General features: G+C 35.8%; 1 protein-coding gene across 1 annotated transcript; it reads right to left on the reverse strand.

Annotated features, from left to right (window-relative positions):
* Positions 1-24,803: 24,803 nt before the first annotated feature.
* LOC149551747 (protein disulfide isomerase-like 1-6) lies at positions 24,804-121,539 on the reverse strand. The gene is made up of 12 exons (XM_089787250.1): positions 120,775-121,539; positions 108,267-108,396; positions 76,000-76,165; positions 72,681-72,799; positions 44,863-44,943; positions 44,556-44,642; positions 27,107-27,178; positions 26,893-26,961; positions 26,703-26,783; positions 25,663-25,797; positions 25,529-25,582; positions 24,804-25,443 (listed from the first exon to the last, which is right to left on the reverse strand). Exons 1-12 carry the CDS (start codon positions 121,257-121,259, stop codon positions 25,294-25,296), a joined length of 1,629 nt encoding a protein of 542 aa, XP_089643376.1. The 5' UTR covers positions 121,260-121,539; the 3' UTR covers positions 24,804-25,293.
* Between the last annotated feature and the right edge of the window lie 12,484 nt (positions 121,540-134,023).

Below are 134,023 nucleotides of genomic sequence, written 5' to 3' on the forward strand. Positions count from 1 at the left end.
TTACCATGGTTGGGCTTATAAAGATCGAGACCAAATAAGATCAACATGTCATCATATCTCATAACCCCCGAGCCTCTGGTAACATCCTAGGACTGGTCAACACTAGTCAACCCAAAACCCAAAACAAGAAGCATATAGAATGCATGATGCAAACACATGTTTTGGTTTACTAAATTCACATAGTTGAATAATGTGTACGGGTTTTCAGTTTTCTGTTTGCAAGTATACTTCAAGTGTTTTAAGTTTCATCATTTGACTTACAAGTCAACCCATTTATTCCCCGATAGCATTATCCTTCCATTATTAAGAATTACATTCTAAGAATAACTTAAGGATAACTATTTGCTCATTAAACTGATCATCATTATTTTTTCTTAATTTATCTATGATCCATATTCTAATTGATTAACCTTTCAACTTTTCTAAGATCATTATTCGTTATATTATAAGAGGACCAATTATCATTCTTCGAATAAGAGATTATAACTTTATTTATCTCAATCCATTAACATAGGTACACCATCCATGACCTATTAACATCTTATTAGTTTTCAATTAGAAACTTAATTAAGTATTACTAAAGTTTGAGTCTTTGAATTTAATCGTCACCATCGTTGACAACCATACAATATCTAAAGTCATAAGAATAAGACCTATCAACTTCAATATAGATAATCTACAATCTCGTTAAAAGAATTATATCAAATAAATTTCTATTACATAACTTAATTATTAATTAAATCTAATTAACTCTCATTAATCGATTTAATTAATAATTGTATAACCATAGCAACGTTCTAATTAATATTAGTTGACTAATAACTAACTAGAATTATGTAAGTTAAAAGTCAACTATAATTCAATACTCAAATGTTCATATTAATAATTCAATAATAATAACTTGTCAATATTTATTAGCAAGCTATATTGAAAATAAATCTATAATGACCTCATTCGTCTTCTTTCACAGAATACCAACATTCTCTTGACAAATTCGTATTATCATTAATCTTTTCAAATAAGACTCTATCACACAACTTAATTATTAATATCATAGTTATAATATCAACTCAATGAATATCAATTGATTAAAAATCAATTATAATCCAACTCCAAAAATTATTATCTTTTACCAAACTTCAATCAATAAATAATCTCCACTAGATTAACTCTAATCAAATTTGTTGATATCTATTTGAACCATTATTTATTAATAGTTTGCTAGTCCTTACAAACATTAATAAATAATAAACTCCTTAAACTATACATACTCGATCTTTAGAATCCCTCCATAAACGCATTAGTTAATATTTAGCTAACTCTTAACTCTATTAAAATATTCAAACGTATTAACCAATAACATAATAATTCAGTCTTAATCCAATATCATTCAGAGTTTCTAAATTTAAATTATCATCTTACAATTATTTAATCAATATTAAAATCAACCATTAGACTCCATTTTCTAATTGTTTTAATAATATTTTGTTTATATAAACGTTGTTTGAAAGAGATCCCTATCACAAACCAATAAGACTCATTGTAGATTTTAACATGAATAATCTCCAAATTCTTAACATTATCATCTTCATTAAACAGCTCTAAAATTGTTTAATAATATTCAATATACATTATAAAAAGTTCACTATATAAACTATATTAAAATCTCTTTTCTTTTAATTTTCTCTCATCCATTTACTTAGATTGACTAATAATTAATTACACTTCTTCTACTATTAACTAATCTTAATTAAATTTGATTTAATTAGATTAGATAATAAATCATATAAAAATAATGCATTTTAATAAGATTCTAATAAAGAAAGATTTCAATAATACTTTAATTCATTCCATGCTTTGATATATTATTTTGTGAAGTTTAAGCATAAAAAATTTTTGGTTATGGAAAATAGAGAAATATCTGTCCTCGAATAAAATAGTCTCAATGCGACGGCCATATCTCCCTAATGAACCGTTGGATCGGACTGAAATTTAAATATGCTGGAGAGGGCCAAGTTGCGCCAATTCTGACTTGAGCGATTGAATAAATTCGATCACGATAAAAAGTTATGAATGACTGAGTTTGGGTCTATCCAAGCGCCAGCGACAGGACAATTTGTGATGAATTAAGAATTTCTTCTTAAAATAATTTTTCTCTAAATTTAACCATAAAAGGGTTTGTTCATACGCATCTAAAAATATAATTGATAGAAAGATTACATCTAATCATTCAAATTTTTACCATAAAATTTCTATTTTAATTCCAAATCTTGTCTTTCTAATTTAATATAAATTCGAACCCAAACTCGATTAAACTCTAATTTCTTTCTCATTTGGAACTAGAGTTTTTCTATTGTTTTCTTCTCAACCAAATAAAATATTTAGATTCCAATTTCAAATAGTAGATTCAATCACATAGAGTATTCAGACACATAAAACAGATATGATGAAGACGGAAAGAGAAGGAGTGCAAAGGAAATATGAGAATATCATGAGTGCACCTAGACATTGATGCTAATTTGCCATGCCTCAGAAGTCCATAGAAAATCTCTTCCTTCTCCATCATTCGCAATTCTTCCAAGAATCCAAGCCGATCGAATCTTCCAAGTAATTAGAAGTGCTAGAAGGAGCATAGAAGCAAGTAGAAAATATATGAGCATATGAATCTTCTCCCATGCATGTAAGCTTTGAAGCTTCTATTTTAGCTTGTAGCTCGTAGCTTCCATTAAGCTTGTAGCTTCCATTAAGCTTTTCATTTAAGCTTCTATGAATGCCTGAATATCAAAAGCTCTCAAAAAACCTTTGGATTGCTTCTTGAAATCGATGAAAAGTGTCACCAACTAAGCATGGGTCTTTTCCAATTCTTTTTGATAAGTCATAGAATTGTAGACACTTTGTGCTTAATTGATGCACTAACCCCCGTGTTGTTGAGACATGTTAATTCTCATGCACGCTTAAAACTCCAATTTACTTTACTCTTTCCAAATTTTATTTATTTATTTATTAAGTCTCATGCACTAACTTTAATATCTCCACTTTTCAATTTTAATATATTTATATTTTAATCATATGAGATTTAGAATCTTTTAATAATTTAAAATATATTTTCCACTTTTAAATTTCATTTTTCAAAACTTTATTTCTAAAATATTTATTAGCTTTAATAATAATATTATTTAGTCATTTTTTTAAAAATGGGCTCCAAATATATTATAAATATTGTCACATTCCAAATTTAATATTATAACTTTTATCTTCCAATTTAATTATTTTATTTTCAAATTTAATTATTTTATTTAATTAATTTTTTAATTAATTAAATAAAATAAATATTAAAATACCATAGTAATTTTTCATTAAATTAAACCATTAATTGAATTTTTTAATTACGCTTAATTAATAGAAAATATTCGAAAGACTCACAAAGGTAAAAATACAAAAAATCCATCATAGCCAAAATATATACAAAATCAAATCAAGGGTTTAAATCATGAATTACATCATCCAACGTATTCAGAGGGTACTCAACTCATATACTTCTCCTAATTTTTCAATTAGAACAAATGACTTAAAGGGTTGGGATTTGGACTTGAGAATTTATCTCCCCTCTCTTATCATTGAGATAATGTGATAGGGTATGCTCATCTTGGCAATTCAGGGAAGTTGATACCCAGTACCTGCAACCTGCATAAAAATCATGCATGTACAAGCACAATATATATACTAAACTAACCAAGCAATGGCAGGAAGTGGTGCATCGTGTAGATCCCGACTAGCAGGTGACTACGACTCCCTTCTTTAACCACATCAAACACACCATACAAAAGAAAACACGCAAAGCAAACACGCACACCATACACATGCAAGTATGGGGTAAGTATCCATATGAAAACACATATGATAATAAATCATCATTAATAATTTTGAATCACTAAAAATAATCATCATACATACATGAAATGTAGAGTCTAAGTAATCTCATCACATTATAAACTGAATCCATAACTATATCTAATAATCTCAAAACAATGCTGCTAACCAACAACGTAAAATTAGCTCTAAAAGAGTTCAGTAACAATAACAAAATGCGAACTAGGGGCAGGCACTACATCCACCCCTCCGAGATTAGGCTTACTGCTGGAAGCCTACAAGAATGAAAAGCTAACATACTCACTATGCGGGTCCCATTGAACCCTTTTCCTCCCTACAGGGGAAACATGATTCCACTGAGGATATTACAACACCTTTAGAGCAATATGACTTTGGTTTAATGGTAAACCAAAAACCATATCGATCCAACATCATTCCTTTAACATCTACTAAAATAGATTCTCTAATGCATTCTAAACAAGAACAACTTAATGCTTGCAAAGATAAACAAAGGTATACTACCTTGAAACTTAGATAAAAGATACATGTTTTGCAACTAGAATAAGTTTTTCAATTTTCATTTTTGCCTTTGTTTAAGTTTTCAGTAGAATTTTCAATTTTGAAAGCTAAGTGTTGAAATATAAAGAAAATATGCAAGTAACAGTTTTAAGTTCTGTTTCAGTTCACCTAGTTTCAAGTTTTCAGTTTGAAAGAGATACACATGATAGTTTCAAGTTTTCGTTTTGTTCAACTAGTTAACAACTAGTGGCATTCCAAAATACCTAGAGCTCTCAATGTTGAAACTCATGCTCTGATACCAAATGTAATGCCCCACCAAGGGATCCAAAGAATTTTACTAAGTTTGTCAAACAATTTTTTTTTTAAACATGAAAGATAAAACCATTCATAACATTTGTGGAAGCACTAGCAACAATTCAAATGAAAATTAACATAACATATATACATAACAATCTACATTCTTTAAAGATCCCTTAATGTTGTATCACATCTAAATTAACTATTCATCTAACATCTCATCCTTATGAAATAAAAATGATACATCCAATGTACTTAAACAATATACAAGTGTCATTTGGCAATTATATTTTAGTTTAGCTCAATCATCCACTGTACATATCACAGGGTATGAAAAGCTTAAAAGAATAAACATCCAAGTAAATAAAGTACATCATCATCATCTAATATTAATCCATGATGCAATAACATAAATGAAACCACATATCATACATGATACATCATCACAAAAGATATAAACATCCATCACAAAAGATAACCATATATCACAAACATAAATAATTAAGTGCACGGTTCCTCCCAACCGTAAATAGCATCATTAGACCATTGTGGATCCTAGCCATACCTTCATGTGTAACATTCCAAAGCACCGAAGAGATCATTGGTATTAACATAGTAGGAATGTCACTCTTAAAAAATCCTACTAACATGCAAAGTAAAGCATAGGATACCATCATCTAACATATGCAAATCATCAATATAGGAAACATACCAACAAATACATCCATCATAAGGTATATCATCTATCATAATGCTCCAAGAACATAATGAAGATAAATACCAACCAAGAATGTTTCAGCCACGGTGTCTCCGATGGATCTCAAATGATAAGAGTGAAAAATACACTACCACTCGACCGCATGGAACCTAAGTGGTCCACTCCCACCGTGCTGAGGAGATAATCTCAAGTCCCAAACAAGCTATCCATAACACATAGCGCAAATCTTTAGAAGTTCAGGAATCTTAAAAGTATACTAACTCAAAGGTTCCAATCACACACAAAATCGACATCTAATTCTCAGAGGCACACAAAGACATGTAGGAAACCTACTCTACAAGCGGGAAAGTGTCATCGCAATTATCACGTACAAGTTACCCTGGCAGTTAGCTAAACTCCACGGGTCCATACTGATCTCATGCGGCCACTAGTATCCTCTCATACTGACAAGGCATACTACGGAATGCATGGTCGCAACCATGCGTTCTCACTACTCCCATTCTAGCCTATACAAGCGCTCAAGGCATGGGCGAGAACCAAAATAATTATCTTTTTAGGTTCATTTAATCTCCATTTAGTGTGTAAATTTTATCACTTATTAACCAAACTTACAATGAGTTACCCTAGCAGCCACTTGGTTAATAAAGGAAAGTTGGATGGAACCAGTGCTAACCAAGATGACTCAATTACCAAAGGAAGTTTGTGAAGATGAAGCGTTAATCAACTTCACTTGGTTAATACAGAAAAAAAAATTCAATATTAGTGTCTACCAAGTAGGGTTGGCTAATGAAGGATTTTTTTATTTTGACATATTGAGTTTAATTGATTTGTTTGTTGGTTCTACCTAACTGAGGAGATGAATTATTAATTATTTTAAGACCTGTTCAGGTCGACTTGACAATGTTTATCATATAAGTATAATGTCAAGTTAAGGATTGAATGAGTGTGAGTATATGGAAGAATAGAGATTGATGCAGGAGCATCCTGGGTGCAAGGGCAATCTTATAGCATGCAAAAATATTATATTTTTAGTCTTTTCTATTTTAATAAGGACTAGTAGATAGGGTGGTTACTATTTATGAAAACTTACTATTTTTAGTAAGTTTTTCATATGAGCCCAGAATGTTCATTTTAGAGTTGTAAGCCTACCATAAAAATCTCATTGCTCAAGCATTAGTTTTAGAGAAGTTATTATAGATTTTCAATGGAAATATTTGCAGAAAAATCTTTAGACTCATCATTGGATGCCTTAGAGTGCCCGGATGAGGTCCAAAAACTCAATGGAAGGGTGCTAGTGCAGTTCCAAGCTTGTAGATCAGGAGCTAGTGTTTTCAAAAAGTGGTTATAATAGCCAATCAGAGCAACGATTCATAAGTTATGGCCTTTGGAAGTTGGGCTACTCAAATTTCTAAAATAATTTGTAAAAGATAATTTTGGCTAACTCTATGTGTATTGTTAGGGTCTTTTGACCCTAGGTATTAAGTTTGAGCATCTAAAACCTTCCCGGGCAGCATAAAACTGCCTATTTAGTAAAGGCCCGAACATTGTCTAGGACAGCTTTGGGTGATAGTTCACAGCTTGTCTTGCTAACTATTGTACTAAAGGCACCCATCTCGGTTAGCATATTGTACTTATCAATTCTGTAATTCTACATTTGTGGTGTAAATAAGAAGTCCATATTTTGTTCTTGCATTTTTTGTTTTTTCTATTATGAGTTTATGGTATTAAGGGGAGCTTTCTACATCAAGTGGTATCAGAGCTAGAGTTCTCGAGTGTGTAGAGAGATTGCCAACTATGAGGTAGTTCATACTAGGACCGTGGTTTGGGCTAATTGTGTAGATAGATCACCGATTGTGAGGTAGTTTGCACTAGGGTTTTAGCAGAAGCACAAAAATGCCTCCATGAAGAGAGCATGGAAAAAGAGTTGTAGGTGTTACACCTAAGGGTTTTTGAGCCCTCCAAAGACAAATGCAAGTATTCGAAGAAAAAATGCATAGAGAAATGAATCTTCCCATAAGGGATGAAAGCGAGGATGAGGATAAAGTAGAAGAAAATGTCAAAGTAGAGGCAGTTCTAAATCCAGAGGAAGAGAGGCTTTTCCGAGCCATCTCCAAGAATGAAAAAAGACCTAAGTTTGAGGTTCCCACATTTTTTTAGAAATCTTAACCCAAAGGAGCTGATCAATTGGATCAATGAACTAGAGGAGTACTTTGAGTATGAAGATATTGATGATCCTGATAGGGTCAAGTTTGCGAAAGCAAAACCAAAGGGACATGCGAAGCTTTGATGGTAGGAGGTTCAGTTGGAGCGAAATAGAAAGGGAAAGGACAAAATCACCAGATGGGATCGAATGAAAGATAAACTGAAGTGACAATTTATTCCTATGGATTATGAGCTTGATCTATTGAAGAAGATGCAAGGGTTGAAGCAAGAAAGAAAATCTATTCAAGAGTATATTGAAGAGTTCTACTGAGTTCGCATTAGAACTGGCCATGCAGAAGCTGATAAGGAGAAAGTCACCTGTTATCTTAATGGGTTAAGGCCCAAAATTCAAGATGAGCTAAGTTTGGTTCAAATGAGCAGTATTGACGAGGCATACCAGTTTTCTCTAAGAGTTGAGGAGAAACTAAGCAACAAGTTTTGGTGAATGATCTTATGGTAGTTGTAATGATGATCAAAAGAACAAGGATGAGGCTAGAAGTAGCAATCAGAACCAGAGGGGAAACAATTTCAATCATTTCCATGATCAGAACAATAGAGATCAAAGAGGAAGAGGCAGAGGACAAGGATTTGGGCAAGCAAATACCTACACTCTAACTAAGGATTGAGTGAAACATAAGTTGAAGCCATTGAAGGATAAAGGAGAAAAGGTATGTAGTGCTGCCAGAATATATTTTGTTGATAGAAAAGAGTTTTTTAAAGGTACGAAACATGAGCATATGTGTTTTTCTATAATTCCTAAAGATAGTAAAGAAGAAGTAGAGGACGTACCTACAGAAGTTGCAAATATGTTGGAAGAGTTTTTTGATATTGTATCAGATAATGCACCTAATGGATTGCCCCCAATGAGGAAGATCAATCACCAGATGAATTTGGTTCCAAGAGCCATTTTTCTAAACAAGGTACTACATAGAATGACACTAGCAGAAAGTGTAGAGTTGAACAGCCAAATTCACGAATTTTTGCAAAAGGGGTTGATTCGAGAGAGTCTAAGTTCATGTGTTGTACCAGTAGTATTAGCACCAAAGAAGAATGGAGAATGGATGATTTGCATAGATTCCCGTGCTATCAACAAGATCGCAATAAAGTATAGATTTCCATTGCCAAGGATGGATGATGTTATGGACTATTTGTGTGGAGCTAATTATTTCACAAAGATGGATCTAAAGAGTGGGTACCATCAAATTCATATCAGAGAAGGTGATGAGTAGAAGACTACTTTCAAGACAAGGGAAGGACTATATGAGTGGTTAGTCATGCCTTTTGGGCTAACCAATGCACCAAGAACTTTCATGAGCTCATGAATGAGGTACTAAAGGAGTTTCTGGGTAAGTTTTTCATTGTTTAACTAAATGATATATTGATCTTTAGTAAGACATTAAAGGAGCATTTGATTCATATTCGCAAGGTGTTTGATAAGTTGAGGGAAGAAAAGTTGTTGATAAACTTGAAGAAATGCATTTTTGTAAAGAAAGATTTGGTGTACCTGTGATTTATAGTCTCAAGAGAAGGTATGAAAATGGACCCAGAGAAAGTGAAGGCTATCCTTGAATGGCCTACTCTAAGGAGTGTGATAGAGGTAAGATCTTTTCATGGACTGGCTACATTTTATAGAAAGTGAATAAGAATTTTTAGTAGTATTTGTGGACCTTGAATGAAACAATGAGAGGGGATAGGATAGAGTTTAAGTGGACTATAGGAGCATATAAGAGCTTCAATATGTTGAAAAAGAAAGTTACTGAGCTACCTATTTTAGCACGTCTTGATTTTAACAAGGTGTTTTAAGTAGACTGTGATGCTAGTGATACTACAATAGGATCAATTTTGAGCCAGGAAGGTAGACCTATTACTTATTTCAGTGAGAAGTTGAATGATGCAAAAAGAAAATATTATTTTATGATCAGAAATTTTATGCTATAGTTAAAGCATTGAATAAGTGGAGACACTATCTTCTTCCTAAGGAGTTTGTTTTGTATACTTATCATCAAGCTTTACAATATTTAAATAGTGAAGGAAAACTGAACGAAAGGCATTTAAAGTGGGTTGATTTTTTGCAGAGTTATACATTTGTTTTGAAACACAGGAGTGGGAAGTCTAACAAAGTTGCAGATACTCTTAGTAGAAGAAAACTTTTGTTGATAGAAATGCAGATAGAGGTGATTGGGTTCAAGGAACTCAGTACATTGTATCCAAATGATCCTGATTTTGGTGAAGTACGGAAGCTTGTACAGAACCTATTACATGTGATAGGACAAAGTGATTGGATTTCATAATCTAGGATAATATGTTGTTCAAAGGAAGCCAATTGTGCATTCGTAGAAGTTCAATGAGAGAGAATCTCATCAAGGAGAAGCATAGTGGAGGATTGGCTGGACATTTTGGTAGAGATAAAACCATAGCTTTGGTTGCTAAAAATTAATACTAGCCATAGTTGCAACAAGATGTAATGAATTTTGTGCAAAATTGCAGAGTATGTCAGATGGTGAAAGGAGTGAAGCAGAATACAAGATTGTATTAGCCATTACCTATACTAGAGAAGCTGTGGGAGGATATTAGCCTGGATTTTGTTCTTGGATTACCAAGGACACAGAACGGACATGATTCTATTTTTGTGGTGGTTGATAGGTTTTCAAAGATGGCATATTTTATTCCTTGCAAGAAGACTAGTGATGTTGTTCATTTAGCAGAGTTGTTTTTCAGAGAAGTGGTGAGATCACATGGTTTGCCAAAGAGTATAGTTTTATATCAAGATACCAAATTTGTTGGGTATTTCTGGCGTACATTATGGAAGAAGTTGAAGACAGATTTGAAGTTTAGTTCATCACATCATCCACAAACTGATGAATAGACAGAATTTGTGAATCACAGTTTGGGAAATTTGCTAGGATGCTTGGTTGGAGATAAACCAAAAGGATGGGATATGATTTTACTGCAAGTAGAATTTGCGTATAATAATTTTGTCAATAGGAGTACTTGTAAATTACCATTCCAGATTGTATATGGCAGTAGTCCTAGAAATGCTTTTGAATTGAGGCATTTGGATAAAGGAGAGATAAGTAGTGTTGAAGCAGAAGATTTTGCTAAACATTAGAAGTACATCCATAAGGAGGTGAGGAAGCACATGATAAAGATGAATACATAGTATAAAACTAAGGTATATGTGAAAAGGAGATATAACGAATTTCATATTAGAGATGAAGTCATGGTTCATTTGAGAAAGGAGTGTTTTCTAGTGGATACATATAATAAGTTAAAGATGAAGAAGTTTGGACCATACAAGATAGTGAAGAGGCATGATTCTGGCAATGTGTATGAAGTGGAGTTGCCTACTGAATTGAATATTTTACCAATATTTAATATTTTAGATTTGACAGAGTATTATGAAGGAGGTAATGGAGATGAAATTGCAGAAGTGTAGTGGAGCACTCTAGTAGCTAGCTTGGCTACAAAGGAGATTAAGGAGATACTAGACAGTCATGTTGGAAAAAGTACCAAAAACAGAACTTATGAGGAATATATGGCAAAATGGAAAGGGAGACTAGTTGAGGATTCAACATGGCTAGCAAAGGAGGAGGTTAACCATCTAGGTTTTCCATCGAACACTTAAGACGTGATAGGATCACTTCTCAAATTACCCCAAGTGTCTGATGCAAGGGCAATCTTATAGCACCCAAAAATATTTGAAGAGGCATGATTCTGGCAATGCATATGAAGTGGAGTTGCCTGCTGAATTGAATATTTCACCAATATTTAATATTTTAGATTTGACAGAGTATTATGAAGGAGGTGATGGAGATGAAATTGCAGAAGTGTAGTGGAGCATTCTAGCACCTAGCTTGGCTACAAAGAAGATTGAGGAGATACTAGATAGTCATGTTGGAAAAAGTACCAGAAACAGAACTTATGAGGAATATATGGAAAAATGGAAAGGGAGACCAGTTGAGGATTCAACATGGCTAGCAAAGGAGGAGGTTAACCATCTAAGTTTTCCATCGAACACTTAAGACGTGACAAGATCACTTCTCAAATTACCCCAAGTGTCTGATGCAAGGGCAATCCTATAGCACCCAAAAATATTTTATTTTTAGACTTTTCTATTTTAATAAAGACTAGTAGATAGGGTGGTTACTATTTATGGGAACTTACTATTTTTAGTAAGTTTTTTATACAAGCCCAAAATGTTCTCATTTTCTACAAGAATGTTCATTTTAGAGTTGTAAGCCTACCATAAAATTCTCATTACTCAAGCATTAGTATCAGAGTAGTTATTGAGGATTTTCGGTGGAAAAAATTGTAGGAAAATCTTCAAGCTCACCATTGGAGGCCTTAGAGTTCCTAGATGAGGTCCAAAAACTTGACAGAAGGGCACTAGCATAGTTTTGATCTTGTGGATCAGAAGCTAGCATTTTCAAAAAGTCATTATAATAGCCAATCGGAGCAACAGTATGTGAGTTATGGCCTTCAGAAGTTGGGCTACCGATATTTCTAAAAAAAATTGTCAAAAATTTATTTGGTTGACTCTATGTGTATTGTTAGGGGCTATTGGCCCTAGGTATTAAGTTTGAGCATCTAGAACCTTCCTAGGCGGCATAAAACTGTCTATTTAAGAAAGGCTCAAACATTGTCTAGGATAGCTCTGGGTAATAGTTCACAGCTTGTGCATAAAACTATGTATTTAATAAAGGCTTAACCATTGTCCAAGACAACTCTGGGTGATAGTTCACAGCTTGTCTTGCAAATTATTGTACTAAAGGTGCCCATGTGGGTTAGCATATTTATTTTATGAATTTAGTAATTCTGCATTTGCGATGCAAATAAGAAGTCCATATTTTATTCTCGCATTTTCTGTTATTTTTATGTTTATGTTATGAGTATATGGTATTAAGGGGAGCTTCATACATCAAAGATGCTTAGAGGAAGAAAATTAGAAGGATAATTAGAATATCTTTGAGGAGCTTCAAAGATGTATTTGATCAGGAAGAATCAAGTATTCAAGCCAGAATTGAGTTCTGAAATAAGCAATACAATTGCATTAGAAATCAGGTCATGTCACTATTACTCTCTAACCATTGTAGCAGTAAACTAAATCTCTGAATAGAGTTGGCTTAACAACTATTTGTAAATCCTTTAACAAGGTGGAATTTCTAGATTGAAGTGTCTAAAGGCCTCTAACAAGGCCACTTCTAATAGGGTGATTAAATCCTCTAACAGGGTCAAACCTAACAATGTGCTTTGTAACCTTTAACAAGGTTGGCTCTTAATAAGGCTCACTTTATAAGAGTGAAAATCAGTAACTAGTTACAATTGGCGATTTTTCTGAAATTGGGTTTTCAACTTAAATCTCGGTGTCACTTGTGTTCATGCTATTTATTTTATGTGTATGTAAATAAGTTTATTAAGGTTAATAACATATAATATCTTAAGTTCTGTATTTTCCAAGTAATAGTTATTATTTCAATGGTTACCGAGTTACAACATTTTATTATTGTTAACCAAGTGCATGTGTGTTAATCGAGTAACAAAAATTTTAGAAGAGTTTATGTTTTGTATTTACATCTTAGGGATCTGGGATTTATTTTTGTGGTAATTAATTCACCCCTCCCCTCTTAGTTACTCCTCTTATATTTTCAAAAATTGGTATCAGAGATTTTGTTGCTTGTAGAGAAGGTTTCAAGGACCTAAACTAAAGATCAAGATGTCTCACAGAAGAGAGATCCCCAAGTTGAATAGAGATAACTTCAATGCATGGCAAGAACTTATGAAGTTGCATTTGGAAACCATCAGTGATTCAAGTTTGAAATATCTTAATGCTAAATATGTGGCACCTATTTGAACTATGACTATTGAAGAAATTAAAGAGAAGAAAAATCATAACATTATGATGATTGATATTGCTTCAACTCTCAACTATGTTGAATTTAATGGAGTCAAAGACTATGGTATTTCTTATGAAATGTAGATCTAGTTGAAAGCCATCTATGAAGGAGATGATAATGTAAGAAGAGCCAAAGCTGAAAGTCTCAAAGAAAAATTTGATCAAATAAAGATGAGAGAAGATGAGAACATTGCAAAGTACAATGACAAAATCAAAGTCAGTGTTTGTGCAATCAAAGCCTCAACTGGAAAGATTGAAGATGAGACAATGGTAAGTATGTTTCTCAAAACACTTCTTCCTATATATGTAATTAGAGTATTATGAATTCAAGAGATGAGATGCAATCCAAAGAATGATATAACATTGGATGCAATAGTTGGAAGATTAACTACATTTGAGCTAGATAACTGTGATAATTATGTTCTTAGTTCTAGCAATCTTGAGTCTACATTTGAAGCCAAGTTGTCACTCAAGAAGATAGCCAAAAATTCTAAAGGAAAACAATCTGAAATTGAGGAGGAAGATAGTTCTGATAGTGATCTTGAATGCAGTGAAGCATTACTTGTAAGAAAGTATCCCAAAGGAAAAAGAAAGTACAAAGGTACAATTCCTTTAATCTTATTTTCTTGTGAAGAAGTTGTTCACATTGTCGCAAGGTGTCCAAAAAGAGAAGACAAAGATGACAAGAAGAACAACTCATAAAAAGGGAAGAAGGATTTCAAAAGCTATAAAGACTACAAGGATAAAGGTAAGAAGTCGTGTTTTATGGCTAAAGATTTAGATATTAGTGAAGATGATGAAATGATCTATATTACTATAAAAGATGAATCTAATGATGAAGAAGACAAATGGCACTTATTTCTCATGTTATAAAAAATGATACATGGATTACTAATAGTGGTTGTTCACATCATATGATAGGTGACAAAACAAAGTTTGAACATATGAAACACTATGATGGTGGAAGTGTAAGATTTGGAAACAATGGACCATGTTGCATAAAGGAAAAAAGTTGTATCCCACTAATCAATGAACTTAGATGTGATAATGCTTTTTGGGTTGAAGGACTAAAGCATAATCTACTAAGTATGGTACAATTGAATAACATTAGGTTCAAGGTAGAATTCATGAATGGGAAGGCCAAGCTGCTAGATGGAAAAGGAAATCTAGTTGGGTCTGGTAACCAAACAAAAGGTACCCTTTTCTACCTAGACCTTAATAAAAGTTCACATTTTATTACTCAAGTAGAAGAAAGTCGGTTATGGCATAAGTGGTTGTGTCATGTGAACATTGATAACCTGATCAAGATAAGAAAAGACAAAAGAGTGAGAGGTATTCCTAGTTTGAGGAAACCTGATATGGACCTATGCAAAAAAATTCAAATTAGTAAAATGGGCAAGACAAGTTTCAAGAGAAAGAACTATCATTCTGAAGAAATATTGGAGTTGGTTCATACAAACCTTTCTGGACCTAGTGGAATTGAGAGCTACAGTGGAGATAAGTACTTTATTTATTTGTTGATGATTATTTTAGAATAATGACTGTAATGTATTTCAAAGATAAGTCTAAAGCCTTTCAAAAGTTTAGGTGGTATCTAGAAAGAGTAGAAAAGGAAACTAGAAAGAAGCTAATGTGTTTGAGACTAGATAGAGGAGATGAATTTATTTCTAATGAATTCAATGAATTCTACACTAAAAGAGGAATCAAAAGACAAGTATCATCCCTTGGTACACCACAACAGAATGGTATAGCTGAAAGAAGGAATAGATTAATCATAGATTGTGCAAGAACTTTGATGATAGAAGAAATTGTTTCCATCAAATATTGGAAGCAAGCAATCAGTACAGCAGTCTATACCTTGAACAGAGTAAAGTTGAAGAAAGACTCAAATCAAACTCCTTATGAATTATGGTATGGCTACAAACCTAATGTAAGTTACTTGAAAGTATTTGGCAACAAATGATATATTCTGAAAGAGACTAGAAAAGGTAAATTTGATGTCAAAGGTGATGAAGGCATATTCCTAGGATACTCTAGCAGAAGTAAAACATACAAGTGTTTCGATATGACTACTTATAAGATCATAGAAAGTGCACATGTGAGAAATGATGAATTTGTAGAAAAAAGTGAAGAAGAGAGAAACAAAGGATGTAAAGATTATAGAAAGATTGTTTACTTTGAACCTGATACAATGCCAAATCCAATTGGAAGTCAATAGACTTTACTTCTCGAGTCCCCAAAATCTCCAAAAGAACTTGTGTTGCATCTAGTGAAACCTGAGTCATGGTCTAAAGGACCCAAGTTGTAGTCAGAGGCTACTGAGTTGCAGCTAGTACAACTCAAGTTTGAATCTGAAGGACATAAGTCATAGATAGTGGGACCCAAGTGTTGGTTTTTTTAAACTACCAAGCAAAAAGGGCCTAATACCAAGATACAAAGGACTTATCTTAGTCTAAGGACTAGCTACTTCCCATGTTTAACTAAGAGAAACCTCAGATTTGGCTCAAACTTCAACAAAATCACCAAGATTCTTTACTCTTCAAACTCTGCAAAGCTTAGGTGGGTGCACCTTAGGGATATATGGTTATTGTGAGGCCTCACCCCGACCCGTCATAGCATAGATATTTCATTTACATTTTGATATTCAAGACTTTGACATTTTGACAACTATTCGAGACTTCGATGGACAGTGGATTGTTTTATCTATTGATTTTGATAATTTAGTAGTGTTTTACATTATGATATGCACTAAGAACCTAATATTGTGTATGAAATGATCGAGCACATATGGATGCAATTTTATGACATGATACTATTAGATTTTGATGTGATGCAAAATGCTAATTTGATTATGATGATTTATGATATGCAAATAAATGTTAATTTGACTATGATAATTTATGATATGCTGATGAATGATTATGATATGCAGATAAATGTTAATTTGATTATGATGACTTATGATATGTAGATTTTGATATTTTAACATTTTGAACAAACTACTTGAAATGACTAGGAAAGAAAATTGAATTTGAATTATGAAACTATATGCATATATGTATTTTATATGATCTCCTTGGACTACTGATGCTCAAATTTAATGTGCAAGAAGTGGAACCATGGAAATTCTTGGGGGAAACAAGTTCCAAACCCTTGTGAACATAGTTTAACCAAGGTGAATCTTTGGAAGATTCAAAAGCCTTGTTGTGAAAGTATTTTCCTTCATAGATGTGAGTTTTCTTGCATGTGAAAATGTTTAATCATAAAGATGCATTAGGGGCATATCATGATGATGTGGAATGTGTTTTTATGTGTCACTTGACACTTGCGGACTTTTTATGTAATTGACATGTCATTTAGGGTTTTGATCATTGTGGCAATTTATCCTAAAACTAATTACCTTGTTAATGAGTAAGTAAACCCACTTTACAAGGGGTAGGATGAGTCACAATCAAAGGAAATTTGAATTTAAACTTGCCTAGGGTTTTGAGGGGTCATTAAGTGGTCCCAAAGTGTCTTTTAGGTGAAAATAAGTTACCCATATGATAGTATATCAAGTTAGGAACCTAATTTTGACCATGTGAGTGCCTAAACAGCCTAGGGGGGCCCTTTACCCATGCATTCTTCCATCAATTCGAATTTGGAGTTGTCACATGTGTTTTCTCCCATGTTCCCACTAAGTCAAATATAGAAAATTTAGAGGAGACAAGTTTGTAAGAGGAAGTGGCTAGGTGTTTTTGCTAAAATAGTTAGTGGGAAGGCCTTATTAGAGAGTCTAGGTCAAATTAGTGAGTTGTTCAACCACTCTCTAAGTTTAGAGACGGTTAGGTTTTTGGAGGGAGATTAAGGGAGCTCTACTACAACTATCATTGCCTTTAGCTTGGACCAAGGTTGGTGTCTCAAAACATGTTTCTTTTCTTTCTTTCTTTTAGTATGGCAAAATAAATCTACAAGTATGGAGGATTTGTCAATGGAGCATGCATTGTATTGTAAATCTTGCATTGTGGACTTTGGTATTGTGTTATGGTAATGTGAATGTGTATTGTGTTCTTGAAGATTTCTTGGTTTTTCCTTCTGGATTTCCTTGTTGGATTTGATTGTTGAATGTGATTATGGGTGTGAAGGCTTCACTCACCCTTGAGAGGGAAGAGAAGCCTTGGGTGAAGGGATTAGTTAGGCTCAACATTGTAGTTGAGAAGATTTACCTCATGACGAGGAGTTGTTTTTCTTTCATGGAGTATGGGCTCCATTGAAGCCATATACCTTGTTGTTTTGGGAGATACAAGGAGTTTTGTATGTAAGAAGGAAGATATCTTTATGATGGCCTTGAAAGGCAAATGCAATTGCAATATGATGTTTATGTTTGGTTATGGCATCTCCTCTTTAAAGAGTCCACCTTCACCCAATGTGAGATGATTCCAATGGTGAATCATTGTGCAAGCCATGGGAGGGAGTTGTTTGTGTTATGTGTTGTATTTCATGCAATGGCAAGTGATGTGTGTGTGTATCCTGTTTGGACCTTGTTTCCCCTACTCAATGGGTGGCTAGGATGGGAGGTGAGCATGCATTGTATTGTAAATCTTGCATTGTGGACTTTGGTATTGTGTTATGGTAATGTGAATGTGTATTGTGTTCTTGAAGATTTCTTGGTTTTTCCTTCTTGATTTCCTTGTTGGATTTTAATGTTGAATGTGATTATGGGTGTGAAGGGTTCACTCACCCTTGGGAGGGAAGAGAAGCCTTGGGTGAAGGGATTAGTTAGGCTCAACATTGTAGTTGAGAAGATTTACCTCATGATGAGGAGTTGTTTTTCTTTCATGGAGTATGGGCTCCATTGAAGCCATATACCTTGTTGTTTTTGGAGATACAAGGAGTTTTGTATGTAAGAAGGAAGAGATCTTTATGATGGCCTTGAAAGGCAAATGCAATTGCAATATGATGTTTATGTTTGGTTATGGCATCTCCTCTTTGAAGAGTCCACCTTCACCCAATGTGAGATGATTCCAATGGTGAATCATTGTGCAAGCCATGGGGGGGAGTTGTTTGTGTTATGTGTTGTGTTCATGCAATGGCAAGTGATGTGTGTGTATCATGTTTGGACCTTATTTCCCCTGCTCGATAGGTGGCTTCATAGAAGCCTAGGATGGGAGGTGAGCCTCCATGGTTCCTAATTTGTGTGGTATGTGCAGTTTTTGTGAAGATGGATCCCTTGAAGGTATTAGGGTTTCACTCTTGGCAAAGTTAAACAATCAAGTGAGTAAAGAGAGACCAATGTTCCATGTCACCTCAAAAGTGTTGTGATATCAATTCTCCATTGTTATTTCATTGTGTTGTAAATGAGATTTGTATCATTGTTTATCATCCGAAATTGTAGAAGGAAAATTTTGAGAAGTTGTATATATTATTCTTGTAAGGAAATATCCATTGTAAGATTTGATGTATTATAAAAAAAAAATTATGTATGAGATTCTTCTGCTCATGTTAATTGTAAATTATTTGGTAGACATATTTCATAAAATTTTATATGGAAGTATATTATGGATAGAGTTGGTCAACTTAAAGCATAGATGTTGCATTGCAAATTTATGTGTTATGCATTCAATAACATGGAAGAAAATCATCATGTTTGATAGCTCATTGTATATGTATTCTAATCAAATTATTTGGATTCCAAGTTCAAACAAACTTTCTAGGAAGATAACACCATTCTATCATCAAATATATTCACTTAAATTCTATGGTAGGATAAACAACAAAAAGATTTTGGTTTGAGAAAAGAAAACACCTAGACCAAATCTATGATAAGACTTGTTGTAGGTTCACATTTCCTCTTTGGAAAATGTATGCAGAGAGGAAATAAATCTCTCTCCACAATACAGGGCAATAAAATAATCAACAGAATATTCCCTAGGATCTAGTACCCAAATATTGATAGAATAACCTTTTAATTCTTAAGCGGAAAATTTAAACATAACAAATACTTATCCCATGAGTTGCAAATGGGACTCATGTGGGCCACATGACCTTGAGGTCACTATCATGCCAAATCAAAGGCAAAATTTAAAAAAGAAAAAGAAAATATAAAGAGATGTTATAAGTAATCCTAAACTTGAACTAAGCTAGGAAAAAAAGAGAGAAAAAGTAAAACATACATATTTATCAACTTAGTCTTGGATGTATACCTAGTACCTAGGCGTCACCTACTTCAAAATCAAACAAAACAAAAATTTCATACAAAAAGTAGGATGTGGACCCCACTAGGCAAGCTATCCTTGTCTCCCCTTAAGCCTTTGGAATGAGTTGGTGATAGAGACCCTTAAACATGATTTAACTCATGCTTTTCCTTCTTAGATGCCTAGTACATTTGGGAGTGTGCAAAAAGGCAACATTGACTCTCCCACCACTCCACGCCTAGGAAAAAGAGAGAGTTAGGCATTGGAAACAAAATGGGGGAAGAAATAAAGTGTAAGGAGTATGATCATGTCAATTTGAGTACACCTTGGGATCTATATGGTTAGTCCTTGCAGGTAGGTGCTTTGTAGGGAAGGTTAAACACATCATTTCTTGGAGGGAGAAATAAGGGCACGTGAGTCTAGGAAATTGAATGTTAGAATTTTCCTAGCAAAGTGAAAATGCAATTTAAGATAATTATAGGTGTTAGGGGTGGATGGGTAGTAAAGTATTAAAATAAGTTACTTTATTTTAGGAGGTTGAGTATCTTATGACTAGGGGATTGCTAACTAATAATGAATGTCATTTTAAAAAGGAATAAATGGGAATGTATACTATAATTTGGGATTATTATGATGTATTAAATCAATTATAAAGTAGCTATGTAATAGGTAATAATTAATAGGAAAATCAAAATAAATAAAATTAATTAATTTTAAGATAACAATTCCTTCTTAGAAGCTTTAAATATTGATGTTATTAGGAGAATGTAATTGCATCTATCGTAAGATGAGTTGTAACAAACATTTTAAATCATTGGTATAGGATAACATAACTTTGTTTTATATAGTAGAGGTTGGATTGGGAATTTTTTTTAGAGAAGCTATACTTCTCATATTTTGTGATGTAGATAGATAATTTTCTAAGGGAACATCTAGAAATAAAAACTCAGGTAAATAAGTATGCATATATGTTCAAGTTAATAATGATAGGCTTTAGGTCTTATGTCATTTGTGTCGTGTTACATTTATTCCGATTAGATTAACTATATATATGATGCTAAATAGAATGATTAGGACGATTGGGAATGTATTGCATTGTCTCTTTTAGTATAATAGTCTCCATGTCATTTTTCGGCCTTTATAGTCTTGGTTTTCTACTCCTAGTTTTTATTGACTCAGCCTTCTTCTCTTAGGTTTGGTTGTGGCCTTTTGGACTCTCTTTTGTTACATCTAGGTCTGAGTCTGTTGGTTTGTCTTTCTTAGCCTGCTTTTTTGCCCTCCTTATAAAGTCGTTTTATGCATCTCCATGTTTGTCTATTTTGTTTGGGTCTAGCCTTTTCATAGAAAGTATGATCTATTATATAGCATTTCTCGGATAGTCTTAGGCTAAAGGTTGGATCAATTCAAGTCAATTCCTCATATTACAGTATCAAGAAATAAGATTGTAAATATATGAATATTAATGAAAAAGGCAACTTCAAGTAAATTCATGGCATCTTGGTTGAATCTCATTATCCTCTTTGAATTCTAGTCATTATGCAGCTCTTGACATTTTATTCCTTATTGAATCCGCCCTAATTTTAAGAACAAAGAATGTTAGAGAACAATTAACATTTAGCATATACATGTATTAGATTATAGTCCTCTTAAAAATTTATAGATTATCACTCATTCCCAAGAGGGAAGCTTCAAACAAATTATCATTGGAAAAAAGTAATGACCAAACTTAAATATAAGAGCACAACTTGACATATAAAACAATGACATTGCTCATTTAACCAAGACAGTGTTACTTGAATCAGGGGTATAAAACCAGATATACAGATGTGACATTAAATATAACATAATCGGTGAAACTTTGAGTTACGATAGAATAATCAAGATTCCCCATCTTCAATTTGGTAATTTAATAAAACTCACATAAAAGCCATAGAATACAAGAAAGAACATAATGTTAGCATGGATGCTGATGATATTCCTATGGGGGAGTATCATAGCATTGTTGGAGAATTGGAGAGACAGCATGATTTTGTGTTGCATTCATGACTATGTTTGTCATTGATGTCAGCATATTGTGAATATTGACAGAGTAGCAAACAGAGATCGAGATCGTACGGATTGAGTATTCAATATGAGGTCAAGCATAGTTGAGGACATGTTTTATAGTGTGTCCTAATTCAATGGTCAAGTGTGCATGCAAAAAGTCGAAGATTGGTAGCAGTTATTCAAGATTTATAGAAGACAATTTGTAGATAGAGTTCCTAAGAAGTGGTTTCTGGTGTTCAGATTATATCTCCTAACAAGGATAGAATCTAGATGAGCACAATTAGACAAAGGAAGAAGACAGCTTGATGATGAAGTAAGCAAGTGCACAAAGTCCAAAGTCACACGTGTGAGAAGTTGTAACTACTATGAGCCGACAATATTATGTAATTATGAAAAGATGTAATGTAGTGTATCATCTTAATGATGTCCTATTGTAATTAATTGGGAAAGCCTTAAGGCCGACTCAATGAATTATTTTGAGGACTTGCTATAAAGAAAAATTATTTTCCTTGTAATGAAGTGGGAATGTATGCAAGTGAAGTGTGTATGTGATAAGTGAAGAAGATTGGTAAATGTGAGTAAGCAATCAAAGGGATTATTGTAATGTGAGTTAGTGGATTTGGTATTGAGATCTAAGAAGTGTTTGGTATAGAAGATGCATGGTAGGAGGACAAAGCAAGTATTGAGTTATTGATATCAATTGTGTTTCTATTATTCTGAGAGGAATAATATAAAGCCTAGTTGGATAATGAGTTCGGTGGTCTTGCCCCTAAAGTTGTTTGGACAATGGGTCTCCTAATAGAATTGGAATCTTCTCACAAGGATTCAAAGTCTCCTAACAGAGATTGATATGTACCAAATGTATTTCATTGGCTCTTAACATAGTCCATCCTCTTACAAGGAACTTATATATTAGTGTATGCACCCTAAAATGGTCGCCTAGACTATGGGCCCCCTTTCTTCAATTTATCAATTTTACGAATCAATACATTGCAATATTTTATTAAATCAATTCAAATTATTTTCCTGGATCAAATTGCAAATAATTTAATTATTTCAATATTTCCTAAAGTTTTATCATCTTATTATAAGTCTTATTTAATTAAAAGAAAATTTCTCTTTTAATTAAATAAAATGGCTCCTATTTAATTAAAAGAACTTGCTCCATTTTAATTAAATGAAATCCCCACTTAAACATCTCTTTATGATGAAAAAAGTAAATAAATTAAATATAAATAAATAAATAACTTCTCTACACTTAAATGCACATATTTCTAAGTGAAATTCGTTAATTTCCTTCTTCCACTTTCTTGTCAAACACATATTTTCTCATTAGTGAAATTTTGTCTCACATGGATCAAACCTTATTATCTCATATTGGTTGTGAGAAGCCTCCCACCTTCACAATTGACTATAGAAGAAGTCCTCTCCTCATTTTGATAGATGTTAGTTGTTATAGTATTGTTATGCTGCAAGTTTGGAAAACGATTTTGGAGGCGTTTGAGCCTTAGGGTTTGGACATTGGAGCTTCATTGCAACTCCTCTCTTCTTGTCTTCTTTCTTGCATATATGGCTTCCATCATCATGCTTAATCCTTGCATTTTCGTATTAGCTTAGAGTAATATTTTCTTCATAGAGTAATCTTGCATTGTTATTTCTTTTCATAGATTAGATTTCCTTTCTTGCATTGTTATCATTTAGATTAGCTTGCATTTTCATTTGCATGCATATTTGATGATTATGGAGACTAGCACTCTTATTTTTCTTCTTTTAATATATCATTTTATGATGTACTTGTATGGGCACAAACTAGGTCAAACTGAGTCTCCATTACAAACCCTTGCACTCCATGAATAGAGCGTTATGAGTCACCATTTGAGACCTCATTCTTGAACAATCTTGGATATAATAACTCATAGAAATGTGTCAACATTTTAGCACACTAATTAGTACATCATTTTGTGGGTGCTAGGCCCATCGGGGTTTTCCCTCCAATCAAGGATTTCCCTAGTTAACATATCTGGTGTTATTGTGTATGTGTATCTACTTATTGTTGTTGATTATATTGATCACATATTTGAAGATTAATAAGGTTGATAAAAGTTGTACTGATTTGATAACTGATTCACCCCCCTTGGTGGACTTTACATTCTAACATATAAGTATATAATCGAGATAACGAATTTACATTAACAAATTAAATAAATATCATGAAAATATTAAACTTTCGTCATAAAGGTATTCTAAGGGGTAGGAGTAATTTTATGTATTCACTAAACAAATCAATGAAGCTAACTTTGATGTTGAGATCAGAAAATATATACAACGGCTGGATCTCAATAAAATTGGATACATATGCAGAATACATGTCTCTACAAATCAGCTAGCTACAAAAATGATAAGTTTAATAAATGATCATATGTAAAGGATTCTGTGATACTAGGCTTTCCCAAAGAAGTATTTTCTAACAATAGCTAAAATCAACAAATCATCATAAATTTTTAAATAAGGTCGGAACTAATATAATAAGTAGCCGATTTCTATGTTTTCTTTGAATAATTGAATAATGTGAAGAATAGCCAATACAACGATTTATATGATCAATCTTGGCTAAGAAACTAAGTTGTGTAGAATAGTCTGAGCTCCACATATAAAGAAGAGGTTGGGCAAGGATTGGAGACACTATGTATGAATTCTGTAAAATAATGAGGGAAATGCCTTCATCAAACATTTATGTAAATAGGGGAATGCCCCCATATTTAAATTTTGTTATCTTTTAAAGGTCGAAAATCCCTGGGCTAGATTGGAGGTTTTTTGCTCCTTTCTTTATGACCAGTGCCCATTTTGAACAAACGATTGTTGTATTTTTTTATTATTTAATAAATTATCAAGGCTCAGGCCTTTCACCAATCAAAAAAAAATTATATATGTCGGTAATACATAAAATAATCCGAATAAAATAGAATACCTTTTAACAAGATAAAATAGAATTTATCAAAATTGATATTTTGAAATTATTTCTAGATGAACATATTTAACATATCTATACAGATAATTATTATTTTAAAAAAAGTAACAATGAAAATTAGCTCCAAAAATACCCTGGTATAGATCAAATTAACATTCTAGGATTCACAAGTTGTGTTCTTTTGGATCCCCTTGCCTAATATTATCGGGAAATCACAGGCTTCAATGGAATTGAAAGCCTCACATCTGGTTGGTATTCTGTTTGAAATTAAAATCTGCTTTGCACCAAACCAAACTGACAAGACTAGTTGCACCAAATTTCATAAGAGATTATATAAAATGAACTTTTTCTTGGATATACCATTAGCTCAGTTCCTGTAAAGTTACCAGTGTCCCATTCTGCTAAGGAGATCATTGTTAGTAAATACAGCCCAGCCCTCACCATACCTGCCTTAATAACCCTTTATATCTCCAGCTTACATAACTGGCTACAAACTTACACTAAACTGCACAGCTCTCCTTTAAGCTTTTACTTGAAAGGGAAAGTTGTTATGCCAACCTCCCTTAGTGATGGGGACCATGAAAACTCAATTATAAAATAGCTACCTTCATAATTCATCTTTATTATAAGCATCCACTAATTCCCTCACATTTTCTTTACCTTCCTCAAGCTTTTTGGCTCCTGAAAGTGGCAATCCAGCATTTTCTTTGACAAACTGTATCAAAGCTTTCAAGCTTGACTTCGTTGAAACATTGATCTGAAAAGATTCCATAAGTGAGGTAAATAAATTGATAAACGAGTCCAACAGATCAATACTTAAAAATGTTAAGCAGGTTACTTACAGGTGCTTCTTTGTTTCCAGCACGATAAAATAGGAGACTAGGATAGTTGTTGACCTGCAGGGAAAGGTCTGAATGGATAAAACATAACAAGAATGCTATAGCCCTTAATCATATCTGAGAAAATACACACAAACCTGGAAGTTTGGATGCTCATTTGAAGAGCCATCAATTCTGGCAATAACAAGTGATGTTTCTCCTTTGAAGTGCTTAGCTACTTTTTCCATTAGCTTGGTCACACTTTTACAGTTTACGCACCATGGAGCGTGAACCTTTTTCATTCCATAATTGACCAGGGAAAGAGAAAAATACACAAATCAGAATAACAAAATGAGAATGTGAACTGAACAAGCTTAAGCTCAAATGTTCATCAATATGAAGTTCTGAATCGATTGTTAAAGTAACATCACTTGGTAAATTAATGATAATGTTCACTATAATGTAATGGAAAGTCTGCAGCATCACAAGGAGGCATCCCTGGGTGTCCAGGTGAAGTCATGGGACTTGGAGAAGGCAGCCCTTTTCTCCAGAACTGGGGAATGAAAAATAAAAGAAAAAACTAAAAAGCCCTAAATAGCTATAGGAGATAGGATTGTCATTATAAATTATTAGAATTTAGCACATTGTATTTACTTTAATAAATGTAAGCTATTTTTCTTCTGTTAAGAGTTTTTTAAAGCCTGTCCCCCTACTGTCCCCAAAACTCAAGAAAAATTGTTATGTCCCTGAAACCACCTCTCCAGGCCCATGTTCTCCTATCTCAGAAACTTAGATAAACACTAAAACTAGGTTTTCTCAAGATTTAATTAGCCACTCAAGATCGGTAAGATTGTTCTTTGTAATCTCAACTACTAATCTGTGATTTCTTTATTTTCCTTTCCATTACAAATATAAGTTTAAAATATTGGCTTCTGTTCTATTTGTTTTATATAAACCATTATGTGTTTCTGTTTCTTTTTCGGGATAAAATAACATAGAATGTAGACCTTATTGGTGTGATGTCCTTATGAGCTAATCTTTAATTTTTACCCTTCACTCAGTGTATAAAGAAATTTGCATATAGGTTTATCTTCAAGTGGCCAAGTGGTTCCAAAGAAAGAAAAGGTGCATCATTTGAAACAGGTAAGAGGGAGAGTAAGTATAAAAAATACAAGATAACAACAAAGTAGAGAAAGACCTCTAAGAGAACGTCTTCAGAGCTTTTTAGAACAATATCGTCAAATGTCTTTCCGACCACATCTTGAACATCTCCTTTGTTCTGTGGAATTGCAAGAACAAACAACTCACTATATGGACATTATAGACTTGTAATTAGAGAGTTGACAGAACTTACAAACTTTCCATATAATTTTATGGTGTGCACTCACTTCAGTTGGTATAGGCTCAGATTTGTAATATGGTGACAAATTTCCAGCATATAATTTTGAGCAAAAATCCTGCATAGTTTTGGGAAAGTTAGCTAGAGGGCTTGCAAAGTTAGAAAAGAACAGGTACTAAAATTTAAAAGCCTAATTAGTAAAAAAAATTGTTCATTTTCCCACGCATTGTGCAAGGGAGTCGAGTTATGACAAAAAAGGGTACCTCTAGTGTCTGTGGAGTTATGTTCGACTCTAAGAGGTATTTTGTACCAATGCTGTTGTCAAATGCTGTAACCTGCCATAAATGTGTAAATCTTCAATTAATGATGCTAAGGACAAGCAAACTAATAATTCTTGAATCATTTTTCCTAAAGATATGTTTAGTTTCACAAAAAAATCCTATAACATTTGTGCTGGTTGGACAAAATGGAATTTTGTGAATAGATAGAAGTACAATAGCCACATGAACATCAATGGAACGCAACAAAAAACCTCAAGTAGTGGACATACTGTACCACACACAAGCAATTTTTTAAAATTAGGTACATAAAAACGGAGCCATAATTTTGTCAGTCTGTATAAATAACTAAGAGAAGAAAGGATAAATTCTTCCACTCCAGTTCATCTCACAATATGTCACGATAACATTAGAACAAAACATTAATTGAAAATGTCTTTCAAAGATACTACCCTCACTGTCTCATGAGTGCAATTGATTTTTCTCACTCTACCACAGGGAGCAAAAGAGATGCTCAGCATTTCAATGCATACAAGATCCTTATTCAGATGAAATTGAAACAAATTAATGGGTAAATATACTAGAGGAGGTTTTGTATGATAGAAAAAGAAGTAAACAAACCAGGTTTATCATGCAAATAGTTGGTGAAGCACGCAGTATATTTAAGAATTCTCCACACCTTTCTTGTTTGATCAATTAATTCCTTGCAAATAGCTTACTCTTCCCTACTTCCCCGTTATCAAACTTGTATGGCATTGAAGAACCAAGACATGTTGAGTTTTTGGGCTTGGATAGGAACTTTCACATAGGTAGCATAAACATGCTCGGAATAGTTCAAGTTTGTCTACTTGTATTCCACTTTGATTAAAGTGAAAATATTTTATTTATTAGTTAAGTCCAACAAGTATTAATAAGCACTAATGATTTATCTTCCAAGTCATCTCTGGAACAAGATAAGATCACACTTTTAGCTGAATTAGTGTAAAATAGGAACAATATAAAATATTGTAAACATTTCACTCATATTGAATTTTGAAGGACTAAAAGACTAAGTTTTCCAAAGGACTGGAAATTCAATTAAAGATACAAGATTCTTTTTGTGCAAATGTGAGTTTTATAAGTTGTGGAGGTTTCCTTGTATGTTTTTGAGAAACATGGGTTATGATAAATATTTGTGTGTGCTTACGTTTTCATTTTGGCAATTTTGAATTTCAGTGATTAATTCAAGGTTAATGTATTGTATTACTAAAATTCTGTGTAGGTACAACAATCAACCAAATAAGGATACTTATATTGTAACTTTGCATGGTATGTTTGCTTGGTATTTATAAATTATTTCCTCTTGTAGCTCAATGGATGCACAAGAGTAGCCTTGTTATAAAGTTACCATAAAGCACCCTCGGAATAGTGGGAATATGCAATATTTTAGTTCATATGGTGCATTTATTCCCCCACGTTTAGAAAATGTGTTTAAACATCACAAGCTTAGCAAGAAAACTATACACAAAAAAGCTAACATAGACATCATCACATTATGCCATACTATATCCATTCCAGTTTTTATTTCACATCAAAGAAGTATCTGGGACATCCCACAAAATTCTCGTCTTTATATGAATTGTGGAGGTTTCCTTGATAGGTTATGAGAAGTAAATATTTGTGTATGATTCTGTTTTCACTTTGGCAGTTTTGAATTTCAGTGATTTGTGTGGTCAATTCAGAGTTAATGTATTGCATTAGTAAACTCTATGTGGGCACAACAGTCAACCAAATAAATGCTACTTATATTGTAACTTTGCATGGTATTTATAAATTAGTTCCTCTTGTAGCTCAATGGATGCACAAGAGTAGCCTTGTTATAAAGTTGCCATAAAGCACCCTCAGAATAGTGGGAATATGCAATATTTAAATTCATATGGTGCATTTATTCCCTCACGTTTAGAAAATGTGTTTAAACATCACAAGCTTAGGAAGAAAACTATACACAAAAAACTAAACATGGACATCATCACATTATGCTATGCTATATCTACTCCAGTTTTTATTTCACATCAAAGAAGTATCTAGAACATCCCACAAAATTTTCTAGTTTGTAACTCTACTCTTCTTGGCATTGTATTTCAAGGTGCTCACCTCTAATTTTCCTAAAACTTCTGATTATCTCATCTAATGTTATCAGAAGAATCCTAATGGATTATTTGATGTTGGCACCAACTTTCAAGAACTTTTATCATGGCCACCCCAAGGCAAAAACCCATTTCCCTCCATGTTGGGTCCCAACTTCCTTTTTAGATATATTTAACGAGGATTTCATGTCAACATGCCAACGTAAAATCTCCACTTTAGTGAATATGGAGATAAAATGGGTGTGTAGCCATGTCCGACAAACAAATTCAGTTCGGACCCTAGAGCTTGGGTCTGGGTTTGGATTCATCCGGGTCCAGATTCAAGCTAGGGTCTACTTCAGATCCGAGCAAGATCCCTGTTGGGGACTAAGTCCACCTGAGTCTGCGCCAAGCAAATCTGGATGGACCGGAGGGAATCCGCATGGACCCACGACCTATGGGGCCAAAAAAGTGACTTTAAAAACATTAAAAAAATAATTTTTTATTATTTTTTTGCTCGTAACCGTAAAAGAAGCCCAATAAGAAACATTTCATTCATATAATCTCTCATTTTCTTTCTCAATTTGCTCTCTCATTTTGGTGTGGCCATTTTGTAGGTTTAAAAAGAAGGTTGTAGAGATTGTTTGTGGAGTCTCAAATCCTTCCAATAATCAGTGTTGAGTGTTCCAGATATGCATTTGATACTTCCCTTTGCTTCTTTGATAATTTGTTTCTAGTTTTTTTGTTGTTCTAGAATTCTATCAAGTTCTTGTATAAGTTTTGAATATTTTTTTTTTAAATTGTTATAGATTGCAAAAATGAGTAGTCAAAGTTCAATGGTTGGGGAAGGATCCCAAAGATTCAAAATTGATAAAAGCTCTCCTTTGTGGAAGCATACAGCAAGAATCGAGCAATGTGTTGGAGGGGGAGGGTATGTATGGAAATACAATTTTTGCCAAACCCAATATAAAAGCTCATATTACTAAGTTAAGCATCATTTCATAGGCCCTGCAAGTCAAGGGATTAGCATGTGTGAGGGGCCCCTAGGTGGAGATAGGAAGGAGTTGTCGACTTCTCAAATAGCAACCATGTTAGAAGAACAACAAAAGGCTGATAGGTTAGTTTCAAAGGGGAAAAAAGATAGAACAAAGCAAAAACCACCAACAACACCCTCTCAAACAACCACTAGACAACATTCCTTCCTACCTACCCTTTCTATGGATGAAGAAGAAATAGAAACACACCCATCCTGCAAGAGAGGCCCATTAGATAAGGCAATTCAAAATGAATTAAGAGAAATTGCTGACATAAAGGTTGGGTGTTGCCTCTTTAGAAATGGTGTTCTATTCAATCTAGTGAGATCACCATATTGGAGGGAGATGGTGCAAGCAATAAATGAAGCGCCTAATGGTTACCGAGGCCCTAGTTATTGAAAGTTGAGAACCACCATATTGCATAATGAGAGAAAGAATGTAGACACCCTCCTCAAACCAATAAGAGATTCTTGGATCCAAATGGGGTTGAGTATTGTCTCTGTTGAATGGAAAGATTGTAAAAACCGTCTATTAACAAATGTGATTGATGTCTCCTCCAAGGGGGCAATGTTTCTGAGGGCGGTTGATTGTGAAGGGTAGGTAATTGTCGGGCTTCTCATTGAATCCATAGAGTCCGTGGAAGTTGACAATGTTGTCCAAGTAATAACGGACAATACTAAAGTTTGTAGGGCTGCAATTGCTTTGGTAGAAACACCTTAAGATCATATATTTTGGACACCATGCATCGTCCACTCCTTGAACTTAGTGATGAAAACAATTGGCACCCAAATTGAATGGGTGAAAAGAGTGTATGAGGAGGGTGAGGAGATCCAAATGTTTGTGACAAACCACCATATGTCGTCAAAACTTTCTCCCGCTTGGAATTATTGAAGGTAAATTTTAAACTTTGTTTAGTTTCATTTATCTTTGTGTCATACTTTACATACTTGAATAAAATGTTTTTTGTGTTGTTTACAATGTACATATTTGAAATGTGTTATTAACTTACAATTGGAATTAACATGGTAATAGGTTGTTGAAACAAGGTTTGCTTCACACACAATCGTCATTAGATGACTTGTGAGGGTGAAACAAGCATTGTCTCAAATGGTTATTAGCAACCAATGGGGTGGATGGAAGCAAACTGATATAGAAAGGGCTAAAAACGTAAAGGATTTGATCTTGAGTGATAATATTTGGAATAGGATGGAATATGTATTAGAATTCACCGAGCCCATCATGTCTATGCTTTGGTTTGCCAACATTGATGAGCCTTGTTTGGGGGACATATATGATGCCATCGACTCCATGCTAGAGAGAGTGAAAATGGTGAGTTTAAATTTTTGTACAACACTTTATCCTTGTTTATTGAGAGACTTTGATTTTTTATTTTATTTAACACTACATCAAGTTAACTTACATAAACATCATTTGACATCCCAAGTCATTTAGAGGAGAGATCAAGATCCTAAGGAAATCTTCTACAAAAAGGTAGAGAAAATTGTTCTACATCGTTGGAACAAGATGACTACACCTTTACACCTCTTGGCATATGCACTTTCTCCTAAGTATTATAGCGGTGAGATACTTTCTATTCCTGGTAGAGTGGCACCATACAAAGATCCTGAGGCTGCTAGTGGGTATAAGAAGGCATCTAGTAGGCCCTTTAGCGATCCTAAGGTGGCATCGAATGTTAGAAGAGAGTTTGCAGACTTTGTCTCAAAAAAAAAAAAAATGCAAACCGTAATGCAATCAATGACCAAAGTAAAATGGATGTCATTGGATGGTGGTACTTACATGGGCAAGGTTACATGTACCTCCAACCTCTTGCCATTAAGATCCTATCACAAGTAAGTATTTCAATTTCTTTTTTTTATGGCTACTTAGCTTGTAGAGTTAGCACTCTTAAATTCCTATTCTATTATAACTTACAATCTCTAATTTTTAAAATTTTGTTGGTTGTCTCTCTAGGTTGCGAGCTCTTCTGCTGCTAAGCAGAATTGGAGTACATACTCCTTTATCCACTCAATGAAGCGTAACCAGTTGGGTTCCAAGAAAGCAGAGGACTTGGTATATATTCACAACAACTGGTGCCTCTTGTCACACAAGATCCAAAATACAAGAAGGTGCCAGAGAAGTTGTGGGATGTATTACCAAAGACTACTGACTTGGATATGAGAGTCCAAGATCTAGCTAGAATTGCTTTACTAGATGTTGACGAGGACAAGGACGAGGATGTGACAACATCTGGGGCTAGTGGAGCCGATTTGGGTTGCAAGTATGAGGATGTAGATATAGTTGGGGATGAAGCCATTGATCCCTCATATTTTGATGACCCATTTGACCCTTGAAGGGCATTTGCATCTTTGGTACTATAATTCTATGATCATTGATAAACTATGAAACATTTGTCATATATCACTCTGTTTCAAACTTTATCTATCAATCTGATGAGCTAGTTTATGTTTTGCAATTTACTAACATGTATGATTTTCTTTACAATCATGAACGTAGATTAATGAACGAATATTTAATATTTATCTTTGACATGTGGCATTTATCAATGATCAAGTAACATTGATATATTCATACTATATGACTTAGTAAAGTTAGTTTTACAATTATGCATGTTTCTCTTTTTTTTGGCATATATATATACTCATGAACCCAAATGGGAAAAAACATTGTCTGAACACACGAACCCAAACCCTAAACCCAAATCCGTCCCCAAAACCAAATCAGAAACTTAGAACAAATTGACATCACAAGACATAATAAAACATCCATCAGTTAGCCAATTTGCCATACCTTATGTCTATCCAGTTGTTTTTCATTTAATCTCCTCTAGCAACAAAAATGGTGTGGAAAAACCATTTATAAGGCCCCCTACTTGGTAACTTAAACAATTTTTTATGCTTGGTGGGATTTTCCATGTTGGCCCCCCACCAACTTGGAGAAATTCTTTAATAGTGTGGTCATAACAAAAGTCCACCTCACCTAAACTTATAAATTTCTTACCTAGCAAAAGCAAGTTTTGAAGGGACCCCAAACCCTTTGCAAAGCAATTACGTAAGATTTACCAATGAAGTTCCCAAAAACGAAACAAACAGACCAACAACAGGATTAACAGGAAGAAAACACAAGACAGAGCCAACCCAGCCCAGCATAAAGCTGACAAAAGACACCTTACAACAAGACAACAAACAGAATTAATCCAGAATTTTTAAGGTCTCAACAACCTCCTCTTCTAGCTGGTTCATCCCCTAGGCAACAACCTTCAACTTGATGATATCCTAAGGTACAATGGTGGTCTTATTTTTCATGCTAGCTCTAGTTCTTTTACCAAGCTCCATAGTCTCACCAATAGCAAACTTTTTCTCCTGCTCAAGATCAACAATGGATCTATCCTGGTGTAAGTTTTCCAGCTTAGCAACAAATGCTTGCATGTTCTTGACGGAGGAATTTGACAATCTTGTGGCTATAATCTTGTGGCTATGTTCCATCATCTTCCTAAGATTAGGATCAGCCTTGGTGATCCTCTGGTTTGTATCCTCAATCTCCTTATCATGTCTCCCTAGTTTTATCCACAACCTCCACGTTCTTTTTGAGACAATCCATTATCACCTTTTTCTCATCCTTTGTCCAGGCAGCGCAAGCAAAAGAGTCAATATTTGTATTACTCAACAGGTGAGACAGCCTTAAAAGCAGTTTGCACATCATCTTTATCACCCTCCTTCAGCTGCATATCCTCAAACTTTGAAGACAGAGAATGACACTTAAGATGGAGACTCTTGATTTCATGTAACACCCATATGAATAATCTGAAAAAATAAACAAAAATGCCAAAAGAAATCTCCCTCTTAGAATCAAAATCTTTGAGACTCTGATCCACAGAGGAAGACTAGACTTCTCCCTCCTGCTCATGAATGGACTTAGACTGATCTGACCTAGAAGGATAAATAGGAGAATCACGATCAATGGAACTGTCATAATCAACTAAGAATGGGACCTTTTTTTTCCCCATATCAGCCATAATACACTTCTTGTCCTCACTCACATGAGCATCTTTTCCTTTGTTTGCATCTGTAGCCATTTTATTTTTGGCTAAAAAAGGCGAAGCCACATCTTTCTCCTCTAAGTCCTTACCCTTACTAGCACCAACAAGCTTTTTCTTAGGAAAGTCGGGGAAGGAGGGACCTCATCTTAATCGTCCTATGTATCCCATCCTTCTTCCTCCACCCAGGCTGTTCCCTTGCTAGTTCCAGCAAACTTCTTTTTAGGTGCAAGTGTAACCTTGGGTTTTTTGGCTGGGGGAAGAGGAACCTCGTCATCATCCTCCTTCATTTCTCATCCTTCCTCAGTCACACCACTCCTAACTTCCCCTTCACCTTCAACAACAGAAAGATCTCTAGAAAGGATATCAAAAACCCTAGCCCTAAAGTGCTCATAAATAAGTAGGCTAAGGCCTTGGTGAAATACAGAATTCTTAAGAGGACTCTCCCTATGATCACTTATGTTGGCATTAAGCACAAAAAAAAAACTAGTAGGGAAAAGAAACCAGTACCTTATGCCTAAAATGATTTATCATAACCAGATGATAACCATGCACCCTGGGAAATGTCCCTTCTAGGATGAAGTACTCCATGATGGGCTTTAGGACTTCTGTCCAAATTTCTTTATTCTACTTTGGAGAGAAGTGGAAGTTATTACCTTTAACCAGAATCTCCTCCTTGGTTTTGAGGAACTTCTTGACTGCTCCCTCTGATAATTTTCTATCTTTGAAAAACTTAATACCCTTCATAGGGAGGCCCATCACCTTTGCCACAAGATTTTCATCAACCACAACCTTTTTTTCCAAACACGTTAAGCATGTCATTCTTCCATTCCTAAACAAAGATCCTCATAACCTTTTATTCATAGCAATGGAATTTTTCAAGAGAGGGGGTAACACCTTTCCTTAGACCATACCAAATGGTGGCATTGTTTTTCCACCCTTCGCAGCTAACTAGTTTCACCCTTCATAGATCACCACCCATCTTCTCAATCAAGGGTATAATCAAATTGATACTGAGTCTTCTACCAAACAAAAGGCCAGCAAAACTGATTAAGAAAAATGCCACCCAGAAAGGATGCACATAATCAATAACAATAAATATATTCTGTTGATTCCGATTACCGCCACCTGCAGCATTGATTTCAAGATTAGCAGTTGTCATCTTCATCATTACTAGGTAACTTTCCAAATCTGGGATTAGTTCTATCAAATCTTAGAGGAGATTTAAAATCATTATCTATGGTGCTTTGCCCATTCCAAATCTTAATAGCCAAGTTTAACCCTTAGGTTGGCAAGGCCATCAGCCACAATATTAATTTTACAAAAGGCATGGGCAATGTAGCATTCCTCAAAAGTTTGAATTATGTTTATGGAAGCTTTAATAATAGTATCAATAACCAAAGAAACCTCGTTTTTTTAGTCTCCCTCAATCCACACTTTTCTGCAATTTAGGCACCTGGCAATGTCCAAAGTTTGAAAGGCACCCATGGCTTCTACTAAGTGGTTGGACTGAACTCCCATAGTAATTGCCACCGCAACAATACAAATGTCATTCTCATTTGTTAAACACTCCTTCACACCCAACCGGCCCAAGATTCCTCTTGACTTCCATTTGGATTCAAGTGGAATTTTATCCCTTGTTATTGTGACTTAGATTTGGATTCCATTTACTTGTGGAGCATAAACTTGTTTTTACCAACTTCCGCTCTTGTTGGCCACAACCATTCCTTGAAGAACAATTTCCTCTCATCATTCCATGATAATGCAATCCTACTAAAAAAGCAGTTTCTAAAAATAAGAACTTTATAAAAATAGATTTATTTCAAAAACTATTAATTGTAACTTTAGTCATCTTGAATTGACCTAGAGATTATTCTTCTATGGTTATTGGTCAATCATCAATTAGACAAACCCTCATGTATCTACTTCTATATATAGTATATATATTATATATTATTATATAATATATATAGATATGTTATATATTAATATTGTCTAATTGATGATTAATTTATTACCATTGAGACATGTCTCGTGAAGAGACATGTCTCGCGTAAAGGAAATTTATATAACATTCAAATCTGCATTTGGAACACACAGAAATAATTAAGAGTGTTATTGACATTTGCAGAAAACGATCCTGGAAAGTTAACATGGTATCAGAGTGGGTTCCTTACCAACCTGTGAGGTTCAATAATGAAGAGATTACGCAATTAATGTATTGACTTTTGAATTCACACTTTTCTGTCAATACCTGACCAGTTGGAGATGCAGTTTGTCATTGAAAAATATAAAGGCAAACAGAGCACCTACAGATGCTTGCATTCTAAAGGAGCATGACCATTTCTGCTTCGGCATTGATTATTTTTGAGGGAGTATAAATCTTTGCCATCTTCATTCTATTGGACACGGTTAGGGGTTAGGAGTTCCTCATTGAATGAATTCTGAAATCTATCATTAATATGAATTTGCAGGAGTGCACGGCAGCATAAAGACAAATCTCATTGACAAATACATATAGAGAAGAAGTACCGGTAGAGTCGAATGATTCCAAACCTGCATGGAGATAAATTTGGTCAAGGGTTACTATTGATATTACAAACAAATAAGTGTGCAATAATTTGGTTCCTTTGGCATCATATAGAGAGAATCAAGTGATTTTTATGAGAATATAGGTTGGGTGGAAGATCTCAACAAAGATTTGTTAATTGATAACAAACTGCTCCTATTATTGTGGGCATGAAGTTAAATTTATGGAGGCTCCATTCATTTGATAGTGATTACTTATCACGTAAAATGAAGAGTAAGATACGATAATAGAAAAGAAGGGAGAATTAGAGATCAACAGAATTGATATCATCAGGGCATAACTCAAATAAAATGGTGGATACAAATGGAGAATACAAAAGAAGCATTTAAGATCTGATCAAAGGGGAAGAACTAAAAGCATCTAACCCAGCGTACAGTTGATACAACATCCAACCTGTAAAATGATTGGACTGTCTAATCACAGGGGAGAGAAGATGAAGAGCATAGCGAGGAACTGGAGGGAAGTCTGATCACAAGGTCTGACTCAGTGAAGGAAACAGTCAGTCAACTACAGAGAGTTTGATAGCAATAACCAAAGGGCATTGATTAAAATAGGCATGAGTGGCATTGGTGCCTCAGTGAATATATTAATACAACGGAGTTCTATTACTATCTAAAGTTTGGAGCAGAATAGAGAAGCCATGTCTTTGGATACTCTTACAGACTAGACGTGTCATTGGATACACTGCCTGAACTATGTGTGCACAGTTATAATAAGCAGCGACAGTTTTGATGGGGAAGCCATGCAGTTCAAGAATTGTTAAGTCGGGAAGAGACTGATATATTATCAGTAGAATATGATTACTCATCAAACATCGATGACAACTTACCAATATCATTTGATGAATCATGTGTGTGTTCAATCATGTGAGGCACGAGGAGTCGGTAAAGACCATTAAGGCGACAACTCAGCTGGAAAGGCTGGGAGAATGTAAGCATGTGGCTTTGTGAGGACACCACAGGAAATTATTTGGAGAATATTAAATTATATGTTTTCAATAGATATAGTTGTAGGATGCAATTTGAGTTATTTATTGAGAACTACTGAAGAAATAAGTAAATCAAACCATTGTGACTATTAATGTGCATAAATGTTACATCTGAGTAGTATTGAAGTGTGATATTCGTATATGGCATATTAGTGGCAGGAATACTAATAAAAAATGAACATTATACTGATCCAAACTCGAAGAAGATGCTAAAGTGACTCATGACTCATTAATAAATTATCAGATGAGTTGTTAGACATGCAAGAGGCATTAATCATTCCCTATTACCCACAAAGTTGGAGGATTCGTTTTTATTGTAAGTACATGAAAAATGGAAGTATATACATCTGACTAAACTTTTTGAAGACTGATATCCTTGGCTACATTCCATTTTGGGTTAAATCATCTTCAGAACTGGTAGGGTCTGGTTGCTGGTTCATGGCAGAATCGGCCTGAATATAAACTCACTTCCATTGGAAACAAATTAATTATGTGACTTGGTCACGTAACCTTTTGGAGGCTTATGTGAAATTCATATACCTATTTTGGCAGTGTTCAATCAAATTTTCGGGCCTGTATGTTTGGACGTATCTGGTGTTAGATTCACTAGCTACATGGTCTTTACCTTGGGCTGAATTGATTCATCATCGACGGCCACATGTGTTGTGTTCACCAGTAGTCTCCTACAATTCCTCTGGATCATACACAATTAGTCCAATAGTGTTGACTAACATAGTGACAAATAGACCAATAGTGCTGGGCATTGTTAATCAGTGGAGGAGAGTCAAATAAATTCCTTTCTGTTGCTTAAGTAGAATTGAACATAACAGGTCACACAAGTTTTCGCACATGAACTATATATCTGATTGGGGTCATTGATGCAAGAGCATCATGGCATAAAGAATTTTCAATGTTACAAGATCAATTTTGGTCATATATATGATGTTTGAGTCATTCAAATATAATAGAATGAAAAAAATAATGTAGGGTTGTAATAATTGCATTCTATGCAAAATATATCATAAGTAGCTCATAAGAGGGTTTAAAGGGCTTGTTGTCTTTCTTATCATTTAAAGTCTATTTTTATGTTATTCATGGTTTTAAAAAGTTTAGAGGCCATTTGTATTAAAAAAATACAGAAGTGTCAATAGATAATAAATGTTGTCATAAAAAGTTGACAATATGAAAAGTTATTGTAAAGACATAGTAACACTAGGACGTGTCCCCCTCCTTTTTGCCCCACGCACCAAGGGCGGGGACGCACTGGGGACTAGGGGACTTCGTTCCCCGTCCCCAACAGTGCCACCAGATTCCACCACCTCTTCGAGGATGGGGGGACTTCCCAGTGTTAACTATTTCTTGATTTGACTATTTATGTTCGATGTTCGATGTTCCAATTCAATGCAATGTTCAAGTATTTACTCTTTTACATCTTTATATCTTATATTGTAATGTATCTTTTCATAACTAGCATTTTAAGTACCATATGTATAGTATAGACAACCACTCTGGTCCGCCGTTGCCATCCCTAAATTAAGGCCCCTCTGTTCCCCCATCCCAAAAACTTGTCCCCTCGTTCCCATGTCCCCCAGAGCAATGTAACTATGTGTAAAGAGGAAGGTGAGGAGTCATAGGGGGTAGATTACAAGTTATAGAAATTGGAAAAGATTAAAATATGTTGTATTGGACATGATTTATATTGTGTATGAAGAAATGAAAAGTTGAAGAGTTGAAGAAGAATTGAAATAGAGAATCGAAGTTTTTGTAAGTTTTTTATGTTAATTCTCTATGTAATAATTCCAGAAATCTGACTGTCGTTTCGATTGTTACAAATTCATATGAAAAGATACAGGTCTAAAACTTATATTTTCAGAAAGGTCTTTGCGTTAGCTTTCTTTTGGTTTTGGTTTGGTCGAGTTTCATTGTGATTTGAACAAGTTATGATAATTTTAGTGCAGACTGGTCACTATATGATTTTTATGTAAGCAGTTTTGGGAAATGAGTAATAACTTTTATTCTACTCAGTATTTTGGGCTATAAGTTTGAAAAAACATGTTTAACTAATATATCTACTCTCTCATTAAAGGAAATGGTTATATCTATTCATTTGTGAAAGTTGAAAGTGAATCTTTGAAGAACTTTTATGTTGTCCCAGCTTATTAAGTTTCCTTACTGATGCCTACAAACCCACTGTTGAAGCTTCTTGAGTGTTAATTCCACAAGAAGTGTTCCAAAGGTGTAGCTCTACATCAGGCATATGTGTGTCTATTGGCATTCATGGAAAGAAATTAATTGATGACGGTAATATTTGGGGAATTTGGAGGTTCGCTCATTAAATATTTGGTGAGAGTAAGAAAAATATTAAATAGAAAGAAGTTTGCCATATTTGATGTGAACAAATTTATTCAATGATATAGGAGTGGAAAGTTTACATTGTGGGGGAATAATAATCAATGTTCTATTCCCGTTGTTTGACAAATGCTTATACCGAGACATGTTGCATGTGGACCTTCATTGGAGCAACTCGTATCAAGGATGTATATATAAGTATTCGTTATGTTTAAGTATTACATTTATCTACTTGTATTTATGCACGTACTGTAAGAGTTATTTGCCTTGATCTTTTCCTTTGCCCCTAAAGATGTTCTTGCAGGAAAAGAAGGTTGGCAGTTTATACGTGCTACCAAATATTGTGAAGAACTCAATCTTATGATAAAGAAGTTTTGATCTAGAATTCATTAGTCATCTAATGATCATGTTGGATAAAGTGACACTCTTGAAGCAAATATCCTTGATGATTGAGATTGCGAAGTATCCTCCTATATCAAGAGGGAGTCTAACAATTCATTAGAGGCAACCTTGGATAAAGAGAGGGAGAAGATAGAAGATATGCTTTAGTCAAACTTTTGGTAATTTTGATTGTATTGATTCAAATGGAGTATAACATGTCGAGATGGATTGTCCAATGTTCATGTATGTAGGTTGGAAGGTCTTATGCTATCAGGATACTTGTTGAACTAGGGAAGCATGACACGACTTGTGACAGTAGATTACAAGGATCATATCAAATTTAGAGGGAGTTTGAAGTCAGGAGATTGATAACAGTCTCAACGGGAGTCTAACATTACCTCAGAAGCAATCTTGGACCGAAAAAGTGTACAGATTGAGAGGGAGAAGTTCAAGGTGAAATTCCTTGTAATACATTCTTCTCTGTAAGAGAGAGGTTTAAGGTGAAAACCCTTCTTCCACCCTCTAGGAGCAGCTATGGTGGATCCACCCTCTGACTTGGTTCATGGTGGATATCATGTGAGTTAAGACATGACTTTGCTAGAAAACATCATGAGAGGTGACAATCTCTCATCGATAATTGTGCTATGAGGTCTCTATTGTAAGGTGATGATCTTAACAATGGCTTGACATATTATCATGATCGAGACTACATTAAGTTGTCACAGAATGTGCCCCAAATCATGATAAAAAGCGTATCATGATAGACTACATTAAGTTGTGGTCCCAGAATGTGTCGGAGATCATGATACTTGTCATGATGGACTACATTAAGTTGTTGTACTTGAGATCATGAGTGTTATCTAATAGACTACATTCAGTTGTTGTCCTAGAGTGTCGGATACCAGATAACACATATCCTTCTAGGATATTACTTTAAGTTGTTGAGGTTATGATTGTTATCTGATAGACTACATTCAATTGCTATCCCAAAGTGTGTCGGAGATCAGATAACACATATCCTTTCTAAAATATTACTTTGAGTTGCTGAGCTTATGATTGTTATCTGATAGACTACATTCAGTTATTGTCCTAGAGTGTGTCAGAGTTTGCCCGGAGATTAGATAACACATATCCTTCCTAGGATAGTATATATTCTTTTGGTAGGCATCATGAACATGATGCTAATGCACATACCAAGAGAATATAAGTATGATAAATATCATATGATTGATATTTCTTGTTGAATCATACTTCAAATGATATTGAAAAATAACATCTAATTTGATAGAGATATGTTGATATCCTTATATATGCCATTCCAAGATTATTATATTGAGTTGATATCTCTCTATATATTTGAGAGCATAATGTGTTCTATAACAATTCTCACTAAGAGGGAGTGTTAATGTTGTAGCTTTAGTCGGATTGGATTGACCAAGAGCTTATTCTTCTATGGTTATTGGTTAATCATCAATTAGCCGAACCCTCATATATCTACTTATATATAGTATATAATATATATTATAAATATATAATGTATATAGATATGTTATATATTAATATTGTCTAATTGACAATTAATTTATTACCATAGAGACATGTCTCTTCTACGAATATTTATATAGCATTCAAATCTGTATTTGAAACACACAGAAATAATTAGGAGTGTTATTACATTTGCAGAAAACGATCCTAGAAAGTTAACAAAAACAACAGAGAAAACTTGTGAAAAACAGCAATGTCTAGAAAAAATTGTCTTCAAAGAAAATTATTAAGAAATTTGAACAAATTTTCTTTGATGTTGAAAACTTGACTTGAAGTTGATTTTTTCAAGGCAACAATTTCAAGTTGGAAACTCTTTTTATTATATGAAACCATTTTTACCATTTTCAAATCCTTCTTTTGCTACCACACTATGAACGCTATGAGCTTTTGTCATTTGCTTTCTTGTATTTCTGCATTGGAGCTTCTAAAATTGATTTCATCATATAAAAACCTAAAGACTTTGACAGGAAATATAATCATGATTATTGGCTTGAAACATGGTTTGCCAACTGAGTGAGTTGTCGAGCACCCACAAGTTTTTACCACATTTACTCACTGAGTTCCTATCTTGAGTTTTTCACAACTCAGTGTTTTTTCGTGAGAATACTCAACAACTCTCACAACTTGACTCGCCAAGCTACCAATGCATCAAAATTGCATTAAAAAAGCAGGAAAATGTTGTAAAGACACATTTTTTCCCTTTAAAGCCCTATTAAGTCATTTTGAACACATACAACACCATTATAGGATTCTAGAACAAGTTGGAAAAAATAAAATCCTAGAATGTCAATTTGCACCAACTTAGTTCATTTTTTTTCTTTTTTCTAAGTATATAAAGTTATAAATCATTTTTACTACTTTAACCATGTAAAATTTATATATTTAATTGCATTGAATTGATTCAATTTATATAAATTTGTATGTTGATTAAAATTTAAACAGTTTTTCATTACACATTATTTGAATCAAATCTTTAATGAATATAGGGCTTGCATTTTAGACTAAAAGTGGTTATGTTTTATCAACAGATTAATTCAATTACTATATTGCCATATTAAGTTTCAATTTTTCATATGCATTTATATTTTACATGATTTTGTCTTTCATGTTCAAATTGCCATATCATTTTTAAACACTTTTTTTATAATAAAAATTTGTCAATGTTGCAGGTTAATAGACAATGGCATTCAACTCGACATCAGAATTGAACTCAGTAAGTAGAAATTGTCCCATCAGAACTAAATTCCTTGGAAGCCCTGACTCTATTTGGAAATATGTTGTAATGAGACCAATAGCAAAGACTGTGATATAAACCTAGTGCTCAGGGCTTAGTGGAGGCATCAATCACCTCAAACAGCACCTTGCAAATATCTTAATCACTATCCCAAGTCGCACTGTGGCCCCAGAGAGGTAAAGAAAGAGATGATGTCAGTTCTTGAATTATGAATAAAAAGAAAGTGGAGAGAGTAAAAGCACAAGCACCCATAGAAGCAATCATTTCTCCTCATTTTCAAGAAAATCCAATGTAGATATGACATACATTGTGGGCTCTAATTTCGATCCATGCATATTTGAGTAGAGCTCAAACATAGGGGCCTTTGCCACTTATAAACAAACAGAAGTGCAAGCTGTAAGCATATTCTGAAACAGAATTCAACTAAGGAGAAAAAAGTTTAAGCATATCTAGCTTCCCAAGATAGGTTGGAAGCAAAAGATCATTGAGTTTTTCTCATTATCCGGAAGGCGGAGAAAATTTGGTGTAGCTTATATTGAAGATGGAAAACTTAGGCATGAAATTGAAGATAAGAGAGAGTTTAATGGTTTCAAAATTCACTCATTTCACAGAAGAGACACAAATTTAAGAAGAATTTTGTAGGCAGGAGTTGGTCAATGGAAAAGTATTGTGAATGATCAAATATTTTCAGTGAGAAACACTTCATAATAAAGGCAGTGGCATAAACAGATTTGAACCATGTGGAAAAACTATCTGAAACATTGACTGCTAGAAAGCATCTTATCAAGAGAGAGAGAGAGAGCAACTTAAAGACACTTCCTTCTACAGAAAAGCATTTCACATCTTGGTTCTCAAAAATAACTGTGTAATCTAGAGATATCCCACAAACCTGGTTCAATATGTACAGAAGAGGACAAATTGTTGATTCAAAAACAGTAAAGTTCAGTAACTCAATGACTATCCAAAGTTCAGTGAACTTATTTGGATAGCTTGATAGAAATTATTATTTGCTAAGATAGTTTCATGTTTTGAAAGATCATATAAATAAATCTTATTAATGTATCTTGGCATTTTAATAGCTGTAAAGATATAATTCAGCAAGAATGAAAAACCAAAAGAAAAGAAAAATGTTTCTTTGTATGACAAAAACTCACTGTAGGCATTGTTGGATCGAGCCCAAATAAAGTAAGCATGGGTTTTGCAAGGTTCTCATCTGTGGAGTCAACAAGCAGAAAAATCATCTACAGCCAATAAAAGAAAAATATCAGTACGGTATTGTATAATGAAGTTTAAGCAAACAAACTATTTGTTAACATTTTCAAATGAAATTACCAAATAAGGAAAAAAAAAGAACATAAAGACGATATGGTATCAAAATAATCAGAAATCTTGAACTAGCATTGTACTTCATAGTGACTGATCTGAGCAACACGCTTAATATGTTTAAATTGAACTGCTTACCTTAGACTTGTATTTTTTTGCTGCTGCTTGGGAGATTGAAATAATGCTCTCATGTTCATCAGGCTCTGCAAAGATAAGAACCTGGCAAAAGGCATGATTTGAATATTACATCCACTGGAAAGAAAATAAAAATGTTGAATTTCATTGATCAATCAAAGTAGATTAAAGCAACTGGAAAGTAACTAGAACAAAATGGATGATGCAATGCCTGAAGTGATCGGAATCTTTTACAACTTACATTTTTCATAAAGTTTGATCATGACAAAAGTACATTTGGCTACCATAGAAATGTGCATAATATAATAGATTTAACACCTAAGATGTAAAGCATGAGATAATTGTAAAATTTAATTATGGCCACAATCATAGCCACCAAATGTCAAGACAAAGGGAAAAACAATTATTATGAAGAGCCTATACTCTTTCTCCTGCTTAGCATGGTTGTACCCTCACCTTTTCAAGCGGAAATCAAATTTCTAGTTTTATGGTATTTAAAAATGAATATAAACAAGAAAAAAGAAACCTGTTCAACATTGAATGTTCAATATCCCTTCATAATTTCTGCCCTTTGAAAGAGTCACAACTTATTTACCTTGCATTCCTTCATTAATCCTTCCTTGATTGCAATCCACCATTCTTTCTAACTTCCTTTCTCACCCACCCACCCCTGAATTTCTTTCTCTTTTTTATATCTCATGTTTGAGGAGACGCAACTTTTCCATTCATGCCTTTTGACCATTCATTTAACTTATTGAAATTTAGATTATTTTTAGTTTTATTCTTTATATTTTTCATTTAATTATTATTATTTATTAAATCCACTCCATTAATGGAATTTTATTTATACCCATCATGATCACTATAGCAATCCTTGTAATTATTAAAGTTATATGAAAGATAATTATCAAGTTAATGATATAAACTCAATATCAATGACATTACGTAGTACAAACTTGTTGATCCACCCATAGAAAATCACCATAATCTTTCTTTGTAATGTCCCCATTTTAGCAGGTTCCTGTAGCTGGGCATGGCCAGTTCATTAGTGCGACCCTCGTGAGCTGACAGCACAATTTGAGGGTCTGTGTTGATTGACTTGCTATTTATAGTAAGTCAGTTATGGGCAGTTACTATTAGTATTTTTAGAAGTGCAGTTGAGGCGCCTGGTGTTTGGCATTATCAGTATTTGGTCAGATCAATTAATGGAGCTTTATATTATAACTTGTTTATCAAGTCTATCGTAAGTGAAAAGAGTGAAGGAGAAGACACGCTTCATTTTGTGTCATAAATGAGACTCCAAGGAGAAAATCAATCCATATCTCTATGCCTTATAATTTTATTTACTTTTTCATGAGTTGATGAGGGTTTTGGCATTGGAAATCTGAGAGGACTTATTCCTCGTACTGTTGGACTTTGAGGCATTGCAATATATGGTGAATTGTGTTGTGAGTCTGATTCTGATTGTTCATCAATTTGTTGCTGTTGTATAGCAAATTGATAAGTTGTTTGATCTGAAAATCGGCATCTACACCGAGGGTTTCTATTCTGAATTTCATTCAATGATAAAGCTAAAAGTCAGAAGGATATCTATTGCATTGTTGGCATCCAGATTACTGTGCTATTTCCTTAGCCACGTGAGTGCAGATTGGATCTGTTTTCTTGACTTGTTAGGCAGCGTTGGCTCACTGTAGGAGCCATTCAACCAGGTCTGCACTCCAATCGTTTACCTCTGAATTTTAACGCCATTTCCTGGCATGTTTGAGCTGTGACTACTGTGGTTAATGTGCCATGGGTTTCCAAGAGCTGTGAATCCATACATGGAGCAGCGTTTAACTGTGCAAGGGCAGCATCTGGGCTTATAGGTGTTTCATGGAAAAAGTGTTCCTGATTTCCATATTATAGGTGTGGCATAGCACACTCAAACCTGCTGCAAGCACTGAACACCCATATAAATCAGGTTCTTATTTTGATTGCAAATTACATGAGTATTATTTGTAATAAAATTGCAAATCATCGGTTCTATATTGGCATTGTCAGTACTCAGCAGATGTTTGTTTAATTGTTCATTTCAGCATTTAATAAATCTTTGAAAAACCAAGAAAAACTAAATATTGCCAAAAAAAAAACTACAAAAAACATCATCCAGCGTTGCAGTAGTGTGAACCAGCAGGGCTCTTACATTCTTTGGAAAGAAACAAAAGACTTGACAGAAAAGGTGTGGACATTTGAATTTCCAGTATCATTTTGTAGTTAGTCAAACTCATATGATTTACAAGCTTCTGCCTGTTAAAAACAGATAGCTATCTGCCGGGTGCTTGGCTGGTAAATATAAAAGGCAGCCATTTCAAACTGAAAACACATGGTGATCCAAAGGGTTATCTGAACTTTTTTGTTTTCTTTTGCTGAGTTGTGTAAAACATTGTGGAAATCAACAACATCAGTGACAAGGCATTCTTCTTACTTACCATGCCAGTTTATTTTTGGAAAACTAAATGCTTTGGTCAATTTGTTAATCCAACGCATTGGCCGGGAAGTAAATTAGTAGGGATGTTATAACTCCTATGGTTAGACTGTTGAGTAATTTAGCCTCATAGTGAATTGAAGCCAATTCCATATGTAATATATGTTAATATATATGTGTGTGTTGATGGATTTGTGTTGATATCCTTAAATATGCCATTTTAGGAATATCACATTGAGGTGATATATCTACATATGCTTGAGAACATAATGTGTTCCATAACAAATGCTCCCTAGCTAAGAGTGAGTGTTAAGATTATAGCTACAGCAGGATTGTTTTAATTGTAAGATACAATGTTGCAATAATATATCATATATATAATATTATAAATATATTATATTATATTATATATATATATATAATATTGTATTGTTAATATACATTAACTAATAATGATTAATCATAGAGACATGTCTCATGACGAGACATGTCTCCTACTCTTATATTTATAAGAGATTGGTATCTGCATTTGGAACATACCAATAACCATGGCAGTGTAATTACATTTGTAGAAACCGATCCTAGATACTTCAACATAGACAACAAAAAAAGAGTCCCTTTCCTGACAGTTCTAAGTATTTTATATGGAGGAATGCATCCAGAGACAGCTTTAAGCATCTTACTGCCCACCATGCAATGATGTTGTCTAAAATAGGAACTAGACATCATGGAATGACCAATATACAATGCACTGCAAAGGCGTGTCACATAATTCCTTAGCTAAAGTTTGAACAAAGCCACACAGAACATTACACCTGAAGAAGCATGATTCAAACTGAAATCATAGACAAAACCATAATTAATGATGATTATGCCTTTGGATTTGATTGCGTATGTTTTTTTATCATCAACGTTTCGGATCACACTATGTGATCCATCATCAGGATGAGAGCAAGATGTAAGATGTAAACTCAAACTTGACTTGAACTTGGTACACCAAAAAAATTCCTAACTCTCAACAACTTAAAAAATACATGTACTTTTGAAATAAAACATAATCTTTTTTAAAAGAACTGCTACAAAATGTATCAAATGAATTTTGCAAGAGTCTAGGGGTCATGCCTTTTGGAGGATCCAAGCCCAAAAGAAATCCTTTAAAAACCACAAAGACCTTTGTGGCACACACCATTTTCATTGTTTTTTTAAAACAATAAAATAGTATTTTGGAGTATATAATCCATGTTTTCAACACACAATACAAGTCAAGAGCTTGGAATTAGTGAAAATCATCAAAAACTAATTACAAAACTCAATGAGTTTGTTCACTAGGGTATTCCACTTGAATGGTTTAGAAAGAGTAAATAGAAATAATAGAATATTAAAATAACAATTACTTGCATCAATATTCTAGAAAGATGTATTTTATTCATTCATTAATTCGATGTGCAATAGATACAAGAAGTTCATGTGTGCAGTGCCCACCTATGAACTCACCACTCACTTTCAGAGATTAATTACTTAATTATAAATTAGATCATTTTATTTATCATCAAACTACATCAGCACCCCCTACGGACGATGTACATTTACTTTCCCAAAGGGGTGACCCAACCGTCATGCGCCCTTTCAGATACAATTCTACCTGTCGGCTACAATATAGAATTGTCTGAAAACATCATCCCCTCAAAAAAGTAAAGTCGTCTCCGAAAGACAAAATAGAGACAACCCTTACAACATAATTCAAATTACAACCAAAACAAATAATTATATCAATATTTAGACACTGAGAAGAGGAATGCATCCCTAGTGTAGTAGCCGTCCGTGCTCTATGCTCATTCAGCTCTGCTCGTAGCTTATAGACTTCTCCTTCCATACTTTCAATTCTTCTTCAACCTCCATCTGAAGCTCCAAAGCTGATTGCATCATTTCAGCAATCTCTCCAAGCTCTCTCTCTCTTTCTCCTCTGCCACCCGCTCCTTCTCTGCTGCCAACCGATCATTCTTCGCTACCACTTGTTGTAGTTGGCTTTGTAGGGCTAACAATGCTACCCTCTCGGATTCCCAGGCTGCCCTTTTCGTGACTAGCCTGGTAGCTGACTCCTCCCAAGCCCTCTCCGTTGCTACCTGGTTTGCCTGGCTCCTCCAAAGGGTATAATATGCATCCCTGCGTATCTCAACTATCTCCTAAGTCAAAGCCTCTACTTGGCTCTCCATACCTAGATCTCTCCTAGTGCCCTAATCTTGGCGCATCTCCAGACTCCACACTCAGCCATCCTCGCTCCTCAAAACAAACTGTAAAGGCCATCGGACATCCTAATCTCATAAAGGACCTCACACTCTCCAGCGCCTTTACTACTGAGTCCAAGGCCTATATCTCTGCAGAGGCCACTACTTGGCGAGCTCAAGTCACTAGAGTCACTATATCAGCGAAGAATGCCTCTCTCGTCACTATTTCTGGCGCTACTGGAGGCTGTTGTTGAGCACCCATAGCCCTCTCTACTGCTTCCGCCATCCGCTCAACAACACTATGTGGTAGTCCATCAATCTGTGTCAGGTGAATCCCCTCCACCTGTGTCTGTAGAGGATCTTCCTCCCGAGCTAGTTCTCACGTAGGTGTGTGAAGGTATGTCGCTCGAGGTGCTAATGTATGGTGAAACCTCGTACTCAAGTACATGCTCAACCTCTAAATTCTGCTCTCTCTATCTAGCTCCTCAGGCAATGCTAACAATGTTGTATCAACCGTAACCACTGCATCCAAACCCACTACCTTCAAATGAACACCCGGCATCCTCAAAACCTCCCTCGTCAGTATCTCCATCACTCCTCGAGTGTCCATCCCCACATCAGGTACAAGTACCTCAACCCCAACCTCTAGTATAGCTGGCAAAACCTCTCAAGCATGCTCCATTGTTACCTTTGAAATAGCTGTCTCCTCGGTGACGGATGTGCCTCTGCTAATGCCTCTAGAACTGCAACAAGCTGAATTGCAACTATAGCCGGAGTCATCACCACTGGCTATCTGAACTGGCCAAACACCAGAATGTCGTGTATACCTGTTGGTACCAAGTGCGTCGTCATTGAGAGTGCAAGCCATGGAAATCTCAATGGTGTAGCTATAATTACTTCTATGTCCTCGTCCTCCTCGTTAGTCTCACCCTCCTTAAAAGAAGTCTCCTTGCGACCACTGTCAGTATTTCCTCCATCTGGTCTCGGTTGTTTCTGGCCAACCGTGGTCTTGCTGCCAAGTGTATCAATATGCCCCCACTACATGATCGGGGGTTCGCCTGGCACGAGTGATCCCAGTTTGGCCTCCAGTGCATCGTTGGGGATCATTCGCGTCGTTGCCTCCAAGAATAGCCCAATGGCATAGTGCAGCATGTAGAACGTCTTGTGCTACAGTGTCATAAATGCATACATCTGTTCTGCCAACAATGTAGTTCAATCGTACACTTACATTTAGGATCTCGTTCATCATGGCCACCTACGGGAATGAAATGTCTAAAGCGCAACTAGATCCTATGAGGCAACTTTTTACTACATCCATAAGACAACGCGAGTGCCCTTCTTGTCTTTCCTCTACCCTTCAACGTGTCCGTGAGAGCTTCTTGCTCCATCTATGTCAAATCCCCACATACCAGCTGTATCAGTTGTGTCTTTACCTCCCGACTCAACTTTTTCAGTTTACTGTCTATTTTCCTTCCCCCTTGTGCATGACCAGGTATTCCGAATACCCATGTGAAGTTTGCTAATCTGAATGATATTACCAAGTTGAATCCAAGATAGGCAAACATACTAGTTCAAGAGAACCTATCGTACGTTTCTATCATGAGGCACAAAAATCCTTCATAATCTCGTATACAGAATACATGCATTTGTATTACCCATTCAACCTGTGCCTTCCAAATGTTGGCCTTCACTAGATGGTTATCAGGCGTCTCCTGCCACCACTTCCTGCATTTTGCTCCATTCAACCCTTCAAATGAAACATTTTGTGCTATGGAAGTATCCATTGCAGTCAGCTGTGTTGTTTGCTTCCCTTTCTTTTTGCTTGGTCCTGTACTTGTCCCTCCTGCTACACGTACTCTGGTTGGCAAAGTCTTTACATTCTTGTTCATGGCTGCAGTTGTTGCTGAATCTTCTTCCAATTTCTTTTTCCAAGTCCTCTTACTAGTTGAATGCATAATTGTCACCTATTTGTCATTTTGCTTGAAGAAGACAAAACGGTTAGGTCAGTTGCCTTCGTACACAAACTTATTTCAAAGTTTCCTTTTACTTTCGATGGCGTTCATATAGATTTGCACCACTCCTCCTTCAAATGCTCTTGTACAACTCTTCTTTCCAACGCTCTATTTGTTGTATGGATGTAATGTTTCTCTCCTCCAAGGTTGTACGGCTACTCTTCCCTTCTACCAAATTGTTTCTTGCAAAGTTTGTTTCATATGGAGTTATAAGTTGTTTCTTATTCCTACTGTACAAGTACAGTTATACGATATCTATTACTCCTTCCCTATTCTTCTGTACGGCGGCTTCTCTTTGCTATGCTTTGTTTGCGTGGAGACCATATGATGCATCTGAGGTCCTTATAATGTTGTTCTTATACTATACGGCCATACGGTCGGCTTCTTGCTTCCACAGATGTCCGTACGGTATCCTTCCCTTCAATTGTTGGTCGTACAGCCAAATTTTGCTCCTCTCATAGATATCCGTACAGTGGTGTGTAATCTCTCATGTTAGTCAATACGGTTGCCTTTGGTTTCCTCTCAAAGCCACTGTTCACACTTTCAGAAGCTGCACGGTGGTCTTCTCTGCTGATGACTGTACAATATTCACATTCCTCTCTAGAGCTTGGCGTACAATCCCCACCTCAAGATGACATAGTCGTACGGTGTTTACTATAAGGTTTTGTTTTCCTTCTTATGTCTTTCGTATGGACCGTACGGTATACTCATTTTCTTATTTCACCGTTTGCTATTTGTGTGTCAACATCTAGATCCATACGGTATACGTGCTCTAGCGTATGGTGCCTACTCCTTCACCATACGATGTTTCAAATGTTTTGTTCTTGCCCTTCTATCACTACCGTACAGTGTCTTCTCAAGCCGTGCAATGCGCTCCTAATGTTGTACGGTGTTCTTAGTCTCTCCTCTCTGTGGTATGCTAATATAAGGCTCCCAAAGAACGTACGGTACTTTTTCTTGTTTTAGTTTAACATTATTTATTCGTTTCTTATGTACTTTTATATTTAGTAATTATGGGGCCGTACTACGGAAATATGCTTAACTTTATACATTATTTACATTTGCTTATCTTACATATATACATTCTTTATTATTATTTTTATCCTTCTCTCTCTGACATCCGCTGGGTATGTTATTTTTTTCGTGGTAGATTTTCAACTTTGACCCGTTCATTGCATCGAGTACTTCTTTCCCATTGAGCAGCCATAATTTTATTGCTCCATTATCACCAACTTCGCAGATCTTGTAGAGTCTGACCCATTTAACTTTGAATTTTCCTGGTCTGATCTTGTTGCGCCCATTATACTTCAACACTAGTTGGCCTGGTTGAAACTTGTTCAGCTTTAAGTGCTTTTCATGCCATGCCTTACGCCTATTCTGAGTAACCTTCGTGGCCCATTGTGCCTGCAGTCGTCGCTCATCCAGTTTATTTAAATTATACAATCTCTCCCTCAAGCTTTCCATATCTCCTAGCTTGTTTTCGATTGCAATCCTCAAACTTGGTACCATGAATTTCGTTGGCACCACAACTTCCTATCCATACATCAACTGAAACAAAGTGTGTCCAGTGGTTACCTTGTATGAAGTACAGTACGCCCATAATGTTGATGGTAGCTTTTCTTCCCAATCCTCTCCTTCGACCGTGCAAGATTTATAAATCACTCCGACCAAAATCTTATTCGTAGCTTCTGCTTGTACGTTGGCTTTGGGGTAGTACGGGCTTGACAGGGAATGGTCTATTTTGAACTCTGTTGTCAGCAGTTGGATGATGTGATTCACGAAGTGTCCCCCACGGTTGTTTGCCAACTGCAATGGGATCTCGTACCTTGTGATTATTTTCTCATAGATAAATTTTGTTGTGCTTACCGCAAAGTTGTTTGGCAGGGCCCGTGCCTCTACCCACTTGGTAAGGTACTCCGTCACTACCACAATGTACCTGCATCTTCTAGTTTTACTTACCTTGAGGGGTCCAACAAAGTCCAACCCCCATCTTACCAATTAGGGCATCAATTACCATCGGTTTATATAGGGCTTCTGGTACTACGTTACCACTTAGGGCTTCCGCGACCACGTATTCAATTTAGGGCTTCTGCGACAACGGATTTTATCTAGGGTTTTTCGCAACGACAGAATCAATTTAGGGCTTTCGATACCACCATATCAATCAAGGTACCAGCTGTCACGCAATCAATTAGGGCTTCGGATTTCTTTTCCTTTAGATTGCTTATCTATGATAATTTCTCAAGATTAGATAATTACTTATATTCACTATTCATTTATATGAAGTAAAATGATGATAACAATGAATATACCTCAATTTAATCTTACCTTCTCATAAACAAAAATGATAATACCTGTTTCCGATAAACAATTGATTTCATGGCTTATCTTTGTTTGACGCATATCTAACATCTTGAGAGAGGTGAAACATTGCCAGGGGCTTTACCACCCAACCTCGGACCACAATATATATATCCCCACATGATCTCTAACGAGAAAGGCCCTCCCTACCCAGAATTGACAGGGAACATCTTACCATTCATTGGGCATCATAATATATAACACGCCATACGACTTGGCAACAGGAGATCATCATAACAGGAAAATGCATGAGTTATTATTAATGATATATATTAAAAAGTCATAACTGATATTACCGGTTCTTATTGTTGATGAATCTTTCCTCACGCCCCCTTAACCTCATCAGGCCTCCAAGCCCGTGATTTCCAGATGCTTGTTTAATATTAATAAATTCATTCTTGCAGGGTATGAATGTTTGTGATACATTCTGAACTGAATATCCATATCTTTATACATGTTTAATACTCTCTTATGAATAAAGAAACATTTATGGTTTAAGACAGTTTTCCAAGAACAAGAATTCTTTTACTGACCATCTCGATTCAGTCTGCAATTGTATTAATAAAAAAGAGACACATTAAACATTCTTGATTCAACAGTTGCATTAGAAAGAAAAAACACGATTGGCCATTCTAAATTTGGCAACATTCTTACTTATCTCCTACGCTTATATCTTCAACCAATTTTTAATATCTATATCCTTGAAAAACAAACTCTCAATACACACAAATACAGCAGATGAACTCATATTATATCCAACTTGCAAACTAGAAAAGAACAACTTATTGCACTCACTAAGCATCAATAGATCTTTAGATTGGTGTCTCCTCGGTGCCTGAATCCATTACATCTTATACTTAATCATGAGATTATGATTCTACATTCTCAGATCTTCCTCGATACTCAGACTTGATCTTTATTATTAGTTTTGATGGATTGAGACAGAACAGTTCATAACACAACTCCACAGATTTATGACATGGGTTGATATTGGTATAGTTTTACAATCAAAAAAAATATTGAGGTAAAATCAAGCAAATAAAAAGAGATCAGTGGTCTTATTAATTTCTTTATCAACACTGTCATAGACATTACTTACTTTTATCGCTAAACAATGTTTACAAACTCGGTTGGTATTCTACTAATGTGATAAGCACAAGAGTGGTATTATGACTCAATCTGTACACTGATCCTCTTTACATTGATGCAACCCGACTCAAAAAAGAAGACAGAAAAAGAGATGGAAAAACTTATGCAAAGGAGATATAAACGTTTTCAGTTCACCCTTACTTGTCTGCAGTATATTGTGCGCCCTGCTTGGAGAAGTCTTCAACCTACGCTGAATTCCCTAGCTCAAAAAGTATGCAAGGATGGCTTCACGTAATCTCAGGTGAATGATTTTGTGGTGGAACCAGATATTATGGCAAACGATGAGAGTTTGGGCAAAGAGGTCGATGGATATTTAGTAGGAAGTCTTAGAACTGATCACTCACGGCGGAGAGACTTTCATTAAAACACCAGCTCGGGTTACAGGAAAACATTACCTAAGACCATGGCAGGAGCAAGAACAAACGGATTTGTTGTGTTTCTTCCAAAACGACAAGGCAGCATATAAAGATATTGATCGGCTATCCATCTTCTGCTGTTACAAGATTGAAATGTGATTGAAATTCCCATCGGTTGGAAAATATGAAACATTGGAACAAGGGGGAAAAGGTTTTATTAATATTATTATAATTCGAAAATTTATTAAAATCCTATAAGAACTTTTTAAAACATCATTCTATTAACTTATTAACCTATAAAGATGCCAAAAATATTTTTATATACAAATGCACATATATAAACTATTATTAAAAAATAATACGACGAAAGATAATTTAAAATCTTTTAAGAATACCTTTATATTTAAACTTAATTAATTATTAACAACTCATGCAATTCCAGAGATGAGTCCTATTACAAATCGCTTGGTCTCGATGCCTATCTGTCCAATGACGGTGATGCCCTGCCTAATTCTTTTCTGACAATGCTTCCACCCCCTTCGACAAGCTTCCTGCAAGGAATTTCTCTGTAATTAAATTATACATTATAAATAATCATATTAGTTAACCTTTCGTCTTAATTCCATGAATTCGCAATTAACGAATAACTAGCATGTCATCTTCACTTCAGATCATAACGACTATCTATCTTACCATTTCGCCAAATTATATAAAATTAAACTACCAACTAACTTCATGTGAACTTCAACGTCTATATTTCAAACTAGGTCAAAAATTGGGATGTAACAATATCTGGTTGTATCTAGGGAACTCATCCATGAATGAATAAATTTCATGCCTCGCAACTTCTTCCAGAATGTCATCGGTGAATGGTATCGGGAATGGATCTTTAATTGTTACTACATTTCGGCATCAAAAGTCTACACATATTCTTATTTGAGTGGTATCCTTCTTCAAAGATATCACAATTGGTGATACCCACTCGTCTGCACCCTGAAAATAATTCCTGCTTCCAGCATTCGGTCAATCTCATCAATGACTTGTGCGGCATAGTTTTTGTTCATCCTATACGGCCACTTCCGTACAAGTACTGCACCTTCTATCTGAGGTATCTAGTGGACACATAACTCTGGCAGTGCTCCTTTTAAATCCTTATACGTCCACATGAACATGTCCTTATACTCCATAAATATTTTGAATATTGTTGCCTTCAAGATTGGATTCCAGTCATCTCCCACAAAGATTTTTTTTGGATTGGCTTCATCTTCTAAGTTCATCGTTTTTACAGTAGGCTCTTCATATTTTATAGGTTTGTCATCACTAAACGTATGCATCGGCGTTTCATCTACATGTGCTTCTCCCTCCTTCACTTAGCTATACTCCTTCAAAAACTCGTTCCCTTCTTTTCCCTCTTCGACTCCTAACATGTTACAAATCAGGAAGAGCTCGTAGTCCTCCATTTGCCAATGGAGTAAGCCATTTACTCAGTCCAAGTCGTCGTCATTTGACCCTCCTAATCTCAATACTCCTTTGTCAGGTTTTATTCTTTTCTTCCCCTCGTCATCACCTTCGCCTTTGCCCTTGGAATCCAACAACGCTGCCTTCTCACCTACCATCTATGTGTGCAGGTCGATTATAAATCTCCGGCCTCTGCCTTCCATGGATAGGGCATTCCGCTTCCAAATATGTTTCACTTTCGCCTGTACCAACCAGCCCCATCCGAGGATGGTGTCATATCCTTTTCTTTTGCATGGTATGACCACAAAATCCAACAGGAATGGTTGTGTGCCTTTACAGGCTGTGCAATCAAGGTCCTTAGAGACTTGATCCCGTACTGATCGGCAGTGAGTAGTTGAAATGTAGGTGACCACAACATAGGTTGTCACAACTTTTTCCATATATCCTTCAGTAGTACGTTTACTCCTGACCCTCTGTCGATGATTGTGTCCGTGAGTATGGTTCCCAGGATACCCATCCCTACTACTGCAAGATGTCTTCTCGTAGTGAGTGCCAATAGCATTGGGTCTTCTACAGTCGCTCCATTGCCATCCTTTCTCATCTCTTCTGTTGCTTTCGAGAGTGGTGTCATGTTCAGTATCATCGTTCGCAACTGAGGCATTGTAAGGTCATTTAACTTCATAGGAACTTCCATTTGCATTAACTGCCTTATAATATTTTGTTCTACCAGGTTCCTCTTCGAGGTGCCGGCAGTGTCTTTTGTTTGTAATTTTTCCATTTCCATTTGTTTTTCCAACTCCGTTCGTGCTTGTTGTAACCTCTTCTTTTCTTCCTCTGCATCTGTGTACACTGCCTTCTTTGCTTGTTCGCGAGTGATGGCCTATATCTCCTCATCACATGCTTCGATGCTTAACAAGTTCACCCCTTAGGGCATTTTGAATCCTTGTGGTCTCCCAAATCGCACCATCTACACAACAGCTGTGGCGTTTTCTTTTTGGTACAGTCTCTGGCGAAGTGCCCCTAGAGGTTGCACGCACGACATTATATCATTGGCCGTCCACTCAAGTCGTACTATATTCCACTTCAGCCCCCATTATTGTTATTATTATTATTGCTACCACCTCATTCGCATCAGTTATTATTACAGTATCCTCCTGAGTTTGCATCATTGTTCGTGTTCGTTCCAATGAACACTTCTTGCGTCAATAATACTTGCCGATGTCCCTTTGACTTCATATAGAACGGGCATTCCTTTGTGGAATGTCCTGCAATCTGGCAGCTATCACAAAATTGTTTTTTCGGGCAGAAGTCCTTTGTGTGGCCCTCCTTACAGTTCGTACACCACAATTCCCCTTTTGCCGAGTCAGGATTCTTTTTCAGATTTTTAAATTCCTTCATCATGCGTAACATATCCTTTTACAACGCTCAAACTTTCTTACTTGATTCTTTGTCGCTGCTGCTACTTTTGGAAGATGAATTGTCTAAGTTTGACGATTTATGTTTCTTCTTTTTGCTCGTTTTCTGCTCACTCTCCAGATCCATCACTCGATTATATGCATCTATGTACGAGGCTGGGGGTACAATTTTCATCTTTTTCTTTAGTGTTAGTCGTAGCCCTTCAACAACCCATCTTTTCTTTAATCCGTCCATTGGTTGACTCTCCATTTTCCCCACCAACTCCTTCAGCCTTTTTGCATATACCCGGATTGTTTTGTTCTTCCCCTGTTTCATACTATATATTTCCGCTACTATTTCATTATCATCCCTCAGTAGTTGGAATTATGCTATGAATTCTTTCTTAACATTCGGCCATGTAGTTAATTTTTGAGGATTGGCATCTAAAAACCAATCAATCGCTACACCCCGTAGCCATCTTGGTTCATTATGTCGTTCGCCATCCAAATCATTTCACATGTTTTACAATGTCTGATTGGATCGGCCGTCCCATCACCATTGAACTTCGGCAATTGTTCCTTTGATCCTGCCATTGTTACTTTCTTCTAATTTTGTGGTACGTGTTGTGTACTATTCTGCGCACCCGCATTGTTCTGAGCACCTGCTTTGTTCTACACAACTGCGCTACTTCGAACAACTGCCCTACTTTGGACAACTACGTTACCCGATGAGAAAGGATCTTCCTCAAGTGAAGTTGTTTGATTCTCTACCTATATCCGTTCATTGGGTGTATCGAAAACGAAGAGTTCACTCCACGCTCATGCTCCTCTGGCACTTCGAGCCATGCGAATTACTTCCCTTCCATTTGGATTCTCTACCCTCAGCGTATACAAGTTAAGGAACTCCTCCCTTGTCTCTTCCACCAAATTCAATCGCTGTTGAATTTCTTCTAGCAATTCCTCGACACTCCTCAATCTGCTAGGTGAATGCACTCACTCTGTTTGTGCTCCTTCACCCCCTCGGTGTCCATCGGTAAGCTGTTGAAGCTTCTATCTACGCTCTACTTGTTGTGTTAAAATTAATACTTCTTGTGTTGTGCGTATCTCATCCTTATCTTTTATCTTATTCCTATCTTTATTATGTAGATTCGGCATTAATCTTCATAACACTTCCTTTGTTCCAGGTTCGACTAGCAACAGCGCCAAACGTTTACCGTATAGGGTAAACAAATAATTATCGCATGTAGTACAGTAATATATCACACAGAACAGATACTTTATTCATATACGCAATATGCACTCCAAGTACAATGCTTACACTGATAATGATTATGATGATGTCTCAATAGTCCCTATGGACAATGTACATATACTTTCCCGAAGGGGTGACTCAACCGTCACACGCTCTTTTGGATACAATTCTACCCGTCGGCTACAATATAGAATTTACCGACAACAAACTCCTCTCTGCGCAACTTCAAATGTTGAACTGCTACCAACTCGCACTCTCATGGTCTTCACCAGGTGTGCAACCTCAACCAATCTACATTTGGTGTGTTCAATCTCCTCCCTCTTAGCCAAATGTGCCTCCTAAGTCATTTCATCTTTGTTGTCACTTCGACCTATTTTGCTTCAATGCATTGTGCTTGCCAGATCAATCATTCTTGGAAATTATTGATACAGTCAGACATCTTGGCACATACTATATACACCATCCAGAGGGCCTCATCCCTATACTGTGCAATCTCATCAATAGAGAACATTTCAAGCTTCAACCAAAGGAATGCTACCATCATCTCCAATATCTCTGACCATGGGCATTTTCTAGAAGTGAAGCATCTAACAAATTCTCCTTCATATTCCATCAACATAAATGTGAGGGTACATTGGGATTTACTCACCATCAATGGGAAATCCCCTACTTGCAATAGCCTAGATATGTCCCCAATCTCTTGTATCATGACCATGGGTTGTAAATCCTATAGATACCTCTAAACTGTGCTAATTGGGTCCTTTCCATTGGGCTTATAAATCTTTATAGTTATGCCTTTTGACTCACCCGCACTCAACTTCTCCTAATCCTCAATAGATAGATCAGCCATGGGCAACTCCTCAACTACATACTACAATCTCTCATGCTCCTTTGCATATTCGATCACAAACCTGTTGTATCCCAACCCTTTTGCCATTAATACAAGTCGCGTTATTGTGCCTTCTCCATCCTACTGATGCAGGAGCATCTTGCATGGAAAAATTATTGGAAAAAAAAAATTTGAATTAAAAAAAAAAAAAATTCTGGAGGAGAGAGAAAGTGACGAAAATTAGAGGAGAAATAATAAAAAAATAAAAAGGAGAAAAGAAAGGAAAAGGGGATTTCTAATTTTGAGGTGCATAGGTGGCATAATAGAAAAAATAAAATAAAAATGGTTGTCATTCCATTTATCGAGGTGTGTGGGTAGAATTGTAGAAAGTTATGAATATTGTAGAAAGTTGTGGATAATGTAGAAGGTTGTGGAAGTTGTAGAAGGTTGTGGAGGAATTCTAGAAGCTTGTGGATAAGTCATGCATTGGGTGGTAAATGCCTATTTAAGCAAGGCATATGAGCATTTCTAATTAAGCTCAAGGAGTAGCTTGAGGAGTGGAAGCTCAAGGAGAAGTTTGAGAAGTGGAAGCTTTGGAAGGAAAGTTGGAAGGTGTGAAAGCTTCAAGGTGTTAAAGAGAAGGAGGAAGTGAAGAGTGATTTTTTCTGAGTCTGTGAACAGAGCGCCGAATGTGAGGCAGTTTACAGTAGGATTATGGTGGAGTTGTGAGTGTGTAGACAGAGCGCCGAATGTGAGGCAGTTTACACTTGGATCTTGGATAAAGTTGGAGAAGAGCTAGTGACTGCGGTTTAGAAACAAGGAAGTTGCTTGGTGGCTTGCGAGCACAAGTTGAGATCTCAGAGGTTTCTACCAGAGTGTGGATCTGGACTCGCTTAGGGTGGTGTGGCCCTTCGTCAGTGGTATCAGAGCGTACCTCTATCAAGTGGTATCAGAGCGGACCTTCATCAAGTGGTATCAGAGCATACCTTTGTTAGTGGTATCAGAGTGTACCTTCATCACCTACTCAACAAATTTGAGCCATACTAGTTCCTTCCTACTTTCCCATTTTGTTGTGTCTTTGTACAAATGATGTCTTATAACCAATTATTTTATCTAAATAGAGAGCATCTATTACCCATAAACTTGCCATTAAAATCTTACAAATACGGTCAATGGCCCAAACATACAAATTAAATATGGATTTGTCTTTTATATAGTACTTCCTTCAATCTCCTTGGCTATAGGTTGCTCCTCCATTACTACTCCAATCTAGTTGACAAATCCCTCAATGTAGCTTGAACAATCAAAATGTTTATTGTGATTGGAATCTTTGTTCTCTGCTTGTATGGCTTTAGTTTCAAACTATTAATAATGTCTCCGAGTAGAGTGTCATCCAAATTCTCCAATTTAATAGCTCCATTAACACAAACATCTTGTATGTTAAAGGGACCAAGCCACCTCACTTTGAATTTAGTTTAATTTTTTTACAAGCATTATATTTTAGAGCTAACTAATAAAGCCAAAAGCTCCTTTTTCAAAGATGCTTGTCATGCCAATATTTCATTTTTGCATCACTTTGGTCGCTAACTAGATAAACAATCTTTCTTTGTCAAGTTTATTCAACTAGAAGAGTCGCTCCTTTAAACTCTTTGTGTCACCAATTCGACGCTACACAACAATCCTCAAATAGCATGTGTTCTATGGGGACCACTACTTCCTAGCCATAACCTTAGACTTGGTAGCATGTATTATGTGGGGACTACTACTTCCTAGCCATACCCTTAGACTTGGTACCATGTATTTTATGGGGACCACTGCTTCCAAGCTATATATCACTTGAAATGGTGTGTCTCCTCATCACCTTGTACATCATTCAATGTGCCCTCACTATAGAAGCTTCTCTTGCCAAAATTCTTCAATATCGCACAACTTGTGAATGACCAAAACAAGTACTTCATTTGCCAACACGACTTATCTATTTGCTCTTTAGTAGTATGGACATTATTGTTTATAAAAGATACAAAACTCCATCGTTATTAAGCGAATGACATCATTCATAGTTTGTCCCCCCTAATCACCGGTAATTTGAATTGGAATATCGTACTTGGTGACAAAGATGAACCACGTCAGATGAACTGCCATGTTGCCTGGAAGTTCTTTTGCATCTGCCCATTTCATCAAGACTTCTTGGCTATAATAATGTGTCTATATCTGTGTAACTAGCTAAAATTGAGCAAATTGATGAAATCTAATCCCTGCCTCTCAAAGAGTTCCTGTGGTTCTGATGGGAACAATAGTGTATAGTCTCTTTTTAGGGACTCTCCAACACTCTGACATGTATTACATCCAACCGCCCACAATCTGGCATGTATGTATAGTTGGCCACCACAAACTCATCAATAGAGCTTTCCAAGTTGTGGCATCTAATTCCATTTGTCCTCCAACAAGGTCTTTTAAGTAATCCAAGTATCTCTTTGTCCTCCAACAAGGTGTTTTAAGTAATCCAAGTATCTCTTCTTGCATGACACATCACTTTAGGACATGGTCAACCCCCAGTTATATAAATCCTATTAATGAGTTTAGGGCTACCTTCCTTCTCTCACTTAGTGGTATCTCCTTCAAAAAGGTTAAGGTAGATAGATTTTCTTTGGCATTCTTGTACCATGGAGGTATTTATGCAATTTGAGACAAATGGGCATCTAGAAAGTCTCCATTCACTCCTTCCGGTAGTTCACCCAACTAAATACTTGACAATTGGTCAACTATCCCATGGCCTTTTCATGGTCAAAAAATAATGGGAAATGTGAATTCTTGAAATAATAGCCACCTACTTACCTTCCCTTCACCAAATACATGAGGGCCTAGAGATCATTGTAGAATGTGCATGGTGTAATGTCCCCTTCTTGGGATTGCCTTTAATTTTTCTCTAGAACCACAAATTCTATTAAATATGAACTATAAGATGGTTGTAGGTATAACTTTACCAATTAAAATGCCTTTTTTATAAGATAGTTTCTCATTTAGGTCCTGCAATGCCAGCAAATATACATTCATAAACTAAATATATTGTTAACATGATATGATCTATCTTATACATTTATAAAGAGGATTCCAATCCATGACATGTAATTTGTAGTATTTGGCTTTCTTAAAGGTGGTTGGAAATATTACAAATCGCTGTCCTGGCCCAACCCTAGCCCAGAACGAAATCCTACCCCCTTGGCCCCATGCTTCGTGGGGTTGATGTACCAAGTGAGCCTCACCGTTAACCCTTATTGTAAATTTTTCATCCCATGTGGACCCCCCCCTTGCAAGATAGTGCCTTTGTATTATGTAGATTATGCACATTCCACTGCAGGCTTTATGTAGTGCATTTGTATGATGTAGTAATGCCCATTCCACCATAGGCCTTACCTTATCTTGTGAGGTAATGATCTACGTACAATAAGGATACATATAATACTCTTACCTAAATCATTTCATATTATCAGCAAAACATATATCTTTTACAGATATATATTTATATATCATATAATTTTTTTGTCTTTATATAAAAGAATATTCAAAAAGATATATTTATATCAGATAATACATATACGCTATAGAGATACATATAAACATATATAACAAATAACATGTATATTCATCAAATGACATACCTTCATAATTTGACGTGTTCACAGTTTTATGTTTTCTCAATGTCGTGTACCAAAAGTTGATAATTGAATTGGTATCTAGCTCCCCAAAGAGGAAATACGCATCATAGCGTATATAACCATTGTTCAGCCAAGATATCTAGACTTGGGCGAGATATTAGAGGAACTACAACCACCTGATGATTATGTGTTTTTGACAAGAGTTGTAATCACTATGTTCAAATTATTCTCAAACTTAGTGCTTTAGAAGGTCATATCTGTCTATAAGTGTGTGTGTGTGTGTGTGTGTATGTACACACACACACACACACACACACACATATATATGTATACATAAGTCGGCGTGAAACGAGAATCGGGTAAGCAAAGCAAGGCCTCATCTCTAGAACTACATACATACATACATATATATAATTGTGTGTATAATTGTGAAAAAATACATAATAAAGCATTACACAATGTGAATCCATTTTTGTGTTTGTTCATTTCTACCACATTACATTGTGTTCATGTGTCTTCTCTTCTATTTCCTCTCCATGTCGATTGTATCATTGTTTGCTGACTGTGTATTTATGTACTGCTGAAAAATTGGTCCTCCCATGAGATGTGTTTGAACTTCATCTTATATAGAAAGGTTATCTCCCAAAAAAAACATCTCAAAAAAAGGTTATATGGAAAGGAAGATCTTGTCATTGAACTAATAGAGATTCAAACCTAGAATCTTGGAGTTTGTAAAGCATGACAGGCTTGGAAGAAACATTGCACTCCTTTTTCTGATGGTGACTCCTAGAGAGCCTCTAAGGTATTACAATCGGTTCAAGCTAATGTTTGTGGACCTATGGCAACTCCTTTTGTTACTAGGTCTGTGTAGTTGTTATTTTTATTGATGATTTCAGTCGTAAAATGTGGGTGTATTTTCTTCATCAAAAATCAAAGGTGTTTGATGTATTTTAAAAGTTCAAATCATTTGTAAAAGAAGAGTCTGGTCAACACATTATTACTCTTAGAATTGACAATGGAGGAGAGTTTTGTTCCTATATCTTCTCCAATTTCTGTCATGGCATAAAGCGCCAATTAACAACACCCTACACCACTCAGCAAAATGGTGTAATTGGGTGTTGGACCTGCACGATCACCGAAATGGCCCAATCTATTATTGAACACAAGCATGTTGCCAAGAAATTTTGGGTTGAAGCTGTCCACACTGATGTCTATCTTCTCAGTCGCTATCCTACAGTACGAATAAAGACTTTGGAAGACGCTTGTAAATGTCATAAGCCCGGAATCAGTCAGCTCAAAGTTTTTGGCTCCATTGCACTTGTCTGGATCCCTGATGCTAAATGCACCAAGTTAAATGCCAAGAGCCAAAAACCCATGCTAATTGGATACAGTGATCATCATAAAGCCTACCACTTGGTTGACATTGAGACTAATCATCTCTTCTTCAGTCGTGATGTGCTATTTGATGAGGAATGAGGGTCGTTTCAGCTCTCTCCTCCAATTATGAATTTAGGGGGTTAGTCTATCCAAGCTCAAGACTTGAATATCCATCACCTTTTAGGTCCTCCCAATGGATGGGTTTCAGCTAAGAAGGCTCCAGTTGTTCCTGTCCATGCCTCTCTTCTTCCGCAAGCTCACCTAGATAGGTTGTCACACCACCTAATGTTGCTTAGGATTCAACTGACCTTTTGTTTGATGATGATGATGATGATATCCTTGCACCTCTTGCTTCAAATGTTAGCACTTCTACTCTCTGGCCTAAATGTTGAGCTAAGATAATGGGTGGTCTTCATGATGATGAGCTCATTGAAGGTAGAACTACTTGAAAAAAGAGCAAACCTTCTGACTCGGTAAATTTTTCTCATAGCCAACATTCACAATGTGTATGGAACTAAAACATACAATAGGAAAAAGGAATACTTGAGTAGGAAGAAACTATGCAGATTGGGCATCATAGCCTGTTGAAAAATAACACTTACGTTTTGTCGTATCTTCCTTTAGGGAAGAAACCCATTGATAGCAAATGGGCCTATAAAATCAAATACAAAGTTGATGGTAATTAAAAAAAGTACAAGGCTCGTCTTGTTGTCAAAGGTTTCTCTCAATGGGAAGGAATTGACTATAAAGAGATCTTTTCTCCCACTGCAAAGATGAGGACCATCAAATCAGTTCTGTACTAGCAGATCAATGTGACTGGAAAGTCCATCAAATGGACGTCAAGAGTGTGTTCCTTAATGGTGAGTTATCGGAAGACGTGTACAGGACACAACCTCCTAGATTCAAGGTTGTCGATAAAGAACACCAAGTACTCAAACTAGAGGAAACGCTCAATGGCCTCAAGCAGGCTCCTTGGGCATGGTACATAAAAATTGATAAGGACCTCACACATCAGAGTTCCTAGAGGAGTCCTTCTAACTTAAATTTGTATGTCAAGACTACTGCAAATGATATCATCATTCTAGTTATATACGTTGATGATTTGATTATCACTAGAAATTTTGAATCTTTGATTCATGGAATCAAATAGAATCTCTATCAGTCTTTTCAAATGATTGAACTTTAACTTCTTCATTATTGCCTAGGTGTCAAGGTTTGGCAACAGCCACATAGCATCTTCATCTCTTAGTCTAAGTATGCACGGGCTCTACTGGACAAATTCAAACACAAGATTGTAAACATGCATCTACACCAAAGGACTTTGGTCTCAAGTTATCCACCAAATTTGGTTCTCATGTTGGGAATGAATCTGTATTCAGATAGCTAGTGGGCAATTTGATATATGTCACTGCCACTAGACCTGATTTCAAGCTTTGCAGTGAGTTGCATATTGTGCTTCATGACAGATCCCACTTAAGATCACTAGGGTGCAATGAAATGCATCATGTGCTATGTCAAGGGCACTTCTGATTTTGGTATCCTCTATAGACAAATCAAAGATGCCCAGCTTATTGATTACACAGACTCGGATTAAGGAGGCTCACTTGATGACAAAAAGTCTATTTCTGGCTATCTCTTCAGTTTGGGAATTGGTGATTTTATTTGGACCATAAGAAGTAGCATGTCATATCTCTTTCCTCGACAAAAGTTGACTAAAGGGTAACAGTCAAAGAAGGTTGTGAGGCAGTTTGGCTTTGTAGTATTGTTTCCAACATCTATATGCCTCAAGAAGGTCCTTCACCCCTACTTTGCGACAATCAAAGGGGTCCTCAAACTTGCCGAAAATCCAGTCTTTCATGAGTGCATTAAGCATATTGGCATTCATTGCCACTTTATTCATTAGCTAGTTGAAGATGGATTTGTAGATTTGCAGTTTGTTACTACAGCTTACCAGACTGTTGATATTCTCACCAAGTCCCTACTTCTAGAGAAATTTGTCAAATTCAAGGGGCAGCCTGGTGTCATTGATAAGTTGATCATTAAAGGAGGACATTAAAGAAATATATCCTTAGTTATTTCATTTCTATTTTAATGGTCACTTCGAGTATTATAAATATTTTGTATAATAGATTCTTCCTGTTATTTGTATGTTTCTTTTTAGAAACATCATGTTTGCAAACTCTAGATAAATAATTCATTCTTTGTTAATAATTCATTCACTTATTTTTACCAATTACCTCTCATAATATAAAGAGCATACTTCATCTTGCCGCATCAAGCTTACAGAGCCCAAGATTTGGACTATAGTATGTAAATTAGGGATACAATGTGTGGGTCATGTCCCATTCCCTAAATACAAAAATATATTGTAAAATGTAATCACCAGTATGAGAGTACGTAGTAAAAGGAAAGAATACAAAAAGGGATAAGAATGAACAGATAAGATTAAGATATGAATGTATATCAGGGTATAAGGAGATTTAAGGATATATATGATGTTCTATATTTATATAAATTATACAAATACTTTTGGGTTCCCATATGATGTGGTATGTATGTTCTTGTGATTTTGTACAATGGAAAAACTCTTGTCTAGTTCCAATTCCTCAATCCCTTAATAGAATTGAATCTAAAGTATAAACAACAATTTCTCGCTAATATTGGTTTAATTGTCAAGAAACTGGTTAGGTGTTGTTGAGGACAGCAAGGGAATTTTCAAGATTCTAAATTCTAGACTGAACGAAGGTGAAAAGGAGATGAAAAGAATATTAAATTTTGCAATATTGTCTTCTTGACATCTACCCTATGAGAGGAATTGAGGTGCCCAGGGGATGAAGAATGGAAAAGTGGAAGAGGTCTAATATGGATCCCTCAAAAGATATGACTTATAAGAAAACTTATGTGATAATTACCATGGAAAAGAATAAAGAAGTAATGAAATCCTAAACCAAAAATACCCATAGCTAAAAGATACATGAAATACAAGGGAGATTAAGGAAAAAAATGCATTAGCAATGAAGATGACAATGGCTAGCCCAAATGATGAGAAAAAAAAAAGACAGAAGCAGATTGAGGAAAGAGAAGAGAGGGAAGGCAGAAAAATAGAGAATACAGAGAAGAGTTGAGCATCCCAAGGAGGAGGATGCTAAGCGTGCCACCGTGAGTGTTGTCGACAATGAAGAGAATGAGAACCTAGAAATTGAATGGAAGACACTGAAGAAAGTATATTCATTTTTGGAGAAAGCTAAAGAAATAATAACCAACATAAAACAAGGTATTGATAAATATAGAAGAACTAGAAAGTCATTCTTAGGGGAATGTAGTAGTAAGGAGGCTCCAATTCTACCATAATTGCACAAAAACGGTAAAACTAAACTAGAATTGTAAAACATAATGTTGGGAAAATGGAGTCTCAACCTTGTAATAATAAAAAGGTTATTGCTGATACGTGAGCAACAAGGGTTAAGGGGCATGACCTTGACTATCATGGGGTTTAGGGTCAGTGCTCCTCAACTGGGAGTTGTGAGGGGTTCCACTCTTACCGGCCTTGCTCTTGTGAACAACTAGGAGTCCAATAGGTATTGCACCGTGGAGGGGATTTTGGGAGGTAGCACCCCCTAAACAAAATTTAACTTATAATAAATCATTGTAACCCTTGATCATTTATCATTAGGTCATAGATCTAACAATGGATATTTTGCATGCTTTGTTTTCTCTAGAAGGCAACCTTATTTTAAGAGGGGATTTTATTACAACTAAGTAGTGTGATGTGTTATTAGAGATTGATAACTGTTGAGTTACCTCTGAATGTCTGTTGGTTATAATCCTGTAACCATATTGCACGGTTTTTGAAGTGTGGGATTTTCCTCTCGGAATGGTCTTCCCCATGCAAGTCAATATATTGTGGTATGTATGTTATTTGTGTTTTTTTTTGTTAATTATTTGTAACTGTTGCAAAGATCTGTAAAAACTTTTGCATTACCCTCCTCTTGTGATTAGTGTAGGGAGTTGTTCCACTACCTAACTTCCTTACACATTACAATTAAATTGGATGACAGATTTATGGAATTCTTACAAACTCCAGAAAAGGTCTTACCCATAAATTAAGAATATTTAGAGGAATTAGTTAGAAGACTGAAGAAATTAAGAAGGGAGGAAACAAATAAAGAAGAGAAAGTTAAAAGTAAAATTAGGCAATGAATTAAGGTCATTAATTAATAAAATGTCACTTACCAACAAAAGATGAAAAGGTGTTTTGAAGAGTCACAACCTCCTAACCATGATCCATCTCCTCAAAAAATATAAGAGTAGAGGAGTTTTGCTAGGAGAGATACCACATAAAAGAAAAGAGAGAGAAGGAGGAAGCGCAGCAAGTGGTTGCTTGGAATGAAATACTTGGAAGAGAATAATTTGACATCAATACAAGATAAAGGCAGAGAGGAAAAGCCCCAATAGTTCACAGCATGAAAAAGGAGAAAAAAGAGTCCATAAATCTGGAAGAGAATAATTTGACATCAACACAAAAACTAAATATTCAAAATGAAAAATAACCAAAAAAGATAAGAGAAATATGGTGCACATACTGCTCCTAGGAAGGACACATTTGGAATGAATGCCCAAGGCACAAGGAGAAATAACAGAAGTCGCATTACATGTGGAGGTGAAAAACATAAATACTATTCAACATATTGTACCATCTGCAAAGAATGAGACACCCACCTTACTAAGGAATGTCCTGATTATTAGCTTCAATGCCGGAATGGAGGAAAGCATTGATCTAGTATGCCATAGTTTTAATTGCAATACAGATGTTGATAAGAACGATGAAAATTGAAGACAACTACCTTGGAGGGATAACCAAAATGCCTGCACAATGTACAATAACTCGGAATCAAACTATAAGAAAGATAACCAGCAATCAAACTATAGAGGTGGAAGATGCCAAGTAAGAAATATTCAGATAACTGGTGCTACATTTTTCAATTGTGGAATAGTTCACTACGCAACTGAGTGTTGAGTGAACTGAAAAGGAAATATCCCTTTTGCAGACGAGTCCCATAATTTATACAAATGTGAGAATACAAGACAATTTTTCTACAATGCAGGAACACATTCAAACCTGTATCACTGTATGGAAGGGATGGAAAGGGATAGAGGATACAACTACTGCTTGTACATGTAGCTCTTTTACTAAACTTTGACATTGGTACTTCACATTTGGTACATCGACCAAGAAAGAAGAACCAAAACTAAGAAATGAAAAGAACTAAAAAAGGACTTGACCCATATGTTCTCATTTTGTGGTTCTACCATATAGATCTCAGTTCTTGACTACTTCTTGCCTGTGAGAAGCAGTTAGTTGGTTTCCTCTTGCTCCTGTTGGGTTCTTGCTCTGTTGCTTTCTTTTCTTGTCTTTCTTTTCCAGGGGACACCATTTGGTGCTCCAGCTGCTGGCAGTATCCTCTTTGTATGCCTTTCAGTCCCTTAGACCCACATGGCCTCTTGTTGGACATTAATAAATTTATATTATCTTATCTTATCTTCAAACATATAGCAGAAAACATATGTCTTAAGCAAAATTATCCACTAAGAAACTAGGGAGTTTGGGAATTAACTGAACAGTTAGAAAAAAAAAAGACCAGTAGAGAACAGTTATTATAAGGCATAAAAGGATGAGGATAAACCTGACTCTACCTATGAAAGAAGGAGAATGGTAATTACAATTAAACAAGGATTAGATGGAACGCTATTACAATCAACCTCTTAAGCTCCAAGAAGAAAACATTGCCACCGGAGATGGAGACTATTTGGAAGAGCCAGTGGTAGCATCTGTCATTGAATTGCTCACAGAATATGAATGTTTTTTATTGAAACAAAAGAAACTTGGGAGGAAGTAGGAGGTATGAAGATACAACAAATGGCACAAAACCTCAACAAAAAAGTCCTTACTGCCTATCCTTATATGATATAAAAGTTAAAACAATGTTAGGGGCAAGATTATCAAGCCAGCCAAAGAGATCAATTATATGGTAGTACAAAAATAGGAAAACAAAAGAATTCTAGATATATGTGGGCTTTTGGAATTAAACAAAGCTTGCATCCATGTCCCATTCCCTGCCCCAATCACAAAGGAAATTTGGGAATCGGATGCCAGACAATAATAAGAATTTCATTGACAGATTTTTTGAATACCATCAGGTTCCAATCAGGGAAGAACAACCACAAACAACATTTTCCGTGGAATGGGGCTCATTCATGTATATTGTTATTACATGGATTGATATGAATTTATAACAGGATATAAGGAGATATAAGTATTCATATGATGCACTTAAGTTATATAAATATTACATATACCTTTGGGTTCCCATATGATGTGTTATGCATATTCTTTTTTATTTTGTTAAATAGGTGAACTCATATCTGGATCTAATTCCCTATTCCCTTAATAGGATTGAATCCAAGGTATAAACTAAAAGTCTAGAAGACTAAGAAAGTCATCAAGGTTCAAAATTTCGATCTGTGTCCCCCAGATTTCTTGCTAACACTAATACTGCATCTCCTGCGGTTGAATTAGCACCACTGACTACCAAAAGATTGTATGTTACTGAACAAAATAAACAATCTATCAAAAAGTCTATTTCTTTTTGAAACAAAGGTTATTGCTTCAACCATGTGGATTCAACATCAAGTTTATGTAAAGCATCATACTCATGCACCATTTTTTATGAAATCTTAATGAATCTGATCAACAACTTCAATCTTATATCAGATAATATTTTAATTGATATGTTGAATCTTGACATCTATGATGTATGGGAATCTGTGAAGACATAATTGCTGTTCTGGGAATAGTCATTATGGAGTAGAATTTTTTAAATACCAAAAGTCAATCCACAAAATTCAATCTACAGAAGAAAATGTCAAAAACATACAGGCTGACTTATCCAGAAGTCAAACATGAATCTTTGAGTGATAATCATTTTAAGCTTAGGTTGTACAAACTACCATGAGATTTTATCCAGGATCGTCTTTTTAAGTCTTATTTTACATATTGCAACGACCCATATTTCTTGTTATATCCTTAACATCTATGGTAACAAGTGCATGCTGAATTTAGAATATACAGTAACTTCATCAAAACTGGCATGTAATCCAAACAAGAAATGAATAAGTTTATGATGGAAATCAAACCCTGAAAAAAAGCATTCTTGTTTAGCTTTTCTTATTATTACATGTAACTTATGTTGTGTTTCTTTTGCATGCGTGTGTGGGGAGAGAAAGAGACCTGACGTTTAATAGGACTTGAAAGGACTTTTGCAGAATTATATGCAGTTACTCTGGTAATCAATGGGTGCTTGTTGAGCTCAACAAACTGAAGTATATATTCCTTTTTGAATTCTCCCTCTGCAATGCAAACCTCAAATCAACTTTCTGAGAAATGAAAAAATATTTATTCTATTCTAAGAAATTTTGAAGGTTGTTTTCAATCACACAAAGTATTAGCATTTCATTTTCTGAGCATGTTATAGTTGGTACATCTTACAAAGAAGTCAGGAAGCACATCCAACAAGGTACATTTAAAATGGCTCATAAATTTTCCAAAAAGAAGTTTGTCAAAATAGCACCCAAGTAAAAATGGAGGATGTTGCAACTGAAGAAATAGTGTGCACAAACATATTCGAATTTACGTTAAGGATATAGGCATGACACACTCATACAAAGAAGGGGTTCTATTGCCATATACTACGTGATTTCAATGTAATATGTCTTCCATGGTTTCACATTTTTTAATTTAAACAATCTTTTAAAGGATGACACCATACTCCAGGCCACAGATATGTACAGTATCCCAATTTGTAAGGTTGTTAAACGTAATGAGATCAACTTCATGCATCCAAATTCTCAAAAACATCACAAAGTTCAAAATACAATGGTTAACACAAACTTGCCCCAAATTGGATGAGATGGTGTTGCTGCAGAGGATGTTGCAATAATGAATAGATAGTACAAGTAGTTTATGCAGATTCATAAGTCCTGAAGTGAAGATATGCTAAAATGGGGTGCCTATAGAGGCACACATTGTAACATATCAGCAGTACCAATTCACTCTCACATGTAACATTGTAAATCTGCACCGTTCACATGGTATGATAGTTCCCTGAGATGCATGTCTTTATAATTATTCCTTTACTTTTAGATTGAACCAAGATAGTAAATTCCTTTTGTGCAAAAAAAATGCCATCTGATTATTTTTAAATTACATTTCAACAGATCCAAATTGGTTCACTGATCATGAAAGATAGAAAAAGCTGAAGATATTCAACTATGAATTTGAAAATAATTCCTAATGTAACGTTGCATATTGTTATTGACCTGAAGAGCGATGGACTTTCAGAATTCTCTTTCATTGAAATAAGGACAATATTGGTGAAATATATTTCTGATTCTATAATATTTAGTAGATAGCTTGATTCCTGAGTCCTCCTCCACCATAAAAGGTGAATTCTAAACAATTAAACAAAAGTCTACCAGAAGAACTGGGAAACTGACTGACTCTGAGACCTTCTTTGCTTTTAATGAAAATAGTATCTCCCATTCCTCTTCAAGTTCCCCATTAATAATCATCTATTTTTCTCGTTATTATAATTCATTGTGCTTGTTAAAGAAAAGAACTTTCTGACTTGATATTTTGACCAATTCAGAAGTTGCAGATGATATGTATTAGCCTCTGTTTCAAAACTTGCTGAGTCCTGAGAACTTATGAGTCAATAGAACCTGGCAAGTTGTTTGGCAAGTACTCAACAAGCAACTGAACCATGTAACTGAACCAAAAAAAAAGTATTAGGCTCTAATCTTGCACAAAGGGTATTCTGATCATTTTCTATCTTCTCAACATATTATTGTCGGAGTATTAGAGACCTTTCTTGAAGGACTAAAATCCATTATTCTTGTTACTCGTGGAGAAGAAAAGAAAGAAGATTAGTTTTTGTGTTGATTGGGCTTCTAAAGGTTGTAGTACTTCCTTTGGTAGGACTTTTGGAGGGTAAGGACTAACAAGTGTCAAATTGAAGGCTAGAGGCACTGGAGGTTGAAGAATTTTGGTCGTCTAAGTCAGCTTCTCACATAGAGATGGCATTTGTATGAGAAGTGTATGTTTATTTATGCTGACGGAATTAATCAATAAATAGATTGTGAATTTGGTTTTTTTAATAGGTATGTGATTTGGTGAACTCATTATGGATTTTAGCTCAGATAGTTCAAGAGTTGTGATATGGGAATTATACCCTTCTGAGGGTCATAAGACAACTTGATGGAGTGATGTAATGTTGTCCACTGATTCGAAGCACTTGTGATTCGGGTGTCCAGGGAGGTGGAAATCTGGAAACTCAAAAAATCAATTTGGAAGCTACAACCCTCCAAGGATTACAAGGCATCTTGATGGAGCACAGCTGATTTGAGATTTTGTTTTTCAAAGAAGAATCTTCTCAAGAATGTGTAATTGTTTTGTGTTATCAGCATATTTTGTTAGTTACTCTATTTGTGTTATATAAACCTGAAGGAAGGGTCCCTTGAAAAGATGAAATTTGAGTTGTGTCAGGGATACATATGCAAGAAAAATGTAATAAAAGGGGAACGTTCGCATAGTATTACATTGTCCACCACTCAGTTTAGACAGCGGTTAGGAAATGCCAGTTATGCAGTTACAGTAATATCAGCTATATAGCTCCTATAACTGCTTTTGCAGTGTTGAATACATATCAAGCATTATATCTTCTCAATTTGATCAAATATAATTTACCATGTAAATCAACCCCAAATGTAACTAACCTAAGGTTTTTGCATTGTACATGTTCGTTACATCATATTATAATGAGCAAGAATACAAATGAAAACTACATTGGAAAAATGTTGTGAGCCTATTGCAACACTAATGGTCAAAGACATAATGCATGCACCTTGTAAATAAACATCCAAGAACATTTTCATGTCATTTAGGAAAGCTGATAGGAACCATCCCGTGTAGGAATAACTCACAAAAGTCTTTTTTTTAAATAACCATCTAAGAACATTTTAATGTCATATATGAAAGCTGATAGGAACCATCCCATGCATGGAAAACTCACAAAAAACTTCAGAAATTGCATGATCTTACAGTAGAGCAACATTTTTTGAAACAGCATGTTTTGATTGACCCTTATGTACTCAGTAGACAACATTTAAAAAATTGTGTTCTTGCTTCAACATAATGTGTTTGGTTAATCCGTAGGAACAAACATGCCTACAATGTCAAGGTTCAATTGTATTCATCCAACCAGGCCTGTATATCTAGTAGAGTCTAGACAGAGGATCTATCCCAAGAGCATTTGAGTTGGCAATAGACACAGACCAATATTTTGTGAACTGCAAGTAATTAATCAAATTCAATGACCCTGCAGTTTACCAGGAAAAAGAGCACGCAATGGAAAAAATAATATAACACAAAACATTCATGGGCGAGAGGTTGAGGATGATAACTGTTGCTATTAGCTAAATTCAATGATTTCAAATTGACTTAAGTATTACACATGGTAAAGAAGTCCTTAATAAATCAAATTTGTGCTTACCGAATAAAACAAAATTTTCCGGTTCACTCTTTATGAGGACAAGTGAATTTGGTAGGTGATTCATCTCTGGACAGAGAAATTTAGCCACCTCTAGATTATTGACTTCAACAAACTGAACTTCATTATCTTCCCTAGCTGCTTTAACAAATTCTTCATAAGCAGTCCCCTGCAGATTTGAATGTATTTAGAATCAGTATAGAGAAGTAACAATTACTAAACTTAATATTGATTTTGGTTATCTCAAAAAAGTTAAAAACCACTCAAAATTTGAAAATCCACTAAATGCATGGAATTTGATATTAAGTGTGTTAGAATTTAGGACAAAAAAAGTGCAAATCTAATAAATGTATTGAGTTTTGCTTCTAGACAAGCAACTGAAGTACCTTTTTTCCTCAAACCTATGAAATGCATTTAAATTGACTGCACCATCTAGGGAAAGTATCAGAATCTACATCTGCACTATTGTATAGCATTCAATTATTTGCAGAAAAAATCATTACTTAAGTGAAGTTATATTCAGGGTCGAAGAAAACATTTTATTGCAGAGATTTTTAGCTGATTCGAATTAAATTTCATAAAGTCCACTCAGAATGGCACTACATCATGGAATGTCTGACTTATACGGATATTCAGGCTAACTACATCAAGATTTTAAATGGGAAACCCTTGAGTACCTGTTTATAGAAGGATAACAAAAGTCATTGCTCCAAGATGCAAAAAGGGGATGATTTGGACTTTTGTGCTTACCGATACTGTTTGCTCCTGTGGGTCCCATAAGCACCCACAATACAAGATTCTTAGAGTTTGATTTTATTAAGTCTAACTCTCCATACAGAAACGAGACCATTGCCGAGCACAATACACCATCAAGAAGTTAGGGCGCTAAGAACTACTAGAATGATATCTCCATAATATCTTGTTTATTATTATTTTAATGGTTGACGAATTGTAAATCTTGTAAATATTAAATTGTTTCTAATATTGTTTTTATTCTTTCATTATTAGAATGTTTCTAATAACAAAGATTGTTTAGTAATAGAAACTGTTGGAGTTCTTTCGGGGAAAAGAACATACCAGGTAGATTTAAACCTGATACCAAGAACAAAGACCAAGGACAAGCCTAAGGATGAGCTAAATCCTATATTCAGCAAGGCTTTAACTAAGTTCTGGGCCAATTAACAGAGTCATATTAGGACTCACTTCACTTTAGGCTCTGCAAAGCCAAGGTGGGCAAACCTGAGGGATTTGTCTAATTTATCTTGATACTTCACTACAAGACTACCCTCTATAGCAGAAATGGTCAATATTCTTCTTCAATTTGCTGGTAAATCTCCTGATCACAGCAGCTAATCATAACCAAGGAAAGTAACCACAAATAAGCCATGACCTACAATTCTAGTTCTTCAAAATATAAAATGGGAAATTGATATTCATTTTGATTTGATTTCTCAGCATAACCAGGGTATGCAACAACAAATATCATGCATCCTTCAAGCTGACCAGTCCCTTATCCATTGGGCATCAACTAAACTTCAACATACAGATGGATACCTAAAACATGCTCACATATTCAGGCATATGATCTATCTATTTGACTTTCAAACAGACATAATGATGGGGACACAACCCAAGAACAGAATGGAACCAACAGAAAGGGAAAATTATATTAACTAAGAAAATAAGCTAGTACAAATAGTACAGAGAAAATAAACTTCAAAACATGCCCTAAGGGCTTACAATAGCATAAATCTGGAGAATATTTCTCTTTTTAGCACCTCCTCTCAAACTCCACTCCGAACTGCCTTTTACAATGCCAGAAATCTTCTTAAATAGACCCCGGAGGGTTAAGGACTAGGAGTACATTCTAGAAAGTGCTAGTAGGCATCCACCGACGAAATAGAAGGTTCTGGAAGCTGCGTTAGAAGTCGGTGCAAATCTAGAAGAATCCAGAAACAGTAACCGAACTTCCGGGAGGCATAACTTTTGAACCGTAGCTCCGATTGACGAACCGTTTACATTTTCGAAAAGCTCTCGAAGCGCTCTATAGCCCTATGGACCAGCTTCGCTCGTCCCCCATTTTTCGACCCTTTTCGAGGTCATTTAATGCCCCAAACCTGACTTTGAAGCATTCTTAGGAGGTCTCCAAAACCCGAAAAACTGCAATAACTTTCAAACCGTGGGGCCTATTGACCTGATTCTTTTTCTGGAATGCTCTAAATCATGATTACATTCATCTGGCCAATTCACACCTTCTAGTTTACCGAAATGATGGCCCAAATACATGCTCCTATTTTTTCGGGATTTTCAAACGCACTGATAGTTGAACTATGAGAGTTGGAACCTTTATTTGAGCCAAATGGGTATCCAAAAATGTAAAGACATGAAACAGAAACTAAGTCTAAGTACATTTTTTTGGGTGACACAGGATTGCCCTTATACCTCTGGATGCTCCTGCATCAGACACCCAAGGTAGATTGAAAAGTGACCCTGTCACTTTATGGATGGTAGAGGAAATCCCAAATGGGAAACCTCAGCTGCTGAAATCCAAGTTGAGTCCTCGATTGGTCGTCCTTTCCATTTGACCAAATACTCTTCATACTACCTGTTTCTGGTACTCCTACCCACACGATGATCTAGAATGTCTTCTATCTCCTCCTTCTTAGAAGCAGGAATTGGACATGGCTCTAACACCAGCTCCTCATCTACACCATCATCATGATACTCTGTTAAATCTGCAATGTTGAAAATGGGAGAAATCTGAATACCATCTGGCAGCTCCACTTCATATGCATTTCCTTAGTCATGTTTCTTCAAAATTTTGCAAGGGCCAAATTTCTTCATTTTCAGCTTGTTGTAAGTACCGGCTGGAAATCTTTCTTTTCGTAAGTGTACCATGACTAAATCTCCTACTTGGAATTCCTTATGTCTTCTCCTTTGATCAGCCCTAGCTTTACACTCTTGATTCATCTTGGTTATGTGTGCCTGAACCTCCTCATGTAGACGCTTGATATGTTCAGCAAATTCCTCAGCTTCAGCACTTTTCCTCTCCCCTTGTTCTATCTTCCTCAGCTCTAGTGCAGTCCTTGGGCTATTCCCATATACAATTTGGAATGGTGATTTTCCAGTACTCCTATTTACAGAGTTATTATAAGCAAACTCTGCCTGTGGTAGAATCAAATCCCATCCCTTGGGCTTATCCCCAACTAAACATCTCAACAAATTTCCTAGACTTTTGTTTACCACTTCTGTTTGACCATCAGTCTGTGGGTGATGCGTGGAACTGAATTTTAGGTCTGTTCTCAACTTCTTCCACAATGTCCTCCAGAAATACCCCACAAATTTAGTATCTCTGTCAGAAACTATACTCCTTGGAAGACCATGTAGTCTTACCACCTCTTTGAAAAACAAGTCTGCAATATGGACAGCATCATGAGTTTTGTGGCATGGAATGAAATGTGCCATTTTGGAGAACCTATCAACCACCATGAATACTGAGTCATTACTCCTTTGTGTCCTTGGCAATCCAAGAACAAAATCCATACTTATGTCCTCCCATGGCTTTGATGGAACAGGCAATGGCTGATATAGGCCAGTATTTTGACTAAACTCCTTGGCAACTTGACAAACCTGGCAACTCTGTACAAACTTCTTCACATCATGTGTAATTTGAGGCCAAAAATAATGTTCTCTAAGAATGGCAATGGTCTTATCCCGACCAAAATGTCCTGCCATCCCTCCACTGTGTTTCTCCTTAATCAGATTTTCCCTCATGGAACTCCTTGGAATGCACAATTGACTACCTTTGAACAACATGCCATCCTGAATCAAATAGTCTAACCACTTGGTTCTATCTATAGCAACAGGTTCTTTACAAGCTTTCCATGCTTCAGCAAAATCAGGATCCTCAGGGTACAAATTCTTGAGTTCATCAAACCCAACTACTTCAACCTGCATTACTGTAAGCAGTGACTGTCTCCTACTTAGTGCATCTGCAACCCTGTTAGATTTTCCACTTCTATGCTTCAACACAAATGTATAACTCTGCAAGAATTCTACCCACTTCATATGCCTCTGATTCAATTTACCTTGGCTATTTAGGTATTGTAATGCCTGATGATCAGTATACAAAACAAATTCCTTTGGCAATAAATAGTGCCTCCATTTCTTTAAGGCCTGAACTATTGCATAGAACTCTTGATCATAAACAGAATACTTCTTCTTTGCATCATTCAATTTCTCACTAAAATATGCAATAGGCTTACCTTCTTGGCTTAATACAGCCCCAATAGCGCTGCCACTAGCATCACAATCCACCTGGAACACTTTTCTAAAATCTGGAAGTGCCAACACAGGCTGTTCTGTCACCTTCTTCTTCAGCAATTCAAAACTTCTCGCAGCTGCTGCAGTCCATTTGAACTCTTTTCTATCCCCTCTTATTGTATCAGTTAGGGGTGCACATATGCCACTGAAATTCTTAATAAACTTCCTGTAAAAACTAACCAGACCATGAAATGATCTTACCTCAGGAGCAGTCCTTGGAGTAGGCCATTCCAAGATAGCTTTTACCTTCTCTGGATCCATTTTGAGACCTTCAGGTGATATAACAAACCCCAAATAGACTAACTCCCTTTTTGCAAAGACACACTTCTTTAAATTAATTCTTATCTCAGTAGCAGTCCTTGGAGTAGGCCATTCCAAGATAGCTTTTACCTTCTCTGGATCCATTTTGAGACCTTCAGGTGATATAACAAACCCCAAATAGACTAACTCCCTTTTTGCAAAGACACACTTCTTTAAATTGATTAACAGTTTCTCTTCCCTTAGCCTTTCAAGGACACTACGAATATGCAGTAAATGTTCTTCCAAAGTCTTGCTGAAAATTAAAATATCATCCAAATAAACAATAACAAATTTTTCCAAGAACTTCTTAAGTACCTCATTCATGAGCCGTATGAAGGTGCTTCGGGCGTTCGTCAATCCAAAGGGCATGACTAACCACTCATAAAGACCCTCCTTGGTCTTGAAGGCTGTTTTCCACTCATCTCCTTCTCGAATCCGTATCTAATGATAGCCACTCTTCAGATCTATCTTTGTGAAGTATTGAGCTCCACTCAAGCAGTCCATAAGATCATCCATCCTTGGCAAAGGAAACCGGTACTTGATGGTTATCCTATTTATAGCTCGGGAATCTGTGAAACCGGTACTTGATGGTTATCCTATTTATAGCTCGGGAATCTGTACACATCCTCCACTCTCCATCCTTCTTTGGTGCGAGTACTGCAGGTACTGCACATGGACTCAGGCTCTCTCGAATCAAGCCCTTCCTCAACAGCTCCTGAACCTGTCTATTTAGCTCCTCTGTTTCAGTAGGAGTCATCCTATGAGCAGCCTTGTTAGGCAAACTAGCTCCTGGAATCAGATCTATCTGATGAATGATTTGCCTTACTGGTGGCAATCCATCTGGAACATTATCAGAGATAATATCTCCAAATTCCCCTAGTAAATCTGAAACTTCAAATGGTATTTCACTACTACCTTCTTTATCTTTCCTAGGAATCAAAGCATAGCACATATGCTAATGTTTCATGCCATCTAAAAACTTCCTTCCATCAACAAGACAAATCCTAGCACTGCTACATACCTTTTCACCTTCCTTTTTCATGGGCTTCAATTTGTGGCGAACTCCATCCTTTGTCAGAGAGTATGTGTTTGCATGTCCATCATGCACTGCATGTCTATCAAACTGCCATGGTCTACCCAATAATAGATGGCAAACATCCATCGAAATAACATCACAGAGAACTTCATCATGGTAACTCCCAATTTTGAATTTTACTAAACATTGTTCACTTACCAGGACCTTAGGATCATCTTTTACCCAAGAAATCCGATAGGGCTGGGGATGTTTCTCCCTCTTGAGCTTCAGCTTAGAGACCATCTCTTCTGATACCAAGTTATCAGTGCTACCACCATCAATGATCACATCACAACATTTATCCTCACACTTGCATCTGGTACGGAACAAACTCCTTCGCTGTCCTGGTTCATTTTCACCGCTTAGTAGGACTCTTTCATTTACCAAGGTCTCTTCTCTTTCTGCATCCTCTGAATGTGATGATTGTGCATCCTCATCCACATGAGCAACCCTAGCTTGGCCCTCAGTTCTCCTATCTGTCCTTCCTTGTCGTTGAGGGCATTCAAAGGCACGATGACCTTCTTCATTGCAATGGAAACAGGTACCACGGAAGCCTCCTCTTCCTTGTCCACGTCCTCTACCTCTTCCTCTTTGATTTCCAAAGTCTTGATCATGGGAGTGGTTGAAACCCTCATTCCTCTGGTTTCTGCTAGTACCCACATCTTCATTTTTCTTTTGGGTTTCATTGCGGCCTCCAGATGATCTATCGCTTCCCCTTCCTCCTTGACCGCGCCCCCTTTGTCTTCCTTCAAACCTTTTATTCAGCTTCTCTTCAACTCACAGGGCAAACTGGTATGCCTCTTCAATGCTGGTCATTATTACCAGACTTAATTCCTTCTGGATGCTAGGTCGCAACCCACTGATATAACGAGCAACCTCCTTATTTGCTTCTGCATGCCCCGCTCTAATCAAGAGTCGGTAAAACTCCTCTGTATATTCTTGGACTGATCTTCCTGCTTGCTTTAACCCATGCATCTTCTTAAATAGATCAAGCTCGTAGTCCACAGGAATGAACTGCTTCTTCAATTTGTCCACCATGCGATCCCATCTTGTGATCTTCTCCTTTCCTCTTCTAAGTCTTTCCAGTTGAACCTCTTGCCACCAGATTTTGGCATGGCCTTTCAGTTTGGCCTTTGCAAACTTAACCCTATCTGGGTCCCTTATATCCTCATACTCAAAGTATTCTTCTAGTTCATTGATCCAATCGATCAACTCATTTGGTTTCAGATTTCCTGAAAATATACCCACTTCAATTGTAGGTCTTTTCCCAAACTTAGTAATGGCCCTAAAAAGCCTTTCCTCTACAGGATTCAGAACTTCCCCGTCAACTTCCTCTTCTGGTCCCATTACTTCCTCTTCATTGTCATCCTCACTATTGTCACCTGCGGCAACATTTGCTCCTCTACGAAGCTCCTCTTGCAATGCTTGTACCTGCCTCTGGAGGGCTCTAACCTCCTCAGGATCAATAGCTCTGGCCCTTCCGCCACGCTCTCTTCGTGGAGGCATCTTCTAACTCAAACCCACAACCACACAGTCCTGGTGCAATTTGCCTCACAGTCGGCGCTCTGTCTACACACTCAGGAAAACCGGCTCTGATACCACTTGATGGGGACACAACCCAAGAACAGAATGGAACCAACAGAAAGGGAAAATTATATTAACTGAGAAAATAAGCTAGTACAAATAGTACAGAGAAAATAAACTTCAAAACATGCCCTAAGGGCTTACAATAGCATAAATCTGGAGAATATTTCTCCTTTTAGCACCTCCTCTCAAACTCCACTCCGAACTGCCTTTTACAATGCCAGAAATCTCCTTAAATAGACCCCGGAGGGTTAAGGACTAGGAGTACATTCTAGAAAGTGCTAGTAGGCATCCACCGACGAAATAAAAGGTTCTGGAAGCTGCGTTAGAAGTCGGTGCAAATCTAGAAGAATCCAGAAACGGTAACCGAACTTCCGGGAGGCATAACTTTTGAACCGTAGCTCCGATTGACGAACCGTTTACATTTTCGGAAAGCTCTCGAATCGCTCTATAGCCCTATGGACCAGCTTCGCTCGTCCCCCATTTTTCGACCCTTTTCGAGGTCATTTAATGCCCCAAACCTGACTTTGAAGCATTCTTAGGAGGTCTCCAAAACCCAAAAAACTGCAATAACTTTCAAACCGTGGGGCCTATTGACCTGATTCTTTTTCTGGAATGCTCTAAATCATGATTACATTCATCTAGCCAATTCACACCTTCTAGTTTACCGAAATGATGGCCCAAATACATGCTCCTATTTTTTCGGGATTTTCAAACGCACTGATAGTTGAACTATGAGAGTTGGAACCTTTATTTGAGCCAAATGGGTATCCAAAAATGCAAAGACATGAAACAGAAACTAAGTCTAAGTACATTTTTTTGGGTGACACAGGATTGCCCTTATACCTCTGGATGCTCCTACATCACATAAGTCTTCATCAAACTCTCATGCTTATGAAAATCCTTCTAATGAAACCAGCAACCCTATCAGCATAAACAAGCATTTACTTGGACCTTTGTTCCAACAGCAAATCTATTCTGATATACAACCTTAAAAGATTGCAATTGAGTTCAAGACCTTAGTCCTTAAGCACAGAACATTGCAAATAATAGAAGCAGGAGACGAGAATCAGAATGAAACTAAGAAGGATGAAGTTCTTTGAATTAATTTCCTTGAAAACCAATACAACATCTGCACATCAAATTCAGAAAATGCACAAAGGAGAATGACTGTGTAATATAACTATGCTTCAAAAGGAATACAACGTCTTGTTCATAATAGGAAAACAATGAGAAAACTGGTATCACAACTTGTAAGAAAACCCAGGAAATTGGAACCAAACTTGTGGTCTCACAATCCACCCAAACTCTTCAAAAAATTGGAACCCGTACAAAGAGTAGAAGAAGGAGATATATAGGAGAAGATATCTCAAGAAATGCAAGCTGAATTTGACATCTGTCCCACTGAGAAATCTTCACAAATGGAGTTGCTGAAACCAAACTTCTTCTATCTACTTGCACTTGAAAAATCATTAATGATGCGAAATATCTGATATATTTCCAATTAAAATATGCAAATATCTCCCGGAAAAATATCAAAAGATCATCACAAATCTGTACTGAGGCCCAAAATCTGATCTCCATCATGTCTCAACCTGTTTTGTCGGGCAACTCAACTTGCTTTGCCATGAAAATCAAATGTTGTTGTTACCAAAACTCATAACTGCCCCAACTGCATTTAGAAACCATCAAATCATCTTGGAAATTGTTGGAGAAGCTAAGAATGATGAAAAATCTCTAAATTTGGTTGCAATTTCATCTGCAATATTAAATTTTCACATCTCACCATGAAGACCCTGAAATCAGAAAAGCTCCTGTAGCTGCCACTGGCTGATACCTGTACAAAAACTGATCACAAAAATGGAAAGTTCGTTTCCTGCCGATACCAACAGTATATAACACTCATATTTCAGACAAAAATAGCCCCCTGAAGATCACTCTGAAAATCTGCTTCCCGGGTAGAATAGAACCATTAAAACCCTTCAAATTTGTGGTCAACTAGGTTTGACCAAGTGCCACATGGCACTCCCTGATTGGCCTGTATGATCTGCATCATCTGCCACGTATCCATCTGCTCCGGGCTCGATGCCACATATTGCAATTTCGCTTGCCCACATTTTTTAACCAACGTGCATCTTTCTTTTGCGGGTGTGCGCCATCAGTCAAATCGTGACACGTGGCAACATCTGGTAAATCCGCATCGTTTTGAACCTACAACGTCGCCTCATCATGCACTGGGCCCGTTGCCACTTTGTCGAAATCTCGCATTCCCGCAATACATATCTCTCGCACATCTCCGTCTTGCGGGCTTGCGCGCGTCGTCGATCTCACCACATGTTGTTGTTTGAGCACATCCCAAAATTTGACGCCATGTCAACACGCCTGTATTTTCGTTCAAAATTTAGTACTCAACCTGCTGACGTCATCCGGTTGGGTCCCACACATTATGACCTGCGGCTTCACAACTAATGTGTCATTTGAAGACAAGTGCTTATTGACTGCTTGAGTACTTAAACTATTGTTAAAACCACATCCCAATCAATATGGAATATTAACACTAGAACAAAACTTTCATCCTATGTGGAAATCATGCGTTGCTCCATTGTGTGGATCATGGCTCTAACTCAAACGTGAATGGGCAGATTGCCTCCCTCTATCTACTCCTAGATGTTCCTACCGTATTCTTTATGATGTGGATGCCTCAAAACGTGGGGTTCTTTTGCATTACTTCCCCTGTTGGACGTGATGTGAGGTACCCTTATTTAGTTTTAACCTGGCATCTCAATCAAAAACGTGGAGCTCCAATGCCATCCACTGTGGCTTTCAATGTGACATCCCCTGCTGCATTCTCTTTAACGTGGGATGCACACAGACATTTCATTTTATTTTTTAAAAACACAGACTTCTTCCTTTATTTTCTACCATGGACTCTCAATATTACTGCAAAAAACTTGGATACTACTGTTGTTTACATATGATGCCTGATTAGATAAAAGATTGTCTGGAGTGTCAACATTAGGCAAATTTTCCATCTCTTCAAATGCCTGCTGCATTTTCTTTGGGTAAACTTGAAAGGGGGCTGTTTGAACCTTGTAAGGCTCTCCCTCAGAACATGAGAAGCTTTAAAAGCTTTGTACGCTGAATAAACAACCAATATTGGTGCAGACTATGCACATAATGGTTTCCACAAATAAAGTAGATACTCAAGAAAAATAATTATTCAATGGAAAAATTTGCATGCTGCCTCTCACATTTGCTTTGTTTTTTTATTATTATAAAACATTATATCATCAAAACAAATAGCCCTCTGCATTTATTTAATTCATTTATCCCTTAGAAAACGTCCAATCTCACTCATTTAGTGAATTAAGATAATGGCAAAGAATATGGTGAAGCATTGCAATGATTGGAATTAAAATAATCACTAGAACATCACTTTAAAATTCTATTTTAATCATCTCCGCACCATTGTGAAATTTGTGTCTAGAGGCCCGCCAGCTGGCCATAAAAACTAACTTAATCAAGTAACTAGGCCATGAAAATCGGCATGAGTGTTCCATCCTGCATGCTCTATCATACTGCAAATTTTCAGCCCATGATGAATCTTCAGTCAAAAGATTTTAATTGCCAAACATCGATACTTCAATTATCTTGCAGGCAAACAATGTTAAAAAACATAAACTGGGCTCGGGTTCGGCATTATAAACTGAGTTATTGATCACTTGGGGTTCTGAAAACCTAGATATAAGTTCTTTGCCATGAGGAGAATGTAATTCTATGGTTTGGGCTCATGACGAATCACAGGACGCATTTGGCGAATTTTCAAAAATAGGCACTTGGAAAGTTTGACTAGGAAATGTGTCAAAAAGTGATTTTTGGTAAACGGTCGGACATAAAGAAGTACATAGATGGATTCATCATGACTTGAGAACTGGTATACTTCAAGGATTTTCAGGACACAACAAGATGGTACAATCTGTTTAGGCTTACGAGTCACAAGATCAAAGTTATAACATTCCGAACAGGGGTACGGATCAATCTGAATACCTTAGCCATAACAAAACAATGTAAACTGGGTTTTAATCATGCTAGCAAATTGATCAAACAGATTCGTCATGACCTCAAAACTAGAACATATGAAGTGTCCAACCCTTAGAACATGGTGCAAAAGGAATTTCTTCATTTGGGTCAATTGGTCAAAAGTTATAGCTTGTCAAACAGGGCTACTCGGAATTGTGAACAATATGCGAATTTGTAACAGAGATAACTGACCAACTTTGAGGGGTTCGAAACCTAGTTAAATGGATTCGAAATAACTTGAAACTTGGAACATAGGTTCTTTGATATACATACTGAACATCCTCAAAGTTGCAGGTCATGAATCTTATCCAGGTAAAAGATATTCAAATGCAAACATGGCTCTGTGTCGCTGTTTGACACTCGGGCAGAAAATGCAGAACTGACATCAGCTCAAAATGGGACTTCACCGAATGGTTCAAAATGTCAATTTATCTTCATAGAACATATGGATAGGCTGAATGAAGGGTGGTAGAAACATAAAACACTATTAGGCATTAAAATCTACAGCCAGGTACATATGCATGAAAAGCATTCATAGGGGCTCAAAGCAACTCAAAATTTGGAATGGGCACTCAAAATGGGAATGCAACTTTGAGCACCAACAGAAACATTGTCTTTGTAAACTATAAATGAGCATCTTGCTTATTCATTAATCCATTCATTCAATATTTTACCAATTACCTGTGTAATATGGTATCAAAGCCAAATTATTTGTTTCTCAAAAATTTGTATTTCTTAATTGCTCTAAAATTTTGAAAATTTTTGCAGAAATTTGATTTTTCAAAACCCAACTAGGGTTTTTCATCATTATTGACACCATTTTTGCAACTATTCTAGCCAAGGCTTTCTACTTGTGGCTTATTTTTCTGGCTCATGGTTTGTTTGTTTTTTGGAGACCCACATTTTATTACATGTTTCCTATCAAACTTAGCAAACTCTCTGAGTTCTGACCAACCTGCCAAGTACTCTATATTTTTTTTGCTAGGCAACTACTCATAAGTTTTAACTCTCGCATTTTATAGACACAAAAACCATGGGTAAAAACGTTGATGCAAGTAAAAACCTGGTTAAAAGATTTGAATTTTTAGTTCTTTTTAAATTATCGGGTTTTCTCAAAGCTTTTGCCAAGTTGTAAATTTTGAGCTTGTCAAGTGCTCTCTGCGTCCAAGTCTACAAACTATGTTTCTACTGCTTGATGGGATTTTCGGCCCCTTTTGCTTCTATGAAAGGCATTATTTTTCTCTAAAAAAGCCCATTGACCAAGTTCATGGTCGTCTGTTTGCAATTAGACATGATCTTTTGTGGCCTTCGCACAACCATTTTTGTGGCTTTCTCTATAACACATTTGGCCTGGCCATTGATTCCCATTCTTAGGGCCCTCTCTATTTGCCTGTGACGGGTTTGTGCATGGTTTTTGTAGACGCCTATTCTTCATCCACAACTCTCTGAAAATCCACAACCCATGATTGCATTTTTTGGCCATTCCTTTAGTAGTCTATGGTGAACAAAGTACCTATTTTTGTCACCTAGGTTTTACAAACCCTTAGTTTTTCCTTGAGCAGCTCATTGATTTGGTTTTTGAAGCTTTTCTAGAACGTTTTTCTTCCAACCGACTAGGGTTCCTCCAAACCCTCAAAGTTTGAGTCTGATTCAATTCTTGATTGCAAATTCTTTGTGGGTTTTGGAGAGCTTTTTTGGGGGTTTCTCTAAAAAAATTTAGGTCTATCAAAACTCCTACATTGGGATCCAAGCCCAAAAAAATTGTTGTCTCAATTTTATTCACTCCATGATCTCATGTGTTGATCATATTTTGCCTCGATACTTGTCTTGCCATTCGATCAACCACCTTTGACCTCAGTTTTTTGCAATAGCACCTCTGATGAATATTATACTTGAGGGGAGTCAAAATTTCAACGGCAAAAAGTACAATACCTAGAAATAGTGTTTGATGATAGTCTTTGAATACATATATCTTGATAAATTTGTTTTGGGAAAGACTAATTGTCTTGCAGATGAAGGCAAAGAGTAGGATAAATTTGACGAGCAAAACTGAAAAGTTGTTATGCTTATCAAACTTTATGTCATTGATGATCAGCTACAGCAGGTTCCTTTTGACAAAACAATTGGAGAAATTTAGAGCCATCTAAAAGGTTTGCATGAAACCTCTAATAATAGCTAAATGCTCTTAAAAAGCATGCTCTTAACGATCATGATGGAGGAGCGGGTGTCTCTGTAAGATCATCTCAATAAAATCAAGGACATTTGAGATCAGTTAGAAGCAATCGAACACAAAATAGAAAAAGACATGGTGGTGATCAACCTAAACAGTCTTTCATCTTCATATGAACACTCTGTTAAGACTCTCAACATTGTTTCCACTGATGTTGATGTGATGTTTTCCAATCTCTGCATTACGATTTTACAACATGATCGATGGAAACAACAATTCAGCAATGATACCAGTTCATCTTCCCAAACAATCTTTCTCAGAGAGCTCTCCCTTTTCTCAATCTTCTCAACAAAAACCCTCTTCTTAGTTATCAGAAGGCCAGAAGAAGAAAAACATTCAATGAACAATTGCAATAAGTTTGGAAATTTGAAGTTCAAGTATAATAAACACTTAGTTGTGCAAGCCAAGCAATCTGCTTCACAACCTAAAGCAAATGTAGCAGAGCACACTTATAGTATTGAGTCTACCTTTTACACCTTCGTGGCTAAAAGACATAGATCCAATTAAATCTTCTACCTAGTATAATTATTTCGGTGCCTCCAGCCACTTCACTCATCAACGGGATTGGTTCACAGGTTTTCAACCATGGTAGATTCAATTATTTTTGGAGTGGAACAATGCACTGTTATCAAAAAGTGTAGTATACAGATTCAATCTAAAGAGAACTTTTTTTCCTCAATGCGTACTATGTTCCAAGAATGAAACTCAACCTTCTCTCAACTAGTCAAACTCTGAGACATTTTTCTCAGATAGACATGACCTTCAATTCACATCAATGCAGTATCATTGAGTTGTCATTGCTCTTGAAGATCATGGTCGACTCAACCTTGTTCACTTTGGTGATTCTCAGGAGCATGCTATGGCAGCCTAGAGCTCCTCTGTCAGTACACTCTAGCATTAATGGTATGGACACTTACATGTGCACTATCTCTCTCAACTTGTTCAAGAAGATCTTGCCATTGGATTATTAGAGTTTCAAAACGAGAATCTCAAAATTTGCAAAGCATGTCAAGTTGGGAAGCAATACCGCACTCCATTTTTAAATGGCAACTCCAGTAGAGTGTTACATCCCAATTTTCAACCCAATTTAAAATGTTCATATAGCCGTTGAGGTTCACATGAAGTCAGTTGACAGTTAAATTTGTTATAATCCTGCGAAATGGTAAGATGGTTAGTCGTTATAATTTCATATGAAGATAACATGCTAGTTGATTATTTATCATGAATTCATAGAATCGAAAAGGCGGTTAACCGTTATAATTATTTATGATTAATAACTTGTTATGGTAATATGATTTAACTGCAAAGAATTTCCTTGTAGAGAGCATGTCAAAGGGGTGGAAGCATTGTCAGAAAAGAATTGGGCACAAGAGCATCACCATCACTAGGCAAATGGGTATGAATCGTGAATCACCATGGTTGTGGACCTAGCAACTGCATAACAGGATACACACATTAGACATGCATGAGCTATTAGATAATCTTTAAAACATTAAACATTTTATATTAATCAAAATATATATCTTTAATGGTTTATGGTTGACATTCTCATCACTTCAACATAATACATATTTATGTGCGTGCACATAGATATAAAAAAATGAGGTGACACCATGCTATTATTTTATACAAGATAATATTTATTTAAATATGTACATTTAAATGAATGCAGACCATGAGTGGATAAGAAGATAAAATAATCTTCCAGGTGAAACATGCATTTAGATATACATACTTAATAGGTACAAGCTTGGATAAACATTAAATATGATGCCATCTTAATAAAATATATATGTGCAAGTAAATATATATGTTTACAAATTATCCCTTTGATTTATAACCTTTGAGTTTCCTTCCATATTTATTTATTTTCCTTATAAGAGGCCAAAATGTACACTTGGCATATGTTATCAATGATTCAAGAAGACAATTCTTTTAATTGCTCAAGAGTTATGGCTTCTTAGAAGCCTTTGCTATTTTTGAATGCCTCTTTTATGTATGCAAGTCGAAGAACCAAAACATCATTATTTTTCTCGTTATACCTCTGCTCTCTCATGTTTCTCCCTTTCCATTTTTTCTGTGTATATTCAGCGACAAGCCGTATTCATTCTTTCCCCGAGTGTTGCATAGTGGTTGCTCACGTCTCGGCTGCATAGAGATAAGCCAAGCCACGAGTTCCAGACCAGGTTATGTGGTCAGCTCTTCTAATTAAGAATTGTTATAGAAATTACAATTGCATTCGAATATATAGTAGTAGGAATGTGTCCATGAATTCCATAAACTATCATAGCTTTGCAATATCGAAATAGATAATTGATAAGTCCATCCTTTCCGTGTTGAGTAAAGGTCAAGTGTACATGATATGTTCATACGTTTTGTTCTATTAATGGATTTCAAAACCAAATTACATTCCTTGCAAGTCCATTAAGATCAATTTCCAAGTCTTAAAAGACTATGATATGACATACTGAAGTTTGTAATATTTTTAACCCAGCTAAGGTTCAGCAAAAGGAGTTGGATTACTCTAAGATCTAAATACCTAGGACTCACCCGGCTATATGGCCAAGAAAGAGGGTGAAGAGATGAGAGAACAATCTGCAAGAACATGAAACAGAATCAAATGTGATACATTAAATATTTTTGCCTAAAAGAAAACATATAGTAGCTCATGCATGTTCAATTCATTCTCTGTTGTCAAGTCGAGTGGTGTGATTAAATACTAGAATGCTCAGTGGCTGACAAGGTGTTCCATGCCTATTCCGGGTAGGGAGGGCCTTTCTAGTTAGAGAAAATGTGGGGATAAATCTAAGGTCCTTGGTTGGGAGGTTAAGCCCCTGACAATGTTTCCCCTCTCCACAAGATGTCAAGACGTGCATCAGACAAAGATAAGTTAAGCAATCAAACATTTATTGATAACAAGTATTTTACTTTTATGATGCTTATTCAAGTAGAAGATAAGATGGTTTGAGTTATATCATCTTTTCAATTATTTTCCTTTATTGAAAGCAACATTTCTCGTCAATATAATTGGTAACTAGTTAAATCGGTTGATCTTCCAACTGAACATGAAATATAAGTATATGCAAGAGATAGGTTTATCTGATGGATTGTTATCTCTGTCTTCATTTTTTTTAATAATGAATATGAGCATATTTTCCTAACCGAATGTTATTGCCCTAATTGATACAGTGGTATGTGATGCCCTAAATGATCAAATGGTAATTGATGCCCTAATTGATACAGTGGTATGTGATGCCCTAAATGATTCAATGGTAATTGATGCCGTAATTGATATAGTAGTATTTGATGGTAATTGTCATTTGATCCTAAGTGGTATTTGTGGACTAACCTGGGTGTTTGCAGAAGCATCCCTAGATTGATTTCGGTTTCGATTTCCATGGTGTGTAGATTTTAGTTTCCATAGTAAATTAATTGATGGTGTTTTCAATTGTTAGTTAAGAAATTTCCATTTAACTGATTGTAACCGTTAATCTCATTCACATGAACATAACTGATATAACTGTCTTCCTATGAAAATGAAGTAATAATTGTATTTCTTCGATATGTTAGTTGTAAGTTAAGACCCGAGAAAAGTGGTTGTTACACAAAGCTTCTAATGCATTACAACTAGTCCATGATAATATTTATACATCTATGATTGCTCCTCATTTTACTAGGTCTGGGTATTTTTTACTTTTTATAGATGATTCCAATCATAAATTGTGGGTATATTTCCTTAAACATAAATCAAAGGTGTTTATTTTGTTTCAAAAGTTCAAAGCATTTGTAGAAAAAAAAAGTTTGGTCAACTTATTGTTACTCTTAGAATTGATAGTGGAGGAGAATTTTGTTCCTCTGTCTTCTCCCATTTTTGTGAACAACATAGCATAAAGCATCAATTAACAACACCCTACACACCTTGGCAAAACATTGTTGTTGAGCAGATTATGCTTAAACAAGAGTGTTCCAAAACAATTCGAGTTGAAGTAGTCAACACTGCCATCTATCTTCTCAACTACTCTCCAACCATAGCTATCAAGAAATAGACTACGAAGGAGATGGTAAGTCCAAAATTAATCACCTCAAATATTTTGGCTCCACTTCTTTTGTCTAGATCCCTGATTCTAAGCACACCAAGTTGGATGCCCAGTAGCCAAAAATTCATGCTAGTAGGCTATAATGATAATCACAAAGCCTACTGATTGTTGACATCAAGACAAATCATCTCATCTTTAGTCGTGATGTGGTCTTTGACAAGGAATGGGGACCATTTGAGCTCTCTCCTCCAGTTATGAATTGAAAGGATCAGCCTCTTAAGGCTCAAAACTTGGGTGTCTGCCTTCCATTAGGTCCACCTGATGAGAGGGCTCCACCTATTTCTATTCATGCATTTCCATTAGTTCCTTCTTTTGCAAGAACACCTACACATGTAGTTATAACACCTAATTTTCCTTATTATTCATCTGATCTTCTATTTGATGAACCTAACCCTATTGCAGCTCTGGCTACTAATGTTGTCACTTCTACTTCTCGGCCTAAATGGTGGGTTAAGACGATTGGCGATTGTTATGACAATGAGCTCATCAAGAGTAGAATTGCTTGGAAGAAGAGAAATCGTATTGATCCTATCAATTTTTCTCTCATGGCAAATATTCACACAGTGTATGAGCCTTAAACACACAGAGGCAAAAGGGGTAGGTGGGAAAAAGTTATGAACAACAAGCATTATAGTCTGTTGAAAAATAACACATGGATTCTATCATGTATTTCATCAGGGAAGAAACCCATTGGATACAAATGGGTCTCCAAAATTGATTACTTCAGCTAAGGCTCATCTCATTGCCAAAGGCTTCCAATGGGAAGGAATCGATGGTAGCTAAATGTGGCTAAAAGGTCTATCAAATTGACATAAAGAATGCCTTCCTCAATTGTGAGCTACATGAAGAGTATGACATGATGCAACCTCATGGATTCAAGGTCGCCAATAAAGAACACTAGGTACTCAAACTAATGAAAGCACTCTATGGACTCAAACAGGCTCCCCGAGCATGGTGCATGAAAATTGATAAGTACCTCACAAATCAAGGTTTCCAAAGGACTCCTGATTCAAATCTGTAAATCAAGACTAGTAGCAATGATATCATCCTTCTAGTTGTATATGTTGATCGTTTAACAATCATTGGTAATTCGGTATTTTTTATTCAAAGAATCAAACAGAATTTATGCCAGCCACTTGACATGACCAACCTTGGGTTTCTCCACTATTGCTTAAGTGTTGAAGTTTGGCAGCAGTCTCATGGAATCTTCATCTCTCAATCTAAGTATGTCAGGGCTCTACTAGACAAATTCTAGACCTGTAAAGCTACATCTACACCTATGGTGTTTGGTCTAAAGTTGTCAACCAAATTTGGTTCTCCTGTTAAGAATGAATCCTCATTCAAGAAACTAGTGAGCACTTTGATCTATCTCACTACCACTAAACTTGATCTTAGCTTTGCAGTGAGTTACATATCCTGCTTCATGATAAATCATACTTCAGATCATTGGGCTACAATGATGATAGGAAGACTCCCATATTGGGTTCCTTTGAACTCCTCACCTAGGCCTCTCCTAGACCTTCCAGGGTTTTTTTCTCCTCAACCCTACTTGCTTAGGAAATCCAATTTTCTTTCCCACACACTCTAGAATCTCTCTACCAATTCAACCTTGTTAGCTTTCTTAAACTCACTGAAGTTCGCTCCACAGTTGTCTTGATCACTCACCAACACCTTGCAGGGGTATTTGGCTTCTAATCCTACCATTTCCATCACAATTGATCCCTTCTTGAATGATCTTGGCTTATTTTCTTATCGATCTCCAAGTTTCCTAGTTCTTGGGACTTTAAGGCCTATTAGGTCAAATTAGGCCTCCAAATTGAGTTTTTGCCTAATCACTCAAAAACTTCCCAAATGAGGCTATAAACTAGTCACCATTATTGATACCCTTTTTGGAGAGTTTAAAGATTTCTATGGTTTTAAACTCCACCCTATCCATACAGTACCTTACCCAATGAGGGCCAAATTACAAAGAAATGAAGTAAACTCAATGTTTCAAAGGAAACAAATGGATTCAACCAACTTTGGTGTCACACCCAAGGTCTCTCTAGCCTCCAAACAACTCCTTCATGCTCTCAATTTGCATTCCTTAATCCACCCCTGCAAGTAAAATCAAACTGTCATCTTTCATTCCTTGCCAAGCTTCTACTATGTTTGCCTAGAGCATCAATGCAAAAATAGCAAACTACATTTTCTGGACCTATACAAAAGGGAGCATAATGTATAGTGACTCTATTTTCAATCCTCCAAGGGCCATAGGAATCCCACAGTTAGATTTCAAGTTAGAGTCATTTAAACCGCACAACCCCTAAAACTAGCAGTAAATAGTCCAATAGAGTTGTATTTATTTCTCAAACAAAACTATTCATAGCACCACACCAAACTAGAAATGGAAGAAAATAAGCTAAACTAACTATACAAGATGAAAAGAAGGAAATCTCAATCCATGGAAGTGGATATGCCCATACAAAAGCTTCACTATGATCAACTGTCTAGAAAACTAGCTTCGATCCAAATTGCTTGTTCAACAATTTGCCTTCCAACCTGGAAAAATCTGTTTGAAAGGTCTTATATTGACCTCCTTCAACTGTCTCAACTTATCTATGGTGCCTATAATTGATTTGGCACAAAGTTGCACATTCCTACAAAAGTTCTCATGACAACTTTTTTACAACATTTTCAATTTTGCCTTCCCTAATGTCAACTAGACTCCAACTTGTGCAGAATGCTCTAGAATGATGTCTAACACTAATTTGACTCGTTTTGAGCATTTTTGGATCCTTACATACAATGTGCCAAATGTGGCCTTCCTAGCAACTTTTAGCCATCTATTGACAACATTTTGAGCATTTTAGGCAATGACTCACACACACATCATCAAACCTCTTAAAAACACTCATTGGATCCAGAAATGATCCTTATTTCATCCATGACCCAACTAAGGTCCTTACAAGCCAAAACTTCCAAGGGTTATTACTCAAATCCTAGGTGCTTTTGCACCATTCTCCCCCTATGGGAAAGAGAGTCACATCGGGGGACGGTAATGCAACATCAATTCCAAGATTCTTAAAGTCACTCTCAGTAACGCAAGTAACCTCTACTTTAGGTAGTTGTTTCCACTTAACCAAATGCTCCAAATATGTGCCATGCCTAGCCTTCTTATTTACCCTTGAATCCAAAATCCTTTCTGCTTGTGAGTTGGTTTTGGGAGGTAAGGGTAAGTCAGTGACTACCTCTGCAACTTCAAGAACTTGTTTGTCTTCCTCTGTTAGGGGGCCTTTGTACTTGACCAAATCTTGCACATTGAAAACAGGGGAAAGTGTTAATTCTTCTAGTAAATCTAACTTACAAACATTCATAACATACTTGGCTAGTACCTTGCAAGGGCCTATCCTTCTCATTTGCAGCTTGATTGGTACTCCTTTTTAAACTAGCCTTGTTCAAGTGAGCCATGACTAAGTCTCCAACATCAAATTGAACTTCTTTCCTCCTCTCATTCCAAGATTTATAAGTTCACATACACCTCTAGGATACATTCCATATACAATTTCAAATGGACTATTCTATGTGGTTCTGTTTACACTGTCATTGTAGGAAAATTCTGCCTGAGGAAGTACCTGATCCCAAACTTGTGCATATTTTTTAGTCAAACACCTCAGTAGGTTGCCCAATGTCCTATTAACGACCTCTATCTGCCCATTGGTTTAAGGATGGTAAGCAAAACCAAAAGAAATTTGTACCCAATCTTTTCCAAAGGGTTTTCCAAAAGTGTCCCATGAATTTTGCATCCCTATCTAATACTATACTGATAGGTAGGCCATGAATCCTGATCACCTCCTTGAAAAACAAATGTGCACTATGACTGGAATCATGTGTCACTTTACAAGAAATGAAGTGACTCATCTTACTAAACCTGTCGACAACTACATCTATGCTATCAAATCTAGTCTTAGTTTTTGGCAACCCAACAATGAATTCCATGCTTAGATTTTCCCATTGCCTATCGAGAATTGGCAATCATTGGTAGGATTTGCATTTGATGCAATTCCTTTAGCCTTCTGACATATAATGCATTGCTCCACATACCTCCTACCATCCTTGTGCATTTTAGGCCAATAGTAGAACCTTTAAGCCAGTTCTAGGGTCTTATTCAAACCAAACTGTCCACATAGGCTTCCATTATGCTTTTCTTGAATTAGTTTTTCCCTCTTTGACCCTTTTGGCACACACAATTGCCCACCTTTAAACAAAAGCCCATCTTGCAAGGTAAAGTTTGCTTATTGACTATGGAAATGGTTAAAGAAATCCTTACATACCTTATAGGAATCTTCAAAATATTCATCTTCTTTCAAAAGGTCTCTAAAACTCTCAACTTCTACGCTCTTCAATTGCACTTCTTGAACTGTGAGAAGCCTCCTATTCAAGGCATCAACAACTTTGTTACATTGACCCGTTTTATGCTTTATAGTAAAGGTGTATGCTTGCAAAAACTCCATCCATTTGATGTGCCTGTGGCTTAGCTTATCTTGTGAATTAATGAAACTTAATACTTGGTTGTCTATATACACAACAAATTCCTTTGGCAGTAGATAATGTCTCCCTTTTCTAAGTGCTTGGACTAGTGCATAGAGCTCCAAATAAGATGAGGAGTACCTCTTTTTAGCCTCATTTAACTTTTCACTATAGAAGGTCACTGGTCTATTATCCTGACTTAGGACAGCATACTGCTGTATCGCTTGCATCATATTCCAAGGTGAAAAGTTTTTCAAAACTTGGCAACACCAATATAGGTTGAGAGACTACTTTTTTTTTTAACAATTTAAACCCCCTATTTGTCTCCTTTGTCCACCGAAACTTGGTTTCTGCACCACCCTTAATTGTATCTAGTATAGGAGCACAAATTTCACTAAAATTTCTGTAAAATTGAGCAAGTCCATGGAACCTTCTTACCTCAATACTTGTTTTGGGAGTAGGCCAATTGACTATGGCTTTCACTTTGCTAGGGTCCATCTTCAAGTCACCTTGTGAAGTCACAAAACCAAGATAAACAAGTTCTTGCTTCATAAATTCACACTATTCTAGGTTAATAGTCAACTTCTCCTCATGCAACCTCTTTAACACAATCCCTAAATGTTCAAGGTGTTTTTCCTTTGTCTTATTGAATATGAGTATGTTATCAAGGTAAACAACTGCAAACCATCCTATGAAATCCTTTAACACCTCATTCATCAGCCTCATGAAGGTGCTAGGGGCATTGGTAAGCCCAAATAGCATAACAAGCCACTCATAGAGGCCTTTTGTGGTTGTAAAGGTTGTTTTCCATTCATCTCCCTCTTTTATCCTTACTTGATAGTACCCATTCTTTAAATCTATCTTAGTGAAATACCTAGACCCTCCTAAACAATCCATCAAATCTTTAATTCTTGGGATAGGAAATCTATACATGATTATGATCTTGTTAATAGCCCTTGAATCAATGCAAAGCCTCCATGACCCTCCTTTCTTAGGTGCAAATACCATTGGAACTGCACATGGACTTGTACTTTTCCTCATTAACCCACTGTCAAGAAGTTCTTGTACCTGCTTAGATACTTCCTTGTTCTGTTCAGGGGTCATTTTGTAAGATGACTTGTTTGGCAATGAAGCTCCTGGAATAAAATAAATTTGACTTACTGGTTTTTGTGGTGGTAGAGTTGCAAGGGTTCCATAACTCACAATATCTTTGAATTGATCTAATAGATCTTGTACCTCTGCAAGTATCTCTGCTTTCTTAGTCTTTCCCTCTTCACTAGGCTTTACCATAAAAGAAAATCCTTCTCCACCTTCCTTCTTAAGAGTGTTCAAAAACTCCCACCCACCCACCATTAATACATTGGGACCAATAGACTTAGCCTCCACTCCATCAACCAAAGATCGGATCTTATATGTCACTCCATCCTTTTGAAAGGAATAAGAATTATTTTCACCATTGTGTATGGTCTTTCCATCAAATTGCCATGGCTTGCCCAAGAGAAAATAGCATGCATTCATAGGCAATACATCACATAGAATATTGTCTTTATAACCACATATTGCAAACTCCACCCATGCTTGTTCATTAACCAATACATGTTGCCTCTTCTTTAACCATATAACTCTATAAGGACTACTATGAGGTATTCTAGCTAACCCAACTTATTTATTGCTCCCTCTGAAATAATGTTAACAGTGGAGTCTAAATCAATAATAACTCTACATACCTTTCCTAGGATTTTGGACTTGACCTTAAACAATGATCTCCTTTGCTTTGGTTACTCCTTGGCTGGCTCCTTGATAAGGATTCTTCTAATCATCAAATTGTCACCAACGTCTAAGACCAAATTCACCAACTTCTAAGTCCAGATTCAACTCAGGGAATTTGACACTTGTAGTGTCTTCATGCGAATAATTGACCCTTTTAACACTTAAGGAAGAAGAACCTTTTTCAGACACCTATAAGCAGGCTGCCCCAATTGGTTGCAGTTAAAACATTTCATGTTGGCAAAATATGATCCTCTACCAAGCCCACTTGATCTACCTCTGTTGCTACTGCTATTAGGACCTCTTCCTCTGCTATAACCACCTCTGCCACTTGATTCTCCACACTACTCTGTCACTTTAGACTCACCTTGGGGTCTTTGATTAATACCCCTTCCACCATAGCTTCCTCTATGTCCTCTATTGTCTCTACCTCTTCCCCTGCCTCTACTACTTGACCCATGCTTCTTCTTACAACTTTCTTCCACTTTCAGGGCAAGTTGATAACATTTATGGACTGTTGTGGGGCTTAACAAGCATATCTCCTCCTAAATATTCCACCTTAGCCCATTCAGACACCTTTCAACTTTAATGCTTTCATCCTCCACTACTTTAGACCTCAAACATTATTTGTGAAATTAATCTGTGTAAGAATTCATGTCCAAGTCCCTTTGTCTCAAATTTTGCCTCTTTCTATGAGGTTGGATTTCATAATCATCAGGTAGCTAGCTCTCCTTAATTTTGTTCACCATATCCTTCTATGTTGCTATCTAGTTCTTACCCTCTTTCTCTCTTTCTAAATGCACAAAGTTTCACCAGGTCAATGTAGCTCCTCTCATCCTAGACTTGGCAACCTTAACATTTTGAGCTTCAATAACACCCTCACACACAAAATGGTTTCGTAGACCCTCTATCCATTTTATCACTAATTATGGCTCCATCTTGCCACTGAACAAGCTATCCCCTCCAAAACCTTACCACCTAATGCTTTCAAAGCCTTTAAGAAAGGTTCTTCAAGCAACCTAGGGTCTGGTTCAAAATCGTTTTCTTCTTCTACAGTTTCTTTACCTTTATCTTTTGTTTCTTTCACCTTGTCGCTGTCTTTATCAATCTTCACTTGAACTTCACCCAATTTGCTTTCAATCTTTGCCAACTTTTCCTTGAGTCTATTTTCCACCTCCTATTCTTGGACGATTTTGGTCAACTCCACATTTGTCACCATATTGGTTTCACCTATTGATTCTAGCTCTAACATATACCCAACTAGCCCAAGTCTTTAGGGCAATGATACCAATTTGATAGGCAGACTCCTACACTAAGTTCCTTTGAACTACTCACCTAGGCCTCTCGTAGACCTTCTAGGGTTTTCTTTCTCCTCAACCCTACTCCCTTGGGAAACCCAATCTTCTTTCCCACACACTCTAGAGTCTCTCTACCAATTCAACCTTGTTAATTTTCTTTAACTCACTGAAGTAAGTCCACTCCATAGTTGTCTTGATCACTCACCAACACCTTGTAGGGGTATTTGGCTTCTAATCCTACCATTTCCATCATAATTGATCCCACTTTGAATGATCTTGGCTTACTTTCTAACTGATCTCCAAGTTTCCTAATTTTTTGGACTTTTACACCTATTAGGTCAAATTAGGCCCTCCTAATTGAGATTTTGCCTAATCCCTTTAAAAACTTCCCAAATGAGGCTATAAACTAGTCCCCATTGCTGATACTCTTTTTGGAGAGCTTAAAGATTTCTAGGGCTTTACACCTCCACCCTATCCGTACAATACCTTACCCAATGAGGGCCAAATTACAAGGGAAATGAAGTAAACTCAATGTTTCAAAGGAAATCCTCCACAAATGGATTCAACCAACTTTGGTATCACACCCAAGGTCTATCTAGACTCCAAACAGCCCCTCTATGCTCTCAGTCAAGCTTCCACTATGCTCGCCCAAGGCATCAATGCAAAAATAGCATTGCATTTTCTAGACCTATACAAAAGGGAGCATAATGTACAATGACTCTATTTTCAATCCTCCAAGGACCATAGGAATCCCATAGTTAGATTGCTAGTTAGAGCTATTTGAAGAACCTAAACCCTGAAACTGGCAGTGAACAATCTAGTAGGGCTGTAATTTTATCTGCTCAAACAAAACTATTTACAACACCGTACCAAAATTGGAAATGGAAGAAAATAAGCTAAACTAACTATACAAGATGAAAAGAAGGCAATCTCAATCTATGGAAGTGGCTTTGCTCACACAAAGGCTTCATTGTAATCAATTGTCCAAAGACTGGCTTCTATTTAAATCACTTGTTCAACAAATTGCCTTCCAACCTAGCAAAATCCGTTTGAAAGGTCATATATTAACCACCTTCAACTGTCTCAACTGATCTATAGTGCCTATAACTAATTTGGCACATTCTTGCAAAAGTTGTCATGACAATATTTTCATTTTTGCCTGCCCTAATGTTAACTAGACTCCAACTTGTGCACAATGTCCTAGAATGACATCTAAAACATGTCTAACGCTAATTAGACTCATTTTGAGCATATTTGGATCCTTACACACACTATTGCAAATTTGGCCTTCTTAGCAACTTTTTGCCACCTATTGACAACATTTTGCCCATTTTAGGCAATGAATCACACACACATCATCAAGCCTCCTAAATACACTCATTGGATGCACAAATGATCCTTATTTCATCCATGACTTGGCTAAGGTCATTACAAGCCAAAACTTCCAAGGGTAATAAGAACTAGCATGTTCCTTGAATAGAAAGGGAGACAATAAGGTCAAGGAGAAACTAGAAACCAAAGAGAAAGTTATCCAAACTAAGCATTAAATTGATTGACAACAAGATACTATACAAGAGAAGAGAGCCAAAATGAAGCAAGACATCCATTAATATTTTGAAGAAAGACTTTGAAAAGCATCCAAGCAAAACGAAAAGCAAAGTATTTAGAGTGCACAGTCTATTTGGTTGTGCTACAGTGGAAAGGTGGGACATATATTGCATTCCAGCATGTGTTTAAGTATGTGTTGATGCAGACGCTAGACTAGTGCAGCACAATGTGAAATGGTGGAGCAATTTGGTTTCTCTAATTTAGAAATCTGATGCAGTAGTGAACTCTGCAAAGTCTTAGCTTCTAAACTAAGGGACATCGTATTCTGGAAGAGTGAACCACTTCCTAAAAATTAACAAGCCTATTTACCTAAGCAAAAAGAGTAACTCCCCATGCATAATCCTTCAATTGACAAATCAAAGCTAAAAAGGAGAAAGGCACGAAGGCAAAATGAAGAACAAGACTAATACTAGCACTACTAAGGGCCCAATGCACATGTGGAACTAAATTCAAATTAAAAAAGGTGGAGTTGGACGATTTATGAGCTGCAAAATTAACAAATTAGAGAGAACATTCTTGCAAATACTACATCAATTAGCTAGTCATTTGTGATTGGACCATATAAAAAATATTTTTTGTCTGCAACAGCCCAAATTATTACAATAAAATTCCTTACTCTCTAGAAAAGGATCCTAAGGGGTTAACCCCGCAGTGCACCGAAAAATAACGTCATTGCAAAGTCGTGTTGACACAACAATACATGTTCGAATCACCACACATGCATTCTGCAGGTGAACAAAGGAGATATTCATGCCCATACAAGCTACACAATCTGAGGGAGCCAGCGTGGAGTTTGACCGACTCAATGGATAGGAGGATGGAGTTTGGTCCTGCGCACCTTCGAAGTGATGAACTTGTGCCTATGAGTGCTGACATTGGAGCTTGCACATTGTCTTGCACTAATAAGGAAAGTCTAAGGAGAGAGAAGGGAGGATGGAGGCATTGTCATTGAACATCGCACGGCATTACAGAGTCCTCCAAGTACGGCAGCACAAGCATGATCACTGTACGTCTTTAAAAGCTTTATGGTATCAGGATGTATGCCATCAGTATCAAGATGTATGTCATCGGTATCAGGATGTATGTCGTCGGTATTGGCCGACAGGGTGTGTATCAAGATGTATGTCGTCGGTATCGGGAAGGTTCTTGTGTATCAAGATGTGTGTTTCGGGAAGGTTCCCATTTGTGTAGCCAACATGTTGTATGTGGCCGACAGACACCTTCGGGAAGGTTCCTCAAGACGTATATATACCCCCTCCAGGATCGTTGTAAAGCATCTTATCATCATCTAGATGTAACATCTTTGGCGTATGCAAATAATATAAGAAATTCTGCTATTCTGATCCATTGTTTGTATGCATTGATTTCTTTACCCAGTACGGTAAACAGGCATAAGGTGACAATAAATGATTGGAGAGATAAGGATGGACATTGACAGAGGCAGTATTCACGCAGGGAGATATAAGGAGGGTGTGATACTACAAATGGAGGAAGGATGGGAAGCCATAAGGTGTATTCAGAGAGAGGGAGAATTTAGAGGCAAGATAGCTAATAAGGATAGATCTAGGAGGCATTAATGACTTAGCAGCACAAATGTAACCACGAGGATGGGATCCCACTACGATGATCCCACTAGTTCAAAGCTCCAATCAAAAGAAATTACACACCAATAAAAAGATAATGAGAAAATTGAATTCACTGAGTACCTAAAAAGCAATTTTCAATTCTAAGATAAGATAATGATATTAATGTCCAACAAAAGACCAATAGAATGTCTATGGGACTGAAAAATTACAACAATGAGGTTGACAACAGCAAGAACACACAAAGGTTCCAAAAATAAATACAATTACAACAAGAGAGCAAACCAAGAACCAGAGAGGAGGCCAAGAAAGAGACTAGGAGTCCTTTCCAGGCGAAAAGAAGTTAATCATTGAATGATATGTATGCCAATGAGTAAAGGCCCTATCTTGTATGTGGCCACTCACAGAGGAGTGTCGCTGGTGCAAATAGTTGGTCCGAGATCCAACGCATCTGGAATGCCTGATAGATCTAGTGGAGCTAGAAGGCCTTTTCACCCCACACAAAGGAGATGATGGTGTGAAGAAAGCAGTAATGAGTTGAGTAGACAAGTGTCGATGCAAAAGCAGTGACTGGATCGTGCTATCACGGAGCATAGTGGTCTCTCGAAGATAAAGTGCAAGACAGTGATGATCACAGAAGCTGAAAAATCATAAAGAGAGAAGCAATCCCGAAACAAGCAAAAAAATCTCCCTCTGATCTCATAATAAATGGAGCAACAGAAAATGAAGTGTGTCTCAGTTTCCACCTCACCCGAAGTACAAAGCCTATAGATTTGTTCACCACTATCAATATGATGGTCAATATGGACCTGAAGATGGTGAGACCCAACTCTAAAAGATCCCAAAGAGATACGCAAGGCATGAGACCACCTCCGGGAAAGGTAGCTATGACAAACAATAATACCATCAAACATCTCCAAAAAGTGCTTCGCCTAAAAGGACATCCGTGGGTGTAACCCACCAGGAGGATTAACCTAGGTAGTGGCAATGTACTGTTTGTAGATGTCAAGCCTGACATGCTCATTCAATTCCTACCGAGATGGGAGGAGATGAATCGGGGCATCCAGCGAGGGGGAGGCGGCCAATATCAATCCCAATCGAACCGAGTAAAGAAGAGGCCTGTGCATACCAGCAATGTGCGCAAGAACCAGACTCAGCACTCGCAGTAGAAACAGACAAACAAAAAGCTAAATAGGCGCACCGATCACAATCACCAACATGATCTGCAAAGCCATGAAGACGATGGAGGAACCAAACCAAATGAAAAATGGCCACAAGACTGAACAAATGAGCACCAAGCTCCACAAGAATGATACTATGAGGAATAAACTTGTGACATCTAATGATGCGTCTCAAAAATAAAGTTTGAATCTGCTCGATTGAGGCCCAATCAGAACCAAGAAGCGATGGGCCCCAAACCATAGACCCATAGAGAACAGTAGCTCTTCTACTCCTTCACTATCTTTGGAATTATTGCATAAAGATTCCTTACTCTACATAATCATCAAATAACTCTGCCATGCGAAAATTCTAGCAGCATGTTTCATATTAATGTTCAATCCACATGAGCAGACTTTGTTTTCCATGGAATCAACTTCACATGTTTTCCTTTGTTAATAATAGTCACTATTTGTAACATATTTTGGATTTTTTTTCTTGCCTCATCTCAAACTAGACATTTGCATGTCATTGCCATTGATAATACATGGATTGATTCGTCCCAAAAAGAAAAATTAGTAATCAATTAAGTAGATATGATTAGAATTACAGACAAATGAAAGGAACGTGTACTCTCCTCTAAATTTAAAAATAAAATAAGTTGCTCCCACAAAGAAGCCTCACTATAACTATGATTGTCTTCATGTTGCGGTCACGTAGAAGTAGAAATGGCCATCAGTTTCTGAAAACTTTCTTAGAATTAGAGGAATGTGTGAGAATGAAAGCAATGTCATTAGGCATAACAAATTTTACAATCACATCATTAACTAATTTTTAGAAGTTAAAGTTAAAAATTATCTATGTATCCTTTGGTTGACACGTCACCCAACTACCGACTGTTAATATATGTATTCACCCCTAGAAGAAAGCCCTAATGCATCGAGCCTTCATCTATAGGGATAGTTTGCAGTGGATTTTCAGATAGAAAGAATACCAAAGCAAGCAAACACTTAGAGAGGATCTAGACAATTAAGCAATCCTATATGCCTTCTAAGCTTAATAGATCTTCCCTTTATGAAAGGATACATTTGCACACCTTAAACATAGTGGATGAGTGTACAAGCCCACAAATTTTTCATGACAAACAATACGTGCTTCTGTTTTAAAAAACATAACTGTTCCTTCTAATACTCTTAGTGATTTCAGTCAAAAACCATAGCAGGAGTGTATCTTGGAACTATAATGATTCCAATTTCAGCAGCTTCTGACTGCCCTATTGAAGAATGATTTCTTCTGTCATCACATCCACAATGTTTAAAATTTTAATGCTCTACCCTTGAAAATATTTTTATATAAGTTTAGCATAGTTAACAGGAGAGATGTAACCCCCCATCCAAGACGGGTCTCATAGACAGAAATGCACCTCCAAAACCGTGCACAACCCCAGAGTCTTCAAAAGTGAGTGAAGGCTTCAACACAAAGTCTCCCAAAGTATTAGTCTCCCACCAAAAAATTTGAAGTCTCCCACATGTCTCCAGAGGAAAAAAAAGACATTAAAAACAAAATATTTTATTTTTTAGCTTTTGAAAATCATTTTAGGCCTGACGACTTCGCATTTGGACTGACAATGTGGAGTAGATGATACTAGATGGATTTTTTATTTTTGTTTACAATTCTGGGTTTTTTGTTAGCATATCCGCAAACAATATGTTTTTGAATTTCAAATTTTAATATGTAGTGGTAAATCATAATCTGATATGATCATATACTAATGTGATACTCAGAAATTATATATGCAGTGTGAGTTTTGAACTGTTTGACCCTCCACGAAACAATATTAAATGAGTAAATGACATTACTATTAGACAGTAGACTATATAATATATCATCTTTTGATTCAATTGTTTTAAATTTTTAATGCTCATACTCAAAGCTTTCCATTGTTCTTGTTTTCTGCTTTCAAAGCTCTGTGTTATGATGTTTCTTGTAAATTACTAAATTATATTAAAAAATAATTGCCATCTGCAAGTACCCAACCCCCCATGTCTCCTATTTTTGAAAATTATCATACCACTACCGAGACCTCCTAGTCTCCCCCCGTCTCCTGCTGACTGAAATTTAGAGAGAGACCACCAGAAAAACAAAGCAAAGTGAGAGTAAAATTGCCTCCCTGTAATTTAACAATCACATCCCTTTGTAGGTAGATACGGGCATCTGTAACTCTCACTTTCACGTTGAAATTGGCTCCCCGGCTTCCTAAATCTATTTCTCTTGCTAATGTTCTTGTTTTTATTGTTCAAGTAGGAATGCACTTTTTGTTTGTGCTTGTGGGTTGGGTTGGATTCAGTTCATATCCAATTTGACTAGTGGATTTGTTAGATGAGGTGAGAGGAGAATTTGATGCCGTTCAATTTTCCTAGTTGATTGTTGAGATAAATAAGTAAATTAAAATAATCAAATTCACTGCAAAAATTCAGACACCTCTGTTATGAAAGGGGTATCTCTTGACCATACCATGTGCATGCTAGTAAATGTGTAGCACTTTGATGTGATGAAATGACCATGCAAACGCAAAATGATAAAATTAGCTGTATTCTAAACTAATGATCTTTGAAGTATGCAACAATCAGAAAGTTATCGTTCAATAAAAAAAATCACCTCAAATTTTTCAAACAATCCTACTGCCAAGGTTTGATTTCTTTTCGAAAATTCTTCAGCCTCGGAGCTAGAAGAGAGCCTCACAGTAGGTACTCCAGTCTTTTTCCTTGCCCAAATAACAATTTCATCCCTGCTTGACATCCAAATCATAACACAGGACCTTAGCATGAAGTAACAGCCACAATTAGATGCACAAAAATGCTTTGACAGGAGAAAAGCACAAACTGTTATACGAAAATATATATGCAGAGCTGAGAGTAGTATGCTCCTAATACTTTTAGAATTAAGAACTAAATCCTTTGAGAAAACTCATTTTCCTGTTCGCTAAGAAACACATATCGTCTTTTTGAGGTCAGCATCCTGACATGGAAGAGGATGCCAAAGTTTGTACTTGTCAAAAATGCTATACGGCACGAATTGTGATTTCTATTTTCAGCTAAGACGTTCAAAAGACTATAACCAATGTGGACCATATCAAAAGAAACTTTGGTAGTGGCACATTAGGTGTCAGTCAAATTGAGCCTTAAAAAAGAACAAAGCTAACCTTTGTGTGTTGATCATTTTGCGGTAAGTCAATAAAGGGGTAAGGCACCCCTATCCCATTGTATTTAAAAAAGGATAGAACATACAGAGAAGTGTTGCCTTGACATAAAGCACAATACATTCAAATTTTGCATTAACCAAAATGTTCATAAGAATGGCCCGTGAGACAGCCCTTGAGCCAATAACAAAAAACAGAGAAAATGGCATAGAGCAAGCCATATTTGTTCAGACCATACAAAATAAAGACTGAGAGACTATGTACTATTAATATGAAAAAATTTCTAACATACTACCCTCACATGTTATCTGGGTCGATAAAATTTGGCCAAAGGTACCATCTCCCTGATTTACTAAACCCACCCTACGGTAAAGAAATTTAATGGCCTGGACCACTTTTAACAAATAGAACCGTTCCTAAAAAAGGGCACTCTTCTTGGGTGCACAAAGAGCCCATACATCCATTGAAGCATTGTAGAAGTTGCCACACCTTTGAAAAATCCCTGGATCCTTGATACTTCATTTTCCAATGCCATCGACCCAATTTCAATTCCACAAACCGTTACAATTGTGGCAAGTCCCCAAAATTCCAACCTGGTGAATGGAAGAGAGTTAAGGCTTACAAGAACCATGTTATCTATCGCTGCTTCCATGTCTTCCCTATTTCCCTCCCAGATGTGGTAAAAACCCATAGCTTTTGTTGGTTGCTTATGGTCTGTGAGGAAAAAGACATTCAAAAAAAAACATGGAGGAGATATCTATATTGACCTTTTCATGGATGGCACCTTCAATGAAACCATTCTCAAGCATTTCCAAGACCTCCTAGATGCCACCGCCTTGGAAAAAGAAGACTTTCTGCAGCATAGCTTCTATGATCTTCCCAAGAAAGCTCATCTACCATAATTCACCTCCCAACTAAATGTTTGACTCCATTGAGACATAGTTATAAACACCCAACTAGTATGAGCATGTGGAAAATAAACCATCGTGCTGAAGAATGATTAACTCATGGTATAAGTAGAAGAGAACCCTCTCAAAGCACAAGTACCATTCCTATCTAGTTATTGAAATTTTAATAATGCCAATACGAACTCACGTTAAGTAGAATGAATGTTGTGATGTTTAATGTCCCCTTTCTAGAGTTCACCACACATTGTTGCCATTAGCATATTTCCCATTGGCCCTGTAGGCTAACCAAGACGTGAAAAGTACTCAGAGGCCATTTGGCTTAGGTAGTTCTTGTTAAAGTTCATTCTGATTTGATCTGAGGCAGTTTTGGGCACACTCATTATTAATAGTAAGTCAATCTGGTATTTTTAGACTCCAAGGGAAGAGGCATGAATGATAAATTATTCTATACCAACAGTATAAATTATTTATCATCAAGATAACTCATCATGCATTAATAAAGTTATTTTATAAAGTTAAATTTAATTATTTAACTCTATTAATGCATTATTTATAGTTTGTGGGAAATATAAATTAAATGATCCCCCTTCTTTTATTTTTAACACATTGGAGATATAAAAGGTACAAGGGGAAATATCAAAGAAAAGGCACTTGCAGAAAATTAGGAGCCACAAGAAAATAGGGGGAAGAAACAATGTTATGTTTTTTTATCTCACATTGACGAAGCAAGAGAGTGAGCCCATGAGAAAGTGTATAAAAAGGAATGTAAGTGCTCTCTTTTCAGCATACTTGGGTAATTGATGAAATTAGCAAATTATTGGAGATTTTCTCTCTCGGGCTTGGAGGACGTAGACCCTCTATGCTAACGTTGGAAGATACAGTCTTGGGATCCAAATTTGTGGAGGTTAAGATAAAATCAATTTCTGAGGTGTTTGTTGTTGCATTTGAAAGAGATTGTAAGCTTCCTGGGAGTTTAATTTGAAAAAAGAAGGGCTGAGTTTGAAAATAGATAGCTGGTAAACAATTTGTCTCTGTTTAGGAGAGCTGTGTATGATCAGAGCCAACCACTTCCAGCCCACCATACAAATCTGAGACAACCACAAAGGGGGTCGTACCTGCCCGGAATACTTCAGTGAGCAGTTTATTAGCCTGTAAACTAGTGTTTCAGATCCTACAAACTCATGAAGGGCAGAAGAAGCGTTGTACCATCTATTAATTGCATACAAGGTGCTGTACAAGTCATAAGGGACTTGAATCAGACCTGCAAACTAGATCTGGAGCTGGGTCTTGGTCAATATTCAATTTAAGTACTTGATTAGTCAATATTTACAGTTCCTTAAGAAGCATATCTTGTGTTCTTTAGATCATCGACTTGTCATTGCTGATAGGTAAGCCACATAAGAGCTGGATATAATTAACTTCATCATATATGACACTTATCGACCATTTGTATTTCAGACTAAACTTGTTTGGTCTTATGAATATAAATTGCTATATTTATCAAGAGGTTCCTTCATCCATCATATATACTTGTCAAGAACCAGTGAAGGCTTCCATTAATAGATTTCAATATTCAACTAAAATTTATTTTAAATTTTAATCATATTCTTGATTGTTATGTCCCGCTAATAGCATGACCATGACAGTGGGATTTAGACTATTATAGGGTCCTTCTAGGCTAATATTGGTGATTAGAGGATCCCCTTGAGGGTTCGGGCTCTGTTTGATGGGATTTACTATTTGTAATAAGTCAATTGATGGTTTCGATGAGCTCGGATGAACTAGAGGAGTTAAATGATGCTCTCAGTTTTTATTTTTGGCTTCTGATTTGGGCCCCAAGAATCTGAGGGAGCATATATTTTTAGTAAGTCACCCCATCAAGTTCATTCATTCTCTTTCTTTATCAGGATCATTCATGTGCTATCAGATTTCGATTTTTATGCTTCTTCAATTATTTTTGCAAGACGGGTGAATTAAGATTATTATTTAGTTAAATACGATAAGATTGCTATTTTTGTTAATATTGTATATTGGTCACCTTAATATTGTATATTGGTCACCTTAGTGTCATAGCTCATTGGAATTGAGTTGAAAACTTCTAGATCTTGGGCACAGGAAACAATGACCTTCTGTGTCAAAATATGATGATGTAGATGAAAAGGTTGTTTTTGGAGCCAAAGGGAGTTAATAAATTATATCATTCAAATATATGTGTATAAAGCAAAGGGCATTTAAGTGAAAAGGGTCTTCATGAAGCTAACTGTTGGAGTGATCAGGAAGATTTGTTTTATTATTATAAAATTTATGGTTGTTGCAAATGAATTCATTTTTTGATATCTTTTGTTTTGTGGAGAAGTTGGTCTTGAGAGTTTTGAAGAAATTTCATGGCTGCACACCATGTCTTTGCTTACACTTTGAGCCATTCTTGATAACGGTGAATGTGTCATGATTGTTGGGTGATTGTCTGCAATTGACAAGCTGATTGGATGTCTTTCTGCAAGGAATTTGATATAAATAATTGTTGGGCATTGGGGAATTGAGGGGTTATCATCACAGACCTTGGTTGTACTATCATAGGTGGCGTTTAAAGTTATTGTGAAAACTAGAGTAAAGAAATAGAGTGCTCTACAATGTTCCAATTATAGTGTGACGTCTTTTACAATGTAATACTCCTAGCTTTATAAGCCTTTATTCCCGTGAATAACCATCTACAGGAATGTAACTTCCAACAAACTAACTTCAACCTAACTATTTATTTGTTAATCTAAAATAGATTCATATTTTTCAATGTAATTGTTGTTTTCTAGGATCTCTGCAAATGTAATAATAGTGTCATTCTTATTGATATGTTTCAAATGCAAATCCCAAACTCTTATAAATATAAGAGTAGGAGACATGTCTATATGATTAAACACTATTAGTGATATATATATATATATATATATATATATATATATATATATATATATATATATATATATATATATATATATATATATATATATATATATATATATATATATATATATATATATTAGACATATATATACATATATACGTATCAACATTGCATCTTAAGATTAAATCAATCCAACTGTAGCTATAATTAACCCAGCCCTCTAGAGACTTTGATGAAGCGCCTTCACCAATCCTCCTCGCTCGCTCAAGACACCAAATTGATCACATCAGTGGATCTCTTGACCGCAATCACAAATCCTAAAGTTGTCTTCACAACATGAGTATTCCCACCTCCCCTAAACAATGAGACACATTTCTTTCAAAATTCCACATCTCCTCCAAGTGTCTAATGCCTCCTCTAGTGTTGCACACGAGACACCTTTCCTCCAAAAGTCCACATCTCCTCTGAGTATGTTTAATGCCACCTCCAGTGCTATGGAAACAAACACCATCAATATGTTTTCCCATGAGACGCCTTTCCTCCGAAAGTTCACATCTCCTCCGAGAGTGTCTAACACCTCAAGTGCTCAAAAATTCATATCCAAGTCTTGTCCCCCCAACCCCTTGGAAGGACAATCATGTTGTCAAGCCCCCTCTTCTCTTCAGGGACATAAGTATGTCAAGTCCCCTTTTCTCTTCAGGGATGAATCTGCCAAGCCTTGGCTTTATAGGGGCACAAATAGTTGTTTCTCATGTAAGAATCATCTATGAGTGAGAAGCTAGCTCGAAATGATGAAAATCCTGCTACCTGCATTGCATCCAACCTCTTGTAAAGTCCTTTTACACTTCATATATACGTTGAATGATATGATTCTTTGAATGCCTTGCGACAATGGTGCCTTCAAATCAGGACCCATATACCTTGAATGTTTGTAAAATATATATCGGATCTTAACACAGGAAAGTGATCACATTTCAAAGAAAGAAAATGAGAATGTGTGTATCATCCTTCTTACCGGTTCAATGGAAATATCACCTTTTATTTTATTTTATTTTTGTCACATTTATCTTCTATATTCTAACACAATTAATACGCAATCTTCTCTATTAATCTCACTAACAAGGTATTTTTTAGTGGCTAACATTCATCAATTGGCTAATTTTAGAAATTTTTGGCTAGTAATTTGGCCAATAATTTAAGATTTTACACAACCTAAAGCGCCATATTTTTATAAATTTTAGCTCTAAAATATTTAAAATCAGTCAATAATTTATTTTATTAAAAAAATTATATTCAAAGATTCACCATAGTATTCGATATATGATTAAATTTGGTTCACCTAAATATTATATATTATTGGAGAAATTACAATTAATTCACCAATAATTATCATAATTATTAGTTACTTTAAGGATATATCACTAATATTTAGTTTTTACTATTGATTTAAAATATAATGTAATGATTCTCATAATATTCCATGAGTTAAAAAATATTCAATTTTCATTTGTAATATTCTATGGTGATTAATGAAATTTCTATTATTATTGAGATTCACCAATATTTTCTATACAAAAATTATGATTTCAAAATAATCGCCAATATAAACAATATTTAAAATTAAAAAAATTGAAAGATTTGTGAATAGAAATAATTTTCTTTTTTAAAATAATGAAAGATTCACCAATATTTTACAACTTGTTTTGGAGGGGGATTTCTTAAAGATTACCCTGCTCACTAATTCTGATAACTAATAGAGTAAGAGGACATTGGATGAGAAGATGACCAACCAATAACACCAATGAGAAACAGTTGATAATGTAGATGGTTTACAAACTGCCGATGATAACATACACGATGATAGAACTTTGAGCATCTAATCTGATTACTTATCATAGATATACAAGTCTTCTATGCCTTAAACCTTCTCATGTTGCCTCTACATATCCTTTCCTCACCCAAAGCACCATTATTTTTGTCTAACAAGGCAATCAAAGTAAATGGTGTAACCATAAAGTACCTTGATGAACTGATCTGCCATAGTTTGACAACTGTCAAAATAGTTTCTATGTAGACATTGCAAAATCAATGCACTTGAAGATAATACTTCACGCATCTCCTTTCATTCATGCTTTTCTTCATTCCTCAGAATTTATAACACCCACACTTATAATGTTTCTATGGAGACCATGCTTCCCACTTCATAAACCATTTTCATTTATCCTTGTCAAAGAATCTACTACTAAATCATGTTTCCTCCTCTAGATAGGCTAAAGAAAATGATGCAACTTCAGCACAGAATGGTAGCAACCAATTTTGTGCAGTTAACACTTCCTTTTTATGCGACATCTTTACAGGAAACAATAGAAATTTGTGTTTGGTATTTCCTGATTTATGAACGTTAGGTACTCACACTACACATCCATGAAACACAACATTCGTGGAATGTCCTCTCCTACCAGCCAAAAACCTTCTTCAAGATTCTACTGCTGCCACGTTAAGTATTGTCTGCTCTGATACCAAATGTGAAAATCAGAGTAAAGAATAGAATGCTATGCGATGTTTTTATTATCATATTATGATGTCTTTTACAATGTGCTATTCCTGGCTTTATAAGCCTTTATTCCAGTGAATAACCATTTATCGGAATGTAACTTCCCGCAAACTAACTTCAACCTAACTATTTATTTATTAACCTAACCTACATTCATATTATTCAATGCAATATTCCAACAGTTATTACAGGCAAGAGGAAGAAGCTTCGATCATATCTGCTGTAGCAGCGTTGAAAATATTCCAAGCTGCAATCTATTCCTATGAACAATGTTTCATGGTTATGAGCTGCAATTTGAATTGTGATGGCAGCATTTGAGTAGAGGGAGATTGCATTTGTGATTTCAAGCATCATCAAAGATCCCAAGTTGAAGAACTGCATTTACCAGGTTCCTTACAGATTCTGAATTAATTGTGTTGCATTCAGCATTGTAAACATTTGCATACTTCCTTATGGTGAATAAAGTTAGGGTGCAAGTTTGGAATTGCTTTCAATTTCTATGCATTGTTTCATTTCCAATCCTGAAAACATCAGAAAGCATATATATCAAAACACAAAAAGTTGCAGAAACTCTCAAAACAAAAAAAATATCAATTATTCAGCATAGAGCGAGCAGGGCTCATTACAATCATGATCGGGTTGTGTGCCTTGGTGGAAGCAGGTGTGGAATAAATTCTCTTGACCTAAATCCAACATTTATTTTTGGTGGGTGGCCCAAAATAAGTCCCTCCCCAAGGACAATGTGTGAAAGAGAGATTTTCAAGGCTCTTTTATCTGTGTTCTTTGAAAAAATAGTGGAGAAATTATTTTACATCTCTTCTTATAGTGTTCTTACTCTATGGAGATTCAACAGGAATACAAATATGCTTGTGTCTATGCTGCTTGTTCACTTCAGTTCTGGAAAAGTTTCAGTGGACTACTAGTTGAGACCTCTTTTCTACAGATTGCTTGGGTCATTGGTCCCACAGCCATGGTTGGGTTGCCTCTTGTTATTTGGAGTTTCCAAGGTCAGATTGTGTGCCTTGGTGGGTAGGTGTGCAATAAATTCTCTTGGCCTAAATCCAACATTTTTTTTTGGTTGGTGGCCCAAAATAAGTCCCTCATGAAGGAGAAAATATGAAAGAGAGGTTTTTGAGGCTCTTCTACCTGTGTTCATTATAAACATAGTGGAGAAAGTATTTTACATCTCATCTTACAGTGTTCTTACTCTATGGAGATTTGGCAGGTACGCAAATATGCTTGTGTCCATGTCGCTCCTTTGCTTGAATTCTAGGAAAGTTTCAGTAGACCACTAGTTGAGACCTCTTTTCTACAGATTGCTTGGGTTACTAGTCCCACTTCCATTATCTGAAATCATTGGTGGTTGTTCACTTGTGATGAAATATTGTCAGTAGGCTTCAAGAGACTATTTCAGCAAAATGTGATCTTCTAGGGGAAATCCTGGACATGTGGGAATCGGTGGTATTGGTAGAGGTAGTGATGGAGGCATTAACGTATTTTTCTCAACTTATAAGGGACAACATTCTAGTAATCTTATGGAAGCGCTAGCTATTCTTCATGCAATAGAAAGAGGATGTTCCTTTGGTTGGAAGAGGACTGCTTGTTGATTTTATTCAGTTGGGGTTGATATGCTGAATGAGCAATGAATGGATGGAGCTAACTGGTATTAGCCTTGGTGGTAAAGCAAATTCTGAATCTATGTTCTTTTTTTTATTATATTTCTATCTTTCATATTCCTCACAAATGCAATAGAGTGGCAGACTATGTTACACGGACTTTCAGGGACAGGGACATGTCTCTGGAACAGATACCGTTAACGGCCAATTTTTAGGGAACGGCTATTTAAAAATAGGGGAATTTTCATATAGAGAGAGAGAGAGAGAGAGAAAAATTTAAAATATGCATATCATATCATTGATAAAGCATTCATCATAGACATTTTAGAAGCTTAATGCATAGCAGACTTGAATTGAGATTTCACATGTGAATCAATAAGCAAAATAACAGAATTCAAATGCTTTCATTATCAATATATGGCATAAATAAGAATAAAATACCCAAATGCTCCATTTTTAACCATGAAATGACATAAAATACTAAAAAGTAAATACTATAGCTAAACTACAAACAGTAAACATAGAAGTCCCCAATAATATCTAACTTTCCATAATCAGTAGATGGTAGCTCCAAAAGTCTAAATCAGGTAGATTTGATGTCCTTACCTCCTCTTTCAACTATTGTTCAATCCTTGACCAGCTGCTCCTTCTCTTACTGCTCTTCTCCTTTGTGAATGTGAAATTTTTTTTTTTTCTTTTTTTTCGTTAGTTTATGCTTAGATCGGGTTTTGGTATTGTTAAATGTGGTTTGGGTGTCCTTGTGGGCCAACTAGTATGTTTTTAAAATTTAGAAATGCCTTATTTTTTAACATGTAGCAGTTCAAAAATGGCTTGGTCCATAGGGGACAGTCACAAGTCCCCAGGACAGATAGGGGACTTCTAGTCATCCCCTAGTTGTCATGGGAACTCCTAGCCACACCACTATGTGCTATTGCTCTCAAAATGTCATTTCGGCAACAGTACCCAATTAGCCAATTTTTAGGCGCCATTGGGACAGCGAAAATCCATCCTTGCATCTGCGTACCATATTGGCAACAAAAGCAGATAGTCCAAGGGAAGCGTCCCCGTGGAGCACAGGTGGCAGACTATATGGCTAAATAGGCTTCTAAGAACCTTCATATGTGACTGGGGACTCGTATCCTCAAAGTGCTAGGAGATTTAAAAGAAGTTAATTATGAAGGACAAGATTGTGTGGTTGCTATTTCTCTGGAGTTCCTCATAGAACCTTTGCTTGTTGATTGGGAAGTGTACTTGGTTGGGCCTTTGGCCTTTGGGTTTGTACTGATTAAATTTTTATCCCTTCTTCCAAAAAAAAGGGCAATATTTGTATTATATAAAATACATTAAATTATTTTGATAGATATAATATTTCTTATATTATATCTCAACATTATTTTCTACAATGTTTTAGATATTGACATCTCCAAGTACGCCCATCTTCCTAGTTTCAAGAATATACGTACTTGTATCGGTACCTATCTCTTGTACTAGTACCACTACCAGTCTCCTAGCAACCTTGCACATTACTAATGAACCTACATGCTACACAAGGTGATATGCCAACTTCCAAGGCCAACTAAAGATAAATCATTTAATATTGAGGCCTTTAATCCTTATTACATCCACTTGTGATGGTGTATTACAACTTCAACAAACACGCTGCGTTTCTAAATCTTTTATATAAAGGGAAGTCCGATATCATTTGAGGATGGAGGAAAGATTACAAAAGCAATTGTAGCTAGAAAGAATCAAAAGCAGTGGCACCTACAAAGGAAGGCTAAGATTCTGATCGAATAAACTGTTCGTAATACATTTTATTGCAAAAGCCAGAGTAGGACACTATGTTCTGTCAGATTTAATTTGTAATCAAAAGGTTGACACACAGCATTTATTTAAGCTCTCAACACTATAATGTTTTGAATCAATAAAATCCATTTCTTTGGGTTATAGTTTACTGTTCTATAATGAGAATCAGGGTGAGTTGTCTGTTTGACCGGTTAGTTAGATAGTATTTAATTGACATTCCATTGATTCCAACCTTAATCGTGGTGAGCAGGAGACTTCGTTGAGCAAAGTAAGCAGATTTTGACAGGTCTACATAATCAGCAGAACAATTATTCTGATAAGCATTGTAGGTAGAGGCACTTTGAGGTGGGTGATATTGTTTTCCCAATATTGAGCTGAAAAACTCAAAACCTTTTTCTACAGTCCTTACAGAGCAGTTCAAAAGAGTAATGAGGTGGCATATAAGTTGGAGCTTCGCAATATTTTTCAAGTATCATGTTTAACTAAGATAGTGAGACGGTAGTTACCTCTCAACGATGAAGGAAAGTTAGCATTGACGTAAGAGCAAATACTTTGGTTCAAAGAGAAAAAGTTGAAGAACCACGTGAATGCTTGGTGCAATGGAAAAGTTTTCCTCAGAAGCATGCCGCTCAAACTGCCTCAAAGTCAGTAAATCACCAAGCCTTGTCTTGCTTGAGGACAAGCGAACTTGAGGAGGTAGAGCTCGTAATGTTCCCCTTTTGTTATTAATGCAACATGGAGTCTACTCTTCTAATTTATCTATGGCATTGAGTGAGTAGCTGGCAGCAGAGAAATAGTAAATAGATAGGTTGTGATTACTTCTATTAGTAGTAAGTTAACTATTGGAATAAGGTGATTGATTTGGAGTGGGATGTTATGGGACTTTTTACACGTATATAGAGTAAAATAATGCAAGGAGCTTTACTTTCTATGTTGAAAAAACTAAAACATAATAAAATTAGTTAATTGAGTGAGCTTCATAAAATGATCATAATTAATAAATGCAATGTTTTTCAATTTGTAAAGGAGATGACAGTTGGAACTACCCTTCCATGATTTTATAAACCCGTGAAAAGCTAATTTATCGGAGAGAGATGAAAAAGAAAAAAATTCCCTGGAAGATGCAGTGTGAGATTTCAGGTTAGCACTAGCAGGCTGCGAGAGGAGGCACACGGAGTGTGTCCAGATCAGGGTACCCAACCAAAGCTGTTATGCATGTTGAGTATTCACTCTGGCGCATGTTTGTGTTGATGCTCAGAAGCATCTGGTTTAATTCTGCATAAGAATTGGTTCCTCGTAGACTACTCACGGACGGAAGAAGCTGAACAAGCATTGTAAATACTAGTAAATTCAGGATTTTACATTAAATTGCTGAATATTAAAATATCAGAAATTAGTTCTGCTTTATTAACTTTCCTTCCTGCCAATGTCACATATCTGGATCAGATTGAGCTATCTCAATCTTGTCAGTAACTGACTGGGATTGTCTACTATTGACCAATGGAAAAGGGTAGCTTGGAATGTGAGAAAGGGTAAAAAGAAGGCGCTCCTCAGATTGAAAACAATCAACAATTTTATTCTCAGAAGTGTGACGGCCTGTATATAGCAGCTGGTGGCGTTTGGAGATGGAAACCTTCAGGCATGAAAATCAGATTACCTTCGTGACAGAAACCCATTGAGCATCGGGGTATTATCAGGGCTATCAAAGGCTTTGTAGGTTGGTAAATTTTAATATTGCAAAAAATATGTATTACTGGAGTATATCTGGGTTTGTTATTTGCGCATGCTGTTGAGGTTCTTACAGGTTTAGCCGCTCTACCGCTGAACTATGGGCCCATTTCATGATTGGACGTCCGAGATCATAGTGTGGACTACAATTTCCAATACAACTGATACAAATTGTCACCCCGCAGTGGAATCCCACATGAAATAAATAGGACTTCCTTTGATCCCCTTAAAATGATAAAACCAGTAAAATGTGCTCTGCTTATACAATTACCCTAATAGGTGTGGAGCGCATTTTATGGCTATAATTACGTTTGCACCAAGACACAATGTCGTTGTGTATGTAAATGGCTAATGAAACGTATGCTATATAAAAGCTAAAATTTTGATACTCACTACCAATTTTGCCATGTAAACATAATTCATAATCTAAAACCAGCTTGATGAATGAAATCTCACCCGGTAAAGCCGCCTGTGTAATATTGCCAAGTCCCATTGACAAAAAACAGCAGTGAAGGGAAGCCCTTGATACCATACTTAGAAGCAGCCCTGGTATATCTGTCTCCATCAAGCTTTGCAAGCAAAATAGGACTACCCATTTCCTTCAATGTTGTTGCTGCATAAGAAAACTCTGGCATTATCTCTGCGCTCCTTCCACACCAGGATGCGTAGCCCAACAAGAGTACATACTCGTGGGAGTTCAACACTCTTTCTGCATTGTCATTATTAAGATCTGCAACTATTCTCTGCGCTCTGCTGACCGTCTCTGCTTCTGAGAACTTTGCATCCCTGTTGTCAATTTCTTCTAAATCTTCTAACGCTTCCAAATCATCATCATCATCAAGGCTTGCCGTTGCTCTATTCAGAAATAGTAACACAAGTAGCGCAAGGAAGACCACGGTTCTGCTTATATACGAACTTCTCTGTCTGTAAAAGATCTCCATCTTAAAAAACTGAGTCAGTCGAATGTTTGCGGATTATAGAGATGTCAAGGACTTTGGACAGTTAGTTTACTTCTGCAGATCCACCAAAGATAAAATGTTATCGAATTGAACAGGTACATTCATATGGATTTATTAGCAATGTGAATGCAGTTCAATAAACCAAGGGTAAAAGCTATCTTTTCGGCCATTATCTCGCTTTGTTTGTAATTTTCCGATATTTAGTTGGCTAAAGTCTTTGCTCTGTTGTTAAAGTTGACTGGTTTTTAAGAGTTAATCAATTCGACTTCTCATGCAAAGGTTCCAATATTATAAGATGAGGTCAAAGATTGGGTTCAAGAGAGGTTGAATATTCTATTTACATCCCCCAAAATTAAAAGAGGTGTTAATTTGAAGATAGGACAATGTTGACAAATTTGGGAAGGGAGAACGAAAGTGAAAATGTTTTTGAAAAAATGTGAGATTAAATAACTAAAGCAAATGTGAAAATATTTTTTGAAAAAATAGTGAGGATTAAGATAGGTATTAATTTGAAGATAGGATTATGATGATAAATTTAGGAAGGGAGGAGGAAAGTAAAAATGGTAATTGGAAATATATTGAGAATTAAATAGGCAAAGCAAATGTAAAAATATTTATTGAAAAAATAATGAAAGTAGAATAGAGAAAGGAAATGTAAAGAATGCATAAATATTTGATCTCTTCAAAAGAAATATATAAGAAAATTGAAGTGAAATAATAAATTTGTTGAAAATAGTATTATAAAGTTTCAATTGTTAGAATATGTATTCACATATTATATATGAAAAGCATTTTCAAGATCATTCAAAGTAGTTTTACAGTAGATCGGATGTCTCCTATTGTCATTCTTCTCTTTAAAAGTGTAGATGTCAACAACCCATCAAACTATTGTACTATAATAATTAAACTAATTTTTGGAGAGACACAAAAAGAGAATGGTAAAGCATAAAATTGACAATTTGATGGAAGAGAATAAAAGGGAAGAAAGCTATAGGCTAAACTACTACACATGTAATGCTTCTCATGGTTGTGTTTTGTTTTGCATTATTTTGATCCAAATTAGATTCTTGTTCTTATTTTGTGACTATTTGTATGATGTTATCAAATATATGCTATGCATGATGCATTTGATTAAATTACAGTATTTTGGTTTTATCAGTATCATTGTTGATGTAGAAATTAGATTATTTTGTTGCTTACCATTTCGAGCATATATGCATGATGATTCTCATAGGATGTGATATGTTGTTTTATGGTGATATATGGTGTATTTTGTATTCGAGAATATTAGATTGTGTTATTCTTGTCTGTGGGTGTGTGGGCGTGGGTGGGAGAGGGAGAGAGAGAGAGAGAGAGAGAGAGAGAGAGAGAGAGAGAGAGTATCAAACGTCATCTTCCTTGAGATGTAGGTTTGAGTGTGTCTCATCATTGATAGTAGTTACAAGAGATAATTAGATAGGTTATTTGCATACTGAACCAATATTAATTCCTACATGGAATGGTGTATCCAATTCATGTTATTACATTGGCGTAGTCTTGTTATTGGAATTTTATTTAATTAAATTGTATCCCTTTGGTTTTTTGGGAGTCTAAGTGATTTGATTATTAATTTTGAAAAAAGGTCTTTTGTTTTTTAAAGTAAGGTTTTTATTCATTTTTCCTTTTTGTAAGTTTGTAAATTTTCTCTAACTCTTTTTGGAAAAATCTGTTTTTTGTTCATTGGGAGCAACTTAGGTGTTTGATTTTTGTAAGCATTGGCTCATTGGAACCAAGGTAAGATTGATATTGTTTGCTCAGAATTGTGTTTGTGTGCACTAAGCAGTCATTCATTTATCTCCATTTCGATTTTTTTGCATGTTTAAGAGATATGAATTATTTTATTTTAATCATTTGAGTTGATTTTTGTTTATAATTGCATCCTATGATGGTTATTAGTGTATTCTTTTCATTTTTTAATTATTTAGACACCCAATTGGGCTTGTATTGGTAATTAGATTTTTTATTCTAATTTTTTTTTCTATTAGGCTCTCTATTTCTCCCATAGAGTTACATTTCATATCTTATTGGATTTTTGGGTTTGTAGGACCTTAAGGGCTAATGGGATTTAATTTTGTCCCAAGATTTTAAGTTTCATTTTTGGGCATTTTTTTGGTTGCATTAATTTGCGTGAGCCCCAGTTTTGTTTGTCAAGTCATGTTAGACATGTTTTAAGTGTTGGCCTTTATTGTACTCCATAATTATGGTAGGGATGCATAATCAGAATGGATTGAGGACATTTTAATTTTTAGTTTTCATAACCTAAACTCACTTGTTTAACTCTATATTGATGATTTTTGCACTTTATCGATTATTGTTAGAATTTGGGGTTTTGATGTTTTGGGGGCTTTTTTAGTCTTCCCTATGTCATAATGAGATGTTTGATGGATTCCATCAAAATTTGTGCTCTTGTAAAAGTGGCCAGCCAAGAAATTTTATATTTGTACTTGGTTCTGTGTTTGTTCAATTTTCATGCCTTGAGTGCTCTAAAAGTGAAAAGTCCTCCTAATATTACATTGATTTCCCTTTGGTATCTTCTTATCTACAACCTTGGTGTAGACTAAGTAGACAAGTTATTGTGAACCTTCTCTTTGGTATGAATTGAGTGGATAAGCTTTTACTTCCCATCCTCGATGTAGACCAAGTAGACAAACCTTATTGTTATTACCTCCTTTGTGTGAAGTTGGGCCATAAGACTAGGTGCATTAAGTAGGTATGGATAATAGTTCATCTAGTGTGCTCCAAACCACAAGCAATTGTATCAAACACATCCATGTGTTCTTAAATAGTGATAAGATAATAAAATGAATTAGGTATAAATACCAAACAAGATTAATTAGAAACCTTGGATGTCAAAGATTGACCCGTGCAGGTATTGGAAACTATTAAATCCTAACATATCTTGAGTGACTTTGTCATGTCCTCATTTTAAGATAGAATTTTCATAATAATTAAATAATATTATATTTTTAAATAAATAACGATGATAAAATCATATATTACAAGTAATATTGAAATAAAATAAAAAATATATTATAATATCATTATAATATATAAAAATAAATAATAATATGATCTATTATTAATAAAATAAAAATTTAAAAATGAATAAAATTAAATTGTAATAAAACTATAATGGATGAATAATCAAAGAGATAATAGCAAATAATAGGTAAGATGACAAAGTTTGCAATTGTGAAATCTGTGAAAGCAAATTTGACGAAAGCAACCTATGTGAATTTAAAAGATGTCAAATTAAATTCAAAAAAATCAAAATATGTACATAGGATAAAGTGCAAGGAAATCTCGAACCCTAGCTTAGTGCTCACCTCCATATCTCAGGGCAACCTAGCAGCCTCCAGACAAAAACATGGGCAAAGTCTACAACAGCACATGAGCAAACAAAACGATGGACTGAATATTCATTTCCATAGTGAGAACAAATTTGAAATTCTGTCAAACTCCACGAGAATCAAATAAATCAGCTCAAGGAAGTAGCGATCCAAAGACATAAAGGATCAAACAGAGAAGAGGCAAGACAAACAAAATAGATAGGGTTCATTATTCTAAAAGAAAAGATAATTCAATCCCCATTAATAAATGAAGAAGGATGGGTAACAGTTCAGAGAAGGAAGAAAGCCAAGCTGCCTAAACAAGAGAGAAACCCCAGATGTGATAATAAGGAAAATCTTAGCAGCTTAAGCAAAACAAATAGAAACTTCAGCTCAATGTTTGGTCTGATTGACTCCAAGCTAAAGCAATGAATAAAGATCTTTTCCACAACCAAATATGCTTTGGGATGGAAAGAAGGGTTGCCCTACTATTCATAACAACGCAATCATGAGGAAAAAGGTAAGTTAAACTCCCTATCAAACTTGAGTGAAAGTAAATCTAAAACCCTAACCAAATATAGTAAGCCTAATTATTATCTAATTCCAATAATATCCCCATTAGAGAGCATTGTCAAGAACCTAGAATCCCACAATTAATAGTACGAATCTTAGCCCCACCTTTAATACTAGAGTGTCTATCCAAAGAAAATCCTTGGAACCCTAGGCCTAGTAAAATAGGGTCAAATAATGACTAACCCCACTGATGACCAAGGCCAACAAACATGTCAACATCCCAACTAGCACTTATAGCCCTCCCTATAAGCGTAAATCATAGGTCTCATCTCCCCTAAGGAACATGGCTAGACTCATAAAACCATATATGGTGACCAACCATTCAACCCATGGCTACTCTCACAACCTAGCAAAATCTTCCAACAAACCTCATCCAGAAAACTCGAACCAGATTCTAATCATTAGTAACCCTCAAAGTGAAAATCAGTGGATAGAATGTCAAGAACAAGGTTTATATGGTTACTAGAATGGGTCGTTAAACAAAAGAATCAAACTTACAAAGTGGTTGGAAGAATTCTAGGGAAACCAGGTAAGTATTTCTTCCTTTTCTAAAAATTTACTTTGCATGCATTGTCTAGACAAACAAGTTATATGTGAATTATTTTTTATTCAACATCTATTATTCAAAGAATGTCTACTAAAATTCTTAAAATTTGAACCAAATTTTAACATAAACAAGGTAAAAATGTATGGGTACTAATCTGGGTATCCATAAATTGCTTCCCGCATAACTTAATCACCTTCAAACTCTCAACCAAATAGGGGAGGAAATAGGTGAATTGATAGGAATAGATTCTAATTATGTTAATTCAAATGATGCCAAGTTTATTATCAATCTTGAAATTAGTACCCAAGAGATCAAATTGCTTAAGCTAATAATAGATAGGTCAATTTATGAGCTCAAAATTTGAAGGTCAAATTAACGATATCATCAAATATAATTAGTGCAAGACTAACTGCATCTCTAAAATCAAAAGAAATTCATCACTTAAGAAAGTATTCCCACAAATTAATAAAAAAAAGCAAGAATAAATTGAGATAGCTTCAATAATAACCAAGACTCCAACCACAAAAGGAAAGGAGATTCCAAGGGGCAGGGAAGTGGAAGAAAGGGAAATAATAATAGAGGAAGAAATCTTTACATCCCAAAGGCAAACACAAGATAAGGAGATCAGAAAGGAATAGCTACTGGAGAAGAGTCAAAACTTTTAATGGAGGCATCAACCAAAGCAAGAACCAATATCAAAGAAAAGATGACAAGCTTACAAAATTGTGATCAATGCAAGCAAAAACAAAATTTTACAAAAGAGATAAAATAGAACATGACCAAAATTGATAAACTGACACATGAAATCCTTATCACAAGAAGTGATATAGAGGACTACTTCACACTTTTGGAAGAGACACACTGGAGCCATATCAATAGGACAAAGAGATTACAAGCAGAAACTGATGAAGTAGTATATGAAGATACCCTACCACTCCTAAAGAATATACAAATAAGTGAAGCTCGTAATGAAGGAGCTGAGAATGGGGAATAATTTCAAGACATAGAATGTCTAACAAATATAACATTAGACAATATTCTTATAAATAAAAATAACATACCAAATGATTGGTTAGATAAAACCAGAAATCAGATAGCAAAGCATTATCACAACCAAGATGAGATAGAAGGCACAACCCCAAACAATAAGAAGCAAGAATTAAGATCAATGTATAGAAAGAACAATAGTTGGTCAAACACAAGGGTAGAAGATGAACTAACTCCTCCAACTATAATTGGAAACACAAAACTTATAACCATAAAAAAACAAAAGCAAAGAGTAAGAAAAGATCTCACAAATTCCAGTAGACTCCTCAAAATGCAAATGATCCCTCTGAAAGTCAAGGCAATGGACAAGGGGAGCTTGGAGGAAATTAAGAAAATTGTATCCCATTAGGAATGGAAACATTTATGAATGAACTTTGGGAGAAAGATTTTAATAAAACAAAGAACTTGGAACATGATAGGATGCTTTCAAAGGATTTTTGGGAGGAAATTGAGGTGTTAGATCTAATGGAACAAAATCATAATATCAACAAAGAAACCAATTCTAGGAAATCAGAGGAAAGAACAACACAGAATGAAGAAGGTTTAGGTATTAGTAACAAAATACTAGAATAAATCAGACAAGAAGATAAGGAGAATGAAGAAGAACGGGAGGAGGATAGCATCCGAAGGACAAATGAAAATATAGATAGGCATAGTACAAAATTTGGAAGGAATAGCAATCCAAAGATGTGGGCTACTTCAAAAAAGGAAAAGAGGGAGGAAGTCTTTAGTAGAATTAAGAGCAGTAATAGGAAATGAATAAAATCAAAGGAAGATGCAAGACATTCTGAGATCAGGGAAGGGGAAGAGCCTTCCTACAGGATAATGAAGATTTCAATATGGAATGTTAGGGGTCTTAACACCCCTAACAAAAAGTGTGCTCAAGCACAACCTAACCTTATTCAACTCAGAAATAATAATAATTCAAGAAACAAAGTTAAACAAAATAGAAGGTGAGAAATTGAGTAAACCAATAGGATACTAGAGAGCTATAATGAGAGAATCAGATGGTGCAGGTGGATTAGAAGTGATATGGGACCCAGGGAAGGTAGACTTAACAAGTATGACAACTGATAAGAATTGGATTGGAGGGAGAATCAAAAGTTATACAACAAGCTTGAAATTCATCATTATCAATGTATATGGACCCACTCAGACTGTAGAAAAGAAAACCCTATGGAAGGAACTGAATACCTTTATAAATTCAAACAACATAGAGAATGTTGATAGGACAAGACTTCAATGTTATTCTAGAATTAGAGGAGAAAAGTGGAGGATCACAAATGGTTTCACAATCAATGCTAGATTTTAAAGAATGGATCATTCAAGATAATTTAATCAACGTACTGCCAACAAATGGAATTTACACTTGGCTCAATAAAAGAAAGGATATTAGGTAGTTAACAAAAAGGTTGGATAGCTTTATCTTAAAGGGAGATCTCCAAATCTTCAACTACATGGTTTAATCCAAATTCCCCCAATACGCAAGCTTGAATCATTATCCAGTAATTGTAGATATAACAACACAACAAAAACCAATACAAAACCCATTTTAGTGTGAGAAATGTGGTTCCAGGATGAAAAGTTTATGAATAATGTGAAACAATGGCAAAATGAAGAGGAAGTAGAGGGATCCAGAATGTTTAGATTTATATCAAAACTAAAATTACTCAAATAAAAAATACTAAAATGGAACAAAACTCATTTTAAAATATCTTTAAAGAAAAACTAAACCAGAAGAAGCATTGAGAAAGGTTAGTGAAGAAATTATCGATTCAAGGATGGACATGGAAAGATATGAGAGAGAGAAATAACTAATTAGCAAACAAGAAAATATTTTAACTTAAGAAGAGATATTCTAGAAATAGAAATCAAGGGAAACCTAGCTCCAAGAAGGAGACCGTAATACAATTTTTCTTTACAATAGCACAATTAATAATAAAAATATCAACAGAATATCCAGAATTAAAAATAAAGAAGGGAATATGACGAATAATCTTGCTCAAATAGCAAAAACCTTTGTAAATTTCTACACATATATTTTGAATAATTACGAACATTCAAACCTCACAACCCAAAATAATATATTAAGATCCATCCCCACATTGATTACAAAAGAAGATAATAAGTTCCTAAATCAAGCATTCTCATTGGAAAAAATTAAAGAAGTCTTATTCAACATGAATCTTGATCAAGCATTTTTCTTCCAAAAATGCTAACCAATATTAGGAGAAAACCTATGGAAAGCCATAGAAGCCACCAGAAACTCAGGATCACTTTTAGTAGAAATTAACAACATGTTTCTAGCATTGATCCCAAAGAAAGAAGACTATGAAAATCTGGGAGACTTCAGGCCAATAGCTTTATGTGACATGATTTACAAAATCATATCTAAGGCGCTAGCTAATAGACTCAAGATAATGCTCCCCAAACTAATATATGAGGAACAAAATGGGTCAATACTAGATGGTATAATAATTATTCAAGAATTGATACATTTGGTCCAAACCAAAAAGGAGTCATGTATGCTCGTGAAACTTGACATCCAAAAGGCCTATGACAAAGTTGACTGGAGATTTTTGTGTAAAACATTGGAAGCCTTCAATTTATCTCATCTTTGTTGATGACACTATTCTACCAAGAGATAGCTCATTAAATGAAGCAAGAAATTATAAAAAAATTATAAACACTTACATGGAAGCCTTGGGTCAGAAAGTGAATGTGGAGAAATCATAGACTGTCTTTCTAAATACCAATCCATAATTGGAAGGGGTGATCTGTTGCCTAATGGGATATAGGAAAGGAAACTTCCCATGCAAATATCTAGGCATCCAATTAGAAAAAGGGAACAAGTACAACAAGTCTTGGGATCCAATTCTAGGAAAACTAGAAAACAAAATGGAAAGTTGGAAGAGTAAATGGTTGACTAAGGTAGTAAGGGTCACTAAGATAAAATGAGTTTTATCAACCATTCATCCATATCAATTATCATGTCTTCCTCTACCAAAGGGAGTTAAACATAAAATAGACAAGAAGCTTAGGGACTTCTTCTAGAAAGGAACAAAGGAGAAAAAGAAATAAGCATTAACTCAATGGGAAAATATATGTAAACCTGAAGAATTGGGAGGTTTAGAAATTAGAGATTTTGGATGGAAAAACGAAGCATTTGGGTCAAAATTAGCATGGAGGATGTTCAAGGAAAAGGAAAATAAATGGGCACAAATATTATACAATAAATACCTTAATAATTATGACCCCTAGCTTTATTCATAACTATTAATCTGTCAAAAGGCTCCAAAACCTTGAACTTTATTATGAAGTACAAACCGCTTATCAATAATAATTTAACATGGGATATAGGGTGAGGAGAGGAAGCCTTGTTTTGGGAAGATTTGTGGGATGGGTTCCCACCCCTAAACTCCTATAATTTACTCCCAAACATCATAGAAACCTTAAGTAGTTCCTGGGGAATCCATGTTAAAGACTACTTATATAAAAGTGATCATGATGGACATCATGAGGTCTAGAATTGGAAGAGGCCTGAAAGCATAGGTCTTTTACAATAGGAAAAACACCTTGATGAACAACTTATTACAAGTAGGCAAACCAACTATAAAGATAGACAAGATAAACTCATATGGGGAACTTCAAAATTTGGGACATATAGTGTAAAAAAAGGCTATGAAATCATCATTAACTCTCATAGATGAGATATAATTGTAATTCCCCTTGCCCTATGTTGGGATCCAACCTACTTACCCACTAAAGGTATATTCCTTTGGGTTGTCTCCCAAAATAGAATTCTTATGGCTGACAAATTTACTAAAATGGGCTTTGAGGGCCCTTCGAGATATCATCTATGCAAACAGAACTCAGAAACAATTGAACATCTCCTCTACTACTATAATTTTGCTAAAGATTATTGGTATTGGTTATGTAACAAATGCAATTGGTCTTGTGCTCTTCAAAATAACTTATGGAGCCATATTAAGAGTTAGCCAAAAGATGGACAATCCAAGATTTATAACAACTTGTGGACGATTTCCCCCTCCATCCTCTTATGGAAATCTAGAAGGAATGCAACAGAAAATTATTTAAAGAAGAATAAATGTCGGTCAAATCCCTTTTAAACAAAGAAAAAGCTATAATTATGGAAGTCCTTAATAATCATCTACGAAACTCGATTAAAGAAGAAGGCACCTTCCCAGAATGGGGTGTATTAATGAAAAAGAATTGGAAAAAGATCATAAACCCTCTGATGATGTATCCCAAAGCCAGTAAGCAAGCAAGAATAAATTGCAGATGGGAAGCTCCTCTAAAAGGACGAGCAAAACTTAATTTTGATTGAGCAGCCAAGGGCAATCCTGTAAATGTCAAAATAGACTGCTTCATTCGTTCTTCAGAATATTGGATCATCAAAAGATCCAAACCCCTACGAATTACATCTAATAACTTGGCAAAAATTGAAACCCTCATAAAAGGTCTCCATATAAGTTTGGAAATGGGAATCAAGAGAATTATCATCGAAGGAGATTCCCAAACAATACTTAACACATTAAAAAAGAGAAGCACTCCTAATTGAACTCTAAACTCAAAATTAGAGGCAACTTTAAATCTAGTTGATAAATTTGAAGAAACCAAGATTCATCACATCTATCGAGAAGAAAATAAGGAGGCTAATCATTTCGCAAACCTAGGAGTGGATGGTAAAAATTCCTACCTTAAAGAAGTAGCATCCCTCGATCAATAAAAGTCTAGTATTTAGATGGAAGTATATAATAAGAAATGTAGTATTAATACTTACAAACTGTAATAAAACCTAAGCAAACAATATATTAATAAACTCAACTCATGAAGTAACTAGATTTAATAGATAATAACCTTTAGCTTGCAACTAAACCAAAATTCTAAGTACACACATATCAACTGTTCACATGTTAAACCTTTTTAGTTGCCATCCCCATTTTCCTATTGTCGCAATTCTCTCTGTACTAACTACCCATAAACGTAGGCATATTTATACTCATTAGCATCATTACACATGCGAGCAAATTGCCTTCTATTGAATTCTTGTACCATAAGCTAAGCTAGATAATTATGAGGATGCCAACGCAATACATTCACATCAGGGGAAGTATTTAATCAAGGATGCTTTTGCTCATTACACAAAGTGTAAAGGATTTGAAATATCTAAAGTACATGGCCTTGGCAAAAGCATTAACATCTAATTATTTTGACTTTGCTATTTAAAGATGCCATGCAAGTCTATTTTGAGGCATTCTCATGATTTAGTGTTAAAGTGTGATATTTAATAGGTTGCATACTTTAGAGTCCCCTAGGTCTCATAGGTAATTATTGTGGAAGCCATGGATACCTCAATTAGAATGATCTCAGGAAAGAGGGAAATGGGGTTCTAGGGAGAAGTTTTGGATCTCAAGATTAGCAAGATGCTAAAAACCAAGAATTTCTTGGTTCATAGGGCTATTAAGTTTATTGAAGGTCAAACAAATTCTAAGATGATGGATCGACAAAAGCATAATACAAACATTGTGGCCATGTTTGTGGCGACCATCTTGCATGTTGACAGGGACAAGACTGTCATTAGGGATTTCTGTAGAGAAGCCTTCAATGACCCTATTATTAAGGAACTTGACCTAGATCTGGAGAACATAGCTGAGGACTTGTGTATCCCAAGAAAAAGTTAGTATAGAGTACAAGATGATCCAGTCTAAGTTTTTCCAATTCTGATTATTAAAAACAAAAGAAACTTTATGCAGAGATTTGATCAAATTACACACAATTGGATGTTCCTCTTAGCAGCTATGAAAACTTGCATATGTGTTGACTAGAAGGGCATGGAGTGGTATTTACAACAAGAAGACATGTTCATTCCAGAATGATAAATGGGCAATCCTTTGGTTAATTTTGAGCAAGACATGATTTTTAGTATTGTATAATTAGATAGGGTTAGTATTTTTTGTCCTCCTCTATCAGAATGTCTTTTTGTGAATTTAATATAGGTTAGTAGAGCTTCTTCCAATTTAGGCCTCCTATAGATCTATAGTGGTCTACCATTTTTGTAGGCATTTTTTTGGATAATGCTATACTATTGTCCCTCTTCCCATGTTTTTCTATAAGAGGGCTAGGATTTTTTAAGTTATCTTTGTTCTATAAATTTTATCATATGTGGAATAGTGGTTGGTTTATTGAGTCATCGGGATATAGCCCAAGTATACACAAAATGTACATTTTAATATATAAATTCAAACAATATTTAAGATTTACTATATGTAGTATTTCCTCATGATTTGGACTATGGATTTGTTACATGTAAGAAAACTCATTAACTCTGGCTCTATATCTATCCCTCAAAAAGCTTCAATTTAACATTAATTTCCAATGGTTAAGAAGATCAAAGCTATATGAATGAGGAATCAAAAAAAAACTACAAATAAATCTTACAACTAACAGAAATTCCCAACTAGAAATCATAACTAGTTCAAAAATTCTCATCTTCTTTTAAATGAAGGACTCAATTCAGATAAAAGAAATCATACTAAAAGGGATAAAAATCACACTTAAGATGCATACATATTGAAATATTAATGGGTAGATAGTTTATCAGGTAGATTCTAATAGAAAAAACTTCACTAAGGAAATGATAATGGGAAAAACAATCTTAAGAACAAATGTTTGTCAAATCTACTTATAGTTAAGATAATAAATCTAGAAAATTTAAGCAATTAGAATAGGATCTATGAATCGAGTAACTAATTAAAGAGTTATTTATTAAAATTAAACCAATTTGTAGCAAATATTTCATAGAATCTTACATGAATGGTATTATATGGTCATCAATTCCTCTTTCTAAAATCAATCATTGATATCAATTGATAGTTCACCCAACCATGGAGGTTGTTTCTAAATCACATTATCTTTTAAACAAGAGGTTTTCTAGAACCTTATCATCTTTTGCCATCAAGAGAGGAGACCTAGGCTCCTCATCTTCTATAGATTCTTTGAGTTCTAAGATAGGAAGCTCCAATAAATCAAGGGTCAAGAGTTGATTAGTCTCCCATGCATCCAATTGCTCTTCCTTTATGTACTCATCCATCCAATTGCTCTTCCTTTATGTACTCATCCATCCAATTGTGTCTAGATGTTGGATGGACATGAAATAATTCTATAGGATAATAACATTCCTTCTCACT

Source organism: Cupressus sempervirens, chromosome 6, assembly GCF_028749045.1.
Source record: "Cupressus sempervirens isolate cs-2001-9-10 chromosome 6, ASM2874904v1, whole genome shotgun sequence".
In the NCBI taxonomy this organism is placed as follows: domain Eukaryota; kingdom Viridiplantae; phylum Streptophyta; class Pinopsida; order Cupressales; family Cupressaceae; genus Cupressus; species Cupressus sempervirens.

What these genes read in the sequence shown, in the direction of transcription:
- LOC149551747 (XM_089787250.1), bottom strand. Translation starts at nt 121,259, where the DNA reads ATGGAGATCTTTTACAGACAGAGAAGTTCGTATATAAGCAGAACCGTG. An exon ending in GATTGTTTGAAAAATTTGAG is followed by an intron (nt 76,166 to 108,266) that starts GTGATTTTTTTT and finishes TCAAATCTGCAG; the next exon opens with GGGACTGCTTATGAAGAATT. An exon ending in CTGAGCCTATACCAACTGAA is followed by an intron (nt 26,784 to 26,892) that starts GTGAGTGCACAC and finishes GCAATTCCACAG; the next exon opens with AACAAAGGAGATGTTCAAGA.